The 144,179-nt window shown below is 45.9% G+C and overlaps 1 protein-coding gene across 2 annotated transcripts; it reads left to right on the top strand.

Moving 5' to 3' along the window:
* The first annotated feature begins 36,445 nt into the window (after positions 1–36,445).
* On the top strand, positions 36,446–130,888 carry poc1bl (POC1 centriolar protein homolog B (Chlamydomonas), like). Of its 2 annotated transcripts, none has more exons than XM_038797585.1 (11): positions 36,446–36,692; positions 58,794–59,227; positions 72,748–72,917; positions 75,294–75,483; positions 80,326–80,511; positions 83,206–83,323; positions 86,593–86,769; positions 88,241–88,372; positions 92,190–92,300; positions 106,982–107,134; positions 130,054–130,888. In XM_038797585.1, the coding sequence occupies exons 2-11, from the start codon at positions 58,851–58,853 to the stop codon at positions 130,180–130,182; spliced, it is 1,743 nt and encodes a 580-aa protein (XP_038653513.1). In that variant the 5' UTR covers positions 36,446–36,692; positions 58,794–58,850; the 3' UTR covers positions 130,183–130,888. The 2 variants fall into 2 exon arrangements, with proteins under 2 accessions (XP_038653513.1, XP_038653514.1); XM_038797586.1 differs by lacking the exon at positions 36,446–36,692 and adding an exon at positions 50,479–50,496.
* The last annotated feature ends 13,291 nt before the right edge of the window (positions 130,889–144,179 follow it).

The raw sequence follows: 144,179 nt of genomic DNA, 5'->3' as shown, positions 1-144,179 counted from the left end.
AACCGTTGGATGAGGAGCCATGTCAGTGTCGGACTTGTGGGCGCCGACTCCGTCGTGGATGCCGGTCCTGGGGACGCCAGTGCGCTGTCGTTCCGACAGGAACTGGGGCCAGCCCAGGGGCCGTACCTTCCATTTGGATGAACCTGCGGCGACTACTCAAGAGGACATGAAATGAAATGAAAATCGCTTATTGTCACAAGTAGGCTTCAATTATGTTACTGTGAAAAGCCCCTAGTCACCACATTCTGGTGCCTGTTCGGGAGGCTGGTACGGGAATTGAACCGTGCTGCTGGCCTGCCTGGGTCTGCTTTAAAAGCCAGCGATTTAGCCCAGTGTGCTAAACTAGCCCTTGGAGCTGGAGACGGAGGACGACTGCTTGCAGCTGCATTGTATGGCAGCCCCTGTGTGGCCCCCATTAAGTGACAGTACTGGTCAATGGTCACCCGCTTGAGATGGAGTTGGACACTGGCGTAGCGGTCTCCATGATCGCCCAGAGGACATTCGACCGTATCAAGCAGGGTATACAGACCCTTACATTAACCACCACACAGGTCAGGTTGGCCACCTACATGGGGGAGCCATTGGACATCGCTGGAACTACGATGACTCCTGTTGTTTATGGACTCCAGGTGGGGCATTTCCCACATATCGTGGTGCGTGGCCATGGGCTCAGCCTGTTGGGTTGGGACTGGTTGCAGTGGCAGCACATCCTCCAAACTGGTTCTGGAGGGTTGACGGAGGTACGAGGATGGTACCCAGATGTATTCCAGCCCGGTTTGGGGAAAATAAAAGGGGCCGTAGCCCATATCCAAGTCGAGCCAGGAGCCACGCCGCGCTATTTCAGGATGCGCCCGGTGCCTTACGCCTTGCTCGAGAAGGGGAGCTCACTCGTTTGGAGTCCTTGGGTATTATCAGGCCCGTCCGTTTAGCTAACTGGGCAGCGCCAATTGTACCTGTAATGAAGCCAGGTGCCACAGTTCGCTTGTGCGGCGACTATAAACTTACAGTGAATATGGCTTCCCGGCTTGACTGATATCCAATGCCACACATAGGAGATCTCTACGCGAAGCTTGCAGGCGGACTCTCGTTCATGAAATTAGATATGAGTCACGCCGATCTACAGTTGGAGCTGGACCCTGCCTCCTGGCCATATGTAACTATTAATACACACCGGGGCCTGTGTGAATATACATGGTTGCCCTTTGGGTTATCCTCTGCCTGCGCTATCTTTCAACATGTCATGAAAGGTTTACCGTGTGTCGCTGGCGACTTAGACGATGTTTTGATTACAGGGACGTCGGAGTGGGAACATTTGTAAAATTTGGAGGCTGTTCTTAGACGCTTTTTAGAGGCTGGAGTCCATTTACATCGTACAAAGTGTGTCTTGCAGGTGAAGGAAGTAGTCCACCTAGGTTATCGGGTGGACCACAAAGGTTTGCACCCCGTCGCAGAGAAGGTGCACGCAATTCAACAGGCCCCCACACCAAGTGACACTTCACATCTTTGTTCTTTTCTCGGCCTTGTAAACTATTACGGGAAGTTCCTCCCCAATCTGGCAACTACGCTGGCCCCTTTGCACCTTCTGCTAAAGAAGAATCACACCTGGGTTTGGGGTCAGCTGCAAGAAACCGCTTTCCAGCGGGTAAAACAACAATTGTCGTTGTCTGGGTTACTAACCCACTGTGATCCTGGAAAGCCTTTGCTCATCACGTGTGATGCATCCCCATATGGTATTGGGGCCGTCCTGTCCCACAAGATGGAGAACGGGGCCGAGTGGCTGATAGCCTTTGCCTCCCACACATTGACTGCAGCGGAAAAGAATTACGCGCAGATCGAGGAGTAGGGCCTGGCGGTGGTCTTTGCGGTGAAACACTTCCACCAATATGTGTATGGCCACCACTTCACTATTGTGACTGATCATAAGCCTCTGCTGGGACTTTTCCGATAGGATAAGCCAATACCGCTCATTGCTTCTGCACAGTATCCAGCGCTGGGCTTTGTTGCTCGCTGACTATGAGTATTTTCTGGAGCATAAACCAGGGACCCAGATAGCGAATGCCGATGCACTGAGCCGATTGCCTTTGTCGACTGGCCCCATGTCGACTCCCACGACCGGTGAGGTGGTTGCAACCGTAAATTTTATGGACTCCTTGCCTGTCACGGCATCACAGATCCGTGAGTGGACCCAGACATGTCAAAGGTTTGGCACACAGTCCTGTATGGTGGGCAACATAGCTCCCAGGCGAGTTGCGGGCATTTTCCTCCAAGCTGTCAGAATTTAGCACGGAAGATGGTATCCTCTTGTGGTTGTCCTGGAAAAAGGACAGGAGCTGATACTAAAGGACTAGCACAATGGGCATCCGGGTGTGACCAAAATGAAAATGTTGGGCATCCGGGTGTGACCAAAATGAAAATGTTGGGCATCCGGGTGTGACCAAAATGAAAATGTAGGCCCGGAGTTATATCTGGTGGCCAGGCCTCGACACCGACATTGAGAATGTGGCCCAAAACTGCTCCATTTGCCAGAATCATCAGAAGCTTCTGCTGGCCACGCCCCTACATCACTGGGAATGGCCAGGGCGGCCTTGGGCGCACTTGCACGTGGATTTCACCGGCGTTTTTCAAGGATCCATGTTCCTTCCATTAATCGATGCCCGGTCTAAATGGTTGGTGGTGCAGAAGATGGTAGGCACAACGTTCTGCACAACAATCGAGAAGAAGTTTTTCAGTATGCATGGCCTCCCCGAGGTGCTGGTCACGGATAACGGCACTCCGTTCACAAGTGAGGAGTTTGCGAGGTTCATGAAGATAAACGGCATATGCCATATCCGCACTGCCCCGTACCACCCGTTTCCCAATGGGCTGGCGGAGCGCGCAGTGCGGACATTCAAACGGGGCCTAAAGAAGCAGTCTTCTGGGTCTGTGGACATGAGACTGGCTCGTTTTTGTATTCATACAGGACCCCTCCACATGCGGTGACTAGGGTAGCTCCCGCGAAACTCCTAATGGGCCGGAGACTTTGCACCCACCTTAGCACAGTTTTCCCGGACATTGGCGCAAAAGTACGCCGCACTCCAGAACGGCAGGGACATGGCCTTTCTCGGCATCGGCCGATTCGGCAATTTGCGCCCGGTGACCCAGTGTTCATTCAAAATTTTGCTGGTGGTGCCCAGTGGGTCCATGGCATTATCTTTCAATGAACAGGCCCTATCTCTTACCAGGTGTAAGCCCAGGGCCGTCTCCAGCGCAAGCATGTAGACCAAGTTCGGTCCAGAAGACCATTTCTTCCAAAGATTCTCCGCCCCTGGAGCTCACTTCTACAGCCACAGAGACCAGGCACAGTGGAGAATATTCCTCACAATCTTCCTCTGGCACCGCACTCAAATCCTGCGCAGGTCGTTGCAGAACCGCGTGGAGATAGGGACGCCGAGGTGACGGAGGCAGTGAACTCCGACTCCGAGATGGAGACACAGGACGCTTCAAAGGGGGAGTCCTCGGGCCCACAGGCCGTGGATGTACAACCGTTATGCCATTCATCATGGAAGCGCTGTTCTCCATCTCGTTACACGCCGCCCGATCCAGCGCCTCGTGCAAATGAGTCCGACGCACTCCTTCGCCAGGGTCTTCGGTGGATTCCTTGGACTTTGGGGGGGAGGGATGTTATAACCTGCCTGCTTACCACTGGCTGGGGACTAATGACAATCCCACAATCCTGTGGGAGTATGAGCTTCCCCAATGAGGGGGCAGAGAAATCATTAGCAAGTCCCTGCATAAATAAAGCTCACCAGTCTGGAACCAGCTAGAGAGGAGTGAGCAGCAAGGGAGTTACTGCTGCTGTTGTATATATTATTGTAAATAAATGTCATTTCTTTCTATTCTACAACTCGTGCTGGATTCTTCATGACTCTCACAAAAGTGGGAGATGAGGAGGGAGTGGTTTTATGGGAGCGGGTGGGGAGTGGTTTGGCATTGTTTATAATGTGATTTGGTTGTTCTTCTGCTTTTGTTTATATCAAAGTGCCTTGGATAAAATATTTTTCAAAAAAAACCTCGTCTTTATTTTCGAAGCTATAGTGAGGACTTTCGGCATTCCCATTGGAACCCCAAAAGCCCAGATTCAAGAATGCTACAGACAGTTATACTTCGCGATTCGATTGCAAGAAATTATCATACACCAATCATTTGTTACCAGTTATCTATGTCCAATCATAACTATCGTTTAAGGTTGCATCATGCATAATATATGAGAAATACTTTCATACCGCATGCTTAATTAAACTGTCCAATCATTACAAACAGTGGCGTGCAGAGGTCTGGTGATGCCCGGGGCAAATCTTGATTGTATGCCCCTAGGACTCAAGTATAAGGCCTAATATACTGAGAAATATTATGAGAAAGGAAAACATTTTGAATATATAAACACAGATGAAACATGAAATAAACGCTTTATTCGATTTTAATATAAATCAATCAAATTTATTAAGTTCTTTTCCCCAAATGATACCTCCTGTCACAAAACACCTGAACTACTTCACTTTTTACATCAGCTGTGAGAAATTATTTTTCAATGCTTATTAAAGCCAGGTTGGTCAGTCGCTCCTGTGACATAGAAGACCTCAGACATGTTTTTATTAATTTCAGTTTTGAAAATGACCTTTTTTGAAAATGTAAGCAGTAATCTGTATGCAACACACAGCGTCGGAAAGACATCCCTCCCATACTGCAGTAAAGACTCCAGAGCATCTTTAGGATCAGGGGGAACTCTATTCCCTCCAGCTCGAAGGAGCATCACAAAATCAATAATTTTGTCATATAACTGAATTGCAACCACATCATTGTCATAATAATTTGCAAAGTCTGAACATTCCTTTTTTAATTTATCTCTTTCTTGTTCATCTTCAATCACCCCTGAATTCAAGTTCAGAAGAAAAGAAAATCGGTCACTGAGTCTTTGAAGACGGACACTGCGGTCTTCAATTTCAGTTTTTAATCTGTTCACAATCTCTACCATTACTCTATTCATTTCCTCTTGTGCCGTCAGTCCACTATCTCTTGCTGACTCTCCAGGCATTATTCTTCTTCTCCTTGTTCGTGCAATTGGTATTCCCCAATTTTGACAATATTCATTGGCTAAATCTATTGCATTGTGGATAATTTCGTCATTCTTCAAATTCAAGATATGAATAAGTCCTCTCAGATCACAAGAAGCTTCATGGAACCCCATTTTCAGATCCTGCAAACGTTTTGAGACTTTATCCACTGATGATAAAACTGAGTACCAAAAATTTAATAAAGCTATAAACGGGAACTGTTGAATAGAGTTCAGTAGCGATCCTGCATCAGATTTAGTTTCCCTTGAAAATTCTCCTTCCAGCAGGTGTTGAAGGCTTGCAATAACGTTGTCACACTCTTCGTGGATTACTTGCACAGCATCATGGCTGGAACTCCATCTTGTGTCACACTGTCTTTTCACAGTCCGAGTGACAAATGATTTTAACACTTCCCAACGAGAAGTAGAGGAAGAAAAAAAAGTAGAGTTTTTCTAGAATGCCAAAAAATGTAACAACAACAGGTTGCACCTCACTTGCATGGACACAGGACAAATTGAGGCTGTGGTTCTCGCAGTTCACAAACACAGCTTTTGGGTTAACTTCAAGAATTTTTTGTTGAACACCTCCTCTCACTCCAGCCATAACTGCTGCGTTATCATATGCTTGACCACGACAGTCATTCATGGAAATTTTGTCTTCTTCCAATTTTTCCTGAATTTTATTTACCAGGCTGACTGCATCTTTCTTGTTGACTTGAAAAAATCCCAGAAATGTCTCCTTTATTTCTACTTTTCTGTTTTCATCAATATGAACGTAACGCAGAATTTCAGAAACCTGATCTTCATGGGCAATATCTGGAGTTGAATCCAGCATTATGCTAAAATATTTTGCGTCCTTAATTTCGGAAATTATATTTTTCTTGACAGTTTCACCAAGAAGATTGATTATTTCGTTTTGAATTCTGTTGGACAAGTAGGTGACACTTTTTGGTTTCTCTTTCCTTCTCTGCAAGTGTTTTGCTAAGATGTCATCATATTTGGCCAAAAGTCTGATTGTTGCTAGAAAGTTTCCTGTATTTTCACTGACTGTCTCCCCTGGCTCTGATAACCCAGATATTCCTTCTCCTCGATGTCCACGATAGGCCAGATTCTGTTTTGCCAGAAAGGATATAACCTCGACAATCCGTTCAGTTATAGCTTTCCATCTTTTCTTTTCAGCAGATATTTGCTGTTGAAGTTCAGCATCTATCGTAGTTGAATGATGGAGTCGAACTACAAGGTTCAGGTATTCCCTCATGTGAGCTCTATGAGAAGGGCTTTTCTCATGGTCAGGTATTGTTGGATTTAATTTTCTCCAAGTGGAGAAACCGTCTTCCTTTCCAAAGTTTGACACAGACAACAAATGCTCCTTTGAAAACAAAAAGCAAACAAAACAGTAGCATGCTTTCCGATATGGAGAGTATAACAACCATTTTCTCTCCACAATTTCTCCGTTTGTGGAAACTTTATCAAACCACTGTTTGGAAAATGATCTCCCGTCCTTCTCAGCAAATGGACCACTTTTATTCTGATATCTTTCAGGGCCATGTTGTAATATTGTCATCTTCAAATGATCTGGAATCGGTTTCTTCAAACAGCCAAAATCGCTTCTTTGCAAAAATATGCAAATATCTTCTTTATTTTCTTCACATGGATCATCATCCTGACAACGAGACTGAGGAGAGAGAGTATTATGTTCTGACCGAGCTGAATCCGTATCAGAAAAATCCTTCTCTGCACCCACATCATCTTTTACTTCTCCAGGTTCTCCTACTTCTTCTTTACTTCTTTTTATCCATGCATCTAATGCCCCTCTTTGATGGGACTCTTCTTCGACTCTGGCCCTCTTTTTTTTCCTGTTCTGTGCTCTACTCGGTTGTACACGAAATACTCGTAACATTTCATTTTCTATCTCAAAAACCGTAAGACGCATGAGAAAATGGGAAGAAAATGGTAAACAATCGGTCAGTTGCAGACGGATAAACCATATTTCATTTCTTTGTTCCTTTGTATCAAATTATTTCACACTGATTCTCCACTGATAATTTTGTGCAATTTATATCATAGACTTGCAAATTAGTGGTATCTGTATTCGAATATTAGCATGTTAAGGAATAAATGTCTCCTATTCCGAGATTAAATGCCATAGCATTCCTCTGATCATCCAGGCTTCACTCTTACTACATCCCACGTAAATATTTCATTAAATATCGCCAAAAAACCTATAAAAACCGTAGTTGCACCTGTTCTAGAGCTATTCACTGACCTGAGTAGGTAAAAGAACTAATCTAGATGCACAAAAAGCTGAAGAAAAGACGAGTTATGACTCGAGGAAACGCAGGAACGAACAGCCATGTCTGCTTGTTGCTTTTGATGGTTGCACCACGTACATCATGCGCATGCGTGTGGGGGGGATGGTGAGAAGGACCATTTTCTCTAGACAGAAAGGGTACACCATGTTAAAGGAATAAAGGGCTAACAACTGCCTCTGCAGTGTGGTGAGCCTCCAAAAATTGATTTATCACCGCTGAAATTTTAAAATTACTATCTTATTTCCTTCTCTGGGGCAGCACGGTGGCCTAGTGGTTAGCACAACCGTCTCACGGAACTGAGGTCCCAGGTTCGATCCCGGCTCTGGGTCAATGTCTGTGTGGAGTTTGCACATTCTCCCCGTGTCTGCGTTGGTTTCGCCCCCACAACCCAAAAAATGTGCAGAGTAGGTGGATTGGCGACGCTAAATTGCCCCTTAATTGAAAAAAATAATTGGGTAATCTAAATTTTTTTTAAAAATGTAAAAAAAAAAAAAGATTTTTTTTTTTTTTTCCTTCTCTGATTGGATGCCCGGGGCCAATGCACCATCGGCCCCCCTCTCTGCACGCCACTGATTACAAAGGCATGTATGTAGCCTTGCAATTAGTGATATTGGTCATCTGATATCTAGGTGTAGTTGTTAAATCACCTCCCTTTTGCTATCAGCAGATTGGCACCATCACAATGACACTTTGTTACACATTGTAGAATAGACCTTGAATTGTAACGTATGCAGCTTCTCTGCCTGAAAACTGGCTTCTCAGAGACACACTGTGTCCTTGTAATATCTGTTATACTTGGCAATTCCATAGTCTGAATTGAAGAATTCAACTACTCCAGTAAAATGGTGGAACTGTAGGTTTTAAAATGGTTGCAGTATACTATCTAGTATCTAAGGATGCCTAAATTGTCCTCTTCACTCCTCCAACAGTCACCCATGCAGGTCCCTATAGTTTCCCTTCCCAAGGTCACCCGCATTGAGCAGCTATTCGACTAACAAATATCCTGGTATCTGCGGTTATGTCGTAGTTTCCTTACGGAGGAGGTTTTTGCCCTGTATGTTTTTTTTTATTCGTTCATGGGATATGGGCATTGCAGACAGGGCCAGAATTTATTGCCCATCCCTAATTGCCTTGAGGGGACAGTTAAGAGTCAACTACATTGCTGTTGATCTGCAGTCACATGTAGGCCAGACCAGGTAAGGGTGGCAGATTTCCTTCCCTGAAGGACATTGTTGAATCAGATGGGTTTTTACGACAATCAACAATGATTTCATGGTCATCATTAGACTTCTAATTCCAGATCTTTATTGAATTCAAATTTCACCAACTGCAGTAGTGGGATTTGAACCTGGGTCCCCAGAGCATTACTCTGGGTCTCTGGTTTAATAATAATAATAATCATTATTGTCACAAGTAGGCTTACATTAATACTGCAATGACGCCACTGTGTCATAGTCGCCACATTCCGGCGCCTCTTCAGGTACACAGAGGGAGAATTCAGAATGTCCAATTCACCTAACAGCACGTTTGGGACTTGTGGGAGGAAACCGGAGCTCCCGGAGGAAATCCATGCAGACACAGGGAGAACGTGCAGACTCCGCACAGACAGTGACCCAAGCCGGGAATTGAACCTGGGACCCTGGCGCTGTGAAGCAACAATGCTAATCACTGGTGTTGCCTCATCTGGTACCATGTCCGCAGCATGGCTACTACCAGTAGGCTTGAGTGCTTGGTCAGGGCGGATGGGAGTGCATTGTGATTAGGGCTTGGAGAGACATTACTATGAAGGGGTTTTCCTCCATCTTCACCCATTCTGGTCCTGGTTCCTTTACCCATCCCCATACTCTTTCCGCTGTGGCCGTCCAGAAGTAGAATTGTAGGTTCGGGAGAGCAGGGCCTCCCAAGTTTATTTTCCTTTATCGGACCTTTTTTTGGATCCTCTGGTTTCCCTCGCCCCAAAACACACAAATGCCATGATTAGTTTGTCCACCATGTTGAAGAATGCCTTGGGGATATAGATCGGGAGGGATTGGAACAGGAAGAGGAACCTGGGCAGTACATTCATTTTGATCGTCTGCACTCTCCCTGCCAGGGTGAGTGGGATTGGGCTCCACCTCTGCAGCTCCCTTTGACATCCTCCACTAGACACGTCAGGTTCCATTTGTGGATTTGTGTCCAGTCGTGGACTATTTGGACGGCAGTCTTTCTAGCTCCTTCCTTCCTCCTGCAGGTTAAATTTGTAACCTGAGAAGGCTTCAAACTCCTTTTGGAGTTTCATAAACCCGTCCATACTGGCCCGGGGGTTCGAGATTTAAAGGAGCAGATCATTCATGTGGAATGACACTCTATGCCCTCTGTCCCCCGCCCCTTTGGATACCTCTGCACCCCTTTGCCATTCTGAGGCCGATCGCCAGTGGTTCGATTGCCAGAACAAACATCGGCGGGAATCCCTGCCTCTGTGTAGCTGGAAATATTTAGAGCTCGTGGTGTTTGTCCGTACGCTTGCCATGGGAGCACTGCACAGTATTTTCCTGGCCTGAACCCAAACCGTTCCAGTACCTCGAGGAGGTACTTCCACTTGACTCTATTGAAGGCCTTTTCTTCGTCCAGGGAGATGATCACCTCTGGTGTTCTCTCCCCAGATGGGGTCATTATTATGTTCAGCAGACGCTTGATCATAGAATTTACAGTGCAGAAGGAGGCCATTCGGCCCATCGCGTCTGCACGGCCCTTGGAAAGAGCATCCCACTAGTCCCACACCTCCATCCTAACCCCATAACCCAGTAACCCCACCCAATCTTTTTGGGCACGAAGGGCACTTTAGCACGGCCAATCCACCTAACCTGCACATCTTTGAAGTGGGAGGAAACTGGAGCATCCAGAGGAAACCCACGCAGACGCGGGAGAAAGTGCAGACTCCGCACAGACAGTAACCCAAGCCGGGAATCGAACCTGGGACCCTGGAGCTGTGAAGCAACTGTGCTAACCACTGTGTGACCATGCTGTTTGATGTTCGATGTTAGCTGCCTGCCCTTGATAAAGCTCATCTGGTCCTCTGCGACTACCTCCGGCACACAGCTCTCCATCTGCTTTGCCAGGGCCTTTGCCAGAATCAGCAGTGAGATAGGCCTGTAGGACCCGCACTCAGCTGGGTCTTTGTCCTTTTTGGGTATCAGCGATATTGGGGCTTGTGTCGGTGGCAGAGTGCCCCTTGCTAGCGAGGCTGCGAACATCGCTTGCAGGTGCAGGGCCAATGCTGGCGCACATTGTCTTCTAGAAGTCCGCCGGGAATCCACCTGGCCCTCATGCCTTTCACACCTGCATGGAGTTGAAGCTCTCCCCAACCAGCATGTCCAGTCCATCGAGGAACAGTTTCAACCTTGAGTCCCCATCGGGGGGGCCCAGAGGTGTACAGCCCTCTGTAAATGGTTGCAAAGGCCTTATTGATCCTTTCTGGTGTAGCAACTAGCCTGCTGCTACTGACCCTAACCTGGGCTATCTCCTTGTGACTACCTGCTTTCTCAGCCGGTCAGCAGGCAGCTGGCTTTCTTTCTGTGTTGGTAGAAGGTTCCCCCATGTCTGGTGGAGGTGGTGCACTGCTTTCCCCATGGAGAGCAGGTCACAGTCCATTTGTAGCTTTTTTTCTCTCATCCGGTAGCCACACAGTTATGGTCGAAGAGTATCGCCGGTGCACCTCCAGTATGGAGTTGATCTCCTCCCTATCTTTGTGTGCCTTGTACGAAATTTCCCCCCTTAGGGTGGCATGGTAGCACAGTGGTTAGCTCTGTGCTTCACAGTTCCAGAGTCCCAGGTTCGATTCAACGCTTGGGTCACTGTCTGTGCGGAGTCTGCACGTTCTCCCCGTGTCTGCATGGGTTTCCTCCAGGTGCTCTGGTTTTCTCGCACAGTCCAAAGATGTGCATGTTCGGCGGATTGGTTGTGATAAATTGCCCTTAGTGTCCAAAACAAAGGTTAGGTGGGGTTGTTCGGTTACGGGAATGGGGTGGAGGTGTGGGTTTGGGTAGGGTGCTCTTTCCAGGGGCCAGGTCAGACCCGATGGGCCAAATAGCCTTCTTCTGCACTGTAAATTTTATGATTCCTACCTTCGGCACCTCCCAGAACATGGAGGATGTGACCTCCCCATTCTGGTTGTTGGTAAAGTGCCCGTCCATGGCCTGTGATATCCATTCGCAGAATGCTTTATCGGCCAGGAGTGCAATGTCCAGCCTCTATAGGGGGCATTGTGCCTGTCCCATCTCCAAGCTCATGTCCATGTAGTGTGGTGCATGGTCAGAATTACTTTACTGGAGTACTCCGCTCCCACTATCCCTGGAAGCACTGCTTTCTCCACCACAAGGAAATCGATCCTCCTATATACGTTGTGTACCTGAAGAAGAACTCCTTTTCCCTTGGGTGTGTGAACCTCCATGGGCTCACTGTTTCCATCCGTCCATGAACACACCCAGTTCCTTCACCATATTTCCCATACCAGCCTCCCCGAACAGGTGCTGGAATGTGGTGACTAGGGGCTTTTCACGGTAACTTCATTTGAAGCCTACTTGTGACAATAAGTAATTTTCATTTCATGTTTGACTTCTCCTTGACTTGGGGTTTGATCTGTCTGTCCATGGGTCCTGTACACAGTTAACCCCCCCCCCCCCACCCCTCGCCGCACCCATGATTAGTCGTGTGCGTCTATGTCAGAAATTTCTGCCATGGTTTTCTTCATGAATTCCGTGTGGTCCCAGTTGGAAAGCATACACGTTTACAAGGATCACTGGTGCCCCTTCCAGGACATCACTAACCATGAAGTACCATCCCCTTGGTCTGTAACCATCCTCACTGCTGTAAATGCTGTCCTCTTATTGAGCCGTATGGCCACCCCTCTAGTCCTCATCCCATAGCACGAATGATACATCTGTTCCACCCAGCTCTTTCTTACCCGCAGTTGGTCCTTCTCCCTCAGGTGGGTCTCCTGAGCAGTATGGCCACTCCCTGAGTTCTCATCCCACAGCATGAATGGTACATCTGTCCCACCCAACTCCTTCTTACCTGCAGTCGGTCCTTCTCCATCAGATGGGTCTCCTGGGGGAAGACTATGTCAGCTCTCATATTTATCAGATGGGCGAAGACTCTGGATCTTTTCACTGGGCCTGACGTTCCAGGTGACTATTCTGACAGGGGTTTCTGTTCCTCCCCCCGCCCCGCGGAAACAACCATGAGGCTGCCTCTCTGTGCACCGGGGTTTTCCTTCATTTGGGGTGTTGGAGGAGAGTGTTTTTTCCCCCCTCCCCTGGATTTAGTGGGGTACTTTGGGTTAAAAGTGCCTAATTTTGAGTTTCCAGGTGAGAGTCACCGTTCGTGTATCTGCTCAACACATCCCCATCGCCGGAACAGCAGGGAAAATAATTCTGATAGAGTTTGCGGAAGTATAGTGGAGAAAGTGTGTGAATACATTTGTAGGGAAGGACAAGGATTTTAAATTGAATGCATTAAGGGATGAAGAGCCGAACACACAAAGATAGGAATTACAAGTGAGCATAACTTAGTGTGCAACCGTGTATTACCAAGTACAATTTGGACGAGGAGTTCATGCAACCTGAATAAATAATGTGAGGAAAACATTTATAAAGTTTATAGTGCTAAAGGTGCTGAGGACAGATGACAGAGTTTATTGTTGTACAGATTGAAAGAACAATCCTGGTGAAGTAAATAAAGTTTTAAAGCTCAGCTCTGAGTCAAACAGAGTGTCATGGTTTCATTAGAGTTTTCTTTAGCCCGTGAATTGTCAAAAAGGGGAAATTAATCATTGTCAAGAAAGCAGTGTTGTTATGGTTGTTGGTGCTATGGCTGAGTTGGTTAAAGCACCTCACACTGTCTGGAGTTTGTATGTTCTCCCCATGCCTGTGTGGATTCCTTCGGATGCTCCGGTTTCCTCCCACAGTCCAAAGATTTGCGGGTTAAGTGGATTGACCATGATACATTGCCCCTTAGTGTCCAGGGATGTGTAGGTTAGGTTATGGGGGGGAATGGGCAGTGGATATGGGTGGATCTTTCGAAGGGTTGGTGCAGACTTGATGGGGTGAATGGTCTCCTTCTGCACTGCAGTGATTCTATGATTCTATAGTCCTGTTGAATGTTTTTCAAGCATGTGGTAGGAATGGTGATTTGGCATTGAAATATAAAATACTTGAATTATGTAGCAGGTCTGTATCTGCAAAGAGGCAATTTATGATGCTTTGGGTGTGTACCTTGCTAAGACTTGGTTTTGCAGACATATCCTTCTTTAGTGATACTTCCCTGTAGGTCCTACTCAATGTACACAGATTTACGCCTACGTTCAAGCCTTTGGGCGCAGTTCTCTGGAAAGATTTCGAAGTGTGGAAGTGAATGGGAATTACTGTGAACTTCCCGGCACTCTGCCCAGCGTGGCTGGCAATGCTATTCAACGTTAATTGGTCCACTTAACAAGGCCTGACGGGCTTCTCGCCGCAAATGAAGTCTCGCCAGGACTATGCTCACCAGCCCCACACTAACAAGATGGAGTAGCACTTAAGCTGCACTTGCTCAGCCAACCCCAGCACTCTCGCAATAATGGCACCCAGAATACCAGCCTCAAGATTCGGGGACGCTGACCAGGGGAGGCGTCTAGAAGCTGTGGAGGCCAGGAAAGATACCCTGTTCCCCTGAGGGTCCCACAAGTGGAGCCAGAGGTGGCGGCAGCTGTCAGCTCGGGGGGTATGACCAGGAGGCCTGCACGAGTGAGTAGACATCAACCCCACCACAAGGGAGCATCCACTCCGCAACTCCGCTTGTGACCCCCAGCCAAGCCTCCACTCCCCTTTCCCCCTCAACACTCCCCTTTCCTCCTCCACCCCCACACTGCCTTCACACCCCCTTCTACCACGACGCGTGTGGCTAATGATGCCCTCTCTGTGTCACCTCAGGAAAAGCTCGCCCATAATTGGCGGCAGAGTACCCAGATTGGCGGAGGGATGCCAGACATATGAATCCTCACCTCCTTCGAGGAGCGGGCCCTGGAAGTGACTGGTGTGGTTGACACAATGGTGCAGCTCATGGGGAATCACCAGGGTTGGCAGAGCCAGATGATGCAGGGGTATCAAACCAGCTGCCCTCCTTCCCAAGGTGAACCCCAGGGCCCTAAGGGCTCCGGTCGGGAGGCGGGGATGCCAGGTGCTGTAGCCACCTAAAATGGACGCTGAGCTACAAAATAAGCCAAGCGCTAAGACTGCTGGGAAACAGACAGTTTAGCCAGAACAGCAGTCTGCAAAGAGAGCATTTTGCATTCTGCAGCAGCAGAAACCAGTTTGGGCTCAGGTGAGAAGACCTTAGCTAGGTGCAAATGGCAAAACGCTTTGCATGCTAATGAGGCAATCAGACCTGAACACCCACACAATAGATACATTTGATTCTGAATGGACACATTTGAATCAAGGCCCAGACATCGAGGCACCAGAAACCTCCAAACAAAAGGGCATAAGAAACGCCCCCCCATCACGGAGACCCCCTCGCATTGGGGAATTAAAACAGTATCGATGAGGAATTGACCCAATAGGTAAAGCCCGCCCAAGAAGAGGGAAGGACAATGGAATCCCTATAAAAGACAGGGACCTCGTGTTGTCCGGTCTGCTTTTCCGTGCTCCGGCTCTGACCAAGACCTTGAAGATCCAATCTGACTCCAGCCGTCGAGCACCAGCCGCCGAACCGTAAGTGCCAGTAGACGCTCGCTACGCGAACTAAGCCCGCTAGAACCCCCAGTGACCAGAACGCTTGCTGAAGGTTGCAGCCCAAGACCAGGACGAAGGCCTCGCTCCCTGACCTTGCCTGTTCCTGTTAGATAAGTATTCTGATTACTTTAGTTTAGTCATAGCTTAGTCTCTTAGTGTGTGCATGAATATTTATTATTACTGTATAATAAATATTATCGTTTGGACCTTACTAATCGGTGTATCGTCTTTATTACTTTGAACTTGACCTTGGAATACTCGTGACGTTGTCTATACGGCAACTGGCGACTCCTAAGCTGAATAAATACATAAGACAGAGCCTAGTGGTGTTAAGCACTTGGAAGTTAATACACCCCAATAAACGCGTTTTACGCCCATAGTAAAACGTGCAACAGTGCCAAGCCGGATCTGTCCCATGAGTGGCGACGGTGGTCACCAGCTCCTTCGATTTCCACCCCTCTGATGAGGTTGCGTCTCGCAGTCATTGCACGGGACATGGCGGCACGGTGTGCATGTGCTGCTGACAAGTGAGCATGGTCCCAACCTTCAAACCCATCTTTCATGGGCATGGATCTCTCGGGCCCTGACCCTTGACAGTGCCACCCAGGCACTCCTGCACTGCCACCCTGGCAGTGCCATTGGGAGTTTGGCAGATTGCAGTGGCGGGGAATGGAGAATTCTGGCCATAGACTTTCACAGACTTTCCACTTATAATAATAATAATAATAATAATCACTTATTGTCACGAGTCGGCTTCAATGAAGTTACTGTGAAAAGCCCCTAGTCGCCACATTCCGCCACCTGTTCGGGGAGGCCGGTACGGGAATTGAACCCGTGCTGCTGCCTTGTTCTGCATTGCAAGCCAGCTGTTTAGCCCACTGTGGTAAACTAGCCCCTTCATGGATGAAGGCCTCTAGTGCTGCACCAGAGAATCTGGGATGTTGCTCCATGAGTAGTATTTTCTTCCTTCCCTCAAAGACGTCCACAACTAATTCCACCAGCTTCTGAAACCTGAATGCACCTTTGTTTTCTGAGGGTCAAGCTGTCTTTAAAAAGTGTAAGCTAGTTGCAAGTCATGTTAGCGACACACACATCTGTCTACAGCCAATCAACAGCAGGTTTAGCACTGAGCTGCCCACCTCAATTGCCGATATAACTAGGCAGCACAAAGTTTGCATGATGCCTGTCTCACTTCAACTGGGTAATGACGTACCTGCTAATGGGCGTAATCAAATTGTTAATCTTTCGGTTTTTGTCAAGTAAGTGTATTGAGGGACTGGAGCAAAGGTTGGGTAAATAGAGATGAGGTGCAGATCGACCTTGACCTAATTGAATAGCAGAGGCAGATTTGACGGGATATATCACTCACACTTCCCGTGAGTGAAGACCATACTAATGTACATTTAATCAGGAATGAAGGGCAAGATAAAATTCAGAATTTAGTTTTAGGATAGCACTAAAACGATTTTGCTGTTGGAGGTTTGGGAAGTACAATTATTGGATTGCAGTTTCTTTGCACGAGGGTGATGCATTGATGTGATGTGCGTTTCAGCCCCAAAAAGTGGCAGGTAATGGCAAAATACAACTTTTAAATGCAATTAGATTTCTGCCAGTCAGCTCCTCCAATGTTTAATTTGATAAAAGCTGTATGTAAATAAACCGATAGATCACACCACTAATCACTGCACGTAAATAGAACTCTCTTGGGACTGTATGGATAACACATTGATACATCATAGGGATCCATTTGCATTATTGCAATGTATTGATCTAAATTTGTCCTTGTGGTACAAACAAGGACGCGATTCTCCGACCCCCACGCCGGGTGGGAGAATCGCGGGAGTGCCGGGCGATTCCAGCCACGCCGCCCTGGCACCCGCGCGCGATTCTCCCACCCCCCCCAAAATGGCATGCCACGTTCCACGTTTTACGACAGGCCGCTCGGAGAATCGCCGCTCGCCGTTTCTAACGGTCGAGTTCCGATTCTCCGGCCCGGATGGGCCGAGCTGCCTGCCCAATCCGACTGGTTCACACTGGCGCCAACCACACCTGGTCGCTTCAGGCGTGAACAGCACGCGAACGCTGCGTGTGTGGCCTGTGGGAGGGGGGGGGGGAGGGAGGAATGAGCACCAGGGGGTGCTCAGTAGGGGTCTGGCCCACGATCGGTGCCCACCAATCGGCGGGCCGGCGTCTCTAAAGGACGCACTCTTTTTCCACCGCCGCCCCGCAAGATCAATCCTCCATGTCTTGCGGGGCGCCCGTGGGGAGGACGGCAACCGCGCATGCGTGGGCTGGCGCCGGCCAACCTGCGCATGCACGGGTGACGTCATTTAAGCGCCGCTGGTTGCGTCATTTATGTGGCGCCGCTTTGACGCGGCGCCGCTCCTAGCCCCCTGGGGGTGGGAGAATAGGGGGCGAGGAGCGGCCTCTGACGCCGGAGTGAAACACTCCGGTTTTCACTCCGGCGTCGGCACTTTGTCTCCCATTGGGAGAATCGCGCCCGAGGTGTGAGAGAAGGCAGAATGTATTTAAAAGCTGCATTCCATTTCTTATCAAAAATAGTGACATGAGAACAATGTAAATCTTTCAACTGGAATAGTTTTGCACTCGCGAAATAGAAACTCCTTTCCACTTTGCACATTGCACAAGGCCACAAGTGGACCTTTGGCTTCAATCACTTCACATCTGGACAAAACACAAAAAAGTTATTGTACATTGTCAGCAGTTTTAAACCTCAAAGCGATTGCTGTTGACATCTGCAGGTTACAGTGCACTGGCCAGATGTTGCGTCCACCTCTACAGCATTTTAAAATGAGTTCTCCTGACCTTATTTAGGAATCAATTGAGTGGTTAACCTAATTTTTTGTGGGGTGCATTCAAAGTTTTTTTAAGCAAACAAAATCACTCATGAAAAATTATCCCTCACACGATAACCTGGAAATCCTGTAAACACACCATGAGCTGTCTGTAAGACAGAGAAAGGAAACTCTAATTTAATTGAAAACATCAAAATCTGGTGATACTTAGGTTTATATTTGTGCATATGAACCTACAGTTTGTTGAAGAATTCATAGATGCATGTGTTGAGTGGATGCATTTTCGATGAAAAAGAATGAGATGCATTTTACATGAGAGAGGCACAAAACTGCTTGAAATGAAAGGACAGGAATATATCAAAAATGCTGCGAAATTGATAACAGCAGCAAAAAGGAATTTCGAGATCATCATTTTAAAAGTAAATATACATCATTAAGTGTGTGCATGTTGGAATATTTAAAATTATCGTGAAGGAAAAATAGACCCAAACCACAAAGCCGGTCTTCAAAATGGTGTAAGTGATCTCTATTGTCCACATCACAATTCTTCTTTGATTTAATTCTTGCACTTTTAGATCTTCATGACTGTTTTTTCATTGTCTTTAATTATATCATCGTTTCTTTATTGAGACTGGGTCAAAACGTGGAACTCGCTTCTCTTTTAAAAAAAATAATATTTTATTCCAAACACACTTCAACATAACAACACCACACAATAAAAATGGTTTGTACATATTTCCCTTTTATCTCCCACCCCCCCACCAAACAGTTTTTCCAACATAGACATAAATGGCCTCCTCCGACCCCCTCAGGGTAAACTTGATCTTCTCCAGCCTGAGAAACTCTTACAGGTCCCCTAACCATGCCGCTACCCCCCAGTGGCACAGCCGACCTCCAATTCAGAAGAATCCGTTGCCAGGCAATCTGAGGTGAAGGCCACAACATCGGCCCTCTTCCCTTCCTCCAACACCGGCACCACCGACACCCAAAGACTGCCACCATAGGGTCCAGCGTCATCGCGATGCCCATGATCCTTAACAAACTCCCAAACACCACCTCCCGAAAGCTCTCCAATTCTGTACACCTCCCAGAACATATGAGCATGGTTTTGGAAATCCCTTCCCAACAGCACCCCAGGTCTACCTGCATCATATGGGCCGCAGTAGTACAAGAAGATAACTCACTAGTACTTTTTGAAGGGTAGTTATAGATGGGCAACAAGCACATTCCATGAACAAACAAAAGTGAAAAAATTGTGACAATCTAGAAACAGCAGGTTCCAAAGACACAAGGGATCCAGGTATGTAGGTCATATGAACATTCAAACAGGAGTAGGCCACTCGGCCCCTCGAGCCTGCTCCACCATTCGGTAAGACCATGGCGGATCTGATTGTAACACCACATTCCTGAATACCCGGATAACCTTTCATCTCCTTGGTAATCAAGAATCTATCTATTTCATTCTTAAAAATATTTAAAACTCCGCTTCCACTGTCTTTTGAGGAAGAGACGTCCAGAACCTCACGGCCCTCCTGAAAGAAAATAATTCTCCCCATCAATGTCTTAAATGGGTGACCTCTTTTTTGTAAACAGTGACCCCTAGTTCTGGATTCTCCGACAAGAGGAAACATCCTCTCCTCATTTGCCCTGAAAAGTACCCCTCAGGATCTTGTACGTTTCAATCAAGTCACCTCTTAGTTTTTTAAATTCTGGTGGATACATATGTCAATAAAATATCATGAACAGGTGTGGGAAAATCATCAGAAAGGCTTATGGAATGATGGTCTTCATAGCTAACGGACTAGGATGCAAAAGAGTAAAATCCATGTATCAGTGAATAGTTCTGATTAGCACCCTTGAAGGATGTATTGGCCTTGGAGGGACTGCAGTGTAGGTTTACCAGAAGGATATCTGGGGCACAATTCTCCCAACGGGAGACTAAGGACGCGATTCTCCGCTGCCCACGACGGGTCGGAGAATAGCGGGAGAGCATCCCTGACATTTTTCACGCCCTCCCGCTATTCTCCCCCCCCGCATGGCCGCCCCACGACACGAATTGCTGCTCGCCGTTTTTTACAGCGAACAGCGATTCTCCCCAGGCCGATGGGCCGAGTGCCCAGGCCTTTATGGCAGTTTTTACGGCAGCAAACACACGTGCTTGCTGCCGTCGTAAAAATGGCCGCAACATGCCCGTTCTGAGCATCCAGGGCCCCGATTGGCACGGCAGTACCACGGCCGTGCCAAGGGGTGCATGGGCCCGCGATCGGTGGGCACCGATCGCGGGCAGTGCGTCCGTAATGGACGCACTCTTTCTCCCTCCACCGCCCCGCAGGATCAGTCCGCGGGGCGGCCGAGGGAGATGACGGCCCTGCGCATGGGCGGGTTGGAGCCGTCCAACCCGCGCATGCGCGGCTGACGTCATCGTGTGCGTCAGCTGGTGTGACGCTTGGCGCGCGGACTTAGCGACGGTCGCTAAGGCCGCGATGCCGTGCTTTACAGGGCCCCGCTTCTAGCCCCGCCCGGGGGGGGAGAATCGGGTCCCGGGAGGGGGCGTGGAGGCTGCTGTGAAACACGGCCAGTTTCACGGCAGCCTTTACGATTCTCCGCATTTGCGGAGAATCTCGCCCTAAGTGCCGACGCCAGAGTGAAAACCGGAGTGTTTCACTCCGGCGTCGGAGGCTGCTCCTCGCCCCCTATTCTCCCAACCCCAGGGGGCTAGGAGCAGCGCCGCTTCCATTATGCGCGCCGGGCCTTGGCGCCATGTCAAAGAGGTGCCACATAAATGACGCGGCCGGCGGCGCTTAAATGACGTCACCCACGCATGCGCAGGTTGGCCGTCCTCCCTGCGGACGCCCTGCAAGACATGGAGGATTGATCTTGCGTGGCGGCGGAGGAAAAGAGTGCATCCTTTAGAGATGCCAGCCTGCCGATCAGTGGGCACCGATCGTGGGCCAGACCCCTACTGAGCACCCCCCTCGTGCTCGATCCTCCCTCCCCCCCCCCCCCCCACAAGCCGCACAAGCAATGTTCACGCGCTGTTCACGCCGGCAGCGACCAGGTGTGGTTGGGGCCGGCGTGAACCCGTCGGATTGGGCAGGCCGCTCAGCCCATCTAGGCCGGAGAATCGCCGCTCGACCGTTAGAAACGGAGAGCGGCGATTCTCCGAGCAGCTTGCCGTGAAACGCGGCACACCGTTTTGGGGGGGGGGGGGGGGGTTGGGAGAATCGCGTGCGGGTGCCAGTGCGGCATGCCGGGAATCGCCCGGCACTCCCGCGATTCTCCCACCCGGCATGGGGGTTGGAGAATCGCGCCCCTGGACTCCAAGCGTTAAAATACAAGGAGAGATCACTCAAATTGGGGTTGTATTTGGTGGAATTTAGAAGGTTATCGTGCGATTTGGGTTGAATAGGGTAGATAAAGAGAAACTATTTCTGCTGGTTGGGGAGTCTAGGACCAGGAGGCACAGTGGAAGAATTCGAGCCAGATCTTTCAGAGATTAAATTAGGAAACATCGCTACACAAAAATAATGGATAGACGTTTGGATTTCCCTCCAGCAAATGACAACTGATGTGAGATAAATTGTAAATTCTAAGGCTGGGATTGATTTTATTTTGTTATTCAAAGGTATTAATAGATAAAGAGCAAATAGAAGTGTTTGGCATGGTCTCATTAAATGGGAAAATGGATTTTCCTATTCCTATGTTCCTGGAAACCATATGCAGTTTGTGAGTAATGGCAACATTGAAAGCCATTTATTATTGGCTGTTTAGGAGCAAACAGTTTGTACATTATTTCCTTCGATACGACATAATGGATGGTACAATGGCCTGGAGGTAACATCCATCTTCATTTTTTTGAATGGATTAGAACTTCACACTGTCACAATAGTGAAGATTCTGGACAGGATAATCCCAAGCAACCATTTGTCATCATCAAACAGAGTAACGGGATTTTTAAGAGCGGTTGGTAAGTGTTCTTTATAATAATATGACATTACTATTTGATAGGATAACTCAACAGATCTAGGTATAAATAAATAGAACCACAACTAAGAACAGCTGATTACTGATATATTTATTTTAGTTGTCAGGAATCAGTCCTTGATCATTCCGGAACAAAACTGTAAACAATTTCCTTTATTTGAGAAACTGAACCAGCAGTTATGTAGCTGACAAAAAAAAAGACTTCCAGATTTCTGGTGACTGGGATATGCTGAGAGGTTGCACATCAGGTGGCTCTCCTCCCATGAACCACACCTCTATTAACAACATGACGAGAGGAAAATGCCAAACAGCAGCCATTCTAGAGACCGTGTGGAAACCAGGAGCAGAAAAAGCCTGGACAAACAAACAGCCGAGTTGGCCGACGCACGAGGCGGCGAAGCTTGGGCCTTGCCAGAGCGAGACGGACCGGCCCGCGGCTCAAGACACCCCCCTTCCCCCCCCCCCCCTCCACACACACACACCAGGAGATGGGTGGAGGATGTGTCTCGCAAGAGAATTGAGAGAGCTTCGGGAGGAAATGAAATCGAACATCCAAGCTGTTGGAAGCCCAGGAAAATATGATTAAAGAACTGGAAAAAGCCTGATCGTCGCCCGAGAGAAAAAGGTGGCAAAGCAGGTCTTGAAGCAGAAGAGTTTGAAGGGGAAAATCGAAGACCAAGAGAACTGGTCGAGGCGCCAAAACCTACTGATCGTGGGCCTGCTGGAGGTGATCGAAGGTAGTGAGGCACTCTCAATTACGACACGAAAGTTAGGTCAGTAATCAAAGGCTTTAATAAGCAGTGAACAATGGCAGCCTCCATGAGAAGTGTGCTCGCAAAATGGAGTCTAATCTTAAGTACTGTTTCCCAGGGGGCGTAGCCAGAGGCGGAGTCCCCCAGGGTTCCAAGCCTCTTAAAGGGGCAATGTATTCCGATCATCACAAGCCTCTTAAAGGGGCAAGGTATTCCGATCATCACATTCACGCCCTGTTTAAAAAAAACACATAGTCAGTCGGGGATGAAGTGTTTTTAATTATACGTTCAGTCTTTGTGGTGGTCTGATAGTCCGTGCTGACTTTCGCCGCTCCGGTGGTGACGCCGTGGATGCGGTCGGTTCCGATGGTGGTCTATCCGGGAGCACGGTTGACTGAAGCTTTGTCCGCCTTGGAGAGGGGGGGGGTATCAGGAGTGATTAGGGTGGTCGGTGTCGGCTGGGGGGCAGGGGGCGCTATGGAGGGGGCGCTGTCGAAGTCGGCGTTCAGTGTAGGGCCGGGAGCGTCGGTAGAAGGGGGGGGGGGGGGGTCGGTGGGAGGGTCGGTGGGAGAGCCAGCGGGTGCCAGGTCTCGCAGGGATACAGTATCCTGCCTGCCATAGGGGTGCTCGACGTAGGCATAACGAGGGTTTGCGTGCAGCAGGTGGACCCTCTCGACTATGGGATCCGTTTTATGGCTCCTCACATGCCTCCGGAGTAGGACTGGACCCGGAGTCGTCAGCCAGGGTGGAAGCGAGACTCCAGAGGTGGACTTCCTGGGGAAGACAAACAAACGATTGTGAGGGGTCTCGTTCGTGGCCGTACAGAGGAGCGACCTAATGGAATGTAGGGCATCGAGTAGGACCTCCTGCCAGCGGGCGATTGGGAGACTCCTTGACCGTAGGGCTAGGAGGACAGCCTTCCAAACTGTCGCGTTCTCCCTCTCCACTTGCCCGTTTCCCCGCGGGTTATAGCTCGTCGTCCTGCTCGTGGCGATGCCCTTGCTGAGCAGGTACAGACGCAGCTCATCGCTCATGACCGATGTACCCCGGTCGCTGTGGATATAAGCGGGGAAACCAAACAGAGCGAAGATGCTGCGCAGTGCCTTGATCACGGAGGCCGAGGTAGTATCGGGGCAGGGGACAGCAAAAGGGAAGCGGGAGAATTCATCGATGACGGTGAGGAAATAGATGTTGCGGTTGTTGGACGGGAGAGGCCCTTTGAAGTCCACGCTTAGTCGCTCAAAGGGCCCAGAGGCTTTTATCAGGCGGGCCTTGTCTGGTCGATAGAACTGCGGTTTGCATTCTGCACAGATCTGGCATGCCTTAGTCATGGTCTTGACCTCCCCTGTGGAGTAGGGCAGGTTGCGGGACTTGATGAAGTGGGCAAGCCGGGTGACCCCCGGGTGGCAGAGGTCAATGTGGATGGCTCTCAGGCGGTCCAATTGCACGTTGGCGCACGTGCCGCGAGACAGGGCATCTGGGGATTCGTTGAGCTTCCCCGGGCGATATTTAATATCGTACGTATAGGTGGAGAGCTCTATTCTCCACCTCAGAATCTTGTCGTTCTTTATTTTGCCCCGTTGTGCGTTATCGAACATAAAGGCGACCGACCGTTGGTCGGTGATGAGGGTGAACCTCCTACCAGCTAGGTAGTGCCTCCAGTGTCGCACGGCCTCCACTATGGCTTGTGCCTCCTTCTCGACTGCAGAGTGTCGAATTTCCGAGGCGTTGAGGGTTCGGGAGAAGAACGCTACTGGTCTGCCCGCTTGGTTGAGGGTAGCAGCCAGGGCGACGTCTGATGCATCGCTTTCTATTTGAAAGGGGATGGCTTCGTCCACCGCGTGCATGGCGGCCTTGATGATGCCGGCCTTGATACGGTTGAAAGCCGACTGGGCCTCATCCGTCAGAGGAAAAACCGTGGTCTTAATGAGTGGCCGGGCTTTGTCCCCATATCTGGGGACCCACTGGGCGTAATAGGAGAAAAGCCCCAAGCACCGTTTGAGTGCCTTGAGGCTACGGGGGAGGGGGAGTTCCTTAAGGGGACACATGCGGTCGGGGTCCGGGCCTAGGACCCCGTTCTCCAAGACGTAGCCGAGGATGGCGAGCCGGGTTGTGTGGAACACGCATTTCTCTTTGTTGTAGGTGAGGTTGAGGGCCCGGGCAGTCTGGAGGAACTTCCTCAGGTTTGCGTCGTGGTCCTGCTGGTCATGGCCGCAGATGGTGACATTGTCCAAGTACGGGAAGGTCGCCCGTAAGCCGTACTGGTCCACCATTTGATCCATCGCCCTCTGGAAAACGGAGACTCCGTTTGTAACACCAAAGGGTACCCTGAGGAAGTGAAACAGCCGACCGGCTGCTTCAAAAGCCGTGTAGGGGCGGTCCTCTGAGCGAATAGGGAGTTGGTGGTAGGCCGATTTGAGGTCAACCGTGGAGAATACCCGATACTGGGCAATTTGGGTCACCATTTCAGCTATTCGGGGAAGTGGGTACGCATCAAGTTGTGTGAAGCGGTTTATTGTCTGGCTATAATCCACAACTATGCGTTGCTTTTCCCCGGAGCGGACTACTAATACCTGGGCCCTCCAAGGGCTGTTGCTGGCCTCTATGACCCCCTCTTTTAGTAGCCGCTGAACCTTCAACTTGATGAAAGTCAAGTCTTGGGTACTGTACCGGCGACTCTTGGTGGCGATGGGCTTACAGTCGGGAGTGAGGTTCGCGAAGAGGCGGGGTGGCGTAACTTTGAGTGTCGCCAGGCTGCAGACTGTGAGTGGGGGCAGGGGTCCGCCGAACTTCAGTGTCAGGCTCCGGTGGCTGCACTGAAAGTTGAGGCCGAGCAGCAGGGGGGCGCAGAGTTTTTTTTAATAAATTTAGAGTACCCAATTATTTTTTCCAATTAAGGGGCAATTTAGCGTGGCCAATCCGCCTACCCTGCACATCTTTGGGTTGTGGGGGTGAAACCCACGCAGACACGGGGAGAATGTGCAAACTCCACACGGACAGTGACCCAGGGCCGGGATTCGAACCCAGGTCCTCAGTGCCGTAGGCAGCAATGCTAACCACTGTGCCACCGTGCTGCCCCAGGGGGGCGCAGAGTTGAGGAAAAATGTACAGTTTAAAACGGAAGTATTTCGCGCCTTGAATTGTGAGGTCAGCGACACAATACCCCGTGATTTGAACCAAATGGGACCCTGAGGCGAGGGCGATAGTTTGGGAGGCGGGATGGGTGCGCAGGGAGCAGCGCCTTACCGTGTTTGGGTGGATAAAGCTCTCCGTGCTCCCGGAGTCGAACAGGCAGGGAGTATCTTGGCCGTTGATTCTCACCCGCATCATCGTGTTTTGCAGGTGTTTCGGCCGTGATTGATCAAGCGTGATCGCTCCTAGGTACGGGCCGTCAGAGTCGGACTCCCAAAATGGCCGCCCAGAGTCACAAGATGACCGCCGCCGCCGGTCGCATGTATCGGGTTTCGAAGATGGCCGCCGCCAAGATGGCCGCTCCCATGACTCGCACGAGGTCGATGACGCGTCAGAAGTGGGCGTGTCTGGCTGCAGTGCAGCTGCGTTGCGGGGTCTGTGAGGCCGGGAGCTTGATTTCTGGGCCCGGTGACACTTTTGTTTGTGGCCTTTGGGCCCAGCCAGACATACTTTCGCGAAGTGCCCTTTCTTTCCGCAGTCGTTGCAGGTCGCGGATCGGGCCGGACAACGCTGACGTGGGTGCTGGCCTTGCCCACAGAAATAGCATGGGGAGCCCCCGGAGTGAGTGGATCGACGCGTGGCACAGGCCTGTAGCGTGGCCGAGTCTGGAGGGGATTGAGAGGGATTCGTAAGGTCCGCGGAGTACGTACGGAGGTTACGGTGGGCCGTTTTGAGAGAAAAGCCGAGCGTTACCGTGCCTTGGAGATCCTTCGTCCCGTCTTCTAGGAGCCGCTGCCGGATATACGATGACCTGATGCCAGACACAAGGGCATCACGGATCTGTAAGTCCCTGTGTTCTTCAGCCGTCACTGCTTTGTGGTCGCAGTTCCTCGCGACCGCGGTGAGTCTTTCCACGAACTCGTCCAGCATTTCCCCAGAACGCTGGCTGCAGGTCGAGAGCAAATGCATTGGTAGTCTTTATGAAGCGTTTCTTCAATATTTCGATCGCCGCCTCATAGGTCGTAGCGGTTTCAATCATGGCGGAGATTCAGTGGCTCACCCGGCCATGTAAGAAGCGCAGCTTGCGAGCGCTGTCGACATCAGACGGTGAGGAGTCCAGATAATCCTCAAAACACCGGAGCCAATGTTTAAAGATTTCCGAGGCTTTAGGCGTCCTGCCATCAAGGTTGAGTTTCTCTGGTTTCAGACCGCTGTCCATCTTGATGTGCACTGCTTATTAAATTGAGGCACTCTCAATTACGACACAAAAGTTAGGTCAGTAATTAAAGGCTTTAATAAGCATTGAACAATGGCAGCCTCCATGAGAAGTGTGCTCGCAAAATGGAGTCTCATCTTAAGTACTGTTTCCCAGGGGGCGTAGCCAGAGGCGGAGTCCCCCAGGGTTCCAAGCCTCTTAAAGGGGCAATGTATTCCGATCATCACAAGCCTCTTAAAGGGGCAAGGTATTCCGATCATCACAGGTAGGAACCCCACGGACTATGTGACCCAAGTGCTGGGCAACCTAGTGGAAAGGGATTGCTTCCCCAGCCCACCAGAAATTGACAGAGCACACCGGTCACTTCGCCGAAAGCCCAAAGCTGGGGAACAGCTGAGGGCCAAAATGCACCGGTACCAGGACCAGGAATGAATCCTGCGCTGAGTGTGACAAACTAAGAACTGAAACCGAGAAGGTCACCGTTTTCGGATCTACCAGGTCATTGGGGCTGACCTGGCCAAGAGCCTGGCAGAATTCAATGGGACGAAAGCCGTGCTGTACAAAAACGGTGTAAAGTTAGGGATGCTGTACCCAGACAAGCGCTGGGTCACATTCCAAGGCAGGGAGCATTTTTCATAGCCTCTGCGGATGCGGGCAAGTTCGGCTCGGAGAACGGACTAGAGAAACGGCAACAGGGACTGCGATGAAGAGCTCATGGGAAGAGATTTTTACTTTTGATTCTTCAAAATGTGGAGACAGGACGTGGGGACACTTGACAGTTAGGGACCTCCTGGCAACAGACTGACAACGCTCGAGGAACTGACAGGAAGTTCCAGCTGATGGGGGAGGGTGGGGGGAGGGGGGGGGGGTGGGTGGGGAACGAACTAAGGTACTTGCAGATCAAAAACTTCTTACACAGGACGTTCCCACCACCACCACAACAATCACAGCTAGAAGACCTACTAGACGCAGACATCCTAGGGAAAGGGAACTGGGGCGAAATGTATGGCCGACTACTCGGGAGGGCTAACACTCAACCGGACGAGATAAGGGAGAAATCGGAGAAGGGTTTGGGCTTTGAAATAGAGTGGTGATTCTAGAGTGAAGCACTGCCACAGGGTCAACCCCTACTCCACTTGCGCAAAGTTAAGCCTAATGCAGCTAAAAGTGGTGCACAGAGCTCACTTAACCAGAACCCGAATGAGTAGGTTCTTCCCAAAGGTGGAGAACAACTGTGAACAGTGCCAAGGAGGCCGGGCCAACCATGCCCAGATTCTGGGCATGCCCCAGACTTGTCGGGTTCTGAACAGCCTTCTCGAGGCGATGTCCAAGGAGGTGAGGACGGGGGTGGAGCCACGCCCAAGAGTGGCAGCCTTCGGGGTATCAGACCAGCCAGATGTGTTGATGGGGAGGAGGGCCGACGCTCTTGCTTTTGCCTCCCCAGAATCCTGCTCAGCTAGCGGCCAGCAGAACCACCCAAAGCTGCAGACTGGCTGTCCGACTTATCGGAATTTCTCCAAATGGAGAAAATAAAATTTGTCATCCGGACGTTGGAGCCATTAATTTGTTTCTTCCAAGACTTGTTTGTAGCCAACAGCTAATAAGCCAAAGAAAAGGTGAGGTTAGTCACAATACAGAAAGGTGGTGGTGGGGGGGGCAGACCGATATGTGAATATTTCTCTTTGTCCATTTTTTTGTTTGTCTTCAAATGTATGTCCACGTTTATCCTTGTTCTGTATTCTACAAAAACTCAATTAAAACATTTAAAAAAAGACTTCCAGTCTCTCCAGTTACCATAAGATATAGGAACAAAATTAGGTCATTCGGTCCATCGAGTCTGCTCCACAATGCGATCATGGTTGATTCTGTTCCTCATCCCTATTCTCCTGCCTTCTCCCCGTAACCCCTGATCCCCTTATTAATCAAGAAATCCCCTTATTAATCAGGAACACGATTTGTGCTTGAAGTGCAGTTACCTACAGGGCTACAGATCAAGCACTGGAAGGTGGAATTACACAGAATAGTTCTTAGAACATAAGAATTAGGAGCAGAACTTGCAATTTAGCCTCCTGAGCCTGCTCTACCTTTCAATATGATCATGACTGATCTCATCATGGCCTTAACTCCACGATCCTGGATATTCTCCATTACACGTCAACCATTACAAATTAAAGATTTGTCTAACTCATCCTCAGATTTACTCACTATCCCAGCATCCACCGAACTCTGGGGTAACGAATTCCACAGACTCACAACCCTTTGGGAGTAGTTTCTCCTCATCTGTTTTAAATTTACTTCCCCTTATCCTGAGATTATGACCTCTCATTCTAGAATGCCCAACAAGAGGAAGCATCTGCTCCACGTCTACTTTATCCATACCTTTTATCATCTTATATACCTCGATTTTTTCTCCCCTCATTCTTCTAAACTCCAGACAGTATAGGCCTAAATTATTCAAACTTTCTTCATAAGAAAAATCCCTCATCTCTGGAATCAATCTAGTGAACCTCCTCTGAACTGTCTCCTATGCCACTACATCTTTTCTTCAAAATCACTCAACACTGGGTCACCATGAAGTCTCTCTCATTTAATAATGGTAAGAAGTCTTACAACACCAGGTTAAAGTCCAACAGGTTTGATTCAAACACGAGCTTTCGGAGCACTGCTCCTTCCTCAGGTGAATGGCGAGGTATGTTCCAGAAACATTTATAGAGACAAAGTCAGAGATGCTGGACAATGCTTGGAATGCAGGCATTTGCAGGTAATCAAATCATTACAGATCCAGGGAGAGGGATAATCACAGGACTTTAACCTGGTGTTGTAAGACTTCTTACTGTGCTCACCCCAGTCCAACGCCGGCATCTCCACATCATTTAATCATAAGTTGCCTTTCCATTTTTCCAACCAAAATGCATGACCTCACACTTGTCCACATTAAACTCCATCTGCCACATTTTGGCACACTCACCTGACCTATCCATATCCATTTGTAAGGTTCTTATTTCGACATTGCAACTTCCTGTCCCACCTATTAGTGTTGGACGGGATTTACCAACCACCTCGCTGTGTGTTTTTCGGCAGCGGAGGCAGCTCGCCAGTGGGATTTTCTGGACCAGCCGTTGTCAACGGGATTTCCTGTTGACTGCACCCCTCATCACCGGGAAACCCATGTGCTGTCGTTGGGATTGGAATATCCCGCTGGCGTGAACAGCTGGTAAATTCCACCTGTCATCTGCAATTTTAGCTATAGAATCTTCTATCCCTATATTTAAGTCATTAATATAGATTGTAAATAGGTGGGGCCCAAGGACTGAACCTTGTTACATCTTGCCATCCAGGAAAAGACCCATTTATACCGACTCTCTGTCTTCTGTCATTCAGCCAGTCTTCTATCCAAGCTAATAATTTACCCTTAATCCCATGTGATCTATGATTGTGAATTAACCTTCTGTGCGACACCTTATCAACCACCTTCCGGAAATCCAGATACATTGGGCTGGATTCTCCATGCGTCCGCGCCAAAATCGCGTCCGGTGCAGGAGCAGAGAATGGGCGTTCGCACGGAGATTGTGACTGGCGCCGCTGAAGCGATATTCCGGTCCCCGGAGAATCGCTCGCTAACGCGCGCAATCTACCCAGTGCGGGTAGGGGACCATTGACAGAGCCCCCACCGCGACTCTCCGTGCAAAACTGGCCGAGTTCCCGACGGCGTGTTTCTAACCACATACTGGCCATTGGGAACCTCGGGTGGCGGCTGCGGACTCAGTCCATGGCCGCACTGGCGGGGGGTGGGGGATCGTTCATTGGGGCCACCTCCTGGATGGCCAGGGGAGCGATCGGGCAGCACGGACCCACGGGCGCATGCGATCTCGGGGGTGTCTTGTTATGCTCTTGGCGTAGCATAATTGATGTGCACTTGACAAAGGACGGTCCAGACGTGGAGATAACTTCCACACGTTTATTGAACTATTTACAATTCTCCTACTCAGGTTCACCGCTACTGTTAATCCTTCTATAGCTACTCAGACTGACAAACCAGTCTGCTACAATCCATGTGGTGGGTGTGATGTTGAATCAGCCCTGTGTCTGTACTTACTGAGTGTGTCCACTGGAAAGAGGAAGATCATGTGTACTGTGTCCTTTATATATGTGTTGGTGTGATGCCCCCCTGTGTTAGTGTCACCTCTGTGTGTATCGTGAATGCCCATTGGTCGTGTCCTATCTTACTGACCTATTGGTTGAGTGTCTGTGTGTCATGTCTCTGGTGCTCCCTCTAGTGTCTAGCTAGTCTACGTGTACTTACATTAACCCCTTGTTTAACTACAGTGATGCATATCACCACAGAGGGGCATACATTTTTGATGACGGTCTGCGGTGCGAGTCCGCCATTGCGCGGACCCCCGACAAGACACCCACCATCTCAACGGGGTCTGCATCAGGGTTGTTGGATCTTGTACCACTGTGCCCGGGGGTGGGGGAAGCGGAGGGGATGCATGCAGGCACGCTGTGAAGATTAATGTGATAGTGGCTTCACATATATCAGGTGTAACATGTTGTAATAGTGAACATTTGACATTTCCAGTCCCTCTAGCTACAGATAATAACCACCCCAGCCCTCCATAACAGCAACCACTCAGTGGTCCTCAATTTTCTTGAACTTCCATGGTATACTGCTACGTTTCGGTGTGTCCCCAGGATACACATCAGAGGTGGAGGCAGCCTAATGCTTTCCACATTCTAGGCCTTTGATGCCCTTGGAGGATGTCCTCTGGAGGCCCTGGAGCTGGAGGGCCCTGGCCGGCATACCGGTATCATAGGCATCACTGTGCCATCCTGTTCTGCCTGCCACGCTTGAAATGCATTGGTGTCAGGAGGGGGGATTCGGAAGAACTGGGGACCGCCGTTGTCTCCTTGGTGCAGGTTCAGGGATGGCCTCCAGCGCTTCATCCTCCCTGACGATGCCTGTACGTTCCTTTGGGTCTCCATGTGATGGAGGGACAGCTGGAGTGAGCTCCAGAAGCCTCTGAGTCACCTGGCTCTGCCAGTCCTGGAGGCTCCCCACTGTCTACACCATGTTGGTGGCGCTCCCAGCAATGATCCTCAGTGACTGGACCATGCCCTGCAGTGCCTCAGCAATGTCCGCCTGCATCTGGGACACTTCCCTCAGATAGGTACATGATTTTGAGACCCACAGCCATTGTCTACATGAACTGAGCCATGCCTTAGGCACCACCACTCAAGACACTGCTGTTGTATTCCAGGGTTTCCACTGCAGTTGTGACCCTAGTAATCTTGGCCTCGGTGCCATGCATTGTCAGCACCATCTCCAATGCCCGTAGCCTTTGGGACCCCTTTAATCGGTTATGTACTTGTTGGAATGTCGTTGGCATTCACTTCTGAATCTCACGGCTGCGTCCTATCATCTACATCAGCTTTAGGAGAACTTTTTCCAGAGACTCAGCTTCGGATTGGAACCCAGCTGAGTCCTGGGATCCAGCAGATCTCTGACTGCTGTTTCCCTTGGATGTTTCTGCCTCCACCTGGTGTTCATCAGCAACTGTGTGGTACTCACCAGATTGCGTCCCAGAAGCCTGACAACTAATGTCACCCACTGAGGTGTGTGTCTGCACTGGTGGTCTGTTGGGTGGCGGGGGAGGGGGGGGGAACGACTCCAGATGCCCCAACCTCATCAGGTGGAGGGAGATACTGCGCAGGCCAACCCCTCGCTGTTGGTGACTTCTCTCTCCTCAGTCAACCCCACGATTTCCATGGGGGTTTCGCACCTAGACATGAAGGGGTTGTGCTGGTGGGTGCCAGTGGGTTCTGAGGAGTAAGCCGAAAGATCGGATGTGGAGAGGGAGCGAGGTGTCAGCCAGTGATTTGTCGGCATGAGGGTGGGGTGGGGTTTGGGAATATGAGGGTTGGCAGGCCCAGGAGGTGGTAACTTACCTTTGCATCTCGGTGGTGGCCATTGGCCTTCTTCCAACATTGGATGGCAGTCCTCCTTGTCAAGCTGCCCACACTGACAGTCCTTGCCACTGCCCCCAAACGGTATTAGTGACCCTGCTGCTGGCCCACTAGCCCCCTCAGGGTAACAGGATGTCCCATCTTGCATCAATGGCGTTGAGACGCCTTGTGAGATCGGCATCCCCAAAGCGAGGAGCAGATCTGCGCACTGCCATACTTGTGTGTTGACTGGGAGTGAGCAGTCAGGGAGCATTTAAAAGCAACTTGTTAGCAGCAAGACACTGTGGTGCAAGTCTGTCGATAATGCCGATAAGCTAGTGGGGGCTCATTTCCGCCATGATGTGTCATTAAATACAGGCTGCGATCTCGCCGACACAGCCATCGAGAAACAGCCCACCAATCATGACCAAAATGACACTTAGAAATTTTTCCAATAAATCCATCTTACAGAAAACACTTATTTTCATGGTTCAACATTAATTTTATTTATTTCACTCTATTAATGTAGATTTATGTTAACTCAAATACAGTTATCCTTTTGTGATACTGAACAATAATCCTATTTTTAACTTTTCAAAGATTCAATGATTTATTATTTTGGGGAGCAAAAGCCCTTCAGTCAGTTTAGGCCCTCTGTCTGCCATTTCCAATGAGGTAGGATTTTGGTATGTAAGTTACTTCCCATTCTGAAGGAGGGGAAGTTTATTTGTGGCAATCAAAATTGTCAGTCTCTCTGTACAAAAATTTTAGGACGAAATATTTCACCCAATACCAAACATAATTATCTGGTGTTGTGAGCTGGGAAGGAAGAGTAGGTTGCAACCTCTAATTACTTGAAGAAAAGCCTCAGGGATCTTCTTGTCTGATGATTCTTCAGCAGCACATCTGGCATTCTTTGGCAATCATTAATGTCCCTGATCATTGCAGGCGTTCTTAACAGAAATATCTCCATCCTTATCTTCAGGTGCTTCATCACTACCGACACCTCTGTCATAAATTCAGGAATAGGATTGTTCACTTGATGATTCTAAATTGCTCCAATCTCTAACTTCACATAAGTCCTCTGATAATGAAGCACCCTAATGCCAATTTACAGGAGGATACAGACAACATCCTGACAAAATGGCAAGAAACAGCCTGATGATGAGCATCTTCAGCAAGAATAGATTTCCTTCCTCCCTCCCGACCCTCATTGCTGAGACACTTTGTATCAATAGTGTGGGGATAACTTCTCTGGAGATTAATGGGATCTGCCATAACAACATGGTGACTGCAAGAGGACAGAAGTTGCATAGTTTGTAAATGAACAGCTCACCCGATAACCTCCTCTAAGCCTCTGAACGATATCAGGGGTCTGATTGAAAACTCATCATTGCCCGGATGGGTATAGGCATAATAACATGCAAGGAGTTTCAACACTATCAAACAAAGTATAGCCTGCTTAATCAGTATTGGATTCAATATCCATTCCTTATGCCAGAGTGCATTTTGGTGCAGAATGTTGCACCCACAGGATGTACTGCAGCAACTTTCCAAGTCTCAGCTTCAAGCATCTCTCATCCACCCCGTGACACCGACCCCTGATGATGACAATGTTGTGAGGACACCATCACCGCCAACTCCCACACCATCCTGACTGAGCATATGGGCGAAATTCTCCCCCCCCCACGACGGGTGGGAGAATAGGGGGAGGGCCTTCCCGACTTTTTTGACGCCCTCCCGCTATTCTCCCCCCCCCCGCCGAAATCCCGACAAGAATCGCTGCCGCCGTTTTTTTACGGCCGGCAGCGATTCTCAGCTGTTAGAAGGGCCGAAGTCCCAGCCCTTTACGACCTTTTTACGAACGGCAAACACACCTGGTCCTGCCGTTCGTAAAAACGTCGTGACAAACTCGCAAAAAATAACCATGGCACCGATTGGCACGGCAGTACCACGGCCGTGCCAAGGGTGCCATGGGCCCGCGATCGGTGCCCGATGCCCGCGCACTATTTGTCCTTCCGCCGCCCCGCAGTATCAATACGCGGGGCGGCTGAGGGGCAACCCGGCCCGCGCATGCGCGGGTTTCGCGCAAAAACGCGATGACGTCACCCGCGCATGCGTCATATGACGTCAGCCGGCGCTAACTCCGGCAAGCGGGCTTAACGATTTTCGTTAAGCCCGACTTGTCGGAGCCTCCGACGTCGGGCTGCTAGCCCCGACGGGGGACCAGAATCGGTCCCCCGTCGGGAAGGGGCGCGCTGCCGTAAAACCCGCCCGGGTTTTACGGCAGTTTTACGATTTCTCCCGTTTTGGGAGAATTTCGCCCTATATCCCTGCCCCTGGGTCGATATTCAAAATCCCCCAGCTCACCTGCTGTGCTCAAGATGGGCTGCCAAAATCTCCTTAGCACAACTCAGAGATGGGCCTTGTCCTCCACCCAGGGACAAATGAATGAAAAAGAAAATGAAAATCGCTTATTGTCACCAGTAGGCTTCAATGAAGTTACTGCAAAAAGCCCCTAGTCGCCACGGGCGAGATTCTCCGCATTGGCTGCCGTGGGACAGGCCGTGACCCACGGCAGCCTTCACGCCCACTTCCAGGGCCGATTCTCCCCCCGGGTGGGGCTAGGAGCCCGGCCCCGTGCGTCACAGCGGCGCGGGGCCTTGACGACCATCGTCAAGGCCGCACGTCAAGCGTCACGCCGGCTGACGCGACCGATAATGTCGGCCGCGCATGCGCAGGTTGGACAACGCCAACCCGCGCATGCGCAGTTGGCGTCTTTTCCCTCAGCCGCCCCGCAAGACGTGGCGGCTTGATCTTGCGGGGCGGCAGAGGGAAAAGAGTGCGTCCGTTATGGACACACGGCCCGCGATCGGTGCCCACTGATCGCGGGCCTATGCCCCCCTTGGCACGGCTGTGGTACTGCCGTGCCAATCGGGCCCCCAGATGCCCAAAACGGGCATCTGGTGCCCGTTTTACGATGGCAACGAGCAGGTGTGTTTGCTGCCGTGTTGAAACGGGTGTGAAGGCCCGGCCGCTCGGCCCATCGGCCTCGGAGAATCGCCGCTTGCCGTAAAAAACGGCGAGCGGCGATTCGTAGCGTGGGGGGAGAATAGCGGGAGGGCGTGAAAAATGTCAGGAGGCCCTCCCGCTATTCTCCCACCCGGCGTGGGGGGCGGAGAATCGCGCCCCACATTCCGGCGCCTGTCGGGGAGGCTGGCACAGGAATCGAACCGGGCTGCTGGCCTGCTTGAAAAGCCAGCGATTTAGCCCAGTGAGCTAAACCAGCCCCATGTGGTTTAAATAAGTGGACATGGGACAGCGAGAAGATGAATGATTTGTATTACGTTTCTCAACAGGTGAAGATATACAAATGCACAGGCCAGGAAGTGGCAATAGCAGATCTATCCGCCACTCTCCCGGTGCAGTTGAGTCCCAACCCGGGATAGGGGGTGTCCCACAATGCGATTTGTGCAGTTGACGCTAGGTTTGTGATTTGGACGAGAACTTCCTGGTGGGGAGAGAGAGAGAGAGAGTAAGAGCAGCACAGGAGGACACAGGAGCTGCCGGACACTCGCCCAGCGGAGGGAGGGGGGCTCCCCGTGTGCAGTCTGCCAGGTCACCGCCACCAGTTGCGCCCAGGGCTCAGCGGACACTTGCTTTTTGTCGGAATGTAGTGGCTCCGAGTGCGACCATGGTGAGTCTGAACTAAAGAACCACCCTCCCTTTACTTTCCTCCCCCTTTCTTCTCTTCCCCCTCGCTCTCATTTTTTTCCAACAATACTTTCCTCAGGGCCAGCTTGATTTGAACCAGGGGTTGCGAGGTGCGGAAGCCCAGGCCGCACTAGCCCGGCTGCTGGTTCCGTGAAGCTCGTCACAGGACAAACAGGCTGGAAACTCCCTCTCAGATCACTTCAGATCCAATAACACTTTCCGTTCCAATAACACTTGTTGGTACAAGTAGCAGATTCCGCCTTCACACACTGTTTTGGGCAGTCACTTTGGACAGTTACTGTCCAGAGAAGTTCACATAAAATACTTGATGTACTTTAAAAAAAAATTGCGTTGATCATTGGTATGCACACCGGTGAACAGTGTCACGTCTGAAACCAAGGCCAGCTGCGACTATTGCTATTTGGAGAGCTGCACAACTTGCACAGGGAGAGAGGAGAGACTAGCAGCACTTGAGTCTGTTCACAACAAGTGGACTGGAAATATTCCTCTGTCAACCATGTGAGATGGCAGCAGTATGACCAGAGGTTGGATCCCCCAAAATGGGCTATGTCCCCACGCCGGCGTAAAAACAGCAGACTTTCCTGAAAAAACAAATTAAAAGCTATTCTCCGACATGCAGGGGGTTGGCAGGGCCCCTGAGTGCTTCTTGCAGCTTTAGCTACGGACACAGGCCCCCGCACTTCCAGTTCTGAGGGGTCTGTGCATACGTACGGCGGCGGCCTCCAGCAGCCGAGCCGAACGCGACGGTGGACTCAGCCGGCAGACCCGGACCAACAAACAAGGTGCCAATGATCTGCCCTGTGCCACTCCATCTAACCTGCTCGATCGCCGCCCTGACGGGCCATAAGGCACCCCATTACCTGATCCCCGCCCCCCATCAGCGTGGCCGCGGACTCAGTGCCGACTGACCATATGTAGTTCGAACCATGCTGTCAGGAATTTGGCCGGCCAGGACTGGAGCATCGCTGGGAGGGCCTCTGGCAATGGCCCCCAGCCGGGCCGCGTAAATCGCGCACGAGCGATGCTCCGGGTACCAGAGCGGCACTGGGCCTGATTCTCGTGTAAAAGTGGATTCTCCCCCCCCCCCCCCACACTCAAAACGCGATTTTTGCGCGGGGCTGTGGAGAATCCAGCCGCAGATCTTTAGGCTCGGAAGTACACGACTGCTGTTTAGATTCCATTCTGCCAGCTGTTTTACTTCTCTCACGGATAACCAATAATTGTCCCTGAGCTAACATTTATTATTCAGAATCTGTGATGGAGGTTATACTGGAGGTACTGGATTATCTGCATTTATCTTTTTCTTTTGGAATTAAAAAAAATAAATTTAGAGTATCCAATTATTTTTTTCCAATTAAGGGGCAATTCAGCATGGCCAATCCACCTAACCTGCACATCATTGGATTATGGGTGGCTACACCCACACAGACACGAGGAGAATGTGCAAACTCCATACGGACAGTGACCCAGAGCCAGGATAAAACCTGGGACCTCGGTGCCGTGTGGCAGCAGTGATAATCCCTGTGCCACCATGCCGCCCGGGTTATCTGCATTTATAATAACAGCAAGCCTGTTCCAATCAGCTTATGTTATTTCGTGTTGGGTCAAAATTGTGTTGTTCAGTTGCATGCTTAATCGGAATATTGCAGTGCTTCACTTTTTTACTTGGAATGAAACTTTTTTTTAAAACTTCAGTGTACCCAATTAGTTTTTTTCCAATAAAGGGGCAGTTTAGCATGGCCAATTCACCTACCCTGCACATCTTTGGGTTGTGGGGGCGAGACACACGCAGACACGGGGAGAATGTGCAAACTCCACACGGACAGTGACCTGGAGTCAGATTGAGTCCTTTGGTCCTGTAAAGAAGGCAGCGATGCTGAGGAGGATGAAATGGGTGAGGAGAAAAATCAATTACTTGCAAGTCAAATGTGTTTGTTGTGTTGGCACTGAGCAGGACTCCCCTCACCATCTGAGGGAGAGAGAAAGAGAGACTAGACACTGCCTGGGCCTCACTGTTGGCCACAGTCTTGGAGGACCCCTGAGGGTCTCCTGACTCCAGTTGCGACAGTGACAGTTTGGTAACTGCTGATCTTACACCAATTGGTTGCGTATATTGAAGGGTGGGTGGACAGTATATGGTTTTGGGAAGCCAGAAAATAGAAGAGGAAGCGGGATTTTTTTTTGTGATTCCAGTTACGTTGCACTTTGTTATCTGCGCGAATGAAGTATCAGCCGAAGAAGGGATATCAGGAGGCTACCGAGGAAGATTAAAAGTAATTCTAAACTGAGTGCATAAGCCAAAGAAAAGTTATTTTTGAATTAGTGCAACTTACTTAATTGGTATAACTTGTTTGCTAGTTGTGCGGAGTCGGGTTTAACAAGTGATACCTCAGATGAATGCATTGATTTTCTTGCTTTGAGAGAGGGAAGGCAATAAATGATCAATTTTAGGTTCGCTAAGTACTGTATTCAAATTTCTGTGACCGCATGGTAAGATTAATGAAAATGGTTGCTAGGGTGCAGTTGTAAGGTGAGTGGCAAGCGATCAGATTATTGTTTTTAGACTGAATGATCTTAGTAAAAAAATCAAAGGTTTACATTGGAAATAATATTTTTTAACAACAGTTGGAAGTTGTTTTCTTTTCAAATATTGTTATTACTATTGAGTCTTATGTACTGGGATGTTAGAAAAAATCCAATTGATTGGAATACAGTGGTATTTAGGACAACATTTGAATTTATTCTTCGACTAATATTGTGAATTGCACACCGCATCAAATGTGCTGTTATTTTTACTGCGATTAATTACTGTCCAATTCTTTTATTCCTAACTAATTTGGTTCTCTAGCGTCTCGGAACATATTTTAGAGTTTTAATTATTTCCACCTCTACAAGTCAACTGACTCTACCCTGCCTCCTCTGCTAAACCCCTCATCTGTGCCTTTGTTTCCAATGCTCAACTAGCCGGTCTCCCATGTTCTATCATCTGTAAACTTTAGCTAATCCAAAACTGTGCTGCCCGTGTCCCATGTCTGTTATTCACCATCACCCCTATGATGGGAGGTACAGTGGCCCAGTGGTTAGGAACCTGGGTTCAATTCCGGCCTTGGCTGACTGTGTGGAATTTGCACTTTCTCCTGTGCCTGCGTGGGTTTCCCCACACACTCCAAAGATGTGCAGGTCATTTGGATTGGCCATCCAAATTGCCCTTAGTGTCCAAAGATGTGCAGGTTTGGTGGGGTTATGGGGATAAGGTGGGGGAGTGGGCCTAGATAGGGTGTTCTTTTTGAGGGTCGGTGCAGACTTGATGGACTGAATGGCCTCCTTCTGCCCTGTAGGAATTCTATGATTCTATTCTATGAGTTTATGCTTGCTGACCCACATGGGCTCCCAGTTAACCAGCATCTGAATTGTAAAACTCATTCTGGTTTTCAAATCTCTCAATGATTTTGCCTTTCTGTATCTTTGCAATTTCCACCATAATCTTCTGAGATTAGCTGAACTCCTCTAATTTTGGGTGTCTGGAGCATCACTGATATTAATCACTTCACCATTGGTGATTGTGCCTTGAGTAACCTTGTCCCTGAACTCTAGAATTCTTCCCCCACAAAATCCTCCACATCTCTCTCTATCTCCCTTTCCTTCTATAAAATGCTCCTTAAAACCAAGCTTTTGACTATAGAACATAGAACATTACAGCGCAGTACGGGCCCTTCGGCCCTCGATGTTGCGCCGACCTGTGAAACCATCTGAAGCCTATCTGACCTACACTATTCCATTTTCATCCATATGTCTATCCAGTGACCACTTAAATGCCCTTAAAGTTGGCGAGTCTACTACTGTTGCAGGCAGGGCGTTCCACACCCCGACTACTCTCTGAGTAAAGAAACTGCCTCTGACATCTGTCCTATATCTATCACCCTTCAATTTAAAGCTATATCCCCTCGTGTTGGTCATCACCATCCGAGGAAAGAGACTCTCACTGTCCACCCTATCTAACCCTCTGACTATCTTATATGTCTCTATTAAGTCACCTCTCAGCCTTAGCCTCTCTAACGAAAACAACCTCAAGTCCCTGAGCCTTTCCTCGTAAGACCTTCCCTCCATACCAGGCAACATCCTAGTAAATCTCCTCTGAACCCTTTCCAAAGCTTCCACATCCTTCCTATAATGTGGTGACCAGAACTGCACGCAGTACTCCAGGAGCGGCCGCACCAGAGATATGTACAGTTGCAGCATGACCTTGTGGCTCCGAAACTCAATCCCCCTACTGATAAAGGCTAGCACACCATATGCCTTCTTAACAGCCCTATTAACCTGGGTGGCAACTTTCAGGGATTTATGTACCTGGATGCCGAGATCTCTCTGTTCATCTACACTTCCAAGAATCTTGCCATTAGCCCAGTACTCTGCATTCCTGTTACTCCTTCCAAAGTGAACCACCTCACACTTTTCCGCATTAAACTCCATCTGCCACCTCTCAGCCCAGCTCTGCAGCGTATCTATGTCCCTCTGTATCCTACAACATCCTTCAGCACTATCCACAACTCCACCGACCTTCGTGTCATCTGCAAATTTACTAACTCATCCTTCTACACCCTCTTCCAGGTCATTTATAAAAATGACAAACAGCAGTGGCCCCAAAACAGATCCTTGCGGTACACCACTAGTAACTGAACTCCAGGATGAACATTTGCCATCAACCACCACCCTCTGTCTTCTTTCAGTTAGCCAATTACTGATCTAAATCACCTTCAATCCCATACTTCCTTATTTTCTGCAATAGCCTACCGTGGGGAACCTTATCAAACGCCTTACTGAAATCCATATACACCACATCAACCGCTTTACCCTGATCCACCTGTTTGGTCACCTTCTCAAAAAACTCAATAAGGTTTGTGAAGCATGACCTACCCTTCACAAAACCTTGTTGACTATCGCTAATCAACTTGTTCTTTTCAAGATGATTATAAACCCTATCTCTTCTAACCTTTTCCAACATTTTACCCACAACCGAAGTAAGGCTCACAGGTCTATAATTACCAGGGTTGTCTCTACTCCCCTTCTTGAACAAGGGGACAATATTTGCTATCCTCCAGTCTTCCGGCACTATTCCTGTCGACAAAGACGACATAAAGATCAAGGACAAAGGCTCTGCAATCTCCTCCCTGGCTTCCCAGAGAATCCTAGGATCTGTCCTAATACCTCCAAATGTGACTTGGTGTCATTTTGCTTTACAATAGGTCTGTGAAGTGCCTTTGGACCTTCAATTACGTTAAAGGTGCTGTATAAATACACGTTGTTGTAAGGACTGAAAAGCACATGATTTTCCATGAAGTAATTTGATTTGCCATATCATAAACAATCATATCCACTAGTGCCTCTCTCTGACCTGAATGCCTGTTTCAAAAAAAAGTCGGTAGTTTATTAAAACAATTATGTTTTACACTTGCGATATTAATGTAGTTTTGGTCTTTATTAATTGAGGTCAAATAAATAAATATCTTGCATTAATATATCATCGCTCATGCCATCAGGATATCCCAAAGTGCCTTACAATCTATCAATTGCTTTTGAATTATTGTCACTGTGGCAGACAAATTGCATACACCAACAGGTGGTGTTTATTGAAGTATAACTATTGGCCAGGATACAAAGCAACTTGCTCTGCTGCTCTTTAGTACCATGGGATCTTTCATGTTGACCTGAACAAGGTCATTTTTTAATGTCTCATGTGATTGATGGCACCTCTGACGTTGCAGCATTCCCTCAGTGCTGCACTGAACTTTCAGCCTAGATTACTATAATATTTTTTAATTGCTGAAAAAAGAAACGGTATGGAGGTGCCCACACACTGGATTCTTATAAAGAAGATGAGAGGTTCTATTAGGGTTGTTGCCCATACAATCTAAGATGGAGAACTGAAGACCGTGCAAACACTCACTGCTGACATCATGTTAGCACAGTGGGTAGCACTGTGGCTTCACAGCGCCAGGGTCCCAGGTTCGATTCCCGCTGGGTCACTGTCTGTGCGGAGTCTGCACATTCTCCCCGTGTCTGCGTGGGTTTCTTCCGGGTTCTCCGGTTTCCTCCCACTAGTCCCGAAAGACGTGCTGTTAGGTAATTTGGACATTCTGAATTCTCTCTCTGTGTACCTGGACAGACGACTAGGGGCTTTTCACAGTAACTTCATTGCAATGTAAGCCTACTTGTGACAATAAAGATTTTTATTATTACTATAGATCGTGTGATGCTTCGCTAGCAGTGATGTAGTCTCTGATACATAACACCCTTCCATCATTACTTCTTTAGTGCAACACCAACTGCTTAATGTTTTTACAACAGACCCACTTAATCTCCATACACATATTTACAACTCAATGCGACAATCTCTCAGATGGACGTCTATTCCTTTTAGGTCATTTTAGAAGCTCTGGAACCTGACTACTCGAACATGGAAGTGTCCTCTTTTCCTTCAATGGGTAGTACTTCCTGGGACGTTGCTCCAGTGTCCCCCTCTGCAGGTATTGGGATGTTCTCCGCAACAAAATCTGAGCTTGCCTCTGCGCCTGGCCTCTGTTCCAAGGGAAATATTTCTTGAGCAGTCGGTGATTTCACTTCATGAAGCTAGTAGCTGGTTAGCATGATGTCACCAAATTCTTTCATCATCTGTACGGTGTATGATATTGGACCTGTCTTTGCTAGGATCATAGCAGGTACCCATTTTTTGTTGGCAGTGTTGCTTCTGGCTGGCATTCCCTCTCCTTGATTGAATACTCTCTCTTTAGAGTTCTGAACTCTCCTGGAAATCTGTGCTTGTTGTTGTCGTTTGACAATCTCTGAAGTATCAGGTGATAGTAACAAATCAAACTGTCCACAGTTTCCTCCTGCAGAGCAGCTTTGCTGATGAACTCTGTGTTGTTGCGTGTGTAGTGCTCCGATAAGACATTAAGAATTTGTTTACTCTTCTGGTCATTGTACCTTGGTCCTTCAATTCCTTGATGGAATGTTTGAATGATTGAATGAAATGTTCGGCTAATCCATTTACGGCAGGATGGTACGGAGTTACCTTTATCTGCTGTATATTGTTCCCTCTTAAGTATTCCACAAGCTCCTTCAAATTGAACTGAATACCATTGTCACTTATGGCCTGCTCCTGTGTGCAAAATCTTGCAAATATTTTGTCTAGCTTCTCAATGGTTTGTTCGGTCACTGTGGATTGCAAGATAACAAATTCTGGCCATTTAGAGTGCAATCACTTGGATCAGTGTAGTCAATGCATACTCTCTGCCATGGCTGTGCCAGCCATTCCCACGGATTAAATGGTTTCAGTGGTGGAGTGTTTCTTAGTTTTGCACAGGACTGACATTGCCCCACATTCTCTTATATTTGAGCATCTAATCCTGGCCACCAAAAATAACTGTGCCAGTTGCTTCATCCTCACAACACCAGGATGTCCTTTATGCAGTTCATTAAGGACTTAACTATGCAACAGGGAGGAATAATCACTCGGATTCCCTATAATAAAACTCTATTATGAACAGTAACTCAAGTCTTCATGTGATTTAATAGTAACCAGGAAGTTATCATAAAACCCCATCTGGTTCACTAATGAGCCTTAGGGAAGGACATATGCTGTCCTTACCTGTTCTGGCACACACCACTGCAGACCCACAGCAATGTGACTAACCAACCTCTGAAATGGCCTGGCAATCCACTCAGTTCAAGAGCAACTAGGGACGAGCACCAAATGCTGGCCTTGCCAATGAATATATCTATTTTTTAAAAATTGAAATGACGCAGATGTTGAAAATCTGAAATGAAAATACGCGGCATCTGTGGAGAGAGAAGCAGAGTTTTGAGTCCAATATGATTCTTCAGTTTCTGTCTCGTGTTTTCTGTTTTTATTTTAAATATTCAACTTGATTTACTAGAGTAACTGCCTTCAATCCAATCTTAACTCTACAAGTGCAAAATACTCAGATTAGAAAGTAGTCTGATTTACTCCTTAGAAAAAATTGATACTCTCTATCCTGACTTCAGACCTCTTCCAAATAACCTTCATTGTCTAAAGAGCAATCTAAAGATGGATATAAACCTACAAAAAATGATGGATGAATGATCTACTGACCCAGCCAGCCTATCCCACAGATGTAATGTTTTATGCATCATGATACTTTTTGATTGAACTCTATAATGGATCACAACTTTTATTTCCGTCCAATACTTTGGGTAACTGGGTGGCTGGCATTGTTGATCACCCAGACTTGTAGAACATGGCAACTCAAAAAATGATGTGGGATAATGCCGATGTTCCCACCACTGTAGTCCTGCTCTTGAATTTTTTTGGTTGAGGCTTTTGCAAAGGTGAACATGAAGATACAGATGAAATCATTGACTTAAAATTTAAATTTTCATGTTATATATCAGCAACTGGCAAGGGAAGTAAATGATTAGGTCATAAGTAGACCCACAGAATGTTATGGTGGAACTCAATAGTATGGTTCTTTTGCAGTTCCCTGTTAAATTAGTTTGCAAAATCTGCAATTGGTCAATTGACCACCTTGCAGTCTTATTATTTTATATTTATCTCCCGTTCTGTGGTGTTCAATGTACATCTTAAAATGCTAAATTCGAAGGGATTGGTGATGGAGAATTTTTAAAAATGTTAATTTTGTTAAACAACTTTACTGGTGTTGCCACTCTCAGTTTCCATTTATGCAAAGCAGTTGAAATATTTGTGACATGTGAAATCAAGAACAAAGAACAAAGAAAAGTACAGCACAGGAACAGCAGATTGGAGAAGCTGGCCAAGTATTGTAATATGGAAAGGTTAGTTACAGTGAAAGAGTTGGCCCAACTACTGCTAATATCCAGACCAATTTACTGTTGGATGACTTGGCAATGCCTGAAAATCTTGAATATTTCAGATTGTTTCTGGCTTCAGCTTATTAACGAATGGAGAAAGGATAAGGAAACGTGATCTGTTTTTGTTACGAAAGAGACATTTCAGCATTTTGCAGAATATCTGATTGACACAAAGGCAGGTGGGAGATTAAAATAGGGTGAGATCTTTTGGCTGTTGATGCCGATGGGATTGTTTTAGTTTTGTTGACGTCACACCCCTGCTGCAGGTTTCCTGGCCACATGGGGTGGATTCAGTGGGAAATCCCATTGACAGCAGCTGGACCAGAAGATCCCGTGCTGGCTAATGGCGGGCCACCTCCCACTGCTGAGAAAACCATGAGGCATTATGAGCCAGAGAATCTTGGCCATGATGTCTGGATTAGGACTCTTGGGCTGGATGGCGAAGCCTTTTGAAAGTTGGTGCAATTTAAAAATAAATTCTGCTACTTTCTTGTCAATTTGGATTAGTTGGTACAGCTCTTGGGCAAAGAGGTTGTGAGTTCCAAGTCTCACTCAGGACTTGAGCACATACTTTAGGCTGCTATTTCAGTGCAGTGCTAAGGGAATGCTGCTTTGCTGATGGGCCGATCTGTATGTTTCCGAATCTGTAAGGGATCCACTTGTGCTATTAGAAGTACAAGGGTGTGCATCAACATTTCTCCATCAGATATCCCCCCATAAAAAATAGATTTGCTGATCGTCAATTTAATTATTGCCTTTGAAGATTGCTGTGTGCAGAAAACCAGTGTCCCTGCCTACATCACAAGAATGACAGCACTTTAAAATTATTTTGCGATATCCTGAGACATAATAAGCCAACTTATAAATGTAAATTCTATCTTGCTCGATAAAACTCCATTTGACCAAAGATTTATGTACAGCCTAGTTTACTCCTGCAAGTAGTAATCTATGTTTATGCTCTTGTGTCTTTTTACTTTTTTCCCCTCTTGTTTAGTACACACATGTTGACATCTAATTTAAAGTGATCCCATTTTGAGTTTCATACAGAAGGTGAAATGCACATGAAAGGAGACAGTTTACTCAGAGTTGGTACAAGGTGTCCTCCTTCTCCTGATAAAGGTATCAATACTGGCAGTTTAACTTTATTTGGCTAGGATGAGAGATTTGTTCCGCTCTGTGGCAGTAAAGCAAAAGTGAATTATTCATACTGACAACATTTTACACTTCTACATTATTTATAATTCTAGTGTTTGAATAGTAAATACTGTCTTGTCTTATTGATGTGAATTGTACAGTGATGCCTTCATTGTGTACAGAAGATATGGTTAACCTGTGAGCTAACACAAGACGAGGATGCATATTTCTAATACTGGTTATAGAGTGGCCATCCTACGTGCATGTATAATAAAAGTTCTGTCTTGTGAAGGTGTCAGTTTTCTTATCCCTCACTAGTTACATATTTGACTTTCTTTCCTTTCCACAAATCTTTCTCCTCAATTTAACACTTCTCCCTATTTATATTCTACAATAAATGGAATGCAAAGACGCTATGAGTTGTGAGCCACCTCTTTATAATTCCTGAAAATAAAATGCATTGCACAAACACAATTATCATAAAGACATGTCAGTTGCTTATTAAGTTAGTTCTGGCAGCCCTGTTTTAAGAAAGGCATCATAAGAGTCCTCGGGTCTTCAGCGTATCCATACCACAGATATAGCTGACTCCCACATTGAGGCGTGGTACAAACCAGCCAAAAACACTTACTCAGAAGTTTTATTGGAAAATCTTACAACCTTCAGAATCCACAATGTGGCACAGACTTTCGTTGATTATTGTTCAGTAGCTGCTCACTTGAGTGGAAGGTGTTATCTTTTCCTTTAGTATCCAAACAAGCCTGTCACAATCATCTGACCCCATCCAAGATAAACCACTGAGGTTGATATTTTTCTGATCAGCTGATTCAATTTGTGACAGCAACATAGAATTATTAGCTTCATAGATCTTTTATTTGGTAACTTTAAGAAGTTTGATTTTTGCTTAATTATTCAGTAGCCATCTCTGCCATTTATTCTTCCTAGATATATTTTAGTTTGAATCAAGAAACATTGATATTGTGGTGAAATGCATTTTACAGCTTTAAAAAAACAACCTGCAATGGGCATTTGTCTAATGCACTGAGACACTAGGTCATCAAGATTAACACAAAAATAGCATTGGCTGTAGTAATTGGATTTGTTTTAAATTGGATTTGTTTTATTGTCATGTGTACCGAGGTACAGTGAAAAGTATTGTTCTGTGCACAGGTGAGACAGATCATTCCATCCATTAAAACAAAATTGGATATACATAAATAGACAATGTAAATATATAGACACTGTTAATACATAGACACAGGCATCAGGTGAAGCATACAGGCCTGCAGTACTACCCAGTACAGAAGATGTGTGAAGAGATCTGATCAGTCCATAAGAGGGTCATTCAGGAGTCTGGTAACAGCGGGGAAGAAGCTGTTTTTGAACCTATTAGTGTGTGCTCTCAGACTTCTGTATCTCCTGCCTGCTTGAAGAAGTTGGAAGAGTGAATAAGCCCGGTTTGAGCGTTCTTTGATTATGCATTGTAATACAAATATTTTGGCACTGAAGTTGTAAATATTACAATATAAAAGCAAATTATTGCGGATGCTGGAATCTTTGAGCTTTGACAAAGAGTCATCGGACTCGAAATGTTAGCTCTTTTCTCTCCCTGCAGATGCTGCCAGACTTGCTGAGATTTTCCAGCATTTTCCCTAGTAAATAATACAAGTTATTTTTCATCTGTGCAGACACTTCGATTGTAATTAATGGAATTTTTGATCCACTTTAAAATGAGGGACCATCATTATTGCCCCCCGCACACCTAATGCACTCACTTCAAAAGTGGCAATAGTGCAAACAATTTAAGCTGCTCCTCATCACTTTCCTGGTTAGTCCCAAGAACATGCACTACATCACTAAATCACTAACTCCTAACTAGAATATATGAGCAATCACTTCTGTAATACTGGGGGCAGGTTTAGCTCGGTTGGCTGGACAGCTAATTTGTCATGCTGAATGGGGCCAACAGCACGGGTTAAATTCCTGGCTGAAGTTATTAATGAAGGCCCTGCCTTTTCAACCTTTCCCCTTACCTGAGTTGTGGTGAATCTCCGGTGAAATCACCACCAGTCAGCTCTCCCCTTTTGAGGGGGAAAGCAACCAATGGTCATCTGGGACTATGGTGACTTTAAATATGCACAACCAAGTTCTTAGATATTTGTTCTAGTTTGAATAACTATCATAATTCAGCATCACTTAATGCAAAATATGACTGTTACAGCACAAAATTGCTGATATCTCAGGTTACTTACATTGTTTCATTTCACTTACTAGATAATTATTGTTTGAAAAGTAGATCACCAAGAACAGTCAACCAGTAGAAGTAACAAATTCCTTTCCCCCCACAAAAGTCTGTGCTATTGCAGCATCCCACACTTTGCAGTCATTTAGGAGGAGGCCTTGCTCCCATGCTCTATCTAGAGTCAATCTAAACAGTAGTACCCATGAGTCGTTATTGCAATAGCAGCGCTCTTGGCCAGCAACATAACCTAGGTATATCTTTTAAAACACTTTCTTAATACTGTTAAGAACAAAAAGGTACAAGTTGGGACATGTTAAGAAAATTAAAGCTTGCATTTATATCCCACTATTCGGGACCTCAGGAAGTCCGTGATGGTGGGCTTTGTGGTCTACATGACCGGCTCAGGACCAATTGTGTGGGAGCCCTGGCCAATAGAGAGAGAGTGAGTGCGGGGCCCTGCAAGCAGGGCCAGGGCGGTGTGGACCCTAGAGCTGGAGAGTCAAGACCTAACCAACATTGCTCGGTGCCTGTATATAGTTGCCTTTGCCACTGTTAATAAACACCCGTTGCTGTCATGGAGGTAAACGGTTTGATCGTTAGTTGTCAGCAGTTCAGGTTTTGGGAGCGGTGGGGGGAGAAGAAACCTCTAAAGACAGAGGAGAATTGGAAACTAACGATAAGGTAGCACCCAAAAGGTGAGTGAAAATGCCAAAGTTAGGCCAGTTTGGCCAGAGGGCCAAAGACTTGAGCCAGTACATCGAAAGGCTCCACTATTTCTTCACAGTGAATGAATAGCAGGGGAAGACTAGCAGAATTGATACTTTTGACTGTTTGTGGGTCTCAGGTGCAGGGCGGCACTGACAGGGGGAGTGTCAGGCTACAACCTTGCCCAGTCCACCACCATCCAGGAGTCTTTAAAAGCCTGGGGGACTGTCGTGGAAATTATAATAAAGAAAAATTCCTCGAGGTTCGATTTAAGGAAATTTATTTACACAAATATATTTGCGGAGAGAGAGTGTTCCAGCTGCAAAGCCAGTGCGCTGCACTCTGAGATTCAATTCAAGGAAGCATATTTTTATAGTCTGAAATAACAGCCTGAAGTAAACAGGCATGTTTATATTAAATAGACCTTGGAAAGTACGTTAGATGAAATACATAGTGTGTATGTTCTTGCCCTTGGCTAGAAACAACTCGAGTACACATTTTGTTATCTTTCGGAGGACACTGTTCATAATAAGGCCAAGACCAGAATATTAAGCAGTATTTCATTTATGTTACCTGACTTACTTATTTTCATTCAAAAATAGTGTTGAACTATAGTGAAGCATTTCCCAGCATGCTTCTAAGTTGACAACTCATTAATTTCCCTTCCACAGGGTACCCTGTTGCTCGTTCTGGGTGATGTGCTTAACACCCGATTTGGCTCTGTTTCGTTACTTAGCTCTGGAGTCGCCAGGTATCGTTTAAGATACCGCCACAAGTTTCAAGGTCAAGTTCAAAGCAATAAACCATACACCAATTAGTAAGTTCAAACAAATGAGTTTATTATAATACAATTATAATACTACCCATGCACACGCTAAGATGATTAAACTATTCCTACCACTACATAAACCAATACTTATCTTAAAGGGAACTGCCGGATCAGGGGACAAGGCCTCTTGCTCTGCACTGGTCCGCAGACTTCAGGTTGGTACGGGTTAAAAAGGGGTCAGGAGTGTCTATCTCTGGTAGCGATCGTTGTGAGACACTTACTTGCTGGTGGCTGCTGTCCCAAACCTCTCCTCTCTCTCGGTCAAGGTCTTCTTTGGTAAAAGCTGGTCGAGGGGCTGGTCCAGAGAGGAGGGCTGGTCAAGAAGAACAAACTAAGTGTGGGACCTGTCTTTTATAGGTCCTAGGGCTTCACGCCCTTTTGGGCGGACCCTTTTCCTGCTGGGAATCGATTGGGTCTCTTCCCAATCGATTTGTTTGAATCCCCCCAATACTGAGGCTATCTCTCGGTTACTGGGCGGGCCTTCAGGTGCTTTGTTTTCGAACCCCGCTGGTGCCGGGGTATCTGGTTTCCCATACACTGTTGCAACACTTCTCTATTTGTGTCCATTGTCCCTGGGATCGTTCCATTACTATGTTAACTATCCCGGAGATTGCCTCATTATTATGCGGAATGTTCGTTTCGGTGTTGTCTGCTCTCTTAGCAGACAGAATACACATTGGCTTGTTGCAGCCTGCTTGTGCTGCAAACTTTGTCCATTTTACCCTGCAAGCTTTGCGTTCCTCCATTTTGTATTTGGGGAATGGCCAACTTTGGTGGCTACAACCCCCCCCCCCCCCCCCCCCCCCCAGGTGCTGTTGTGCCTTGTCCACATTTGTAGAGACCTGTACTAAACATTGTCCTGGCGAGTTCTCGCAGACACAGCCGATGACTCCCTGGCACCGGGTGAATCTGGCGTCTGGATAAAGGCTCATTTAAGTATGCTGATCCGGTTTCACAGGACGGCGCAACATCGTGGGCCGAAGGGCCTGTACTGCGCTGTAATGTTCTATGTTCTATGTATCACACCAAATGAGGGCGAGATCCACATAACTTTGGTGGGTGATTTGCGATTGGCCTGGCGCTGAGCCCGATTTGGGATTCGTCCAGTGCGGATCAGGACCCGGGTCCTCATCAGACACAACGTGATCACTGAATCGTGTCCATAAATGTTATTTATCTGTTAATCTTGGCAGAAAGACTTCAATTTGGAAGGATAAATGGATTATTCAATCAGAGGAGGTATTAAGCCATGAATATATTTTATTTTGTCTGCAAACAATTTGGCATGCTTGCGGGATATTTAAGCTTCTGGCCCAAAAGACAAAGAGATATTTATTAGGCCTGAGAAACTAGGGGAGAGACGGAACAAGGGTGATGACAAAACTGTTGGAAACAGGGTGGTTCCTGTTGATCTGAAATGCACAGCCAGTGCTGGAGCATTTTGCAGACGGTTGCAAAATAGTTGACTGCATTCACTGATGTCCAAAACCCAGCATAGAATGAAAGATTAGAACTTAACAGGAGTCATTGTATCAGACATATTTTATAAGTAAACCACATTATTTAATATGGAAATCTGAGTCCCATGGGATTATAGTGGATGGATTCAAGAAGGGAAAGGGACAGTACAGGGTCAACATGTTCCAATAAAGAATAAGGGTGGGACCAACAAATCCAATGAACCCTGCATTTCGAGGGATATACAGCATTGGATGAAAAGAAAAAGGAAGGCTTAGGATAGATATCAAGGGCTCAACACAGCAGAAGTCCAAGGAGTATAGAATGTGCAAGAGGGAACTTAAAAAGGAAATTAGGAGTGCAATTCAACGGGGAAATACAAGTCCAGTTTTGGGCGCGTGTAGCGGGGTGTTTTTGGCACCTGCAGCATTGAGAAAGACCCTGCTTTTCAAAAGCACTTTGTCAGGTTTCTTTGGCCTTGGTGAGGAACGCCCCTTGGGCCTGACCCCTGGCATGGGCAACCAGGCACCCGGAAACCTTGGCACTTCCAGTCTGGCAGTGCCACCAAGACATCCTGGCCAGGGTGACACTGCCAGGATGCCCAGGTGGCAGTGCCAATGTGTCAGCATGGCAGTGCTAAGATGCCTGGGTTGCCAATGGGAGTGCCAAGATACCACCCTGCTCAATGCTCGTCCAGCAGAGAGTCCCCAATGGGCTGGAGAAATCTCCAGGTGCTGTTGCGGCTGGTCCATGTTTATGTGGACCAGTGTTAAATGATGAGAGTTCGCTGGGGAGGCTGTTAGTGCCTGCGGCCCGGAGAATACGGTGCAGACACATTTAAATGGTCCTGATGGCTCATTTAAAAATGCTGATCTGGGCGAGATCCAAATCATGATGTCTTGCGAGGTTTGGTCGAAATGGCTTCTCGCAAGATTCAATGGTCCCATTGTGTCATCAAGTCGGGCGTGAAGAAACCGGTAGACCACACCAGGAGAACAAAAAGGGGACATGAAAGGATATTGGCAGGTAAAATAAAGGAAAATCTGAAGTTGTTTTACATTAGAACTAGGAGCAGAAGTAGGAAAGTCAGCCCTAAAGTCTGCTCTGTTATCCAATGCGATCCTTGTTGATCTCATCTCTACCTCAACTCCTGGGCAGCATGGTAGCACAGTGGTTAGCACAGTTGCTTCAAAGGTCCATGGTCCCAGGTTTGATTCCCAGCTTGGGTCTCGGTCTGTGTGGAGTCTGCACGTTCTTCTCGTGTCTGTGGGTTTCCTCCAGGTGCTCTGATTTCCTCCCACAGTCCAAAGATCTGCAGGTTCGGTGGATTGGGCACGCTAAATTGCCTTTGGTGTCCAAAAAGGTTAGGTGGGGTTATTAGGTTACGGGGATAGGTTGAAGCGTGGGCTTAAATGGGGTGCTCTTTCCAAGGACAGGTGCTGATTCAATGGGCCAAATGGCCTCCTTCTGCACTCTAAATTCTATGATTTTACTTTTCTCCATAACCTTTCAACCCATTACTAATCAAAAATCTATCTATATCCTCAAATTTACTCAATATCCTGGCATCCACCACACCCTGGGGTAGTAAATTCCACAGATTTATGCACCTTTGAAAAAAGTAATTTCTCCTCATCTCTGTTTTAAATGTGTTAACCCATTAACCTAAAACTATAACTATGAACTATGACCTCTCGTTCTAGATAGCCCTACAATAGGAAACATCCGCTCCACATCTACTTTTCAGTGCCTTTTATCATCTTGTGTACCTCAATTAGATATCCTCTCATTCTTTTAAACTCTAGAGAGTACAGACCTGACCTGTTCAATCTCTCTTCATCAGACAAACACCTCGTGCGGGATTCTCCGACCCCACGCCGGGTCGGAGAATCGCCGGGGCATGATGTGAATCCTGCTCCAACGCCGGCTGCCGAATTCTCCGATGCCGAGTTTTGGCGGTCCCTCCCCCGGCAATTCTCCGGGCCCTGATGCGCCGAATGGCCACCCATTTTCGGCTAGTCCTGCCGGCGTGAAATAGACATGGTCCATCCCGGCGGGACCGACTTGGAGGGAAGCTACCGGAGACCTCGGGGGGTGGGCGGGGGGCGGCCACGTGGCGTGGCCTGCGATCGGGAGCCACCGATCTGCAGGTGGGTCTGTGCCGTGGGGGCACTCTTTCCCTTCGCGACGGCCTCTGTAAGGCTCCGCCATGGCCTGCGCGGAGTAGAAATCCACTGCCCATGCGCGGGAAACACGCCGGTGGTTCTGCACATGCGCCGGCCCACGGTGGCCCTTCGGTGCCAGTTGGCACGGCTCCAACCCCGCTGGTGCTGGCCTATCCCCCGGAAGTGCGGATGATTCGCAACTTCCTGGCGGCCCGATGCCGGAGTGGTTCGTGCCGCTCTTGGCGCCGGCATCGGACCGTCCTGGCAATTGCGGGAGAATCCCGGCCCTCATCTCTGAAATCAATCTAGTGAACCTCCTTTGAACAGCCTCCAATCCAACTAAATCCCTTCTCTAATAAGAGGACCAAAACTGTGCACAATACTCCAAGTGCGGTCTCACCAATGCCTTGTACAGTTGCAGCAACACTTCCCTACTTTTATACTCTATTCCTTTAGCTATAAAAGCCAAAATTTCATTTGCCTTCCTTATTACCGGATGTACCTGCCTGCTAGTTTTCTGCAATTCACACACAATGACACCCAGATCCCTCTGCACAGAAACACTCTGAATGTTCTCTCCATTTAAATAAAAAGCTGCTGTTCCATTTTTCCATCCAAAACTAATAAACTAACACTAATCCACATTAAACTCAATTTGCCAAATTTTGGCCCACTCACTTAACCTATTGACATCCATTTGTAAATTTCTTATTTCCTCATTGCAACTTACTATCCCACCTATTTTAGTGTCACCTGCAAATTTGGCTGGAGTACCTTCTATCCCTGCATCCAAGTCATTAATATATATTGTAAATATTTAGGGCCCCAAGGACTAAACTCTGTGGCAGCCCATTAGTTACATCTTGCCAACCAGTAAAATAACCATTCATCCTAACTCTCTGCCTTCTGTCGGTTAGCCAGTCGTCTATCCAAGCTAATAAACTACCCCTAACCCCGTGTGATCTTTCCTTGTGTATTAACCTGTTGTGCTGCACTTTATCAAGTGCCTTCTAGAAGTACAGATATACTACAACTACAGAATCCCCCTTATCCACTTGGCTTGTTACATCTTTGAAGGACTCCGGCAAATAGTTGAGAGAAATTGAATATCTCCTTAAACAACTGCTCATCAACTGTCCCACATTTTAGTCTTCCTGCCCAGTCCACTAGGTCAAATCTGTCCTCGTGCATATGCAATTACCTTTGTTTAACTCCCGAATGCTAATGGGGACTTCAGTTTCTTGCCATCAAACTGAATTCTACATGCTATGATCACTCTTCTTTGGAAGATGATTAACCTTGAGGCCATTAATTAATCCCTCCTCATTACACAAAAGCAAATCCAGAATACCTTACTCCATGGTTGGTTCCAGAACACACTGCTCCAAGAAACAATCTCTAATACATTCAATGAATTCTCCCTCAAGGCTGGAATGAGAAAATATCAGCCATGATTGAATGGCGGAGCAGACTTGATGGGCCGCATGACCTAATTCTGCTCCTATGTCTTGTGGTCTAAGGCTACCCTTGCAATTTGATTAATCCAGACCATATGCATATTAAAATTACCCAAGATTATTGTCGTACCTTTCTTACAAGCTCCCAGTTTCCTGGTTTATATTGTACCCCATTGCAGAACTGCTGTTTGGGGACCTATTGATTATTCCCACCAGGGACTCCTTTCCTTTGCTATTTCTTATTTCTGCCAGGACTGAATTGATGTCTTCGTCTCTAGGGGCTATAATCATTTATCACTATAGTGCTGATCCTTCCTTTATCACCAAAGCTACACCACCTCCTTTTCCTTTCTGTCTATCCTTCCGAAATACTGAGTACCCTTAGGTAATGAACTCCCAGACCTGGTTTCCTTGTAACCATCGCCACCAAGTCATACACACTTTGTCTCTATTTGAGCTGTTAACTCGTTAACTTTGTTTCAAATGCATTGTGCATTCAGACACAAAAACCTTTAAGATTATTCTATTATCAAATTTCCATATTCTTGTATGACTCCTAAGTGCAGTAGGATGTTCACACGTTCTGTCCCTTCCTTTTATTTTCTGGTAATAAACCACCTCATCACTAACTTGCTCTCATACCTTCTCCTTTTGATTTTCTAATTTTCCATGCAAATGAACCCCCCCCCCCCCCAGCCCCACCACCATTCAGTTTGGAGCCCTATCTACAAGTACATTAAGGGTAAAAGGATAGCTAGGGAAAAACGAAGGCCCATTAAGGACCACGGTGGTAATTTGTGTGTGGAGCCGAATGGGGTTGGTTGAGTTCTAAATGAATACTTTGTGTCGATGTCTGTTAGTGAGAGGGATGATGTGGGTATAGAAATCAGGGAGAAGGACGGTGATAAAATTTAAAGACATTAACACTGACTGAGGAAGAGGTTCTGAGTGGTCTGGCAGGCTTAAAAGTAGTGGCGGCGGGGAGAGGGATAAACCAAGAAGCTACAGGCCAGTCAGTCAAGCCTCAGCGCTGGGGAACTACTGGAAGCCATTCCGAGAGATAGAATTAGTCTGTATTTAGAGAGGCTGGGATTAATCAAGATGAGTCTGCATGGTTGTTAAGGGGAGGTTGTGTTTGACCAAATTGATTGAATTTTTTGATGGGTGACTTGGTGTACAGATGAGGGAAAAGCATTTGATGTGGTCTACTTGGACTTCAGCAAGGCTTTTGACGAGGTCCCACATAGAAGACTTCTAGCAAAGGTGAGAGCCTATGGGATTCAAGGAAATTGGGCAAAGTGAATGCAGAATTGGCTGAATGGCAGGAAGCAGAGGGTGATGTCGAGGAGTATTTTTCTAACTGGAAGCCTTTTGTCCAGTGGAGGCCTGCAGAGATCAATGTTGGTGCCCTTTACTGTTGGTGGTCTATAAAAATTCTTTAGACTTGAATGTAGGAGGGTTGATCAGTAAGTTGGGGTGATCTGATAATTAGTGGGGTGGCAAACAATGATGAGGAAAGCCTTAAATTACAGGAGGATATAGAGGGGCTGGTCAGATGGGCTGATCAGTGGCAAAAGTTGAACAAGGGGCTTGTTTAGCACAGTGAGCTAAACAGCTGGCTTGTAATGCAGAACATGGCAGCAGCGTGGATTCAATTCCCATACCAGTCTCCCTGAGCAGGCGCTGGAATGTGACGACTAGGGACTTTTCACAGTAACTTTATTGAAGCCTACTTGTGACAAGTTATTATTACTATTATTATTATTAATAAATGGAAATCAACCTGGATAAGTGTGAGGTGGTGCACTTGGACAGGACAAACAAGGCAAGGGTAGACTTGATGGGGGGGGGGGGGGGGGCGACATGATTTCGATGTATAAAATTATGAGGGGCATATATAGAGTAGACAGGGAGAAACCTTTCTCTTTGGTGGAGGGGTCAATGACCAAGGTGCATAGATTTAAGGTAAGGGGTGGGAGGTTTAGAGGGGATATAAGGAAAAACCTTTTCACCCTGAGGGTGGTGGGAACCTGGAACTCCCTGTCTGAAAGGGTGGTGGAATCAGAGACCCTCATAACATTTAAGAAGTATTTATATGTGTCCTTGCAATGCCACGGCACACAAGGCTGGGCCAAGTGCTGGAACATGGGATTAGAACAGTTAGGTAATTGGCCTATCGAGTCTGCACCAATCAAAAACAAAGGGCCTTTTCTGTTTTGTACACATCAATGACTCTAGTGCATTGACAATTGCATCTTCCTGAGTGATTTGGAGATAAATAAAGTGAATTAGATCCCAGTGATCTAAGATTGTGAGGACGAGAAGAGGCTGCGATAATTGCATGGGGGCAACAAAGTCGCAAGACAGGAACTTCTAGTTTGCCAGGGCACGAGGTCCATTTGTAGGGAGCGGCATGACAGTGGTCGGACTTGTAGCCCAGTAAGTTGATGATCCTCATAGCTACTTGCTGCTTCTTATGTAGAGAGGAAACCAGCAGCTCTTTCGTTTGGGAAGCAACATTGGCGAAGGCTTGGGAGTGAATTGGTCCCTTTGCTGAAGGAAGCATGTATATGAATTCAATGAGCATGATAAAGAAATTCAAAATGAGGTATGGGAAGGACGGAAAAAAGGTTAATGACAAGATTAGCTTTTTTTTAATATAATTTTTATTGGAATTTTTTACAGAAAATATAAAACATAACGACAAACAATGAAATGCAACAAAATAACCCATAATAACTGTGACACCCCCAGACCGTATCGACGCATGTATCACATCCCCCCACCCCCCCAACCCCAATGAACAACAAAAGAACTTAAAAATATATTAAAATTAAATAAACAAACAGTCATTGTCCGCCCCCCCCTCTTTTCCCTCCCCCTTCCCCCCTCCCCCCCCCGGGTTGCTGCTGCTACTGTCCCCGCACCCTATCGTTGAGCCAGAAAGTCGAGAAAAGGTTGCCACCGCCTAAAGAACCCTTGTACCGACCCTCTCAGGGCGAATTTGACCTTCTCTAGCTTAATGGAACCCGCCATGTCATTGATCCAGGTCTCCACGGACAAGATTAGCTTTATTGGGCATATTTTGATTTTGGAAAATGAAAGGTTTTCTGTAATATTTTGTTCAGTTCTGTTTTTTAAAAACGAGTGAAACCTAATGCCCTTTGAGAGCCTGTTATCTAATTTCTTAATTGTCCCTTTACAGATGTTCCAGCTACATTCTGTCCTTTGGTCTCCACAAGAACATCATTATTGAAGCACCATGAAGTTCAGTGTGAAACGCCAATGGAGCTGGCTTGGGAAGAGCTGTGTTCTGATCAGTTTATTGTGGATTACTTATGTCATTATTGAACTGTCAATCTCCACTTTTCGCAACTCTGCAGGACAGAGCAGTCGTGAGGAGAGGGAATACAGGGCCTATTCTAATGATAAACAAAGTGAGGATCTATCGCGCCCAGTATATGAGAAGCCTGATGTTGATCTACGTAGACCGGGGGAGTTGGGTAAGGCTGTGCATTTGCAGTTGAATGCCGATGATAAAAAGAAAGAAGAGGAGGGTATTGAAAGATATGCTATCAATGTTTTCATCAGTGATAAAGTATCGCTGCATCGCCACATCCAGGATGATCGGATGCCCGAGTAAGTGTTTTTTAAACCCATAGTACACCATGCATAATTATCAAAAACAAATGTGGGAATTTGTTTTAAATTTGCTCGACTCTGCTACTTAAAATTAAAAATATTTGCTCTATGCCATTGAAATAAATAAAGTGTGTCTGTCTAGCTATAAGGTGGCAATAGTTAGTAGTATTCTTGACTGCCATTCTTCATTGGTACAGAAATGGCTGAGTCCCATAGTCCTCCTGGGACAGCGAATGCCAAATATTCACCAGCCTCTGATTGAACAAATTCCTCATCATTTCAGTCCTAAATGGTCCAGCATTTATTTTGAGTGTCTCCCCTGGTACTAGACCACCACCTGTCAGGGGAAACATCCTTTCTTCATCAACCCTGTTGAGCCCTGTAAAACTTTTGTATGTTTGAATGAGCTCCTCTCATTTTTCAAACTAGGCCCAGTCTAGTTAATCTTTTTTCATAGGACAATCCTCCGTTTCATTTGGTGAACCTGCCTTGCACTCCCTCTTGGTTGTTGCAGGTGCCGGGGTTTAGATATTTCAGTAAGTTCAGGGAAGGTGGTAAGAGAGGGAGAAGGGTTGCATTGTTAGTCAAGGACAGTATTATGGTGGCTGAGAGGACATTTGATGAGGACTCGAATACTGAGATAGTATGGGCTGAGTTAAGAAACAGGAAAGGAGAGGTCACCCTGTTAGGGCTTTTCTATAGGCCTCCGAAAAATTCCAGAGATGTAGAGGAAAGGATTGCAAAGATGATTCTGGATAGGAGCAAAAATAACAGGGTAGTTGTTATGGGGAACTTTAACTTTCCAAATATTGACTGGGAACACTATAGTTCGAGTACTTTAGATGGATCCGTTTTTGTCCAATGTGTGCAGGAGGGTTTCCTGATGCAGTATGTAGATAGGCCAAGAGGCGAGGCCGTATTGGATTTGGTACTGGGTAATGAACCAGGACAGGTGTTAGATTTGGAGGTAGGTGAGCATTTTGGTGATAGTGACCACAATTCGATTACGTTTACTTTAGCGATGGAAAGGGATAGGTATAAACCGCAGGGCAAGAGTTATTGCTGGGGGAAAGGCAATTATGATGCAATGAGGCAAGACTTAGGATGCATCGCCGGGAGAGGAAAACTGCAGGGGATGGACACAATGGAAATGTGGAGCATGTTCAGGGAACAGCTATTGCGTGTCCTTGATAAGTATGTACCTGTTAGGCAGGGAGGAAGTGGTCGAGTGAGGGAACCATGGGTTACTAAAGCAGTTGAATCACTTGTCAAGAGGAAGAAGGAGGCTTATGTGAAGATGAGACGTGATGGTTCAGTTGGGTCGCTTGAGAGTTACAAGTTAGCTAGGAAGGCTCTAAAGAGAGAGCTAAGAAGAGCCAAGCGAGGACATGAGAAGTCTTTGGCAGGTAGGATCAAGGATAACCCTAAAGCTTTCTATAGGTATGTCAGGAATAAAAGAATGACTAAGGTAAGAGTAGGGCCAGTCAAGGACAGTAGTGGGAAGTTGTGCGTAGAGTCCGAGGAGATAGGAGAGGTGCTAAATGAGTATTTTTCGTCAGTATTCACACAGGAAAAAGACAAAGTTGTCGAGGAGAATACTGAGATACAGGCTACTAGACTAGAAGGGCTTGAGGTTCATAAGGAGGAGGTGTTAGCGATTCTGGAAAGTGTGAAAATAGATAAGTCCCCTGGGCCCGATGGGATTTATCCTAGGATTCTCTGGGAAGCTAGGGAGGAGATTGCTGAGTCTTTGGCTTTGATCTTTAAGTCATCTTTGTCTACAGGAATAGTGCCAGAGGACTGGAGGATAGCAAATGTTGTCCCCTTGTACAAGAAGGGAGTAGAGATAACCCCGGTAACTATAGACCAGTGAGCCTTACTTCTGTTGTGGGAAAAGTCTTGGAAAGGTTTATAAGAGATAGGATGTATAATCATCTGGAAAGGAATAATTTGATTAGAGATAGTCAACATGGTTTTGTGAAGGGTAGGTTGTACCTCACAAACCTCATTGAGTTCTTCGAGAAGGTGACCAAACAGGTAGATGAGGGTAAAGCAATTGATGTGGTGTATATGGATTTTAGTAAAGCGTTTGATAAGGTTCCCCACGGTAGGCTATTGCAGAAAATACAGAGGCATGGGATTCAGGGTGATTTATGAAAAATGAAAATCGCTTATTGTCACGAGTAGGCTTCAATGAAGTTACTGTGAAAAGCCCCTAGTCGCCACATTCCGGCGCCTGTCCGGGGAGGCTGGTACGGGAATCGAACTGTGCTGCTGGCCTGCTTGGTCTGCTTTAAAAGCCAGCGATTTAGCTTTGTGAGCTAAACCAGCCCCTATTTAGCAGTTTGGATCAGAAATTGGCTAGCTGATAGAAGACAAAGAGTGGTGGTTGATGGGAAATGCTCTGACTGGTGTCCAGTTAATAGTGGTGTGCCACAAGGATTTGTTTTGGGGCCGTTGCTGTTTGTCATTTTTATAAATGACCTGGAGGAGGGCGTAGAAGGATGGGTGAGTAAATTTGCAGATGACACTAAAGTCGGTGGAGTTGTGGACAGTGCAGAAGGATGTTACAAGTTACAGAGGGACATAAGATAAGCTGCAGAGCTGGGCTGACAGGTGGCAGATGGAGTTTAATGCAGAAAAGTGTGAGGTGATTCATTTTGGAAGGAATAACAGAAAGGCAGAGTACTGGGCTAATGGTAAGATTCTTGGTAGTGTGGACGAGCAGAGAGATCTCGGTGCCCATGTCCATAGATCCCTGAAAGTTGCCGCCCGGTTTGAGAGGGTTGTTAAGAAGGTGTACGGTGTGTTAGCTTTTATTGGTAGAGGAATTGAGTTCCGGAGCCATGAGGTCATGTTGCAGTTGTACAAAACTCTGGTGCGGCCGCATTTGGAGTATTGTGTGCAGTTCTGGTCGCCACATTATAGGAAAGATGTGGAAGCATTGGAAAGGGTATAGAGGAGATTTACAAGAATGTTGCCTGGTATAAGGGAAGATCATATGAGGAAAGGCTGAAGGACTTGAGGCTGTTTTTCGTTAGAGAGAAGAAGGTTAAGAGGGGACTTAATTGAGGCATACAAGATGATCAGAGGATTAGATAGGGTGGACATCGAGAGCCTTTTTCCTCGGATGGTGATGTCCAGCACGAGGGGACATAGCTTTAAATTGAGGGGAGATAGATACAGGACAAATGTGGTAGGTTCTTTACTCATAGAGAGTAGTAAGGGCGTGGAATGCCCTGCCTGCAACAGTAGTGGACTCGCCAACACTAAACACATTCAAATGGTCATTGGATAGGCAAATGGACAATAAGGGAATAGTGTAGAGGGACTTTAGAGGGGTTTCACAGGACGGTGCAACATCGTGGGCCGAAGGGCCGGTACTGTGCTGTAATGTTCTATGTTCTATGACAAGTATATCTTTCCTTAGGTAATGGACGAAATTATACACAATACTCCAGGTGCAGTCTCATCAAGGCTCTATATAATTGCAGTAAGACTCCTTTACTCCTGAACTCAAATCCTCTTGAAAGGAAAGCAACATACCTTTCACCATCTTAGTTCCTTGCTGTACTTGCATGTTAGCTTTCAGTGACTTATGAACAAGGACATCCAAGTCCCTTTTGAAGTTTAAGATTTAACACCCATGGCCCGTCATACCTCCAATGCCTCTCTGCTCACTCCCATTCCTCCTCATTTTTTTTTTTTTACATAGAATTTACAGTGCAGAAGGAGACCATTCGGCCCATCAAGTCTGCACTGGCGCCCGGAAAGAGCACCCTACCCAAGGTTAACACCTCCACCCTATCCCCATAACCCAGCAACCCCACCCAACACTAAGGGGAATTTATCATGGCCAATTCACCTAACTCGCACATCTTTGGACTGTGGGAGGAAACCGGAGCACCCGGAGGAAACCCACGCACACACGGGGAGGATGTGCAGACTCCGCACAGACAGTGACCCAGCCGGGAATCGAACCTGGGACCCTGGAGCTGTGAAGCGATTGTGCTAACCACAATGCTACCGTGCTGCCCACTCATATCCTCAATATCAGTTTTTACCCTTCAACCACCCTCCCAAGGCCCTTTATAGCCCGATGCCAACCCATGATCACTTCCCATCACCCTTGGCCAATCACGTCAACTCACCCAGTAACAACCATAGTCAGATTTCAGAACCCATGTTGAGATTAAATAAAGTTGCAAATAAAGTTGCAACAAAGCACTCTCTTTATAAAAAAAATTTACTCATTTGCATTCGTTCAACGATATCATCCTTTATACGAAAAACTTTTCATTCAATTGCATAAACCTTTCTAAAAACAAGCATTGACTTCATAGTCCAACTTCAGAAGAGTCCATGACCACTGCCAATCAAGCTGTGAAACAACAGGCGCCTTACTGAATTAATGGACTTGTGAAATCAATCCTGCAGCACTAATTCAGCCATGGTACCTCTAAGGCTTAAGTCAACATTACAGTGAAATAGCAAGCAATCATTTTTTTTAATACTCCAGATATTCAAAGATGTAAAGAGCAGGAGTTTCAAATGCCTTGACAGTGTATCTTGACACTTTTGACAGTTGTTTTTGTCAGTTCTAATGAGCTTCGCAGTTCCATAAGTTAATATATTTTTTAATGCACAATCATGCCTAATTTTAGGAATCCTAAAGGGCATCTAAGCACCCCAATGGTGTTTCAGGACCATATTCAAAGGGGTGCCTTACCTCTCAAAAAGAGTACCTGGCTACCAAAACAAATTAAAGTTCAGACCTGCCACTACTAGGCCTAATCTGCAGTTTCTGACTTCTCTCACACATGAGGGGAAGCAGCTGCTCATATCTACGGGTTGCTACCTCAGTGGAATGTGCATATCCAGGTCTTGTCCCATCCCTGTGAAAATGGTAGGTGCCGTGTTTAGGGGAGGGCTTCTTCTTCTGCCATTGTTACCACAATAGAGAGGCTGTCTGTAAATCAAGTCCACAGTAATTGAATGGAGTAAGATTTATGATGTAATGGAATTGTAATGGAATATATTATTAATTTGCAATGAAAATATAAACATGAATGATCTATCGTGCACCAACAAACGAAAGCCAGTACCAAATTTGCAAAGTATATCGTTTCCATACACTGACTCATTCCATTGAACTGTAACCAAAGAGAAAATGGTGGAAAATCTCAGCAGGTCTGGCAGCATCTGTAGGGAGAGAAAAGAGCTAACGTTTTGATCCAGATGACCCTTTGTCAAAGCTAAAAGACATAGAAAGTGGGAAATATTTATACTGTGGGGTGAGGGAATGAAAGATGAAGGAGCTTTTAGCTTTGAGAAAGGGTAATATGGACTCGAAATGTGAGCTCTTTTCTCTCCCTACAGATGCTGGGGCAGCACGGTAGCATGGTGGTTAGCATAAATGCTTCACAGCTCCAGGGTCCCAGGTTCGGTTCCTGGCTGGGTCACTGTCTGTGTGGAGTCTGCACGTCCTCCCCGTGTGTGCGTGGGTTTCCTCCGGGTGCTCCGGTTTTCTCCCACAGTACAAAGATGTGCGGGTTAGGTGGATTGGCCATGCTAAATTGCCCGTAGTGTCCTAAAAAAGTAAGGTTGGGGGGGGGGGTTGTTGGGTTACGGGTATAGGGTGGATACGTGGGTTTGAGTAGGGTGATCATTGCTCGGCACAGCATCGAGGGCTGAAGGGCCTGTTCTGTGCTGTACTGTTCTATGTTCAATGCTGCCTGACCTGCTGAGATTTGCCAGCATTTTCTCTTTTGGTTTCAGATTCCAGCATCCACAGTAATTTGCTTTTATCCATTGAACTGTATTTTAGTTTTTTCTCTGCCCATTGAGACATTGTGTTGGATAACTAGATAATGGAAAGGTGGACCTCTGACTTCCTTCCACTCTGCTGAATTCCTAATCTCAGCTGCTGGCTCAAAGAAGTCTGCAAGAGTTGTGGAGAGTTTAGTTGGGTAGAGAATTTATGGCACATGGTGGGGGCATTCGGCCCATTATGTCAGTGGCAATCAATGAAGAGCTTTCCATCCTAAATTCCACTTCCAGCTCATGGTTGCCAATCCTGTAGCTTATGGCACTTCAAGTGGCCATAGGAGCATTTTAAAAATGTGATGAGGGTTTCTACCACTAGCATCATTTCGGGCAGTAAATTCCAACCCTTGCCTTCCCTGGTTTTCCCTGAACTCCCCTTTTATCCTTCTTGCAATAACTTGAGATTGGTATCCCCTGGTTATTGACCTTCTGCTATGGAAATAGGTCCTTCCTATCCAAACTATCTAGCGTATCTTGTTTTATACCTTTGTTGTTCGTTCTGGTGAGTGCGCTTTACACTCAATTGGCTCTGTTTTATTCCTTAGCTCTAGAGTCACCAGGTATCCTTATGATACCACCACGAGGTTCAAGTTCAAGTTCAGATCAATGACTCAATACACCAGTTAGTAAGGTTCAATCAAACACGTTTATTATTTACACAGTAAATCGATACTCATGCAACTAATACTAACGGACTAAACTATTCCTACCACTATAAGCCAATACCTATCTTCAATAAGGGAACTCGCTGGATCAGGGAACAATGACCTCGTGTTCTGTCCTGAGACTGCAGGCTTCCAAGTTGGTATGGGCTAAGGGGTCAGGAGTGTCTATTCTCGTAGCGTGCGTTGGTTGACACTTACTTGTCGGTGTAGCTGTTGGCCAGGCCTCTCCTTCTCACGGTCAAGTTCTTAGAGAGCTGCAGCAAAGGTGTTCTGCTGGGAGGGCTGGCTAAGAGAGTGAACTGAACTTGGGACCTGTCTTTTATAGGTCCCAGGGGCTTCGCGCCCTTTTGGGCGGACCCCGAGCTTACTTCCAATCGATTAGATCCCATACCAATCGATTGGTTTGAATTCCCCAATACTGGGGCCGTTTCTCGATCACTGGGCGGTTCTCTCTGGCTTGTTTGTCTCCTTTGTTTCAGACTCCTGTTGGCGCCCGAGAAGTCTGACCTGCTGTAGAATGTCCCAAATGTAGCTAATCGTTGTATCCATTGTTCCCGGGGATCACTCATTAATATGCAAACTGCTGGTTTCGGTGCTGTCTGCTTCCTTTGCAGACAGAATACACATGAACTTCTGCAAACTGCTTGTCTCTTTATAATTGTCCAGTTTTCCCTGCAACCTTTGCGTTCTTCCATTTTGTGTGGGGAAGTGGCCAACCCAGGTGGCTGCACCTTCCAACTTCCTGCATTGGTTCCCATCCCCCCCTAATGTGGCAGGGGGATGGGAACCAATGCAGGAAGTCGGAAGGTAGTAAAACATGGTCAGAAACAAAAGGCAGTAAGGGGGAAAGTGTAAGGCAGAGGAGCCATAGTCAAAACTCAAAAAGGGCGACAGTACAAGGTACAGTGACTGAGGGGAGCTCAGTGAATAAGCCCAGTAATACAAAAAGGAAGAAAATGGGAACTAAAAACATAAATGGTAAGCGACGCAGCAGGTTGTTACATGAAGATAGGGGTTCAACGACAAGGAAAATTAGGAGAAAAGTTGAGAGGAAATATAACTTAGGAGAGGTTATTGATCGAGGTGTTAAGATACAAAATAGAGGTATAAAAGCCAACATAAGTGTACTTTACCTGGATGCTCATAGTATCTGGAATAAGGTAAATGAGTTGATGGTGCAAATCATCGTGAATGACGATGATTTAGTGGCCATTACTGAAACATGGTTAAAGGTTGGTCACGACTGGGAGTTAAATATCCAAGGGTATCAAACTATTCGGAAGGACAGAGTGGATGGTAAGGGAGATGGTGCAGCTCTGTTATTTAAGGATAACATCCGGGCAATAGTAAGGGATGACATCGGTGCTATGGAGGATAAGGTTGAATCCATTTGGGTGGAAATCAGGAATAGTAAGGCGAAAAAGTCATTGATAGGGGTAGTCTATAGACCACCAAATAGTAACATTATGGTGGGGCAGGCAATAAACAAAGAAATAACTGATGCTTGTAGAAATGGTACAGCAGTTATCATGGGGGATTTTAATCTACATGTCGATTGGTTTAATCAGGTCGGTCAAGGCAGCCTTGAGGAGGAGATTATAGAATGTATCCGCGATAGTTTCCTAGAACAGTGTGTAATGGAACCTACGAGGGAACAAGCGGTCCTAGATCTGGTCCTGTGTAATGAGACAGGATTGATTAATGATCTCATAGTTAGGGATCCTCTCAGAAGGAGCGATCACAATATGGTGGAATTTAAAATACAGATGGAGGGTGAGAAGGTAAAATCAAATACTCGTGTTTTGTGCTTAAACAAAGGAGATTACAATGGGATGAGAGAAGAGCTAGCTAAGGTAGACTGGGAGCAACGACTTTATGGTGAAACAGTTGAGGAACAGTGGAGAACCTTCCAAGCGACTTTTCACAGTGCTCAGCTAAGGTTTATACCAACAAAAAGGAAGGACTGTAGAAAGTGGGAAAATCAACCATGGATATCTAAGGAAATAAGGGAGAGTATCAAATTGAAGGAAAAAGCATACAAAGTGGCAAAGATTGCTGGGAGATTAGAGGACTGGGAAATCTTTAGGGGGCAACAGAAAGCTACTAAAAAAGCTATAAAGAAGAGTAAGATCGATTATGAGAGTAAACTTGCTCAGAATATAAAAACAGATAGTAAAAGTTTTTACAAATATATAAGCCAAAAAAGAGTGGCTAAGGTAAATATTGGTCCTTTAGAGGCTGAGAAGGGAGATTTAATAATGGGAGATGAGGAAATGGCTGAGGAACTGAAGAGGTTTTTTGGGTCGGTCCTCACAGTGGAAGACACAAATAACATGCCAGTGGCTGATAGAAATTAGGCTATGTCAGGTGAGGACCTTGAGATGATTGTTATCACTAAGGAGGTGGTGATGGGCAAGCTAATGGGCCTGGCCCTGATGGAATGCATCCCAGAGTGCTAAAAGAGATGGCTTGGGAAATTGCAAATGCACTAGTGATAATTTACCAAAATTCACTAGACTCTGGGGTAGTCCCGGCGGATTGGAAATTAGCAAACGTGACACCACTGTTTAAAAAAAGGAGGTAGGCAGAAAGCGGGTAATTATAGGCCAGTGAGCTTAACTTCGGTAGTAGGGAAGATGCTGGAATCTATCATCAAGGAAGAAATAGCGAGGCATCTGGATGGAAATTGTCCCATTGGGCAGACGCAGCATGGGTTCATAAAGGGCAGGTCGTGCCAAACTAATTTAGTGGAATTTTTTGAGGACATTACCAGAGCGGTAGGTAATGGGGAGCCATTGGATGTGGTATATCTAGATTTCCAGAAAGCCTTTGACAAGGTGCCATACAAAAGGTTGCTGCATAAGATAAAGATGCATGGCATTAAGGGTAAAGTAGTAGCATGGATAGAGGATTGGTTAATTAATAGAAAGCAAAGAGTGGGGATTAATGGGTGTTTCTCTGGTTGGCAATCAGTAGCTAGTGGTGTCTCTCAGGGATCAGTGTTGGGCCCACAATTGTTCACAATTTACATAGATGATTTGGGGTTGGGGACCAAGTGCAATGTGTCCAAGTTTGCGGACGACACTAAGATGAGTGGTAAAGCAAAAAGTGCAGAGGATACTGGAAGTCTGCAGAGGGATTTGGATAGGTTAAGTGAATGGGCTAGGGTCTGACAGATGGAATACAATGTTTTTTTTTAATAAATGTTTTTTATTCAGTCTTCATGTTTTATATTGAACAAATTACAAATTGTTAGAGAGAGAGAAAAAAAAAAGAATACGCCAAAATTAACATATATATTTACAGGTGAGCATCTTCGTAGTAATAACTGTGGCCTCCCCCTTTTCGGCGGCATACATATTTTACATTCCCCAACATGTTTATTGGCATTTATTTAGTTTGGTTTTGGGCCTTAGCTAGCCATCAAACCCCCGTAACGAGCCCGTAGCCCCCCCCCCCCCCCCCCCCCCCCCTCCCCGCCGGCTACCTTCCCCCGACTATTCTTCCTCTTGTACGTTGGCCACAAACAGGTCCCGGAACAATTGCATGAATGGCTCCCACGTTCTGTGGAAGCCGTCGTCCGACCCTCGGATGGCGAATTTGATTTTCTCCATTTGGAGAGATTCCGAGAGGTCGGACAGCCAGTCTGCAGCTCTGGGCGGTGCTGCTGACCGCCAGCCAAACAGGATTCTACGGTGGGCGATCGGGGAGGCAAAGGCAAGGGCGTCCGCCCTCCTCCCCAGGAATAGATCTGGCTGGTCTGAAACCCCGAAGACCGCCACTATCGGGCATGGCTCCACCCTCACCCCCACCACTTTGGACATAGCCTCAAAGAAGGCTGTCCGATGGAATACAATGTTGACAAATGTGAGGTTATCCATTTTGGTAGGAATAACAGCAAAAGGGATTATTATTTAAATGATAAAATATTTAAACATGCTGCTGTGCAGAAAGACCTGGATGTGCTCGTGCATGAGTCACAGAAAGTTGGTTTACATGTGCAACAGGTGATTAAGAAGGCAAATGGAATTTTGTCCTTCATTGCTAGAGGGATGGAGTTTAAGACGAGGGAGGTTATGCTGCAATTGTATAAGGTGTTAGTGAGGCCACACCTGGAGTATTGTGTTCAGTTTTGGTCTTACCTGAGAAACTAGCGCTGGAGGGTGGGCAGAGGAGATTCACTAGGTTAATCCCAGAGCTGAAGGGGTTCGATTACGAGGAGAGGTTGATTAGACTGAGATTGTACTCGTGGAATTTAGAAGGATGAGGGGGGATCTTATAGAAACATAAAATTATGAAGGAAATAGACAGGATAGATGCGGGCAGGTTGTTTCTACTGGCGGGTGAAAGCCGAACTAGGGGGCATAGCCTCAAAATAAGCAGAAGTAGATTTAGGACTGAGTTTAGAAGGAATGTCTTCACCCAAAGGGTTGTGAATCTATGGAATTCCTTGCCCAGTGAAGCAGTTGAGGCTCCTTCATTAAATGTTTTTAAGATAAGGATAGATAATTTTTTGAAGAATAAAGAGATTAAGGGTTATGGTTCGGCTGCTCCGGTTTCCTCCCACAGTCCAAAGACGTGCAGTTTAGCTGGATTGCCCATGCTAAATTGCCCTTAGTGTTCAAAAAGGTTAGGAGGGGTTATTGGTTTATGGGGATAGGGTGGAAGTGAGGGATTAAATGGGTCGGTGCCGACTCGATGGGCCGAATGGCCTCCTTCTGCACTGCATGTTCTTTGTTTTAACAGATTACTAGAATTCCTATGAACCCTCTCAAGTCTGGTCACGTTCTTGTATTGCGATGATTAAAACTGCACGTCATGCTCTACCTATGGCCTAAAGAGTGCTTTATGTAGTTCTAACATAACCTCCTTGTTGTTGTATTTTTTGTTTTGGATAATAAAGGAAAGTGTCCTGCTCGTCTTATTAAGCATTTTATGTACTTTGCATGTGACCTTCAGTAATCTGTGGACATGCACTCCATGTCCCCTCTGTTTTCCTACACTTCACTATCTTCCCATTTATAGTGTATTTCCTTGCCTTATTTGCCTCCCAAATTGCATTACCTCTTACTTTAGCTGCATTGAATTCCATTTGTCACATTTGTGCAGCTTTGTGTCAATCACACAACCAACATTTTCTATGATCTGCAAACTTCCTCATTGTGCTCTTCATATTTAAGTTTGATAATTGATATAAACCATGAAAAGCAAGTGACCAAGCACTGAGCTCTGTGAACACCCACTGGAAGCAGCCTTCCAGTCACAAACGTACCCGTTGGCCATTACCCTTTCCTGCCTGCCACTGAGCCAGTTTTAGATCCAACTTGCCACTTGCCCTTGGATCTCATGGGTTTTAATTTTCTGACTAGTCTGCCTAATGTCAAAAATCTTGCTAAATCCTTCTATCCTAGAATTTATTCCTGGAATTTGTTTCAGAGTGCATTCCATCTTTTTCTTGGGAAAATTAGATTTATTTGAGGTTACAAGTTGATAACCTAAAGACATAAGAATAAAATATGCTCTTTGTGCTCGAATGTTTAGATTAATATTAAAAATTCAGCTATTAAAATTGGATTAACTTTATTGTGCAATGAATGTCGGAATTTATAGGTATTTGGTGCAGTAAGAGTTAAAAGCCTGAGTTAGTGTGTGACTGCAGCAGTCATGTTTTTAATATAAATCCTAGTTTGAAAGACCACTGGCTTGGGTCACTGTCTGTGCGGAGTCTGCATACTCTCCCTGTGTCTGTGTGGATTTCCTCCGGGTGCTCTGGTTTCCTCCCACAAGTCCCGAAAGTTGCGCTTGTGAGGTGAATTGGACATTCTGAATTCTCCCTCTGTGTACCTGAACAGGCGCCAGAATGTGGCGAATGGGGCTTTTCACAGTAACTTAAATGCAGTGTTACTTGTGACAATAAAGATTATTAAATTAAATCAGATAGATTTCTTATCTAATATGGCTTATTGTTAATATTTTATGTATGGTTTGAAAATATTTTTCTACTTGGTTTCCTTTTACTTTTCACCATTCCCTGAGCAAGCAGACAGGTCAACAATTTAATCCTAATATTGCTCAGTAATGTATCGCAAGGAAACATACAAGAGCAGTCAGTGGCATCTGATGTAATGGCCTCTGTCAATTTCCTTTATTCATTTATCTTCTTTCTTGTGGATAAGTATCTCCGCTTCAATATATGTTTGAGATGAGAGTGTTATGTGTGAAGACTTGCTGTCATGAACCTGATTTTATTGCATTCTGTGTTGCAGTGTACTGTAATACAAATACAGCTGTGGGTATTATTTAGTTATTTAATCCCTTTCCCTACTTCAGCTCTTTTCTCTACTGTTGTCATGCTTGATGTTCAAGATTAAAATGCTCATGTTTTTTAATTCTTGATTGTTATTACTGCAAAATTGGTCACTGTTTACAAATTAGGAGATTTCTGGCTTCCTGTTAGCACAATAATACTATTGTCCTGGAACCTGAAAGAAAAACACAAAATGCTGGACCATCTCAGCAATCCCATCTTTGACAAGAGTCATCCGGACTCAAAATATTGGCTCTGTGTTCTCTCCACAGGTGCCGTCAGTCCTGCTGAGATTGCCCATCATTTTCTGTTTTTGAATACTTTAATTTAAATATGATGTGGAGATGCCGGCGTTGGACTGGGATGAGCACAGTAAGAAGTTTTACAACACCAGTTTAAAGTCCAGCAGGTTTTTTTCAAATAACTAGCTTTCGGAGCACTGCTCCTTCCTCAGGTGAGTGGAGAGGTAGGTTCCAGAAACATTTATATGGACAAAGTCAAAGATGCAAGACAATATCTCTCCATTCACCTGAGGAAGGAGCAGTGCTCCGAAAGCTAGTGATTTGAAACAAACCTGTTGGACTTTAACCTGGTGTTGTAAGACTTCTTACTTAATTTAAATAGTTAGTGAAAGTATTCCGTGAATCAAAACTAAAATGATGCTTGCTTGGCCTTGTGAGCCGATTTTCATGACCATTTGAAATTCTGCTTCATTTCAGGTGCAGGGCTAAACAGTTCAATTATAGGAAACTTCCTACCACTTCTGTTGTTATTGCATTTTATAATGAGGCCTGGTCTACGCTTCTCCGCACAATTCACAGTGTGTTGGAAACCTCTCCTGCTGTTCTCCTTAAAGAACTCATTCTTGTCGATGACTACAGTGATCGAAGTAAGGACATTAATTATGTTTAGTGTATTTATGTCTTTGCAATATATTCAGACCAATATTGCTACCACACGGTATGGTGGATTATAATTCTAGCCTCTTTTTTTTTGGACAATCTGGTTCAGGTGCACCTCTCCGATGATTCCTCTCAACTTCAGGTTGAGAAAGACTGATCTCAAAGATGCTCTCACTCTCTCTCTCTCTCTCTCTCTCTCTCCCTCTCCCCCTCCCCACAAAGGAAAGTAGCCCGCTGAGTGTAGCACCATTCTCCAGATAACCTTTTAACAAGTTTCAGACAGATTATAATATTCTGGATATTATAAGGGTCCAGAAGTTCATTCCTCAGTAATGTACATCCCCACCAAAGAGTTTACGGAAACAGATTCATGAGTGAGCAATACAAAAGATGATGTTTTTATTCAGTGTGTGGCAATGACTTGTAACTTGCTGCCCACGAGGATAGCGGAAACAGGGACAATCAATTATTTCAAAAGAAAGTTGAATGGGAACTTGAGGAAAGTAAACTTTCAGGGCAAGCAGGGGAATGGGACTGACTGGATTTCTCTCCAGAGAGCTAACATGGATTTGATGGGCCAAAAGGCCGCCTTCTGTATTGTTATAACTCAATGACTCTAGCCATGCCATTAGTTAAACTCTTCCAGTGCAGCTGCAATCCTTGCATCTAGCTGGCAATGTTGAAAGTTGCCGAGAATTGGAGGACAAATACTGCCACACCGGTCTGTTCTTGATCATCAGTAAAGTGCTGGCAGCTGTTGTCACAGTGACACTTACTCAGCAAAAGCCTGCTCACCAGTGCTCGGTTTAGGTCTGACAGGGCTACTTGACTCTTGACATCATTAAACATTGATCCAAACATGGACAAAGCAACTGAATTCCTAAGGTGAGGCGGGAGTGAATACCTTAGTGATCAAAGCAATGTTTGACATTTGTGGCATCAAGTAGCCCAATTGAAATCACTGGGTACCAGGAACACTTTACACTGGTTGGAGTCATAATGTGCACAAAGAAAAATGATTGTGGTTGTTGGAGCCCATTCATCTTAGTCCCAGAACATTACTGCAGATATTCCTCAGGGTAGTGTCCAAAACCTCAAACCACCTGCAGTTGTTTCACCAATGGCCCCCTCAAACAAAAGAGAATCTAACCATCTCTCGTCTTGGCATTACTGTCCCTCATCAATAACATTCTGGGGTGATCATTGACTAGAAACGTAGTACTTACAGGCTGAGACTTCTGCAGCAATTAACCCAATTCCTGACTCCACAAACCTATCATAAAAGGCATAAGTCCAGAGCATAATGAAATGTTCTCCACTTGGATGAGTGTGGTTCCAATAACACTTAACAAGCTTGACACATCCAAGATAAAACAGCCCATTTGATCAACACCCTCCACTACCTTAAACATTCATTCCCTCCGCCACAAACGCACTTTGGTCATGGTATGTACCATCTATACGATTCAATGCAGATACTCGCTAAGGATCCTTCAATAGCACCTTCCATATCTATTATCTGTAACACCTAGAAGACCAAGGGCAGCAGATTTATGGAAACACCATCACCTGAAAGTTCCCCTTCAAGCCATATACCACCCTGACTTGGAGTGCAGTTCCTTCACTCTCACTGTGGAACAGCCCTGGAACTCCCTCCCCATCTACACTGTGGGAGTACCTACACCACATGGGCTGCAGTGGTCGAAGAAGGGTCAACACCATTTGCTGAAGGACAGTTAAGGGCAGGCAATGAATGCTGGTCTTGCCAGCGAAGTTGATATCCCTTTGCCTCACAACTGGATTGTTTACCATTTATAAGATGTACTACAGTTGAACAGTATCTTCAAAACCCTTGACCTGTCCCAGCTAGAAGAGAAAATGCTTTGGAATACCATCTACGAGTTATCTGTTGTTATGTACCATCCTGACTTGGAAATATCTGGATATTTCTTCATTGTCACTGAGTCAAAATCCTAGAACTCCCTACATAGCAACACTGTAGGTGTTCAAATGCAATGGTTCAAGAAGGCGGCTCATCACCACCTGCCTAAGGGCTATTATTGATTTGCAATAATTGCAGACCTTGCCACATCATAATTACAAAATATTTTGTAGAACCACCCAGCTGTCTAAATGGTGCTTAAGTTTAAGTTTTTTTATGGTCATTCTCATAACAAAGCCTAATAATGTAATAACATCTCATAGTTAGCTATTTTTGTTCATGTTATTTGTGTAAAACCAATGCCCTAGTTATTAATATTTGTGTATAGAAAAAGTGTTGACTGTTGCAGCATTTTGCTCTACACTGGCCTGAAAGTAATCAATGCAAACTAGATAATGCCGTTAATCATTGAATATTTTAGTTTATCTGAAGTCCCAACTGGAGCAGTATATCAGTAACCTTCAGCGAGTGCGTCTTATTCGAACCAAAAAGAGGGAGGGACTAGTACGTGCTCGTTTGATTGGTGCAACCTTTTCTACTGGCGATGTGCTCACATTTCTGGATTGTCATTGCGAGTGTGTCCCCGGATGGCTGGAGCCAATGTTAGCCAGGTAAGATTATGTATATCTTTGCTTCAATGTAATTTGGTAAATGTCAACAAGAGTCCGCCTCGCCGAATTTTCACAAAATGTTCTGGATCATTGTGTCATTTCCTTCTCCTCCATGTATGGCTTTCCTGCCCTGTGTGATAAATGTAGGAATTTCAGATATAGTGCAGTAAGGGTTAAACACCCGGTATGACCGCTGCAGTAGTGTTTTTAAAGAATCCTGGTATGAAAGGTTTTGGGAGCCAGAGGTGCAATTAAGGTATCGGAAAAGCTTGGACTAATAAGAGTTTTGTTTGGATTAAATGGGGTTCCCTGTGGAGTTAATTAGATACATTAGGTGCGACTTAACAGAAATGAAACCGAGTCCTGTTTTGGACACATAGGCCGAGTGTTTCCCGGCGCTTGCAGTGCCAAGAATGACCCCACTATTAAAAGGGAAACTGCTTCAATTCTGGGTCTCGGCGAGGAATGCCCCATTGAGGCCGCACTTAGGCTCATTTTCTTCACTAATGGGCTTAGCTTGCCAGTACAAGGCAGGATCGGGGCACCACTTTTAAATGGCTCACCGATCTCTGGGCCCCTCATCTTGGACTCCGGATCCCCTAAAGCTCCATTCTACTAATTAAGGGGTCCTTGACCACCTCATAAGGGCAGGGCATCCCCAGGCCTGATCCCTGGCATGGGTATGATGCCACCTTTGCATTGCCAGCCTGGCATTGTGGAAGTGCCCCTGCCAGCTTTGCAGTACCACCTGGGCATCCTGGCATTGCCAGGGTGCCAGGCTGGCAGTGCCACTGCGGACATACTTAGCTTAACTTGTATTCAAATATGGATACCTCATTGTGGGCGGACACCAGGTTATGATGCCTCACAAGCTCTCGTTTGATCTCGCGAGGCGTACCGAGCTTCGCACTGGCCTTGTCGCATCCCAAGTTCGCCGCGATGAATGAAATAAAAGAAAATCGCTTATAGTCATAAGTAGACTTCAAATGAAGTTACTGCGAAAAGCCCCTAGTCGCCACATTCCGGCGCCTGTTCGGGGAGGCTGGTACGGGAATTGAACCGTGCTGCTGGCCTGCCTTGGTTTGCTTTAAAAGCCAGCGATTTAGCCCTGTACTAAACCAGCCTGTTACATGAGGCCGTTACATCGTGTTACATCGTGCCAATGTGTTTCAGATTGGTAAGATGATGTAATTAATGGGAGGAGCTAAGGTATCAGGCATTTTGCAGAAAAGCAGTTTTGTTGAGATTTAGATTAGGATGCGAGCAGAAGTCAAGCGACTGCTCCCACTGCAGTTCAATTAAAGATATGTCAGTAGATGGATCGCAGTTTCTTTCCAAGCAGTTCAGAATTGTGCGACTGCAAGGTATAGTGAAACAAGCTGAGAAGCAGCTTCTGAAGAAATCCAGCCAGACTTCCTGACAAGTTTCATGTCTACCTCTTACAACAGTCTCAAAGTAGAGTATCCAGATATAGCATAAGAACTAGGAGCAGAAGTAGACCATCTGGCCACTTGAGCCTGCTCCGCTATTCAATAAGATCATGGCTGATTTTGTTTTTTGAGGACTCAGCTCCACTTACCTGCCAGCTCACCATGACCTTTTATTCCTTTACTGTTCAAAAATTTTCCACCTTTGCCTTGAAAACATTTAACGACGGAGCTTCAACTGCTTCACTGGGCAGGGAATTCCACAGAACCATGACCCTTTGGATGAAGAAGTTCCTCCTCAACGCAGACCTAAAACTACTTTCCTTTATTTTGATGCTATGCCCCCTATTTCTAGTTCCACCTGCCAGTGGAAACAACTTTCCTGCTTCTATCCTGTCTGTTCCCTTCATAATTTTTTATATTTCTCTAAAATCCCCCCGCATTCTTCAGAATTCAATGAGTATAGTCTCAGCCTACTTGAGCTCTCCTTATAAGCTAATCTTCTCAACTCCGAAATCAAACTAGGGAATATCCTCTGGAACCCCTCCAGTGCCAATACATCCTTTCTCAAGTAAGGGGACCAAAACTGTACACAGTACTCCAGGTGTGGCCTCACTGGTACCCTATACAGCTGCAAAATAACCTCCCTGCTTGTAAAATCCAACCTCTAGCAATGAAGAAACAAATTCAATTTGCCTTTTTTTAAAAAAAATTTTTTTTTATTAAGGTATTTGAAATTTTTTATAATAATAACAATAACAATGACATAAACATGGTATAATAAACATTACCACCCCCAACCCAATCTTCACTCACACACCCCAACCATAAAACAACAACCACCCCCCCAAACCCTGGAATACTGCTTCTGCTGACATTTTAATTTTCCCTGAGAAAGTCGACGAACGGTTGCCACCTCTGGGTGAACCCGACCATTGACCCTCTTAAGGCAAACTTTATCTTCTTGAGACTGAGAAACCCAGCCATGTCACTAACCCAGGTCTCTACACTCGGGGGCTACCAGCGGGGCAAAGGCCAAGACGTCAGCCTCTTTCGCCCCCTGAACTCCCGGCTCTTCCGACACTCCTAAGATCGCTACCTCCGCACTTGGCACCCCCGTGTTTTTAGTACAGTGGGCATTGCCTTAGCAAAGCCCTGCCAAAACCCTCTAAGCTTCGGGCAATTCAAATTTATCCTCCAAGGCTTTCAAGCTGGGAAAGCTCCCATTTATAATAGATCCCCCATCCTTCTAATTCCTGCCCTTTGCCATCTCCGGAATACAGCATCCAGCCTACCTGGCACAAACCGATGATTGTTATAAATCGGGGTCCATCGATTTGCCTTCTTAATTACTTGCTGTATCTGCAAACCAACGTCTTGCGATTCATGCACAAGGACACCCACATATTCCTGAGTGTTTACTGTATTTGAAGCGGATTGAGAGCTGAGATTTTGTTGTTTGAGTGGAAATAAAGGTAGCAGTTCAAAGTTGTGTCACTGTATTGATTAACGTTGTTCAAGGGGTAATTATAAGCTATTTTTCTTGTGTGATGATAAAGATACTTTAATATTCCCACGGCACGAAGGACCCATGTTCGATCCCAGCCCCGGGTCACTGCCTGTGTGGAGTTTGCACATTCTCCTGTGTCTGTGTAGGTCTAGACCCCACAACCCGAAAGGATGTGCAGGCCATGCTGAAATTGCCCCTTAATTGGAGAAAAAAAAAGAATTGGTACTCTAAATGTATTTTAAAAATATATATTTTAATACTGTGTTGGTAATAAAGTTTGTTTTATAATATTCCATATACCTATTTTGCATAAAATTACTCTTGGAGAGAGTTCTCCTTTACTCACAGTCTTACAAAATTAAAATAAAATATTAGGGTTTCTGTCCAGTATCCTAGACACTGTTGGGATCTGGTCTGGGATTGTAATACTCTCCACCCGTATAAGTTTAAAATGCTGGCTGTACAGCAATGCTGCCAATCATGAGAGTTGTGAAGTTGTCTCAATCCACTGGTCTATTGCCTGTAAGGGGGTCGGTTTAGCTCAGCTGGCTGGTCAGCTGGTTCATCATGCAAAGCTAGGCCAACAGCGTGGGTTCAATTCCTGGCTGAGGTTGTTCATAAAGGTGCCGCGTTCTCAACCTTGCCCCTCACCTGAAGTGTAGTGATCCTCGGGTTAAATCGTAAGACCATAAGACATAGGAGCAGAATTAGGCCACTCGGCCCATCGAGTCTGCTCCGCCATTTAATCATGGTTTATATTTTCTCATCCCCATTCTCCTGCCTTCTCCCCATAACCCCTGATCCCCTTATTAATCAAGAACCTATCTACTCTGTCTTAAAGACACTCAATGATTTGGCCTCTCCAGCCTTCTGCGGTAAAGATATTCACCACTCTGGCTGAAGAAATTGCTCCTCATCTCAGTTTTAAAGGATCGTCCCTTTAGTCTGAGATGGAGTCCTCTGGTTCTAGTTTTTCCTACAAGTGGAAACATCCTCTCCACTCTATCCAGGCCTCGCAGTATCCTGTAAGTTTCAATAAGATCCCCCCGTCATACTTCTCAACTCCAAAGAGTACAGACCCAGAGTCTTCAACCGTTCCTCGTACGACAAGCTCTTCATTCCAGGATCATTCTTGTGAACCTCCTCTTGACCCTTTCCAAGGCCAGCACATCTTTCCTTAGATACAGGGCCCAAAACTGCCCACAATACTCCAAATGGGATCTGACCAGAGTTTTTTATACAGCCTCCGAAGTACATCCCTGGTCCTGTATTCTAGCCCTCTCGACATGAATGCTAACATTGCATTTGCCTTCTTAACTGCCCACTGAACCTGCATATTAACCTTATGAGAATCATGAACAAGGACTCCCAAGTCCCTTTGTGCTTCTGATTTCCTGAGCATTTCCCCATTTAGAAAATAGTCTATGCCTAAATTCCTCCTTCCAAAGTGCATAACCTCACACTTTTCCACATTCTATTTCATTTGCCACTTCAGTGCCCACTCTCCTAGCCTGCAGAATCCTTCTGCAGCCCGCCTGCTTCCTCAATACTACCTGTCCCTCTACAGATATTTGTATCATCTGCAAACTTAGCAACAGTGCCTTCAGTTCTTTCTTCCAGATCATTTATGTATATTGTGAAAAGTTGTGGTCCCAGCACAAATCATCACCAGTCAGCTCTCCCCTCCGAGGGGAAAGCAGCCTATGATAATCTGGGACTATGGCAACTTTACTTACTTACTTTGCCTGTAAGATGCACTACCCATCTTGAAGCCTGCTACCACACACTTCACAACTACATTGTCATATCTGGTTTACTTTGTTGTGACCATCAGATGCTGTAGGTACTTGTTAAAATGTATGCCTGCCACCATGTATTATTTACGGAACTCTGTTTTATTTTTAGGATTAGTGAGAATGAGACTGCCGTTGTATGCCCGGTTATTGACACTATCGATTGGAATACTTTTGCATTCTACATGCAGACAGGGGAACCAATGATTGGTGGATTTGACTGGCGTCTTACATTCCAGTGGCACAGTGTTCCTGAGCATGAAAGGAAAAGAAGGAAATCAAGAATAGATCCAATTAGGTAATTAGATGTTAGTCAACACCTTAATGCAATATATTCAATACAGTACTACCCTTAAAACATTCCTTTAAATTAAAGAAGGGCTGAGGCATTGGAAATACAGTAATCCTGAGTGATTTTAAAAAAGAAAATCCTGCAGATTCAAGATTTATGTTATAGAATGCCACTCGTTTGTTAGTTTTATTCCATTTATTACTTGTTGATCTATGGTAAAAATTGCTTGAAGTAAAAATAATTAATACCAGACACTTAAAACTATAAACGTTGCATGTGGAATTGTATGGAAATAGAGAATCTATTTTATCATACTCCTGGAGGAACAGTGTGTGCAGAAGCTGTCACTAATAATGCAAAATATGCCAGTAGGAATTAATAATTGAAATTTGTTGTGAAAACATAGGCAAGAAATAAGCCTCCTATTCAGATTTTATTTCAGTGTAAGATCTATGGTTTGTTTTAAGAATGGAGATCCTGTTGCTGTACTGGTTTTGGTTTATAATTCCATAGGTATTATTCATCCTCCAGTGCATTCCATAAATCATTGTCTGCTCTTAAGTGAGATGAGAATGTGAATGTTGCCAAGCTTATTTAGCCGTGAAGAACATCACAGTTGAATCCGAAAAAGCAAAATATTGTGAATGCTGGAAATCTGAAATAAAACAGAAAAGTTAGAAGTACTCGGGTCTGGTAACAGCTGTGGAGAGTGAAATGGAATTAACTTTTTACATCAGTGACCTTTAATCAGAACAATTAATTCTGTTTTTCCCTCCACCAGTGACACCAGACCTGTTGAGTATTTCCAGCATTTTTGTTTTTATTCCAGTTGAAGCCAGTGTCTGTCTTCGCCCACTATGAGTACTAAATCATGAGAGCAGGAATTCTAGCTGTGTGTTAATTCTCTCCTCCCCGGTCCTCTGTAATAGAAACAAATTAGAACATAGAACATAGAACGATACAGCACAGTACAGGCCCTTTGGCCCTCGATGTTGCACCGACATGGAAAAAATCTAAAGGCCATCTAACCTACGCTATGCCCTTATCATCCATATGCTTATCCAATAAATTTTTAAATGCCCTCAATGTTGGCGAGTTCACTACTGTTGCAGGTAGGGCATTCCACGGCCTCACCACTCTTTGCGTAAAAAACCCACCTCTGACCTCTGTCCTATATCTATTACCCCTCAATTTAAGGCTATGTCCCCTCGTGCTAGCCACCTCCATCCGCGGGAGAAGGCTCTCGCTGTCCACCCTATCTAACCCTCTGATCATTTTGTATGCCTCTATTAAGTCACCTCTTAACCTTCTTCTCTCTAACGAAAACAACCTCAAGTCCATCAGCCTTTCCTCATAAGATTTTCCCTCCATACCAGGCAACATCCTGGTAAATCTCCTCTGCACCCGTTCCAAAGCTTCCACGTCCTTCCTATAATGAGGCGACCAGAACTGTACGCAATACTCCAAATGCGGCCGTACTAGAGTTTTGTACAACTGCAACATGACCTCATGGCTCCGGAACTCAATCCCTCTACCAATAAAGGCCAACACACCATAGGCCTTCTTCACAACCCTATCAACCTGGGTGGCAACTTTCAGGGATCTATGTACATGGACACCGAGATCCCTCTGCTCATCCACACTACCAAGAATTTTACCATTAGCCAAATATTCCGCATTCCTGTTATTCTTTCCAAAGTGAATCACCTCACACTTCTCCACATTAAACTCCATTTGCCACCTCTCAGCCCAGCTCTGCAGCTTATCTATGTCACTCTGTAACCTGCAACATCCTTCCGCACTGTCTACAACTCCACCGACTTTAGTGTCGTCTACAAATTTACTCACCCATCCTTCTGCGCCCTCCTCTAGGTCATTTATAAAAATGACAAACAGCAACGGCCCCAGAACAGATCCTTGTGGTATGCCACTCGTAACTGAACTCCATTCTGAACATTTCCCATCAACTACCACTCTCTGTCTTCTTTCAACTAGCCAATTTCTGATCCACATCTCTAAATCACCCACAATCCCCAGCCTCTGTATTTTCTGCAATAGCCGACCGTGGGGAACCTTATCAAACGCTTTACTGAAATCCATATACACCACATCAACTGCTCTACCCTTGTCTACCTGTTCAGTCACCTTCTCAAAGAACTCGATAAGGTTTGTGAGGCATGACCTACCCTTCACAAAACCATGCTGACTGTCCCTAATCATATTATTCCTATCTAGATGATTATAAATCGTATCTTTTATAATCCTCTCCAAGACTTTACCCACCACAGACGTTAGGCTCACCGGCCTATAGTTACCGGGGTTATCTCTACTCCCCTTCTTGAACAAAGGGACCACATTTGCTATCCTCCAGTCCTCTGGCACTATTCCTGTAGCCAATGATAACCTAAAAATCAAAGCCAAAGGCTCAGCAATCTCTTCCCTGGCTTCCCAGAGAATCCTAGGATAAATCCCATCCGGCCCCGGAAATGCTCCAAATGCCACACTGGTCAATATCAGCTAATTCCACACACAACAAAGGACTCTTATATTAATCTACATCTGCTGAATTATCAGGTGAACCTCAATTCTAAACCTTCTAATATAAATAATGTCAATGCATTCATTCTTGTTTTTTTTTTGTTGACTGCGTTTTTAAGCAAAACTAAATATTTACAATGGAAAACCTACATCTCTCATCAGATCACCTACAATGGCAGGGGGGCTGTTTGCTGTCAGTAAGAAGTACTTTGAATACCTGGGCACCTATGATACAGGGATGGAAGTATGGGGAGGAGAGAATCTAGAACTGTCCTTTAGGGTAAGTATTTTGCATGTAGATGTATTTATATGAGAACATAGCTACCCTTTGTGCTTCTCTTGGCATTATCTGTAGAATATATTGACATGGCAACATTGCCTCCTTTTGCGGAGCAAGCAATTGGTTCAATGGAACTAATCCCTGCAGCTTTATTACTGTCCTGATCACTCCATTCACCACTACCCCACTGGCACAGCTTCCAATTGGAGCTAGCATGTAACCTAGCTGCTCATGTTGCTTAATCTCCTTGTGTCCATTTAGGCATGTTTTGGATGCACTCTGGCCAGAGGTCCATCACTTTTCTTTCCCCCCACACTCCCTTATCTCCTTTTCTCTTCCCTTCCCACTGTATGCCTCCTTTCATTTCTCCCGGCTCAGGTAATCTGCCCTCAAAAAATTCAATTCTTCAGTACTCATTGTCTTTCTGACTTTAATACTGCTGTCCCTGGCTTGACTTCTCTCTGATAATCCTATTGCTTTTGCCTTTCTTTAAAAGGACCGCCGAGCCACTTGTCACTGTCTCCTAATGAGCAGCAACCCTAATTGTCTCATCCCATTCTGCCTTGACCTCTGCACCCACATCCTATCCATCTCTTAGAACATAGAACATAGAACAGTACAGCACAGAACAGGCCCTTCGGCCCTCGATGTTGTGCCGAGCAATGATCACCCTAACGCATCCACCCTATACCAGTAACCCCCCCCCCCCGATTAACATTATTTTTTTTTAGGACACTAAGGGCAATTTAGCATGGCGAATCCACCTAACCCGCACATCTTTGGACTGCAGCGCACATCTTCTCTCCCAATTCTGACCCTGTGTACTCTGCTAGTATTTTAATTTTCACTGCTGGTCTCCATGTCTCCTGCCAAAATACAAGTTGGCCAGCGAATAAAGCAGTTGCCACCCATGGACGTTCATGTTATATGCACACTGACATTATGGCCTTAACAGAGACAAAGATGAGAGGCGTTGACACCATCTCCTGAACAAAGTCCACTTGCTTGGTTATACCATGAACCGCTTTCACACTGTCATGGTAGTTTGTCTCATATATCTAAATCGAGCGCACCTTCCTCTAGCAGCTCTCCTTATTTGAACATTTCACCTTGTTTCATCCTTTATGCCTCTTATTTAAAATATCTTTTCTGTGTTACCCACATAAATATCAATGAGATGCCTTCTCTGCTACACTCTCATCCATTGCACTGAGCAACTTTCCATCCGTGGTGATTTTGATGATCTTCACTCTTCTTGTTCTATCTCCTCTGGATCTACAGCCCTCATTCCAACCTAACTCTGAACCTGCAGTGCACATGCATGTCAACCTCCTCGATATTGGCATCTCATGTGCCCTGTCTATCCCTATGAGTACTATCACTGATAAGGCATTCTCCGGTAATATCCTTTTTTATTGCTCTCTACCCAGATTTCCCTTCGCTCTCTGTGCCCACCTTTTGTATCTTTCCCTGGAGTGAACTCTCCCTCAAGTCACTTACCACTTTGCTTTCAAATTTCTGAATGCCTAGTCGTTGGCCTTCAAACGTGTGAGGTAATGCATTTTTGGAGGACTAACAAGGCAGGAGAATACACGATGAATGGTAGGACGCTAGGAAGAACAGAGGGTCAGAGGGACCTTGGGATGCATCTCCAAAGATCCCTGAAGACAGCAGGACAGGTAGATAAGGTGGTTCAGAAGCAATATAGGATATTTACCTTTATTAGCCAGACATAGAATATAAGAGCAGGGAGGTTATGATGGAGCTGTACAAAACACATGTTAGACCACATCTAGTTGCTGGGGCAGTACTCGATGCCACACCATAGGAAGGATGTGATTACACTAGAAAGGTGCAGTGGAGATTCACCAGGATATGAAATGAAATGAAATGAAAATCGCTTATTGTCACGAGTAGGCTTCAATGACGTTACTGTGAAAATCCCCTAGTCGCCACATTCCGGCGCCTGTCCGGGGAGGCTGGTACGGGAATCGAACCGTGCTGCTGGCCTGCTTGGTCTGCTTTAAAAGCCAGTGATTTAGCCCAGTGAGCTAAATTACATGGGCTGGATCATTCAGCTATGAAGAGAGGCTGGATTTTCCTTGGAGCAGACAAGACTGAGTGAGGCCCTCATCGAGGTATACAAAATGATGAGGGATATAGATAGGGTAGGTAGGAAAAAATGATTTCCCTTAGTCGAGTGATCGGTAACTAGGGGGAGTTAATGTGAGGTGCATGAGATTTGGAGGATATTTGAGGCAAAGCTTTTTCACCAAGAGGGTGGTGGGAATCTGGAACTCTCTACCTGAAAGGGTGGCAGAGACCCTCACAACATTTAAGAAGCATTTAGATGAACATTTAACGCCAAAGCTTACAAGGCTACACATATGCACTGTGGGATTAGAATAGATAGGTATTTGATGGCCGGAGCTGACACAATGGGCCGAAAGGCCTCTTTCTATGCTATAAAACTCCACGACTTCTGTGTGACACCTATGCTGCAATTTATTTGCTATATCTCCCCATTCCCACCACTTTCAGTGCCCTTGTCTTCTTTCAGTACATCCCTGATAATGCTCCCTTGGATCCAGGGGACATGGGTTTTGAATGTTTTTGGAGAAGAACTAGTTTAACCATTTTATATTCAAATCTGGCTAGTCTGCTTAAAAGCACCATCAGGATATGCTCTCCATCATGTAAACTACTTGCTATTCGAAGACCATCCAGGAAAGCAAAGATAATTCCCAAGCAAGAAATCAAAGAACTGAAGGCGGCCATTTTGCCACCAGTGCCTATTCTCCTCCTTTGAAAGAGTAATCTAATTTGTTCCCATAGCCCTGTAATTCTTTCCTTTTCAATTATTTATCTCATTCCTTTTTCAAAGTTACTAACCTGCTTCCACCACCTTGTCAATTCCTGTTTTAGTACAAACCAGGCTTTGGACACCCCCAATCACCCCCTTCACTTTGCACCTCAGTTGGCTGCTGTGCCGTCATCTGCCTAGGTCTTCCCTCCCCTCCCGAACCCTGCATGATCCTTCCCATCATCCACCACTTCCCTCCTTTATTTTTCTGATTGATTCATTCCAACAAGCCTTGGGATATTTTTGGATGTTAAAGGCGCTGTATAATTGTAGGTTAATAAAGAGATGTGATGAGCTGATAGATGTACTTCTGGACTGTGTCACTGTATGATTCTATTCTGTTGGTGTTGTAGTATTTTGTTAGTTGTATTTCTTGTCTTAATTTGTTTTTAAATTACTTCAAAAGATATGGCAATGTAGAGGCACCTTGGAAATTGATCCATGTTCACATGTAGGCCACGTTTTTCCAAAGCGTGCTCCTTACGCTCGGCCAAATTTCCTCCAAAACACTGTGCGAGCAGCTGAAGTGTGGATGGATGAATACAAAGTACACTTCTATTACCGGAATCCTCCAGCTAAAAAGGTACTGAGCCATGAGGTTTGCGTTCAACATCCATAAGTGACAGTGGAACCTGCATTACCTGCCACAGTGGGGAGAGACTTGTGGATCTTGGAGACTGGGATGATAAAAAGTTCCACAGACATGGGAATGGAGACAAGTGCAGCCCAGATACCAAAAAGGTCAATTCATTCACCAAGAAAAATGAAATCCAAATAGCAAAATATTACGGTGTTGCAACAATGAGACTGTTCCACAAAACTATACCAGATAAGCTTGGGTGAATAGTGAAGGTTCCATTACATTTAAACAGCTATAATTATCCCTGTTTTAGAAATGTTAAATTTAAATTGAGTGTCAATTTTTATATATTGTATATTTACCAGACTGTACTGGAGAAACTTTCTTAAGTTACAGAAATCATAGCATTGAAAATAATCTTCAACCGTATTATAAACAGAGTGATGGAAAGAAGTGGCTTTTACTCATTCAGCTCTTTCATGGTCCACTAAACATAACATTATTCTAAAAATTGGTCAGAATGCATTACACTTTTGCTGACCCATAATATTGCCTTGTTCAGTAATTTTGGTTCTAAAGATGGTTGCATTCAACCCATCTGCTATCGAATTGATAATGAATACATGTCCAATGTCACCAGAATTAGCCTTTGATCCTTTCCACTTTCGAGTGCAGAGCAGGTTGGACAGAGAAACTTCATGCTGCGAGAGAGATTTTGGAAGATTTTTTCAAAATTGACACTATGCAGTCTGCACCTAGTTACTGAGAGCACACATGACTGTTGGTATTCGTTGTGCTTGAACAATAATACCATGGAAGTGGTCTAGCAAGTTTAGCAATGGTGCACAATCATAACAGCAGTAGCAGGTAGACTGATTGGCAGCAACCAAGGTATTGGATCAGGTCAAAGCTGAAGTAATCTTGGGTCAGTCAACCCTACAAAGTTTTCTTCGACACATTTAGCAATGTGTTCCAAGCTGGCAGACGTAACTCTTAAGTATAACTATATCAGCCAACATCCAAGATTCTTTCATAACTATCCTTGGGTACAAGTTCCAGATACCGTGGGCAGCACGGTAGCATGGTGGTTAGCATAAATGCTTCACAGCTCCAGGGTCCCAGGTTCGATTCCCGGCTGGGTCACTGTCTGTGCGGAGTCTGCACGTCCTCCCCGTGTGTGCTCCGGTTTCCTCCCACAGTCCAAAGATGTGCGGGTTAGGTGGATTGGCCTTGCTAAATTGCCCGTAGTGTCCTAAAAAGTAAGGTTAAGGGGGGGGGGGTTGTTGGGTTGCGGGTATAGGGTGGATACGTGGGTTTGAGTAGGGTGATCATTGCTCGGCACAACATCGAGGGCCGAAGGGCCTGTTCTGTACTGTACTGTTCTATGTTCTATATAGGAATGGAGAGTGAAGCAGAAGAGTCAACCAGCCTGAGATTTTGAATGGTTCACTGTAAAGGGCTTCCTTTGTTTCAGGAAAAATATGGAGATGTTTCTGAAAGAAAGCTGCTCCGGGAGCGCTTGAAGTGCAACAATTTCAATTGGTATTTGAAGAATATATACCCAGAATTGCATGTGCCAGAGGATCGTCCTAGCTGGCATGGAGCGGTAAGCAATTATGTCAATTCTCCCTCCTCATCCACATCCAGTGTTTCAAGGAAAAGTCAACTTTAGTGGGTGGTTACCTCTTAGTTGCTCTCTTCCTGGAAGCAAAATCTTTAAAGGGTCCATGGAACGGCAGGGACATGGGACAGCTCATTCTGAGATCTAATACAAGAGGTTTAGGTTGAATAGCCATTTGTCTTGTAAACATTGGATTCAGCCTCCATTTAAAAAAAAAATATTTGGGATTTGGAGAAGAGCGTAAAACGTAGTTTGTCTGCAATTATAATGAAGTTAAGGTAGAATTCAGCACCAAATAATTCCAAAAAAGGATATTTAGGTCAGTGCGGTCGTTTTCTCCTTTCGCAACTGAATGTAGTCCTTCTTTCCTGTTTGTTCCCCATACTCTTTTAATATTCCTTTTTGTTTCAAGAAACTCCCTATTTCTCAGGCTAAGGCCCTGTCTGAGCTCTACATTGAGCTTCCAACCTAAACCTCACTATCACAAAGTTCTCCTGCTTCCACTCCTGTAACATTGCACATCTCTGCCTCTACCTCCGTTCATCCATGAGTTGGGGTTGCACTGAAACTAACAGCTCTTTATTAAGCCCAGGTCTCAGTGAGTTTCCTTTGCACCCCCAAGAAATTAACTCTTAAACATCACAACTCTTTTATGCCAGTTTTAGTTGTACTTCACCTAAATATTTATACCTATTTATAACTGGTATAAGTGTAGGAATTTTTATTTCCAAGACTTGTACATGGGGTTTGGCAAATGATGAAGGAAATTTACACATGGGGAGTTTCCACAGTAAAACAGATGTAATTCACTTGTGCACAGCTTGCCACAGCAGCTATTGTACCATAATTTACAAGGAAATGTTAGGCCTGGGAAATGAAGAAAATCTCCTTGTCCTGGGATTCTGAAAAACAGTGGGCGCGATTCTCCGCACCCCACGCCGGGTGGAAGAATCGCGGGAGGGCCGGGCGAATCACGCCACGCTGCCTTGGCACCCCCCGCGATTCTCCCACCCCCCCCCCCCCCCCCCACCCCCAAAATGGCGTGTCGCGTTTTGCGACATGCCACTCGGAGAATCGCCGCTCGCCGTTTCTCACGGCGACCGCCGATTCTCCGGCCCGAATGGGCCGAGCGGCCTGCCGAACCCGACCGGTTCACGCCGGCACCAACCACACCTGGTCGCTGCCGGCGTGAACAGCACGCAACTGCTGTGTGTGGGGCCTGTGGGGAACGGAGGGAGGATCGAGCATCACGGGCGTGCTCAGGAGATGTCTGGCCCGCAATCAGTGCCCACCGATAGTCGGGCCGGCGTCTCTAAAAGACGCACTCTTTTCCCTCCGCCGCCCTGCAAGATCAAGCCGCCATGTCTTGCGGGGCAGCGGAGGGGAAGACGGCAACCGCGCATGCGCGGCTGACGTCACTTATGCGCTGCCGGCCGTGTCATTCCCGGTGCGCCGCTTTGACACAAGCGTCAAGGCCGGGCGTTCGGAATTCACGCGCCGCCGCTCCTAACCCCCTGGGGGCGGGGAGGTGGGGATAGGGGGCGAGGAGCGGCCTCCGACGCCGGAGTGAAACACTCCGGGTTTCACTCCGCGTCAGCTCTTTGTCTCCCTTTGGGAGAATTGCGCCCAGTGTGTGTGTGCCAACCTAATGTAGCTGAACACATGTCATTGCATGGATTTTAAATATGATGTAATACTTTGATAATGAGGCGTTAAGTCATAGTAATGACTAAGGAACTCAAAAATGGACTGAGGAGAGCTAGAAGGGGGCATGAAAAAGCCCTGGATTAGGGAAAACCCCAAGGCGTTCTACACTTATGTGAGAAATAAGAGGATGATCAGAGTTAGAGTAGGGCCGATCGGGGAAAGTGGAGGGAACTTGTGCCTAGAGTCTGAAGAGATGGGGAGGCCCTAAATGAATACTTTACTTCAGTATTCACTGGAGAGAGGGACCTTGTTGCCCATGAGAACAGTGTGAACCAGGTTAATAGACTTGGACAGGTTGATATTAAGAAGGAGGATGTGCTGGAAATGTTGAAAAGCATCAGGATAGATAAGTCCCCTGGGCCTGACGGGATATACCCAAGGTTACTATGGGAAGCGAGGGAGGAGATTGCTGTGCCGTTGGCGATGATCTTTGCGTCCTCACTCTCCACTGGAGTAGTACCGGCTGATTGGAGGGAGGCGAATGTTGTTCCCTTGTTCAAGAAAGGGAATAGGGAAATCCCTGGGAATTACAGACCCATCAGTCTTATGTCTGTGGTGAGCAAAATATTGGCAAGGATTCTGAGAGATAGGACTTATGATTATTTACAAAAACATAGTTTGATTAAAGATAGTTAGCATAGCTTTGTGAGGGGTAGGTCATGCCTCGCAAGCCTCATTGAATTATTTGAGGATGTGACAAGACACATTGATGAAGGTTGGGCAGTGGATGTGGTGTGTATGGATTTCAGTAAGGTATTTGATAAGGTTCCCCATGGTAGACTCATTCAGAAAGTTAAGGGGCATGGGATACAGGGAAATTTGGCTGTCTGGATACAGAATTGGCTGGCCGAAAGAAGGTAGCGAGTGGTAGTGGATGGAAAGTATTCCGCCTGCAGGTCGGTGACCAGTGGTGTCCCACAAACATCTATTCTGGGACCTCTGCTCTTTGTGGTTTTTATAAATGACTTGGATGAGGAAGTGGAAGGGTGGGTTAGTAAGTTTGCCGATGACACAAGGGTTGGTGGAGTTGTAGATAGTGTTGAGGTTGTTGCAGGTTATAACAGGACATTGACAGGATGCAGAGCTGGGTTGAGAAGTGGCAGATGGAGTTCAACCTTGATAAATGTGAAGTGATTCATTTTGTAAGGTCGAATTTGAATGCTGAATACAGGGTTGAAGGCAGGATTCTTGGAAGTGTGGAGGAACAGAGGGATCTTGGGGTCCACGTACATAGATCCCTTAAAGTTGCCACTCCGGTTGATAGGGTTGTTGAGAAAGTGTATGGTGTGTTGGCTTTCATTAACAGGGGGATTGAGTTTAAGAGCCGCGAGGTATTGCTGCAGCTTTATAAAACTCTAGTTAGACCGCACTTGGAATATTTTGTCCAGTTCTAGTCGCCTCATCATAGGAAGGATGTGGATGCTTTGGAGAGGGGACAGAGGAGATTTACCAGGATGCTGCCTGGAATGGAGGGCATGTCTTATGAAGAAGGTTTGAGGGAGCTAGGGCTTTTCTCACTGGAGCGAAGAAGGCAGAGAGGTGACTTCATCGAGGTGTACAAGGAGATGAGAGGCATGGAAAGAGTGAATAGCCAGAGGCTTATCCCCAGGGTGGAAATGGCTGTCATTTATGGGGACATAATTTTAAGGTGATTGGAGAAAGGTATAGGGGAGATGTCAGAGGTAGGTTCTTTACACAGAGAGTGGTGGGTGTGTGGAATGCACCGCCAGTGGAGGTGGCGGAGTCAGAGTCATGAGGGACATTTAAGCGACTCTTAGACAGGCACATGGACAGCAGTAAATTGAAGGGGTGCAGGTTAGGTTGATCTTAGATTAGGATAAATGGTCAGCACAACATCGTGGGCTGAAGGGCCTGTAGTGTGCTGTATTGTTCTATGTTCTATGTTGTAATGCTGCACCAGTAATAGTCTTAGAATATTGAAAGGCCACCTGGTGTGAACCCTTTTAATATTTACTGCGCCATCTCATTGGAATGCTAGCTATCCTCAACATCTAGTATGTGAATGGATCGGATCCAGGGTGTATTTGATGTTTCTTTTCCTGCATACCTTTTAACATTGGGACATTTCTTCCAGATTCGAAGTGCAGGAATTCACTCAGAATGCCTAGATTACAACGCACCAGAACATAGTCCTGTAGGAGCACATCTGTCTTTGTTTGGGTGCCATGGTCAGGGAGGTAATCAGGTAGGTTCTCTTGTTTTTCCTAACCATCCAGGTCTTGGGATTTTTTTCCTTATTGAAATTAATTAGAGCAACAATGTTTTTTACATTTGAACTATTTTGGCCTTTTGGTATAATGTTGATGTATGGCATGTGAGAACATATGTGAAAGTAAATGGAGCAGCTTTTATTTGAGATACGGATGGCACGGCAGCACAGTGGTTAGCACTGTTGCTTCACGTTCCAGGGTCCCAGGTTCGATTCCCAGCTTGGATCACTGTCTGCGCGGAGTCTGCACATTCTCCCTGTGTCTGTGTGGGTTTCCTCTGGGTGCTCCGGTTTCCTCCCACAGTCTAAAGATGTGCAGGTAATAATAGTAATCTTTATTTTCACAAGTAGGCTTACATTAACACTGCAATGAAGTTACTGTGAAAAGCCCCTTGCCGCCACATTCCGCCACCTGTTCGAATACACAGAGGGAGAATTCAGAATATCCAATTCACCTAACAGCAAGCCTTTCGGGACTTGTGGAAGGAAACCAGAGCACCATGCAGTCACAGGGAGAATGTTCAAACACCGCACAGGCAGTGACCTAAGACGGATTAGGTAGATTGGCTATGCTAAATTGCCCTACGTGCCCAAAAAGGTTAGGTGGGGTTGCTGGGTTACGGGGATAGGATGGAGGTGTGGGCTTATGTCGGGTGCTCTTTCCAAGGGCTGGTGCAGACTCGATGGGCCGAATGGCCTCCGTCTGCACTGTAAGTTCTATGATTTCTATGATAAACTTGGGAGGAATAGGGGACTAAACAAAACTCCAATAAAATTCAGGGGTACTGTGGGAGGAATGAGGGAGTGTTGATATGATGTGCTATAATTGTTTTTAAGAGTCATTATCAGTAAAGGTGAACAGCTACTTCTGTTGATATCCTCTGCAGTTAAGGTTGGCTGCAGGGAAGGCAGTAGATCAACTTAATTTGTACTGAGTAGGGTTTTGAACAGCAATGTTCAGTCATGGATGTTTTCAAACTTTGGAGCAGGGAGGTCAAATATGGTAAAACGTAACTTCAGCCAGAAATATAGGGGACATTATAAATGGGCTGAACTAGAATTTTAGGCTAAGAAAGTTTCACCATGGCTAGTTCTATCCTTCAGCTAATCCCAAAGGCAAAATGGAAAAATTTATTTGATAACATTTAATGATTGTATGTTGCTACCAATGTGGTGTGTTTTATCATACACTGGGCTGAAATATTATCGGACACTCACTCTTTGGTTTTACAGTGGCTGAACTTTCAGCAGACAAGATTTTTACTGGTAAGGTTAGCTCGTGCAATGTCTACTGGCTGACAGCTTCCCTGGGGACACAGCTGCAATATTACAAACATAGGAATTGTATTGATTTTGCAAGTGGGTGCAGACACGGGCTGGCAATGATCCATCGATTGTGTAGTATGAGTGGATTTTAACCAGCAGGAATCTTGCTCGCTATAATCAGAGTTGGCCATCTGTGAAATCAACAAAATTGGTCCTCACAAAGTGAAATGCTTTGGTTCTGGATATAAAACGCAGGGCTTCGGAAATAAAAGATTGGAAAAGCACATTAGGCCCATCAGCATGTGTTAAACTGAAGGCACACGAGTACCTTGGTTATGTGCATTGTCAGAGCTCCAACAGTCACCCTTCAATGCTTATCTACTGGGCATAATGTTGGAGTTCATTCAGGAATTCATTCACGATCTTGTCAAACTCCCTTTTGAATTTTTGAAGAGACCACACAGACTGCATGGGTTGGTCAATGATGTGGGGCAGTGAGAGAAAGTGGCATTACTTCCTGAATCCAGAACTACTTCTGTGCTTTGTAATCAACACTCCTGTGCCAAACCTATCTACCTCATGCACCTTAGAAGAATTTTTTAATCACAGAATTTTTTATCGTTCCGCAGCCTTAAACGCAATTCTGCATGGTGCACACCAGCTTGGTGTCCACCCTCCTAATGTGCAATGCTATATTTGTATAATAAATTACATCTGTCAGAAGCAGGTCCTTTTTCCCATTGTGACTAGATGAGCCTGTAATCAATTTTTCTCATCTAAGATTCCAATGCTTTGTACCATCTACAAAGTTGGTGAGAAATTCCTCCCCACACTTCAGTAGATTATTGATAAAGGTAGTGATGAGCACCCGTCCTAATGTCAATCCATGATTTAAAAAAAAATTTAGAGTACCTAATTCATTTTTTCCAATTAAGAAGTAATTTAACATGGCCAATCCACCTACCCTGCACATCTTTGGGTTGTGGGGGCGAAACCCACTCAAACACGGGAAGAATGTGCAAACTGCACACGGACAGTGACCCAGAGCTCGGATCGAACCTGGAACCTCCGGGTTCATCACTCCAGGGTGATGGGACTGTGTCAGCATTATCAGCGGGGTATGGTCAAGAGCAGGGCAGGAGATGATAAACAGCAGACAGCTGTGTCCTGGTGCTCCTCATTCAATGCCGTAGTCTGATCCCTGCCTATCTGCTGAGTGCCTGCTCACCCCCATCACCTGTGTTGTGCCTAAACCACAGTGTGTCTTTAACCCATATACGAATGACCATAAGTTGTTTCATACAACAATATAATTTATTTATGTACACACAATGTTAAGGTTATTTCAATCACACACGCACACACAAGTTGAAATGCAAAGCTATTACATGCAAGACCTTAACTTTCAAGTGACTGACAAGTACCGGACAGTCATGGCCTTTATCTGAGATTCGCAGTCTCACAGTGTTGATGGTTAGTTGCTGGTTGTCGTTGTACTTTGCTCTGGTCCTTCTCTCAGTAGCGTGTATGGTCTTCCTTGTCTTCGGCTGGTGAAGGGCCACCGTTGTTGGTTGCTGTCGAGAGACTGAATGAGGGGTTGTGCAGCACCTTTTGTCCCCGGGTGTTTTGCGCCTTTTTGGGCGGTCCCAGGTGAGCTTCCAATCAATCGATTGGAATCGGGGCTCGAATACCCTGATCGATTAGGTCCAATCAAGACCCGCCATCTTGATGTATCCTTACCGCCCATTTCCATTAGTATCTGCGGCACGTAGGCCTTTCCCAATAGGAAACAGGCACCACTGAGTCTGCTACATTGTAGTGATTTACATTTAAACCCATTGTCCCAGGATGGCCTTTTGATGGCCTTTTTCCTCGGCTATTTGTAAAGTGGTGGTGAAAGCAGGGATGTTAGTGACTTTTAAGGGGCATCTTGACAAATACATGAATAGGATGGGAATAGAGGGATACGGACCCCGGAAGTGTAGAAGATTTTACTTTAGACGGGCAGCATGGTCGACGCAGGCTTGGAGGGCCGAAGGACCTGTTCCTGTGCTGTTTTGTTCTTTGTCTGGGCTGCAGCATTTTGTTTATTTGGAGCTGCAGTCTGTTTGTCCCTGAACTTGGCCACTTTTCCCAGCGTCCTCTGCCTGACACCATTTTAGGTGGCCATATATCTCTCCTCTTGATCCTGAACTCAGAACCAATACCTGCCCAGCATCCCCAGTCACCCGTCCGTCAAGGAAGGCCCAGCACTAAATTCAATTACACATTACAGATGCTATTCCAATTTATCCTTACAATCACATACTTAACTACATACATGTAAAATGATAAAGTTACACAGAAATGAAAAATGTCAACACAATTATACAAAAATAAAAATAATAATGCCAGTATGAAATTGAAACCTAAGTTGATACAGTAATGCTTGTTACTAGTGTAAATAAGTATGAGTTCCAGATGGCTTTTTAATTTGGTTACATCTGGGGGGGCCCATGTTATGAACATGGATCCCAAGTCCTGATATTGGGTTATTTTGGCTTTCCACCTACAGAATTGGAAAGTGAGGATAATGAGATAAATTAACGTGAACAGAATCAAGTGTGAAATAAGGCGAATGATAGGGTGTATCTGTACATTTGAGCTCCAGTTCCAAAAATCATCCCACCAAGTGGTGGCCTTAATTTCTGTGATTTGTCTTTTTACACCTTGAGTTTGTTGGATCACTTTGGTGAAGGTTTTATTTGTGATGTACCATCAATTGGACGCGAGGCACGATGAATGTCCAAACTTAGGCTTTAATCAGCTAGTTGTTAGCCCGGTGGTCGACTACAGAGAAAGGCCGACCGCCGGGAACTCTGGGTACTTATACTAGTCCCAGCCAATCAGACGAGAGGCACATGACCAGCCAGAGCCAATGGGAAACCAATGCTCTGCACCAATGGTAGTGCTCCCATTCATACCACCACAATTTGCTGAAGCCAATTATTGTTGAATTGTTTGTAGTTCCTCAGGCTTTAATTCGGTATCATACTCTTCATAATAATCCCCCAGATTTTGCTGGAGCTTATCGGTGGCATTTATGTCCACCCTTTCCCTCTTCTGTATATCTATCAAATGTATGAGGCCCACCTGGGCCAGGATGTCGGGTTTGATGCAGAATGTATTGTTGGTGATGTCACAGTGTGCCGTGCCATACTGATATTGTTTCAGGGAGGTGGTCAGGCAATACTCTCCTGCTCCCTTGTATGCTATCCAAGTGATATCTGTGTCCAGGCTGCATGCCACTATGGTGCAATTTAGAGTGGTGTTTGTCCGAAAGCCACACATTGCATGCTTGTTTAGATGTACCAGGTAGGGGCATGCAATTATTGTGTCAGTTTGCTGACATCTGTCCAGAATAGTGCCTACGAGCTTCCCATCCTTTTCTACTGCGTGCGATAGAGTGCCGTCATGCCCTATCCAAATGTCGTCGTGGATTGTCCCTATATTGTCCTCCTCAAAAACCCTTAGTCCAGTCAGGTCATCTGTTATGATTGGAGGTCGTAGGATCATTCCAAAGAATGTCCCTGGAGTTCCCCTGCAGTCATTGTTGAACCAAACTTTAGGCAATTGTCTCATTTGGCAGCCAGATAATTTTGGGTGTTTGTTCCCGGTGAATAAATGCTCCATCTGTTCGTCACTAATCCAAGATGGAATCTGCTCCCTGTGGACCTGGTCTAAATTTACCCTCAGCTGCTCTATCATCCATTGCCCATACACACTACAGAGAGTCCGATTCTGCTGCTGGTTATTGTCTTTTTTTCCCATATAATTTGGTTGATAGTCCTGGCATGTCCCTCTAATACAGCTACCATGTGACTGTTAGCTGCATTCCCGGTCAGATCCCCCTCAGCATCTTTCTGGTTGTCCTCATTAATAGAATTTAGGGCCTGTTGGAGCAGGAGTCTGAGTTTGTTGTCCAAATTAACCAAATCAAGGGAGTTAATAGTTGACATTCCTGCCCCTTAAGCTGTTGCTGCGTCATTTATCAGTCCCCTCTTGACCCTGTTCTGTCTCTCGTCCATTCTTTTCTTGCGTCCTAACCTACGGGTCAAAGGAGGTATAGACGTTTAAGTTGGGGAAAGCAGACTCTGGTGATTGAGTCCCAGCTGTATCCACCACCACCAGTACCAATTGATGGTAGATGTTATCATACAGGATTTCCCTGTGTTTTATCGTACTAATCCATTTTGTGGGACGGGTGGCTTCAGGACAAATGGAGTGAGGTGTGTCTAGGGCTGGCTTTGGTCTTGTCTGATCTCAAATAGGGCTAAGTTTACCCCCCCCCCCCCCCCCCCCCCCCCCCCGGGGGGCATCTTTACCTAAGTTCCAATCCCTTTTCAGGGCTATTAGCAAGACGTCCAATTTTGGGACACCCGTTATTTGAAAATCACCACCAATCCCCTTTTATGGTGACACTAAGGTAGCATCCATCTGAGGTCCTGTTTGGCTTTTTGTAAATGAGCCTCTAATTATTGCATCTGACCATAATACTCATATTGGGGTGTATCCATCGTACACCATCCTCGCATTCCCCCTCGTCAGGTGGAGCAAACCATGGTTAGCCAGGGTATAAAAGGTTTGTGTTGTCCTGCGTTTTGAGCCCAGTGATTCCTGTGATGAGAATGGTTTCATCTTGTGTCGTTCGTTGGTGTCCTGAGGATATCAAACATAGTTTTGGTCGTTATCGTATGCTTAATGTCTGCATTTTATACGGTCACTATGCGTGACTCCCGCCTTTTCTTTTTTTTTTGTTAACACAGCCTTATAATGGCTGCGGCTTAGAGTGGTTGGAAATCTTTCAAACACAACCATACAATGGATGAGGCTTATCTTAACCGGCTGAATTTTAGGGTGGTCGGTTTTATTTGTTTATGTCCCGGGAGCACAGAGGTTTACTTAATGGGCTGAAAATAAGGGCAGCCCGATTTAATATAGCAGCAATCACAAGTGGCCTTAAGTGCAAATAGCATGTTGGATCTGTCAAAAGTGACCAACGAAAAGAGCGGTGAAAAGAGAAAGGCGCGGTAAATGAGTCACAGGATCAATACGGCCTTCATCCCACAACCAAACTGTGGTGTGGGAAGCATTGGTGCAGGGGGTTGAGCCCTGCCCAGGCAGAAATTAAATATGAATTCAATATTTGGTGAGTGTTTTTTAAGTAGCCATTTCAGATAGTGAGCAACCCAAAGATAAAGTAGCTGTGAACAGGTGTCGTAACTTTCATAGTTTCGGATGAAGGGACAACGTCATGGCTGGTACCAACTATAATTGGCTGTAGGGGTGGCCTGCTATGCAACCTGGGATACATATACTGCAGGAATGTATCTTCACAGAGTCTGCAAAAGAGTAAAGTACTGCAATGGCTGAGTGTAGGAAGAGATTCGAGTGGATGAAGTGGGTGAGTTCACCCTGGGACAGAGGGAATGAATGTTGGTGTACAAAGAGCAAATATAAGCCCAGACAGCTGGTTTGTGATGCAGAACAAGGCCAGCAGCAGGGGTTCAATTCCCGTACAAGCTTACACGAACAGGTGCCGGAATGTGGCGACTAGGGGCTTTTCACAGTAACGTCATACTTGTGACAATAAAAGATTATTATTATTAAATATAGGAGTGGCATCTGTGACTATGGATACCAGATATACGAACAGATATAGAACTGTGTGTGTATCAGCACCAGATAAATGAACAAAGTCAGGAGTGGTGTGTGTTAACACGAAATACAGGAACAAATATAGGAGTGCCGGTCACGACCCAGTTGAGTGGTGAAGGTAGGTTGGATGAACAGGAGTAATCCTGGACGAATGCGGATGAATGTTAAAATTTAGCCATGCTCGGCCTCGAAGACGTTTAAAATTTAGCAATGCTTGGCCTGTAAGATGTTTAAATAAACTATGTGTGTGGAACACAGGTGTGCTACGTGGAAATTCTGCTTGATCCCAAACATAGTCTTTACATTTTGCATGACCCGTCCGGTGAAATGTGTCCCTTTACCGGACTGTCTGTTGCGGGGAAGACCCCATCATGTGAAGATCTGGTGGGCAGGATTTTAGCTGTGGCCTTAGCTGTGTTGGAGTGGGTAGGGAATGCCTCAACAACATTAAGTGAACATATTGCTGACGACAAAATCATACTTAAAGCCGTTTCTCCAAGGTGGGAGTGGGTCAATGTAATCCACGTTAGATTTGTCCAGGGACCTTCCACAGGACGGGTGTGCCTCAATTGTTCCTTCCTGGCATATATATCGGGGTTATTCTGTGCGCAAATGAGGCAATTCTCTATGTAGTGGGTACATCATCCCGTAATTCCGGCCACCAGTATAGTGTTTTGAAGTGTTCTGTGTCGTGACTATATCCTGGTGCCCCTGTCCGTCGTGGAACTGGTAGGTGAGCTGATTTATGTCTTGGGTGGGGATAACGTAATTGCAGTTCTTTAAAATCAAGCCATCCTGTGTAGTGAGTTTGTCCCTCCATTTAAAGTATGGGGATGGGTAGGTCCCATCTAAGATTACTTTCAGGGATTCGTCCGTGCGTTGGGCCTGGGCTAGGTCAGCTATGTTGGTCTGGGACCACAGTCACTGCACTTATTGGCTCACATCCGGGTGGTTGCCAGAAGTGTCCATTACGGGCGGCGGCTTTAGCTAAGGTGTCGGCCTTGCAGTTGCTGGGCGGGGAGGTCCGGTGGTGGCTTTTAACTTTGGTGATGCGGTATGTGCTGCCACTGGCTTCTTTCATAATATATTTCAATAATGGTGCCGATGGAAGGGGCTTTCCGTCTGCCAAGACAAAACCTTGTGCTTGCCGTAGGGGAAGGAACTCTGTCAGGCTGTTGCGTACGTACATGCTGTCCGAATGTATGGTGGCGGGGGTTGGGAATGAGCCGGGGTGCGTGACCACATGAGCTATCGTGGACAGCCCGCGGCTTGGGCTCCCAGGTGTCCTGGTAGTTTCAGGGCTACTTCTTCCAGTGGGTGTCCCGACGCGTCCTCCATATAATGCCACAGCAAGTTATTCTACTCCCGTCCTCAATCATGGAGGAGCCATCGACATAAATTTTAAACGTATTCTTGGTGTGCTTCGTGGCTGCCTGTCTGTTGCCTGCCATGGCTCTAGTGGTTTGGCAATGAAGGATCCCGTGGGGTGTTTGGTCGCTATTACCTGGCACACATGTGGGGTTCCCCTGTAATGCAAGTTGTCAACTAGGAACGTGGGCACTTTAGTTCATTTCACAGTAATATCCCTACCCTGCAATAACAGTGTCCAGCGTGCGGCATGGACCTGGCTTACTAAGCCGTCTTTGAGTCAGCTGTCTAATATGAGTTGGGTCGGAGTGTGCTCCATGAAGATAGTGACAGGATTGAGTCCAGTCCTGTCGGCAAAATATTGGACAGCCCAAAATACCGTGAACAGGTGTCATTCGCACCCAGAGAAGCCTTGCTCTACAGGGTCTTATACTTAGATAGATAGATACAACAGTACAGCACAGAACAGGCCCTTCGGCCCTCGATGTTGTGCCGAGCCATGATCACCCTACTCAAACCCACGTATCCAGCCTATACCCGTAACCCAACAATCCCCCCCCTTAACCTTACTTTATAGGACACTACGGGCAATTTAGCATGGCCAATCCACCTAACCCGCACATCTTTGGACTGTGGGAGGAAACCGGAGCACCCGGAGGAAACCCACGCACACACGGGGAGGACGTGCAGACTCCGCACAGACAGTGACCCAGCCGGGAATCGAACCTGGGACCCTGGAGCTGTGAAGCATTTATGCTAACCACCATGCTACCGTGCTGTCCTATTCTTAGTACTCACTATAGACAATGGTTAGCTCTGGTCTAAATTACATTTGCTACATCTTAGTACAGCACAGGCCACTCAAGTGCTTGCTTCATGGGGAACTAGAAACTTCTTGATTTAGAGGCCTTATAAAGCATGGCTAAGGTTGTTAGGTTGCTTCACAGAGCTCAGTGAAAACACCATGAATGCTATTTAATTTGCATACAGGTCAAATTACAGATCCTGGTGTTCTTCTATAAAACATATCCAACATTGCAGCACCATCAGTAACAGCTCTTGCCAAATCTCCTGCCGTGGAGTTGGAGGATGAACTTTTGACAATCTGCAGTAATCCTATCCCCCCTCTACATATTGAGATGGAATCTTCGTTTCTTATAGTGGATCTTTTCTAGTTTCAAAAATAGACTCCAATGTGTGAACCTGCCTTTCAGCAAATAAACTTTTACCAGATGGTCCCAACCCATACCCCAGAATTTCCAGGCCAACTGTTCTCAAATGCCTTCAACAACCCAGCATACCCACCCCTCGCCATTGCGCCCATTCCCTGCCCCTAAATCCCACTACTATTTTCACTGGTACAATTCTCAGATGGGGCATCCCACCCATAAGTTCATACAACTCACCCCTTCCAAGGGAACAATTTGTCACTGTCAAATTAAAGACGAGACTCACCTTGGGAGGCATATGCTACGGGACCTAATCTGTCATGCCGTTCCTGTAGTAGTACTGCAGAAAGGGTACGGTCTGTGGCTGCAACTTCCAAAGCATAGGGCAAGTCTGGGTTGGGGACAAGTAGGGCTGGTGCTGTGGCCTGGGTGCACTTTAATTCAGTTACTGCAGCTGTGTGCTGTGGGGTCCAATTCCAAGGGGCGTTTTTCTTTATAAGTTCAGACAGTGGAGCAGCTTTGGTGGCAAACCCATTGAAGTGGTTTCTGCAGTATCCTACCAGGCCTAAGAAGGACCGGAGGGCACTTACGTTGGGAGTGGTGGTAACTGTAGGATGGTGTCTATCCTTTTCCTTTCAACCTCCCTTTTCCCGTGAGTTACTATGGTGCCTAGGTATAAAACCTTTGGCTTCATAACTTGTGCCTTCTTTGAGTTAACGTTGCATCTGAAAGAATGGAGCAGGGCTCGTAATTCATCTAATAAAGCCATGTGCTCCTCTCTGCTGTTGGCTTGCAGTAATAAATTATCAATATACTACACTAGACAATCAGGTCGGGAGAATTTAGATAATCCGGTGGCTAGCTGTCGGTAAAATATTATCGGGAAATTGTGGAAGCCCTGCGGGAGACAAGTCCAAGTGTATTGTTGGCCTTGGAATGTAAAGGCAAACTCTTACTGGCAGGCCTGGACCAATGGTATAGACCAGAAACCATTGCTGATGTCCAGCACTGTGAAGTATTTTGCCTGCACCCCTTGTTTCATCATGGTTGTGGCACTTTGCTGGGTCAAAATTAACACTGGCTCTCTTGCCTTGCTCCGTGATGTGGGAGACTAAAGGTCGTGCCCATTTAGTGAGTCGGCATTATCTAGGTTGGAACGCTCTAATGCCCCATATACCCCTTTAAACTGTATCCAGAGGCGACTAGCAAAAGCGGCCGGCTGTTCCCCTTTCTTCTGTTTACTCTTATTTAAGCCGTCTACTGGGTCTCCTTATTGTAGCCTACCGCAGTCAAAATTGTCTCTTTCATTTCATTGAAACTTCCCTCTCCCACATTTTGGGGAGATGGCAAGGCTGATCTCACGGACTGACTAAGGCACGTCACTATAAGTTTCACTTCCTGTGGGCAGCACGGTAGCACAAGTGGATAGCGGCAGGGTCCCAGGTTCCATTCCCCGCTGGGTCACTGTCTGTGCGGAGTCTGCACCACGTTCTCTCCGTGTCTGCGTGTGTTTCCTCTGAGTGCTCCGGTTTCCTCCCACAGTCCAAAGACATGCAGGTTAGGTGGATTGGCCATGCTAAATTGCCCTTAGTGTCCAGAAAGGTTAGGAGGGGTTATTATGTTATGGGGATAGGGTGGAAGTGAGGGCTTAAGTGGGTCAGTGCAGACTCGATGGGCCGAATAGCCTCCTTCTGCACTGTATGTTCTATGTTCCTCCCTTTTGTCTAAGTAGTACATTATCTTTTGCTGCCCGATGCCTTTGAAAAAGCAGTGTGGGTCAGCAGTCGGCTCAAAGGTCATGATTTTATTACACGCGTCACTCACTTGGGTTACTGTGAGCGGGGCTGTATACATGATGGCCGAGCCTGGGGAATTCCCTAGCCTTCTCTCTGTAGTGACTGGGTGCATCGGTACTGGGGTTGGATCTGGTGGTGCTTTCTCTGTGATGGGGGTGTGTGCGGTCGGTGTGACTGTCTGTGGGGGTGGCTGATCCCAACTCTCGGTTCTCATGCCATACATTTTGGTGTGTTCCTGTAACTCTGCCCAATCTGCCATCCCTTCCTCAACTGTCCCGAAGGTACACATAAAACCGTCTTGAACCGAGAGTAATGGTTTTAGTCTGTTCATTTCTCACTGGCACTTAATGGTCAGCGGTTTCTTGGCGCTGCTCCTTGCTGGCTAGGTAGAGCGCTTGAAATGAAATGAAATGAAATGAAATGAAAATTGCTTATTGTCACGAGTAGACTTCAATGAAGTTACTGTGAAAAGCCCCTAGTCGCCACATTCCGGCGCCTGTCCGGGGAGGCTGGTACGGGAATCGAACCGCGCTGCTGGCCTGCTTGGTCTGCTTTAAAAGCCAGCGATTTAGCCTTGTGAGCTAAACCAGCCCCTGGTTTACACTTTGAGTTCTGCCTGCAGATCGGTGCACTTCGCTTTTAGATGAGTGGCTTCTGGTACGGGCTTGCTTTCGTGCCACCACAGCCTATTAGGTGTCTTGGTAGGCTTTATCACATTGGGTCTGAAAGCTTCCTAAATGCACTAGGTTAGTCTGGTTTATGCGCTTCAGGTCGCTAACCTCCTTATCTTCATCAGCTGTCATGTGCTCAAACCTCTTCTGATGTTTTTCTTTCAATCTTTGTGACGGCCTCGCCAGGCTGAATATAGGCAAGCTCGCGGCAGTTCACGCTCGCTATCACATTTAGAAACGTTTCCACTAAATCGTGTCCTTTGTCTATCTGCAGAAGTATTCTTTTTGCAGATCTTTTGTATAAAGACGCTGGGTCAGCTTCTACGCTTGAGGGTAGTGTTTTATGAGTATGTAGAGTAGGCTAGTTGATTGCTAGCCCATCAGTTGAGGCGGTAGGCAGCTACATGGGAGATTGTGTAGGTGATTAATGAGACATTCAAGGCCTTCTATCAGGAGTTGTATAGATTGGAGGTTGGGGGAGGACTCCGAGGCGCATTTCTTGGACGGGTTGGCATTCCCAGAGGTGGAGATATGGAGGAGACTGGAGGCACCATTGGGATTGCAGGAGATAGTGGAGTGTGTTGGATTGATGCAGTCTGGGAAGGCACTGGGACCAGATAGCTTTCCAGTAGAATTTTAGAGCCAATTTTCGGCAGACTTTGCACCCCATCTCCTGGGGATGTATAATGACTCGTTGGCGCAGGCGGAAATGCTTGCGCATGCATCAATTTCTTTGATCCAAAAGAAGGATAAGGATCTGCCAGATGTGTCTTACAGGCCCATCTCCCTGCTGAATACTGATGTTAAGGTGCTGGTGAGGTATCTTGGGGGGGGGGGGGGGGGGGGGGGGGGGGGAGGGAGGGAGGAGCAGGGGCTGCCAGAGGTGACTTTCAAGGATCAGACTGATTTTGTTAAGGGGTGGCAATTGTTCAGCAGCTTCAGGAATCCGTCAAAAGGTTAAAACCCGGAAGCTATTATATCAATGGATGCAAAGAAGGCTTTTGACCGGGTGGAATGGAGGTACCTGTTTGAGATCTTGGGTCGGTTTGGGTTTGGGCTGACATTCATTTCATGGATACGTTTGCTGTTTGCCACCACCACGTGAGTGTGCGAACAAATATGATGATTTGGGACATTTTAGGTTGCATAGGATCACAAAGCAGGGATGCCCTCTGGCCCCACTGTTGTTTGCAATGGCCATTGAGCCTTTGGCTATTGCGCTTCAGGTGTCAAGAGAGTGGAAAGACATTGAAAGGGGAAGTAGGGAGCACAGGGTGTCATTATGCGCCGATGATTTGTTGCTATATGTTTTGAATTGTCTGGAGTAGATGGGGAAAATAATTGACCTAATGGGACGTTTGGTATCTTTTTCTGGTCGCAAACTGAATGTGGCAAAAAGTGAGGTATTCCCGGTGAATGTCCAGAGGGGAATGCGAATTTGGGAGCCCTGCCATTCAACCTGGCCAAAATAAGGTCGAGATTTGGGTATTCAGGTGGCCCATGACTGGGCCACGATGCATAAGTAGAACTTGGCCAGTTTGGTAGAGGGAGTAAAAGGGATTTAAAGAGATGGGATGCCACCTCTTGTGGAGCTGAGTCCACAAAAATATCAGCCATAATGTTATTGAATGGCGGAGCAGGCTCGAAGGGCTAGATGGCCTACTCCTGTTCCTAGTTCTTGTGTTCTTACATGGTATGCTGAAGCAGTATATTGATACTGTTTCTGGAAATACACCATTACGGCTCCAGCAAACTCCTGGGCTGCACGGTAGCATAGTGGTTAGCACAATTGCTTCACAGCTCCAGGGTCCCAGGTCTGATTCCCGGCTTGAGTCACTGTGCGGAGTCTGCACGTTCTCCCCGTGTGTGCGTGGGTTTCCTCCGGGTGCTCCGGTTTCCTCCCACAGTCCAAAGATGTGCGGGTTAGGTGGATTGGTCATGCTAAATTGCCCTTAGTCCAAAATTGCCCTTCGTGTTGGTGGAGTTACTGGGTTAGGGGATACGGTGGGGGGTGTGGTCTTGAGTAGGGTGCTCTTTCCAAGAGCCGGTGCAGACTCGATGGGCCGAATGGCCTCCTTCTGCACTGTAAATTCTATGAAATATAATCAGTTTTAAATCAGTGATACAGAATTATTTTATTATTGTAAAAAGTCTTACAACACCAGGTTAAAGTCCAACGGGTTTGTTTCAAACACTAGCTTTTGGAGCACTGCTCCTTCCTCAGGTGAATGAAGTGGTATGTACCAGAAACATGTGTGTATATATGTTTATATATATATATATATATAGACAAAGTCAAAGATGCAAGACAATGCTTTGAATGCAATTTTATTATTGGCATGAAAGATTAAAGGTACACCAACAGTTCAACCTGATTGTCTGGTCCTCAAATCACATTTCCAATATGCTAAGTTCCAACAGAGGCCATTGTTATTGGAGATCAACAGAACATTGAGGAATAGTTTACAATTTAATGGTTATTATTAATTGCATAAGGATGCATAATCACTCAGAGTCTAACTGTTTATAGCCTTGGTAGAATTTAACATCCGCCTTTTTACATTTTCTATTGTTTTACTTGTTGATATAAATTAGAAAATATGTTTTGCTTGTCTCTTTTTAATTATGCAATTAATTAGACTATGTTCAGGACATGTTACTTCATACCCAACTTTTCTTTTTAAAAATAGTATTTTGAATACACATCCAAAGGAGAAATTCGATTTAACTCTGTGACTGAACTGTGTGCAGAAGTGGTTGATGGAAAGAATAGCGTTGGAATGACGTATTGCCCATTAGATAACCTTCCTGTTCCAGAGTCTATTATATGGGAATTTAAAAATGTAAGTAAAGAAAACATAAAGAAAATATATCAAGAGGAAAACCAGAATTGAAATTAATTCCTGCAGTCCATTTGGTTTATACTTATTTTTTTGAATCAATGCACATCTGTATAATAATCTAGCCATTTGTATTTGCATTTTCTTAAGGTCCTTGTAGCCAATTTAGTAAACAGGAGCACAGACATCTGCATACATGGAGAAGACAGTACCTTTGCTTTCCAAATTGTATTTTCTTTTGTTCATGCGATGTGAGGGATCACTGGCAAGGCTAGCATTTGTTGCTAAACTCTAATTGCTCTTGAGAACAAAGAAAAATTCAGGCCCTTCGGCCCTCCAAGCCTGTGCTGATCATAATGCCCTAACTTTTAAAAAAAACGTTTGCCCTTGCTCGGTCCATATCCCTCTATTTCCTCCCTATTCGTGTATCATCTAGATGCAACATCATTTCCCAACTCTTGTACTCGGTGCCCTGGCTGATGAATGCAACCATACCATATGCCTTCTTAATCACCTTGACATCCTGTTGCCCCTTTTAGGGAACTGTGGACCTGCACGCCCAGATCCCTCGGTATGTAATGTTCCTAAAGTTCTGCCATTTACAGTATAATTCATATCTAGATTTCATCCTCCAAAATGCATCACCTTGCATTTGTCCGCATTAAACTCCATCTGTCATTTCTGTGCCCAAGTCTCCACTCTATCTATATCATGTTGTATCCTCTGACAATCCTTGGCACTATCAGCAACTCCGTCAATCTTCGTGTCATCTGCAAACTTACTAATCAGACCACCCACATTTTCCTCCAGATCATTTATATATACAATAAACAACAGGTCCCAGCACTGATCCCTGCGGAACACCACTAGCTACAGATCTCCATTCAGTAAAACACCTTTCCACCGCTGCTACTCCGTCTTCTATAACCAATCAAGTTCTGTAATCATACAGCCAGCCCACCCTGAGTCCAATGTAATTTTAGTTTTTGTCCTAGTCTACCAGTCAGGAGGTGGAGATGAATGAGCCTGTTTCTTGAGCTGCTGCAGTTTATCTGGTGTAGGTACACCCACAGTGCTGTTCGGAAGGGAGGGCCAGGATTTTGACCTAGAGACAAAGAAGAAATTATAATATAATTAGGATGGTGTGTAGCTTGCAGGTGGTGGTGTTCACAGGCAGTTGCCTCTAGGTGGTAGAGGTCACGGACTTCAAAGGTATTTATTGAATTACACTTGACTAGTTGCTGCAGTGCATCTTGTAGATGGTACATACTACCAACACTGTTGGTGGTGGCAGTAGTTAATGTTCAAGGTGGTAAACAGAATGCCAGTTAAGTGGGCTGTTTTGTCCTGGAATCATGTTGAACTTCTTGAGTGTTGTAGCTGCACTCATTCAGGCAAGTGAGAAGAATTCCATCACACTCCTGACTCGTGCCTTGTAGATGGTGGACAGGGAATTGGGGGATGAGTTAATACTAGGAATGGGTGGGTTGTTTTATGAGGAAAGGTTGGAGAGTTTAGGTTTTTATTCACTTGAGTTTCAAAGAGTAAGAGGCGCCTTAATCAAAACCTTTAAGATCAGGAGGGGCATTGACATGTTGGATGTGGAGAGGATGTTTCCTCCTGTCACAGAATCTCAAGCTAAGGGTCACTTTTTCGAAACAAGAGGTTGATCATTTGAAATGAAAATCGCTTGGGCTTCAAATTAAGTTACTGTGAAAAGCTCCTAGTCGCCACATTCCGGCACCTGTTCTGGGAGGCTGGTACGGGAAAGACAGAGATGAGGAGAATTTTTTTTTGTGAGTCTCTGAAACTTGTTCTTGATAACTGCAGTATTTATACAACTTGTCCAGTTACAATTCTGCTCAATGGTAACTCCTAGGATGTTGATGGTGAGGAATTTGGTGTTGGTAATGTTAGGATCCCAGATGAGAACCCAACTATTTCCAATTTGTGAAACTGTGAGGAAATGTTACTGCACCACAGGAATTATAACATTAACCCATAGTTATCTTTTATGTTTAAACAAACTTTAATTTAAATACAGAATTAACCACATTAACAACCAAGAAATAGCTTTATAGTTAACAATTACAACAATTCTTAAGTAAAAGGTGAAACTTTAACTTGCTTCCAAAATTTGCTTCTATTTCAGTTCAGATACCACTCACAAATAAGGTTAACAACTTGCTTTTCTCTGTGCTGGAGAAAGAACTTTTCAGGACAAAAAGCTTTTCAGGACCAAAACTGAAACACTTCTGTTCAGCTTAAAATCCTAGAACTAACTTTCCAAACTGACCTGGCTCCTCCCCTTAATTGCTAATTTATACCCAAAGCATAAGGTATTCTTCTGTCGCCTCCCAAAAGACGTCCTGTGACCTGTTTAGCCAGGACGAAACACAATGCCCCTCATAAATTATCTGCACCCCATGTGCTTTAAATGTAAACAATATTCCATTAGCAGAACATTTCACCTGCAAATTCAACAATTTGTACATTTTTATGACCCCTTAATCACAGTTTTATCAGACCATACTGTCTGTATGCATCCTAACCCAGGTTTTAATAACATTGCTGCAAATAAGACCACAAGATATAGAAGCAGAATTCGGCCATTCAGCCCATCGAGTCTGCTCTGCCACTTGATCATGGCTGATAATGCTGATATGTTACTCTACAGGGCTACAGACCAAGAGCTGTAAGGTGGAATTACACAGATTAGTTCTTGGAACATAAGAACTAGGAGCAGTAGTACGCATTTTAGCCTCTTGAGCCTGCTCCACCTTTCAATATTATCATGGCTGATCTTATTATAGTCTCAACTCCACCGTCTGCCAATTTTCCGTAACTCTTCAATCCATTACAAATTTAAAATTCGTCTAACTCCTCAAATTTACTCACTATCCCAGCATCCTCCACACTCTGGGGTAGCAAATTCCACAGACTCACGACCCTTTGGGAGCAGTAGTTTCTGCTCATTTGTTTTAAATTTGCTACCCCTTACTCTGAGATTATGACCTCTTGTTCTAGAATGCCCCCACAAGAGGAAACATCCGCTCCACGTCTACTTTATCCATACCTTTTATCATCTTATATACCTCAATTTAATCCCCTTCATTCTTCTAAACTCTAGAGAGTATAGGCCTAAACTGTTCAATCTTTCCTCATGTGACAAATCCCTCATCTCTGGAATTAATCTAGTGAACCGCCTCTGAACTGCCTCCAATGCTACTACACCTTTCCTCAAATAAGGGGACTTACTGTGCGCAATACACCAGGTGTGGTCTCACCAATGCCTTGTACAGTTGCAACAACACTTCCTTGCCTTTACACTCTATTCTTTTAGCTCTAAATGCCAACATTTAATTTGCTTTCTTTATTACCTGCTGTACCTGCATGCTAGTTTTCTGCGACTCATGCAGGACACCCAGATCCTTCTACACCGGAGCACCCTGACGTCTCTCCCCATTTGGATAATAAGTTGCCTTATAATTTTTCCGTACAAAATGGATGACCTCAAATTAAACTTCATCTGCCACAGTTAGGCCCACTTACCTAACCTATCTATAAGCATTTGTAAAGTTCTTATTTCCTCATTGCAATTTACTATCCCACCTATTCAGTGTCATTGGTAAATTTGGCTATAGAACCTTCTAGCCCTGTACCAAGCCGTTAGTATAGATTGTAAATAGTTGAGGCCCAAGAACCAAACCCTATGGCACCCCACAAGTTAAATCTTGCCAACCAGAAAAAGACCCATTTATGCCGACTGTCTGCCATCTGTCCGTCAGCCAGTCTTTTGGACGTTATAAAATATATAAAATAGGACAATTTCTCACATTCATCACTGTTGAACATCATTGTAATGCTGTTGAACATCATTGGGAGATGGTTTGATTCTCTTTTGTTGAAGATAGTCATTATCTTCCACCTGTGTGAAGTGAATTTTATTTATCTGAATGCTGTCTGTGTCTTGCTCCATGTAATTGCGTCATTGCTTCTGTATGTAAGGAGTTGAAAAGGGTACTGAACATTTAAATTCAATTACCAGTTAATAACTCAATTTCTGTCCTTGATGGAAGAAAGGCCATTGAAGCAGCTGAAGGTGATTAGCTCGAGGACACTATCCTGAGGAACTTCTGCAGTTATGTCCTGGGGCTGAGATGATTGGCCTCAAACACAGTCAGCCGCTTTCCTTTGTGCTAGGAATGACTCCAACCAGTGAAGAATTTCCCTGATTCCCATTGACTTCAATTTTGCCAGGCCTCCTTGATGCTACACTTAGCTAAATGCTGTCCTGTCATCTAGGGCAGTGATCTTCAAAGTCGGGGGGCGACCCGCGGGTGGGTTGTGGGCGTGTCTCGGGAGGGTCGCAGAGCCGTCCGTTGCAGCGTTCTTGTTTGCGCAAATTCGCATGCAACAGCAGCTGACTTGTAACTATGCCGGCTGCGAGTGGCCTTTTAAACCATATTTTAAAAAATGCGGCCGCACTGCGCGTGCGTGCCCGCTCATCAGTGCTCATGCTCAAAACTCTGCGCAGGCGCACCGATAAGCAGGCACGCATGCGCAGTGCAGCCACATTTTATTAATATGGTAAAAAGGCCGCTCACAGCCGGCATAGTTAAAAGCCGGCTGCTGTGCATTCTGCCCGGTTCGGAAGTGCTTGGTTCTTCTGAACGAAGCTAAGGCTGAGGTCCCTCTTCCCCTCCCCCCCCCCCCCCCCCCCCCCCAGCACCATCGGACCCACCCACAGAGATCTAGCGCCATGGCCTTCACCTCAGAACTTGCCTGTATCTACAGCGTGCTCATCCTGCATGACGACACAGTCACCGTCACCGAAGACAAACTCAGTGCCCTGATTAAAAAAGCTGGTGTGACCATTTAATGTCAATAGTCTGAGCTGCAACGTTGGAGTTGGTCGCAGTGCCCCAGCTGCTGCAACAGTTGTTTCCACCGCTGAAGAGAAAAAGGAGGACAAGAAACAGGAAGAATCTGAAGAATCTGACGAGAGTCTGGCTTTGGCCTCTTTGATTAAACGTGCCGTGCAACAACATTGTTACAATTTACAAAAAATAAATAAAAATTGAATATAGCAGCTGGCTGCTATGGCTGAAGACCGCGAATTTGAGCAATCAGGGATGCAGAAGATTTTTTTAAAAATTCCATGTAATCTTCCTGCCTGAGGGTGGAAGAGAGCAGGTCACGGCCCCCCAAACGTCGCCATCATGTACTTTGGGCACGATTGTGATAACTCCATTTTGTCAGCAGCAAACAAGGTAAGAGAAAATGGTGGGTCGCGAAGGTCAGCCGGCGTGGGTTGTGAAGGTTGGCCAGTTGGTAAATATGGGTCCCTGGAAAAAAAGTTTGAAACACACTGGTCTCGGGCTGTCACCTCTCACTCAACTCTTGAATTCAGCTCCTTTTTCCATGCCTGAACCAAGTCTGTGATGAAATTTAGTATCAAGCGCTTCCGGTGGAACACAAACTGAACATTAGTGAGCAGATTATTGTTGTGTAAGTGCCACTTGATACGGCTGATATCTTCCATCACTCTGCAAATAGTTGGAACTAGATTGATGGGCCAGAAATTGACCCGATTGAAATTGTCCTGCATTTTGTGGACGAGATGCATCTGTGCAATTTCCCACAATATCCAATGGATGCCTGTGTTGTAGCTGTTCTGGATAACAAGTCTTCTTTAGAACTACAGCTGGGAAGTTGTTGAGGCTCCATAGCCTTGGGTTATGCAGTGCCATCAGTTAATTCATGATACCATGTGAAGTGAATTGAATTGGCTAAAACTAACATTCATGATTCTGGGGAATCTTGGGAGGGGGCTAGGTATTTCTGACTGAAGATGGTTCTACCTGACATGGAGACAAATCCTTTGTATAAAGGACTTCTGTTTCAATTGCTTGGTGAATTTCATAATATAGTTGCGTCCAGCAGGTCTTGGAACAATACAGTGTACCTGGGAATTGGAGCTAAGCCAACTTCATGCGTGGGCACACTTGTGACACACGATGCTTTGCCTGAGCCAGCTCAGTGTGCTTAGTGAGCAAGAGGAATTGCCCATCTGTTGCCAGATTTTAAGATCAATCAAAATCTTGGGTCTGCATTGTATTCAGTCCTCTAAAGTTTGAAATGCTTACCTTGAAAATGGAAGCTGATGGGAGAAATGTACTCTTGTGCATTCATGCTTGTTCTTAGTTGGAAGAATTTGATACATGATGTACTGATGACATCACCGGCAGTTTGGATGGGCTAATTCCGTCTAGTCTAGCAGCCTGTGGACAAGACACCTTTCAAATAAAGCTCTCGATTGTACCTTCATGGTCTGCAAGCCTATCCTTTAAAAATACCACAAAGAAACTGGTAACTAGATAGTTGATCCACACTGCAATCACCCTAAAAATAACTGCAGAAATCTGGTTGAGTAAGAAAAATCACCACTCCATGCTGCAGCCATCCATAAAGGGATTAAGAAGATAAAAACATCACACAACACCATGGAGGGGTGCCAGATAGTAACAGCAACCATCGAGGAACCAAATTGTAAACAAAGATTTCAGTGAAAACAGCATCAAAAGAAGCTTGCCACATGCTCTGCCTGGAAAGTTCTGGAACTGTGATCCATCTCCTGTGAGTAGCAAGTAAAGTAACAAATATCCTGCAATAATTGATTGAGAGCTAAGGAAGGTTTGAAATACCCCTTGCAAAACTCTGAAGAAAAGGCTGAGCTCAGGGTTACCTTGTTTGAAAGGAAAAAAGTGAGGTAGTGCTAAAACTTTGTGGCACATTTGTGTTTGTCCCAAAATGGCAGGTGTCTTTGACACCAGAGGACCAAATAATGAAAGCATCGAGCACTGGAGCTCATACACAATGAAAGATTCAAATAATTTGTCCAGGTGACCAAAATTGTGGCGGACATAGTAGCCCCGATCTTCCTGAGCACGATGCACGATGGAGGGAACATTCAACTTCCTGCGAAGTCTGGTGAAACCAGAAATACCAGGCTCGAAAACTTATGGTGAGAGTCTGGAGATATTGCAGGGCCGTTCTCACCTAAACGCTTGGTCATCGCTGAGAGGTTCAGATTCCACAAACCTAGCCAGCAAGAAGGTGAATCAATCACACATTTCGTATCTACTTTAAAGAAATTAGCTGAATACTGTGAATTTGGTGGTGTCTTTAATGACACCATTAGAGACCGTCCAGTGTGTGAGTTAAGAAGTGTAGCAACCAGAAAAGGTTGTTAACAGAAAGCAACTTAGCTCTAAAGAAGGCTTTGGAAGTTGCGATCTCTATGGAATGAACAACTAAGGAAGCACAGCAATTAAGCTTAAGCTCTAAAATCCATAAAATGTCGGCTGAGCCCCAAGCACCAACACAGGTTTGAAATTGCCATTGATGTGAAAAAACTGGGCTGCAGTTTGCTGGATTAAAGATGCAAAATGCTGGAATTGTGGTAAAAAGGGGCATATCGAACGTGCATGTTGGAGAAAGAAACAACAAGCTTCAAACAAGAACTATAAAAAGCAAGAACCAAATACATCAAGTGAAAACCGAATAGAGGGAAGAGCATTCATGCGATAATAAAAGGACACAAAAAGGCACCAGAGTCACAGACAACACACCATCTTTGAACATATTGGCCATTGTGGGTGGACCAAACCATTACAGGGTCACTTCTTTACTGGAGGGAAAACCGGTTAAAATGGAGGTGAACACTGGGACTGCGGTTTCATTGGTGCTAGAAACTGTTTACCAAGAGAAACTTTGACATATCACCTTGAAACCCTCAAAGATAGTACTCAAAACTTATTGGAGAACTGGTTCCTTTCAGGGGACCATATCAATGTAAATATCCAGTTAAATAAACAGACCGCAACTTAAAGGTAATTATTTATTGAATGTTGTTAAAGGTAACTATCTAGTCCTAATGGGGAGAACCTGGCTGGAGAGAATCCAGCTAAATTGGGCCAAGGTAAATCTCATATCAGATGCTGAAGCAGGCCCAATGAAAAGCCCAAAGGAACAGAATGTAGCAGTTGGTGAAAAAGCTCTAAAAGCAGCTGTGGCCATGGCTCAGACTTGTAGAGCTGGGACCACGCCTGTAAAGGCTCAGCATATTGTACCAAATGTGGTTCAGGATCGAGAAATAAAAGGATGAAGAGCTTACGGAAAATGCACATGAATCCTTTGACAAAAATGAAGGTCAAAAGTGTACTGAAAAACTCGGCGAGTATGTCCAGTATGCGTTTATGTGTTCCCTTTGTAAATTCTGAATCTCAGAGGAACAGGAAATTGAGGCACCTGACCATTAGAAAACACACTAGTTCATTGGAAAGAACATTCAGTTTGGAAAAAGATTGCTGATCGTAAACAACAGGAACAAAAGGAGTCAGCACAGAAACACATGAAGGATGTTTGGATGGGAGTTGCTCCAAATAACCAAATAAAAAAGAGTTGGAGCTGCTCAGAGTGCAGACTGCAACACCCATATTCCTTTCCTGAAGTCCACTGAACACATCAACTGCAAGAAAAATTACCATAAACTGACTCTGGTTAACAATCCAACCCTAAAGGCTAAATTTGATATGTCCTTAAAGGGTGAGAACCCTTTTGGAAATCCTCAGGAGCAATAGCTTCAACTAGGAAGTTTAGAAGTTGCATTCCAGAAACTGGACCTAAAACGTGATGGTGAATGCAGTGGGAATGAAACCCTGCGGGGAGAGCCTCGGGGTCTGATGAAGGCCATAATCTAGAGAAGACATTACAGAGGCTGTGCCATGAGATTGAGATAAAGAAGGCCCTGCTATGCAGCCTGGAAAGGCAGCGTTGGGCAACTAAATTGATAGCCTGGGGTAAGAACGAAAGAACGAGCCTCTGATGTGAAAGCCCTGAAAAAGCAGCTGAATCAGGTTATACAACTTGAGAGCAGGGAGAAACGCCACGTTTTTCCTCAAGGTCAAGAAGTATTTATTTTTTAAAAATAAATTTAGATTACCCAATTTTCTTTTCAATTAAGGAGCAATTTAGTGTGGCCAACCACCTAACTTGCACATCTTTGGGTTGTGCGGCTGAAACCCACGCAGACTTGGGGAGAATGTGCAAACTCCACACGGACAGGGACCCAGGGCCAGGATTCAAATCTGGGTCATCAATGCCGCAGTCTCAGCGCTATCCACTGCACCACATGCCGCTCATAAGGTCAAGAAGTATTGACCAAGATCTATATGACCAGCAAAAAAGTGAATACATGTATTAGCACAGACAGGACTGGTCTCCTACAACTGTCCTTTTCAAACTTTTTGCCGACCGGCCGACCTTCGCAATCCACGCCGATCGACCTTCATCGATCCACGCCGATCGACCTCCACGACGCACGCTGACTGACCTTCGTGACACATGCCATGTTTGCTTACCTTTTAATGTGAAAGGGGAGTCTGCTTTGTCATCACAATCTCACTTGAATCCGGTTCAAAGGAGCAGAGGGAAGTGCGCATATCAGGTGTAGACATCAGCCAGTTCTTTTTGCCATCTTCATCTTTATGAAAGCAAAAAATCTAATGTCACACGTGCAGGTTGTCATGATGGATATAGCAACAAAATGCCTGTTTTGCTCAGCACTGGATACTCTGAGATGCTACACCAGAATGCTGACAGCCTCGAGGGCATTGGCGAATTTCTAATGTGGCATTACACGTAAGCTGCAATTTGGAGTCAGCTCTAATTAACAACTAACTCTGTGGTCTCAACTGAAAAATAATTTTCTCACATCACTTCTCTTTCAAATTCTGAAGCTTCCCTCATTCGCTAGTTTGTCCATGCATACAACCCACATGGGCTTTACCTCCTTGTGTGCATTGTCACAACTGACAAAACCATACCTCAAGAAATCATCTTTATACTTCTTTGGTCCAAGTTAAGTTTATTTTTTTCAGGGCTGTTAACCAGAGGTCCTGGAGCTCTAACATTACCACTGCTCTCTCCTTGGCAGCTCTCTCCAGCGGATTCTGTTGTGAGATCCTGTCCAACAGGTAAACTGCCTACTTGAGTCTCTCGCCCTCTCTTACTTTTAAGAAAATCATTGATCTTCACAGTTCACTTGCCTTGCTTGCTTGCCAGCAGCTGCAAAATCGAAGCAACTCTGCTCCCTGCTTTGGTGCCAAAATCATGTCGCTGGATGGCGCTTCTCATCAATTCTACATGCAGGGTGCATGACCTGCTCCCTGCTGCCACGTTTGGCTGGGAGATTCCTCACAGCCTCATCATGTATCTTCATTTAAAAGGCAGCAGCAGCTGCAATTCTCGATGTAAAAGCCAGTAGCAGCTGTTGGGCGCTTCTCCCGCGATCGGGAGCACCATGGGAACAGCGGGATCGATTGCTCTGCAACCCTACCAACACCCACCCGCGGGTCACGATCCTGACTTTGAAAAACCTTGGGCTGGATTCTCCACCCCACCACACCACTTTTCAGCCTCAACCCGCCGGGGGAATTCTCTGTTACGCCGGCTGGTCAATGGGGTTTCCCATTGTGGGGCAGCCCCACGCCATCGGAAAACCCCCGGGCATTGGCAAAACAGAGAATCCCGTCCCTTGTCTTACACCATTTAAACTCAGGACAATGTGTGTGGAAGGCACGCTGACCAACCTTTTGCAGCTCGAACAAGGTTGCCAGAGACCGAGACAACCGATAGTCCACAACAATCTGCGAAGTGAAGACCTGCATATACCTGGTAACCTGAAGAACTGTGGAAGACAGTATATCAGTTGAGGACGTTTCAACACCGACTTAACCTTCAAATCCATGGTCGACTCCGGTTGAGGCAACAACAATGTTCAAACTCTTTTTTAAAAATAATATTTTATTAAGGTATTTGAAAATTTATTATAACAGTGACAAAAACAATGACATCAACATGGTAAAATAGTTCACACACCTCAACCAAAGAACAACAATCCGATACCTTCCCCTCTCCCACCCAGGTACAGGAGACTACTCTATCCTGTATCCCCCGTGGCGGCAGCAGTGGAAAGGCCAGCACATGTTTTCTCAGGAAGTCGCGCACCTGCAAATATCTAAAACCATTCCCTGCTGGCAATTTAAATTTACCCTCCAAGGCGTTCAAGCTGGGAAAGCTCCCATCTATAAATAGATCCCCATCCTTCTATTTTCTGCCCTCTGCCAACTCCGGAACACAGCATCTAGCCTATCCAGTACAAACCTGCGGTTGTTATAAATTGGGGTCCACATCGATGCTCCCTCCACTCTCTTATATCTCCTGTCCTCAGAGCCGCCACGACCACGGACTTGTGGAGGATCGGGCAAGCGAGAACAGCAGAGGTGCTGTTACCAATGCTCCCAGACTGGTGTCTTTACATGACGCCGCCTCCATCCGCTCCCATATCAACCCCTCCCCCACTACCCACTTCCTAATCATGGCTATATTAGCCACCCAGTAGTAATTGCAGAAGTTCGGCAGCGCCACTACCCTCTCCCCGACTGCGTTCCAGCAACACTTTCTTCATTCGCGGGGTTTTACCCGCCCACACAAAGCCCACAATAACCTTATTCACCCGCTTGAAAAAGGCCTTAGTGATGAAGATGGGGAGGCACTGAAAGACAAACAGAAATCTGGGGAGGGCCGTCATTTTCACGGTCTGTACCCTCCCTGCCAGTGATAGCGGAACCATGTCCCATCTCTTAAAGTCCCCTTCCACTTGTTCTACCAACTTGTGTCGTATCTCCCATTTCCGGGCCCCCTGGATTCCCTGATATTGAAAGCTCTTCCCTACCATTCTAAGCAGCAGCTCTCCCAGTCTCTTCTACCGTCTTGCCTGGATCGCAAACATCTCACTTTTCCCCATGTTCAATTTATATCCCGAAAAATTGCCAAATTCATCCAAGATTCGCATTACTTCCCCCATCTCCTCCAATGGGTCCGAAATGTACAAGAGCAGAGTGAGACCCGGTAATCCACCCCCCCCCCCCCGTACCAGCCCTTTCCAGTTCCTAGAGGCTCTCTCTTAATGCCATGGCCAATGGCTCTATGGCCAGAGCAAACAGTAATGGGTATCATAATAATATTTAGAAGCCTTCGGCAATTGGCCTTGAGTCGCCAGCAGTTTGGCATCCCCATTCAGTAGAGAAATCGGCCTGTATGACCAGCATTGCTCTGGATCTTTATTCCGTTTCAAAATCATTGAAATCAAGGCCTGCGACATTGTTGGGGGGAGGATTCCCTTCTCTCTTGGTTCATTAAATGTCCTCACCAGCAGTGAGCTCAATATCTCTGAAAACTTCTTATAGAATTCCACCGGGTAGCTGTCAGGCCCCAGAGCCTTGCCTGACTGCATGCCCTCCAGCCCCTTGATTATTTCCTCAATCTCAATTGGGGCTTCCAGCCCCTTCACCAGGTCCTCCCCCACCCTCGGGAACCTCAACTGATCCAGAAATTGCCTCATCCCTTCCACCCCAGCCGAGGGTTCTGACTCATATAGTTTACTATAAACGTCCTTAAACACCTCGTTCACCCTTTCTGGGTCCAGGACAGTATTACCGTCTCTACTCTTTACGTTATGTATCTCCCTGGCCGCCTCTCTTTTCCTTATCTGGTGCACCAACATTCTGCTTTCCTTATCCCCGGACTCATAGATGGCCTCTCTTGCTTTCCTCAACTGTTCCACTGTTTTCCCTGTGGTCAACAGCCCAAACTCCACCTGTAACCTCCGCCGCTCCCTCTGTAGCCCAGCGTCCGGGATCTCCGAGTATCTCCTGTCCACCTGGAGTATCTTCTCCACACTAATCTATCCCTCTCAGCCCATTCCACCTTTTCTCTGTGGGCCCGTATTGAGATTAATTCCCCTCTGTCTACTGTCTTCAAAGCTTCCCAGACCGTTGCTGCAGAGATCTCCCCTGTATCATTTCTTTCCAGGTAGCCACAGACCGCCTCGGCCGCTAGCAACCGCACATCCAGTCTCCACAGCGGGCGTTGCCCTCTCTTCACACTAACCCGTAGATCCACCCAGTGCGGGGCATGATCTGACACTGCAATTGCTGAGTACTCAGTATCCACCACCTTGATATTAGGTACTGCTCAGAACAAAAAAGTTGATGCAAGAGTATACCTTGTGGACATGTGGGGAAAAAAGAAAAATTCCTTTGTCTTCGGCCGTACAAACCTCTATGTGTCTACTCCCCCCATCTGTTCCATAAACCCCTTCAATTCCTTTGCCACAGCCAGCCTCCTCCCTGTCCTGGATTTTGACCGGTCCAATTCCGGATCAGTGACTGTGTTGAAATCCCCTCCCATGATCAGGTTATGTGACTCTAAGTCTGGGATCTTACCTAACACCCGCCTCGTAAGTTCCACGTCATCTCAATTTGGAGCATATGTGTTCACACGTACCACTCGCACACCCTCCAGCTTCCCACTCACCATTATATACCTACCCCCTTGTCTGACATGATTCTCCCTGCCTTGAATGCCACTCATTTGCTGATCAAAATCGCTACCCCCCTGGTCTTTGAGTCCAGTCCTGAGTGGAACACTTGGCTAACCTACCCCATCCTCAATCTCATCTGGTCTGTAACCTTTAGGTGTGTCTCTTGTAGCATTGCCATGTCCGCCTCGAGTTCCATCAGATGCATGAACATGCAAACTCTCTTGACCGGCCCATTCAGTCCTCTCACATTCCATGTGAGGACGGGGGGGGGGGGGGGGCTTCCAACTCACCCCCACCCCGCTGACTAGCCATCACCCTTTTTAGGCCAGCCTTGACCTCACGCCCTCCGCTTCTTTGAGTCCCCACTCGGGCTGTTGCCGTTCCCAACCTCCCATTTGTCCCCTAGTAAAAGTTCCTCCCCTGTCAGCAAAGCAGCTTCCCCCACCCTCCCTTCCCTCCCACCCCCACCTCCACCAAGCAGCAACAACACTAAAAACCCAATCCCCCAAGTCAAGCTCCAGCTTAACACCTGTCCACCCCCCACTGCGCTGATGATGTTCAAACTCAAACAAAGTTTACAGTCACCATTGAAGTTAAAAACTCACCACTATTCTTAGAATTCCCCCCATACCAAAAAGGGTTGATATTCTAAATGGTGAACAGGGATTCTCACTCCCTGACTCCGATGCAGGCTTAGGTGGGTGCTATTCAGGTCAAACTAAGTTTTCAAGTTATCCCCTGGTATAACCCATATCTTCACAGAAGAATTTTACCTACTTACCACTTAGTAGCATCGATATCCTGGGTCCTGCGTTGCTAAGTAAGTAAAGTAGGCTTTGTAATAACCACTGTTTCAGGAGCAAACTTTTAAGTTATTTTATTATTATATTTTTTCTTTTAAAAGATGCAATCACTGTCTTTACCGAATAGTAAAAAGATCTTGCTTCTCGATCCTTCTGGTTGGTTGAAGGGACCTTCAGGCCCACCTTGACAATCACTCTTCTTTAGCTTTTGGTCTTCCTCAGATATATTCACTGTTCTGCTCAGTTGCTATGCTCTATCTTTTCCATGTACCGAGCTGTGAGAGCTGGCTCTGCTGGCTGTCTCTCACTCTTTAAATTCTGGTCTTACTTAGATGTATTAGCTGTTTTAGCTTGGCTGCTTTGCTCTGTCCCTTTCCCATGATCGAGCTGACTGTAAGCTGACTCTGAGCTGACTCTGCTCAGACTCTTGTTCCTTCTCTGCCCGTTTCTCAGGGTTTATATATCTTTCTAACAGTTATTATGTTTTTATGACTTTATTGTAAAGTAACTTTTATTTCACTTGGATTGTAAAAAGTGTCTTTAATCTAAATTTTTCTAACACGACTAAGTATTCATTTTGAGCATGACCTCAGCTCATAGATCTCTGATTACATTGTTTCCTTTTTGACGTTCAAAAATGCTTTGATTTCAAAGGTGGTGTGACTTTTGATTCCTGTCATTCTATAGTTTTATTATTATTAAATTGTGTCCCCAGCTCATAATTTTGACTTTGATTTGGGTCTGATTTGTGTTCACGTAGACACATTTTCTCCAACTTCCCATATTCACCCGGTGTCAGCAGAATTTCACCTCTAAACATTGTCACCTAATTCAGCTGAAAACCTCATCCATTCTTTTCCATCTGCTTACCTAACTTCAAAAGGAGATGCGAAACATTGCATTTAGCTGTATACTAAAATTTACTCGATTGTGACTTGAAAGACCTGCTTGTTTTGTTTGCTAAGCCTTTTTGACAAAGGCTATCTGCATTTCACAGGCCTCTCCTGCAGCTGCTGTTAACCCTTCGTGGGATTTTTCCCTACATTCTCTCATGCGCCCTTAGACCAGGTATTGCCAGACTTCCATGTTTTAAATGACATATCTTTCCATATTTTCAATTACACCATGTAAAAGAATACACCCATGGTTCTCCGACAGCTGAAAAGTCTAAATTATTGACTGTTGTGTTTGCTAATTGTTTTAACTATAAATTTTGAATGTTAACATTATACTGTGGTTCATTATCGGAACCTCTGTAAAAAAGGGTTAGGTGGGGTTACGGGGTAGGGCGGGGATGTGGGCCTGGGTGGGATGCTCCTTCAGAGCATCAGTGCAGACTCAATGGGCTGAATCGCCTCCTTCTGCACTATAGGGAATCTATGATTCTAAAGGGGGAGAAAAGCATTCCCCATTCATGTCTGTTCCGAGTTGGAACGAACATCACTTTAAGGGTTCGATCACGTGACATACTGATGGCATCATCAACAGTTTGGGTAAGCTAGTCTAGTCAGTCTAGTCCAGCAGCCTTTAGAGAGACACCTTTCCAATAAAACCCTTGTTTGTTTGTACCTTTTGCGGTCTGCAAGCCTATCTTTTAAAAATACCACATGTTTGCCACTGGTTAATGGCGTTCAAACAAAGCAAAAAGGGTATTCATGAAAGTTGGAGATTGGACAAGAATGTGTTGCTACGTTTAGAAAAAGATCCTCAAATGAATTGGTACATTGGACCAACATTATGGATGTTTTGAAAATTCTTGTTCAAAACTGTAGGCCTTTATCATGGCTTCACTTTTATAGGCAGACATGATCGGAAATTATCTCCATATTTATAGATCTTCTTTTATTAATTCAAGGCATGTGGGCATCTCTGGCTAGGCCAGCATTTATTGCCCATCCCTAATTTCCCTTGAGAAGGTGGTGGTGAGCTACCTCCTTGAACCACCGTTGTCCATATGTGGTAGGTACACCTACAATGCTGTTAGGGATCGGGTTCCAGGATTTTGACCCAGTGACAGTGAAGTAATAGCGATATATTTCCAAGTCAATATAGTGTGTGTCTTCCAGGTGGTGGCCCCATGCTTCAGACTTCAGTCCTTCTATGTGGTAGTGGTTGTGGGTTTGGAAGTTCCTGTCGTGCATCTTTTAGATAGTACACACTGCTGCTACTGTTACCACTGTGCGCCAGTTGTGGAGGGAGTGAATGCTTGTGAATGGTATGCCAAACAATGAGGGTGCTTTGTCCTGCATGTTATCAAGAGTGTCGCTGAAGCTGCACTTATCCACACAAGTATTCCATCATATTCCTGTCTTGTGCTTTGTAAATAGTGGATAGGCTTTGGGGAGTCGGGAGGTAAGTTGCTCGACACAGGATTCTGGGATTTGGCTTGCTCTTATAGTCACAGTATTTATATGGCTAGTGCAGCCAGTTTCTAGTCAAAGTAACTCCCAGGATGTTGATAATGACGGATTCAGCGGTGGCAATGCAATTGTATGTCAAGGGGTGATGGTTAGATTCTCTCTTGTTGGAGATGGTCATTGCCTGGCACTTGTATGGAGCAAATGTTACTTGCCACTTATCTGTCCAAACCTGGATATTGTGCAGGTCTTGCTGCATTTGGACATGGGATGCTTCAATATCTGAAGAGTCATGAATTTGTGCTGATGCTGCACAGTCATCAGCAAACATCCCCACTTCTGACCTTAGGATTCAGGAAGATCATTGATGATGTTGCTGAAGATGGTAGGGCCCTACTCTGAGGATCTCCTGTAGTTCTGGAATTTAGATGTTTGACCTCCAACAAACACCTTCCTTTGTGCTAAGTATGACTCCAACCAGCAGACAGTCTCCTCCCTGATTTCCACTGACTACAGATATGCTTGGACTCTGTAATGCCATACTTAGTCAAATGGTGCCTTGCTATCAGCAGCAATCATTCACTCCTCACCTCAGATCTTTTGGAGGAAGTCTGTAATTAGGTCAGGAACTGAGTGACCCTGGCAGGAACTAAATTAAGAATCAGTGAGCAGATTATTGCAATGCAACTGCCTCTTGATAGCACTGTCGATGCCCCGTTCCATCACTTTACTACTGATCAAGGCTAAACTGATGGGGCAGTAATTGGCTGGGTTGGATTTATCCTGCTTTCTGTTTATAGGACATACCTGGGCAGTTTTCCATATTGATGGGTAGATGCTAGTGTTGTAGCTGTACAGGAGCAATGTGGCTAAGTGAGCAGCAAGGTGCGGAGCACAGGGTCTTCAGTACTTTTGCTGGGGTATTGTCAGGGTCCATAGACTTTGCAATTTCCAGGACCTTCAGCTGTTTCCTAATATCATCTGGAGTGAATCGAATTAGCTGAAGACTGACATCACTGACACCTGTGATGCTGGAGACCCCCAGGGGAGGCAGAGATGGATCATCCACATAGCACTTGTGGCTGAAGATTGCTCAAAATGCTTCAGCCTTATCTTTTGCACTGATGTACTGGGCTCTCCCATCATTAAAGATGGGCATATTTGTGGAGCCACCTCCTGCGGTGAGTTGTTCAATTGTTCACCACCATTCAGGACTGGTTGTGGCAGGACAGCAGAACTTGGATCTGATCCATGGTTATGGAATCACTTAGTTATTTTGCTTGCTTTTTTGCACGTTCATAGTCCTGTGTTGTAGCTTCACCAGATAGAACCTAATTTTTAGGCATGCTTTATCCTGCTCCTGGCATGGTCTCCTGCACTCTTTATTAAAGCAGGGTTGATCCCCTGGCTTGATGATAATGGTAGAGCGGGAGGTATGCCGGGTCTTGAGGTTATAGATTCTGGTTGAGTACAATTCTGCTGCTGCTGATTGCCCACAGCATCTCAATAATGTTGAGTCTTGAGTTGCACGATCTGTTCGAAAGCTGTCCCATTTAGCAAGATGGGAGGGCCATACAATATAAAAGAGGGTATACACACTGTGAAGATGGAATTTTATAACTACAAGGACTGTGTGGAGTTCACTCCTACAGATATAGTCATGGACAGATGCATTTGTGGTAGGCAGTTTGGTAAGGATGAGGTCAACTATGTCTGTCCCTCTTGTTGGTTCCTTCATTACCTGCCACAGACCCAGTCTAGCAGCTATGTCCTTTAGAACTCTGCAAGCTCAGTCTGTAGTACAGTAGTCCCCCGTTATACCGCGCTCCGCAATACCGCGGTTCGCGATATACAGCGGGGGGGGGGCTTATGGACCTCAACTGTCAGCTTCCCTCTCCAGATCAAAGTGAGCCGGCCGCTGAAATTGACACTGCCGGCTGATTGGAGGGAGAGAGCAGCCGGCAGTGTCAATTCAGCGGCCGGCTCACTTTGATCCGGAGAGGGAAGCTGCTCTCTCACTTAAACAATCAGCCAGCCCCTGAAATTGACACTGCCGGCTGCTCTCTCCCTCCAATCCAACTTTTAAGTTTTAATGTTTCTGATTGGAGGGAGAGAGCAGCCGGCAATGTCAACTTCAGCGGCCGGCTGATTGTTTCAGTGAGAGAGCAGCTTCCCTCTCCGGATCAAAGTGAGCCGGCCGCTGAAATTGACACTGCCGGCTGATTGGAGGGAGAGAGCAGAGAACACAGGAGGAGGTCATACGGGCCTCTGCAAGACCAGCATGGTCTCTCATCGCCCCTCCCCTCTGTAGCCCTGTATTCTAAAATTAACCCCCATCGTGGATATCCGCGGCTCGGCTCGGTGGCTGTCTTGGACCCCAACACCCGCGTTGTAAAGGGGGACTACTGTAGTGCTATTGAGTCACTCTTGGTGATGGACAGTTTAAGCCCCCCACCCAAAGTACATTCTGTGCCCTTGCTACCCTCCATGCTTTCGCCAAGTGATATTCAGCATGGAGGAGTACTGATTCATCAGTTGGCGTGGGAGTGGTATGTGGTAATTAGCAGGAGGTTTCCTTGCCCATGTTTCTAAAAAATAAATTTAGAGTACCCAATTCATTTTTTCCAATTAAGGGGCAATTTAGCATGGCCAATTCATCTGCCCTGCACATCTTTGGATTGTGGGGGCGAAACCCACGCAAATACAGGGCAAATATGCAAACTCCACATGGACAGTGACCCAGGGCTGGGATCAAACCTGGGACCTCAGCGCCATGAGGCGCCTTGCCCATGTTTAACATAGTGTCATGAGACTTCATGGAGTGCAGAGCTGCTGTTGAGGACTCCCAAGCAACTCCCTCCTGACTGTATATGACTGTCCCACCATCTCTCCTTGTTCTGTCCTGCTAGTGGGGCAGGGCATTGTCAGGGATGGTGATAGTGGTGTCTGGGACATTGTCTGTAAGGTATGATTCTGTGAGTATGACTGTATCAGTATTTGGCTAGATTAGTCTGAGAGACATCTCTTCCAATCTTTTCGCAACCCCCCAGATGTTAATAAGGAGGGCTTTGCAGGGTCGACAGGGCTGGGTTTGTTGTTGTTTCCGCTGCCTAGGTTGATGCCGGGCAGTCCGTCCAGTTCATTTCTTTTAGCTGTTACGATCCCAGCATTGTTACTACTGGGCAGGTCAGACCCCAGAATGAAACCGGCTTCATAGATCCTAATTTTATTTTCTGTTTAGGTGAATGGAAGCTAGCTACAGAACAGAGTCACAGGGATCAGCTGATAAACTTTTCACAAAAGAATAAACATTTATTAAACAAGAAAAGATGACCTATCTGACACTACTTCTTCACCACACTGTACCTTTACAGATATATACATATTTGTAAGGATAACACGAGTTACAAAATCTATTTTATACTCTAATGTTTCAGGAAGTACACAGTCCATGTAAACCAATCGGGAAACTGTGGTCAGATAGCTGCACTCTGAAACCAAATGACAGATGTTACACAAAACAACTTCTATGGTTTTCTCAGTCATTCCCCCCTGCAGACTCTTGTCACATTGAGAGCCAACTGCTTTAACTGGAACTCTGTCTTTCACAAATGGGGCTGGATTCTCCCCTACCCGGCGGGGCGGGGGGTCCCGGTGGGATGGAGTGGCGTGAACCACTCCGCGTCGGGCCGCCCCAAAGGTACGGATTTCTCAGCACCTTTTAGGGGCCAATCCCTAACCTTGAGTGGCTAGGCCCGCACCGGAGTGGTTGGCGCCCCGCCGGCCGGCGAGAAAGGCCTTTGGCGCCATGCCAGCCGGGGCCAACGGGACTTCGCCGGCCGGCGGAAGTCCGCGCATGCGCCGGAGCGTCAGCAGCTGCTTACGTCATCCCCGCGCATGCGCAGGGGAGGGGGTCACTTCCGCGTCGGCCATTGTGAAGGCTATGACCAACGCGGAAGGAAAAGAGTGCCCACACGGCACAGGCCCGCCCACCGATTGGTGGGCCCTGATCGTGGGCCAGGCCACCGTGGGGGCACCCCCCGGGGCCATATCGCCCCAGCGCGTCCCCCCCCCCCAGGACCCTGGAGCCTGCCAGTCCTGCCGGTCAGGGAGGTGTTTTTGATTCACACTGGCGGCGGACCGGCGTTTACAGCAGCGGGACTTTGGCCATTGCGGGCTGGAAAATCGCCGGGGGGGGGGGGGGGGGGGGGCGCCGAATCTCTGGTGCCAGAGACTTGGGGAGATGGTGGGAGCGGGATTCATGCCGCCCCCTGGCGATTCTCCGACCCGGCGGGGGGGTCGGAGAATCCAGCCCAAGGTGCCCAATCTCCACTCTCAAAGAACATGCCCAGTGTCGCAAGATAAAGCAGTGCATAATTCACCCCAACAGCCTTGAGACGTTTTCTCACTTCATTGAAACCTCTATTCTTCTGCTGCATGCCACTAAGAAATCATGGAAGAAAGAGACACTGCTCCATCATAGAGTCAGTTCCTACATGCCTTGCCGCTTCCAACACTCCTTGTAAATCTCCAAAGTTATAAAATTGGATAATTACAGGTTGGGACGTAGATTGTCCCCTCGACCTCAAAGGACAGGGTATGGTGTGTTCTTTACAACTCTAACACACCCATATCCAGCTTAAGAAAGCATGGCAGCAGTTCTCAAGAATTTAATAGGGAACTTACCCTCCACTCCTAGAAACCAATGACCCAGGCATTTCTCTTGTGACCTCGGATTTCCAGATCCTCTAGGATTTCAGACATACCACAAAGCTGGTTTTCCAAGGATTGCAGGTGGGCTGTTGCATTTCGACAGACAAGATTCTCTCTTCCGTTTCATCGAGCCTCATATTAGTCTTCTGCAGCTCAGTCTCGTTAGCACTAATGTTCTGAGCCAACAAGCCTAATTTATAGTCAATGATTTTTAATGATGTCACAGTCATCATCTGCAGAGCCTTCGAGAACACTGCATTAAGAGCTCGTTTGTTGATCAAGCAGTCATATTGAGAAGTCAGCTCCACCCCACTTTCATCCGACTGCTCCCTTTTATTGACAATCTTTTTTGGATTTTGTGGCATTTTTTCAACACTGCTTAGCCATACTATGGAGTATTCACTCCTGGATTAGGTAAGTATGTGCCGTGTAAACAGGATAAATGAGAGGATTAAAGGATGAGTAGCACCAGAGACCACGGAAATGCTGCTATTCCTGTGCCTGCATCACGTGATTTCCCTACTCCGTGTTTCTTAATACGCTTGTCTAACAAAAACGTATCAACACCAATACTGAAAATTTCAATTGATCAAACATATACAGCCTTTGGCTGTGAGGAGACATTTCACTACCTTGTATGTGAAAAAGTGCTTCTTGATTTCCCTCCAGAATAACCTAGCTCGAGATTGAATTTTGATTCCCTCACTAGAGGAAATAGTTTCTCTATATATACTTCATTAAATATCTTTATCATTTTCAATAAATCAATTAGATTACCTCACAACCATTTAAACTCCTCATTCTCTTCTAAACATCTTCCAAGTCTATCATCTACCATATTGTGGACTCTATTCTGGTTGTGGTCTGGCCAAGACTTTGTACGGAAAGAACATTGTATGGTTACATTGAATATTTTAATATAAAATCATTCTAATAATGCATACAAATGCTCTCTTTTGCCTTCAGATTATTGAGGTACAGTAAAGGAGCTTTACTTTGTGCTATATCTAAACTGGGAGAATTTGATACTGTGCCAAAAGTGAAAAAATATTTAGTTCTTCAGCCCTAACGCCCCTCAACCAAATGTAACCAAAACAAAACATTCCATCAGTACAGTGAACATTTTTATTAGTTGGTTAATCGTAACAAACTCTTAAGTTTATGCAAGCATGCCAGCACTGCAGAAGGCTTTTAAATTATTTTTTAAAAAGCTTTTCCGATTGATGGTCTTGTGTGCAGTCCTACTTGCTGACATTTTTTTAATGGTCTTTCCATGGAGTAATTTCGTAAGCATGGAGTCAGAAATTCTCGTAAGGAAGAGGTCAATTTGAACTTTTGTCGGCATAAGCTGCAGCATTCTACCTTAATTACATTTCTCTGTATCTCCATTATTTTATATCCTTCCTTTTAATTATTTAATTATGTTCAAATGATGCTAAAACGAGTCTTTGTGGTAAACATTCAATGTTCACCCTCAATGAGAGGATTTCTTTTGGACTTCCTCTTCATTCTTCTGCAGATAAATACTGAGTCTGTGCCTGCTTGCTATTGATGTACTATTTAAATGTGTAATGGATTAAACTGATTATTTATTTGCAGAATGGAATGATTTTCCACCCTAAATCCAACAAGTGTACTACTGCTTATCAGACTACTGAAGGACGGATGGATGTGGAAATGAGAACTTGCAATTCACAGGACAATAATCAAATCTGGCATTTTGAATAGAAAGGATTATTCACAATTTCCAGAGAAAACCTACAAAATACTTTGACCTATGTACCTGTCAAAGGGAAATCAATGCTAAATGAGCAGTTAATATTTAACGCACTGAAGCTAAATGCAGATTGTATCACCGTGGTGCCTAACAAATTGATGTGAAACATCAGGGTGGGTGGGTTGGAGGGGGTCGCTGGGGTGGTGTAGATTTTGTCTATTTTTGAATGCGAGTCATTTTGTATGGTGTTTCTTCATGGTGTCCTATTCATGGTTTTTCTCTAAATAGACATTTGGATTTTGTTTTCCCCTTCCCTGATCACTGCATCAGATAACTGAAACTAATCAAACTACTTTTTGGATTTAAAGAGTCCATGTTGCCATGTGGTTTGCACAATATTGCATGATTTTCTATCATTTTTAAAGAAGGGAAGAAAGGATTGCAGGCTTCAATCTAGACCAAATGAAACAATTCAGTTTCAGAATGTAAAGATAAATTTTAGATGTTAAATTTGTACAGAATTTATGAAGTGTGGTTTACAATACAAAGTATCATATTATAAAATACAAATGGTAAAAGGGATAAATGGTATGTTGAGCACTTAAAATGCAGGAATAAAGGGATGGAACAACTTACGCAGGTAAAAAGAATGCAGGAGATAATCTACTGTCATTTTGAATTCTGTATGAATAAATTTTGTTTTAAAAAAAAAAAAAATCTTTTACTGCTGATTGCAAAAACAAAATACTGTGGATGCTGGAAATTTGATCTAATTGATACATTTATGTAAAAATCACTGCTTCTATTTTGTTTGTGCAGTCTTACTCCAATTGCACTTTTTTAACCTTGCTGAAAATTGTAAAACCTTCAGACCACAAGGCTTCATGAGAAGCCAGAACAAATCTGATGATTTCATTCTTGTTTGCTTATTAATGTGAATAGAGAATATTTAATCGATGGACAGAACAAATCAATTGGCATCACCAAATATTAGAATGTAGGATACATGCCCACAATCATTACAACCATCAACAATCGAGAAGCAACCCCCACATCCTGTAACTCCTTTCCTTAGTGACCTGGTGCTACAGAAGCAGGAGTAGATAAATCCTCACACCTGGATGAGATCTATCGGCTGTTGAGGGAGATAAGGGATGACATATCGGGAGCATTGGCAGTAATTTTCAAATCTTCTCTGGCCGTGCGTGAGATGCCAGAGGACTGGACAACTGTCCCATTGTTAAAAAAGGGAGGTAGGGATAGGCCAACAAATCATTGGCCAGTCAGTCTAACCTCTGTGCTGGGGAAGTTCCGAGAAAGAATTCTTGTAAATACATTTCTCCAGAGTGAGTGTGAAATAATGAATAACTGTGTCCGAAAGCAAAAACATAAAAAACAAGGTTCGGACTGGCATATGGCAAAACAATCCTTTTGGAGACCTTCTTTGGTGTATAGTGAAGGATGCCTCAGATCTGTCCAAACACCTGAATTACATATTCAACACACTGATGCTTACTCAATGACAGTCCTTGTGCTCATGTGGCTTCGCTAGATTCTACCTTTCCTGAGCCTTAGTGGAAGACTCCTCACAGGTATCGTCAGCTACATCCTTCATGGTTAATCCTTGCTGTCATCTTCTGATTATGCTTGGAATTGTGAATTTCTGAGGGCAACTTGACTAACATGGGATGAAGGCATCATGGTAGCTCCCTGAGTATCTTGCACAGGCATGCATGATGATCTTTCAGTGGTTACGGTCAAGCTGAACATTGATGGAATGGAATTCCTCTCGGTTTATGAATATTACTGTGTGAAATAGGGGTGACCTGGTTGTATATGTGCTAATCTCTTGCTCCGTGGCCCTTTGGGAAACCAGCCAAGATAATAACGGTTTTGGTGACTTTGACCGTCACAGGTATTGTGTGCCCACTTGGTCTATTTGGTATGAGATCTTCTTCCAGGAGGCTGAAAATGTCAGTAATCTCAGGAAATCTTGAACATCGGGAGGAACAATGAATGGTACTCTGCCAAGTCCAGAAGGCTCATCCTACATATGTCATGTGCTGGGGATAGCACCGCTTGAGAGTAGGAGGCATGCATTCATTCCCTTTGTTTGTGGAGTGATAGATGGTTGAGGTGAGATTATGGTGTAGCTGTTAGTGCTGCTCCTGTTGCTGTTAATATTGTTGGTGCTGGACTCTTCGGTTCCTCATCAGAGGTCCTTGCCGCTGCCACACGGCTACGAAGGCTGACAGTAGGGGAGTGCAGATCAAAGGAAAAAGAGCTCCAAGGTAGCAGAAATAATCTCTAAAGTATTGGAAATCACCTCGACGAACAAAGCTTGTGAGCAGAGGCTTTTCACTTCGGCAAGGAAGCAGCTGCCATATCTCCTGTATCTCCATATTCTTGCTGGCTAATGTTCAGTCCATTCAAGCACCAGGAAGTCCAGAAAACTCACCCACTCTAAGTAAAAGACAGAATCCAGGTGCCTTTCAACATATGTAAATGTCAGACCCATTTGTCCCATATGGATTTCCTATGCACTAGGGAATGTGCTCAACTTAAACGCACAATAATAATAAATAATAACCTTTTGTTGTCACAAGTATGAAGTTACTGTGAAAAGCCCCTAGTTGCCACATTCCGGCGCCTGTTTGAGTAAGCTGGCCTTGTTCTGCATCACAAACCAGCTGTTCAGCCCACTGAGCGAAACCAGCCTCTCGTTGATGGTTTACTGCAATAGGTTAAAATTCAGCCCAAAGCTGTGAAAACCTGTGTGCATAAAATAATGAAGATATCAACAAACGATTGTCTAAATGGCCAACGATTTATGTTAGGCAGGATGTTGGAACAAGAGATAGAATTGCAGGCTCCTTCATTTTCAAAAATCTAAAGTTGGATCACAAAAGTAAATGCCCTGCTCAGTGCTGCAGAGTACGGACTCCTTTTTACTTTTTCATGTGAATGGCTCGTAATATATTAATTGTGTCAAAAAGGATTGTGTCCTCTTTATTATCTATCCTTTCTCTAATTAGATTCAGTTTCAGCAATGCACAGATGAAAATATCTTGCCTTCTCACTTTCAAAGTACCAAATTTATAAGTCAGTACATATAGGAATGATTCACCAACAGAGCAAAATTAGTAACATCTGCAGGTAAGAGGATTGATTTAACAGAAAGTTAGTTGTATTAATATGCCATTCATTGTCTAGCTAAACTCCCGCACTTCACTTAAATGTTTGCAACATTCTTGAGATTTCAAAAGGAAGCTGGAAGCATGGGATGAAACTATAAAAAAGGAAAGTGATGTCCATGGCAATTCTAAATGATATTTGTAAAGTTGGGAGATTTAATTGGCCAAGAGGGGACCTGCTAAATTTGAATCTATCTGGTAAGTAGTGATAATTGGTCAATAGATTTTCTTTTCTTTACATTTATCTATCTTTTTTTTGGCATTGTAGTTGGAGAAGTTAAGGCATGGCAGGAGATCCCAGACCCGTGCCATGCTCCTCTTGTGCGATGTGGGAGTTCAGGGACTCGCCCACTGTCCCTGGCTCCTTCACGTGCAAGAAGTGTGTCCAGCTGCAGTTCCTGTTAGACCGCGCATTAGTCACACTGCAGATCAAAGGTACTGAGGGAAATAGGAAATGGGTGACTAACAGGCAGAGGAAGAAAAGGAACGCAGTGCAAGGGTACCCTGCAGTCATCTCCCTCCAAAACAGGTAGACCGTTTTGGATACTGTTGCAGGAAGTTGGAGGGTAGTAAAGAAGGGATAGTAACAAAAGCCAGTAAGGAGAAAAGTGGAAGGCAGAGAAACTAAGTGAACTGCATTTATTTTAGTGCAAGAGGCCTAACGGGCAAGGCCGATGAATGCACGGCATGGATAGGTACAATGGACTGGGATATTATAGCTATTACTGAAACATAACGAAGGGGCAGGACTGGCAGCTCAATGTTCCAGGGTACAGATGCTATAGGAAAGATAGACTAGAAGAGGAGGGGGAGTTGTGTTTTTGATTAGAGACAACATCACAGCATACACCGAGAGGATATATCCAAGGGTTCACCCACTCAGACTATATGGGTAGAACTAAAAAATAAGAGTGAGGTCACTTTGATAGGACTGTACTATAGGCCCCGAATATCAGGAAATCGAGAAGCAAATATGTAAAGAGATTACAGATAGCTGCCGGAAAAATAGGGTGGTAATTATTGGGGACTTTAACTTTCCCAACATTATCTGGGACAGCCATAGCACTAGGGGTTTGGATGGAGAGAAATCTGTCGAGTGTATTCGGGAAGAATTCCTCATTCAATATGTGGACAGCCTGACTAGAGAGGGGGCAAAACTTGACCGCCTCTTGGGGAAAAAGAAAGGGCAGGTGATGGAAGTGTTCGTGAGGGATCACTTTGGGATCAGTGACCATAATTCCATTAGTTTTGAGATAGCAGAGGAGACTGATAGTTTTGGCCCAAAAGTTAAAATTCTAAATTGGGGCAAGGCCAATTTTGATGGTATTAGGCGGGAATTTTTCTCTTAGAATAGAGAAGACTCAGGGGGGACCCTTTTTGAGGTGTCTACAATTATGAGGGACATAGGGTAAACAGGAAGAAACTTTTATCCTTGGTAGAGGGGTCAATAACTAGAGGGCATAGATTTACAGTAAGGAGCAGGAGATTTCATAGAATTTAAAGTGCAGGAGGAGGCCATTCAGCCCATTGAGTCTGCACCTGCCCTTGGAAAGAGCACCCTACTTAAGCCCACCCTATCCCAGTAACCCCACCTAACCCTTTTTTTGGATACTATGGGCAATTTAGCATGGCCAATCCACCTAAACTGCACGGGCGGAATTCTCCGCAGGGGGCAGAATTCGTGAAGGCCGGCGTGAACTCGGCCGAGGTTCACGACGGCCTCGGAGCCCGCTTCCCGTACCTAATTCACCCCCACCCAGGGGGCTAGGAGCGGGCCTCCGTCTTTCTCGGCAGCGACCTTGTCACGCCGAGAATGTGAAGTCATCCGCGCATGCGCGTATTGCTGGTTCCAATCCGCGCATGCGCGGATCACTTCATCGCGCAGACGGCACGAACCCACGCATGCGCGCTGCCGTCTTTCTCCACCGCCACCCGGCAAGACGTGGCGGCTTGATCTTGCTGGGCGGCGGAGGGGAAAGAATGCGTCCGTTTTGGACGCTGGCCCGATGATCGGTGGGCACCGATCGCGGGCCTGTCCCCTCCCGAGCACAGTCGCGGTGCTCCCGTCCAAATCGGGCCCCTAGATGCCCCAAACAGGCATCTGGCGCCCGTTTCACGAATACAGCGACCAGGTGTGGTTGCTGCTGTGGTGAAACGGGCGGGAAGGGCTGGCCGCTCGGCCCATCGGGCTCGGAGAATCGCCGTTCGGCGAGCGGCGATTTTTCCGAGCCTGGGGGGGGGGGGGGGGGGGGGGGGGGGGGGGGGGAGAATCGCTGGGGGTGCCAGGGGGGCGTAAAAAATGTCGGGAGGCCCTCCCACGATTCTCCCATGCCACGTGGGGAGCAGAGCATTCTGCCCCACATCTTTGGACTGTGAGAGGAAACCAGAGCACCCGGAGGAAACCCACACAGACACGGGGAGAACGTGCAGATTCCGCACAGACAGTGACCCAAGCCTGAAATCGAACCTGAGACCCTGGATTTGTGAAGCAACTGTGCGAACTACTCTGCTACCATGACATTTGAGTAAAAACCTGTTCACCCAGAGGATTGTGGGATTTTGGAAATCACTGCCTCAAAGGGGCAGGAACAGGAACCCTCTGAACATTTAAGAAGCATTTAGATGAGCACTTGAAATGCCATAGCATACAAGGCCATGGACCAAGTGCTGGAAAATGGGATTACAATAGATAGGTGTTTGATGGCCGACACAGACACGATGGGGTAAAGGGCCTCTTTCTGTGCTGTAAAACTACGAGTCCATGATATTGAATTGTTGTAAAATCCATTTGATTGCACCTTCGAGCTTCCGGAGCGGGTACGGGGATGAAACAGTTCCTTGATGCACTGGATATACCAGTGGTGGGGGAGGACGAGAAACAGAGGCTGGAAGCACCACGGGGGCTTGATGAGATCATAGAATGCAACAATTCCAGGCAGTCAGGGAAGGGGTCGGGACCAGATGGGTTCCCAGTTGACTTTTACAAAACATTCACAACAGCACTGACCCTGCACTTGGGGAAGATGTTCAACTATTCACTTTTGAAGGGTGCCTTGGTGCCCACACTGGCTGAGGCCTCAAACTCTCTGATTCCCAAAAAGGAAAAGACCCGGCGGAGTGTGGATCATACAGATCCATCTATCTTTTAAATACTGATGTGAAAGCACTGACGAGGCGACTGGAGAGTTGCCGACCGGAAGTGATCGCGGAAGATCGTACTGGGTTTGTCAAGGGCCTGCGCCTGGAGAGACACAGGACCCTCCCACATGTAAAGGACCGGCGAAACAGAACACCCTTTGCATCCTCTGTAATCGATGGTTCACTATGACCCCCTCTGTCATTGTAAATAATAAATACTCTTTTTTTACTCTCCACTGATGTAAGTAAATGCTACTACTGGGACTATGGGTCATAGACGTGGTGACAGCCTGTGATACATATATTGTTGCACTGGTTTGTAAATTTTGATATTAAATACTAAAATTCCAATAAAACCTTTTCCAAAAAAATCCATCTGATTCACCCTTGTCCTTTAGGAATGGAAACTTGGTGAAGTAAAATTTCTGTCTTGGATGCAGTCAACACTTAGGACACAAATTGAGGCAGTTTACATAGAACATAGAACAGTACAGCACAGAACAGGCCCTTCGGCCCTCAATGTTGTGCCGAGCCATGATCACCCTACTCAAACCCACATATCCACCCTATACCCGTAACCCAACAACCCCCCCCCTTAACCTTACATTTATTAGGACACTACGGGCAATTTATCACGGCCAATCCACCTAACCTAAGTTTGGGGGAAGTATTTTATTTTCTCAAGTTCCTCTCAAATATATTTGCATGTCACCGAATGTAAAAATCTGCCAAGCACCAACACAATTGGATATGTTTTAAAATATAATTTTGAACAAAAAGAAAAGTTACTTTACAAAATATTCCTTAATAAGAATGGGGAGGCGGTGGTATAGTGGTATTGTTACTAGACTGGTAAACCAGAGCCCAGAGTAATGGTCTGGGGATCCAGGTTCAAATCCCCCCACTGCAGATGGTGAAATTTGAATTACGTTTGTGCTACAGGCCCCCCAGATAGCGGGATTTTGAGGAGTAAATATGTAAGGAGATTACAGATAGCTACAAGAAAAATAGGGTGGTAATAGTTAGGGCCATAGCATTAGGGGCTTGGTAGGAGAGAAATTTGTTGAATGTATTCAGGAGGAATTTCTCATTCAGTATGTGGATGGCCCGACTAGAGAGGGGGCAAAACCTGACCTCCTCTTGGGGAATAAGGAAGGGCAGGTGACAGAAGTGTTAGTGAGGGATCACTTTGGGACTAGTGACCATAATTCCATTAGTTTTAGGATAGCTGTAGAGAATGATAGGTATGGCCCAAAAGGTAAAATTCTAAGCCAATTTTGATGGTATTAGTAAGGAAATTTCAAAAGTTGATTGGGGGAGTTTATTGGCAGGCATAGGGGCGGCTGGCAAGTGGGAGGGAGGCTTTCAAAAGTGTGTTAACCAGGGTTCAGGGTAGGCATATTCCTCTTTGAGTGAAGTGTACGGCTGGTAGAAGGAGAGAACCTGGATGACTCGGGAAATTGAGACCCTGGTCAAAAAGGAGGAGACATATGACCTGCATAGGCAGCTGGGAACAAGTGGATCCCTTGAAGAGTATAGAGGTCAGAGTCGAGGTAAGAGAGAAATCAGGAGGGCAAAAAGGGGACATGGGATTTCTTTGGCAGATAAGGCAAAGGAGAATCAAAAGAACATCTACAAATACATTAAGGGCAAAAGAGTAACGAGGGAGAGAGTAGGGCCTCTTGAGGATCTGCAAAGTCATCTATGTGCGGATCCACAAGAGATAGGGGAGATCCTAAATGAATATTTCTCATTGGTATTTACTGCTGAGAAAGGCATGAATGTTAGGGAATTTGGGGGAAATTGTGATATCTTGAGGAGCGTACATATTACAGAAAGGAGTTGCTGGAAGTATTAAAGTGCATCAAGGTAGATAAATCCCCGGGACCTGATAAAATGCATGCCAGGACATTGTGGGAGGCTAGGGAGGAAATTGCGAGTCCCCTAGCAGAGATATTTAAATCGTCGACAGCCACACGTGAGGTGCCTGAAGATTGCAGGGTAGCAAATACTGTGCCTTTGTTTAAGAAGGCTGAAGGGAAAGGTCTGGGAATTAGACCATTATGCCTAATGTCTGTGGTGGATAAGTTGTTAGAAAATATTGAGAGACAGAATCTACAGGCATTTAGAGAGGCAAGGACTGATTAGGGACAGTCCGCATGGCTTTGTGAGTGGAAAATCATTTCTCACGAATTTGATTGAGTTGTTTTAAGGGGTAACCAAGAAGGTAGATGAGGGCAGTGCAGTCGACGTCTACATTAGCAAGGCCCTTGACAAGATACTGCATAATAGGTTGTTGCAGAAGGTGAAATCTCACGGGATCCAGGGTGAGCTAGCCAATTGGATACAAAATTGGCTTGACGACAGAAGACAAAGAGGTGGTTGTAGAGGATTGATTTTCAAACTGGAGGCATGTGACCAGAGGTGTGCCTCAGGGATCAGAGCTGGATCCACTGTTATTTGTTATTTATATTAATGAGATTTGGATGAGAATTTAGGATGCATGGTTAGTAAGTTTACAGATGACAGCAAGATTGGTGGCATAGTGGACAGTGAAGAAGATTATCTAGGATTGCAACGGGATCTTGATCAACTGGGCCAGTGGACCAACGAATGGCAGATGGAGTTTAATTTAGATAAATGTGAAATGATGAATTTAGGTTGATTGAAGCAGGGCAGGACCTACTCAATTAATGGTAGGGTGGGTGTTGGGGAGAGTTATAGGTCAACGAGATCTTGGAGTACAGGTTCATGGCTCCTTGAAAGTGGAGTCACGGGTGGACAGGGTGGTGAAGAAGGCATTCGGCATGCTTGGTTTCATTGGTCAGAACATTGAATACATGAGTTGGGACTTCTTGTTCAAGTTGTACAAGACATTAGTAAGGCCACATTTGGAATACTGTATACAATTCTGGCCACCCTATTATAGAAAGGATATTATTAAACTTAAAAGAGTGCAGAAAAGATTTACTAGGATGCTACCGGGACTTGATGGTTTGAGTTATCTGGAGAGGGTGGAGAGACTGGGACTTTTTTCCCTGGAGCGGAGGAGGCTTAGGGGTGATCTTATAAAGGTCTGTATGATAATGAGGATTAAGATTAAGGTAGATAGTCAACATCTTTCCCAAAGGTAAGGGAGTCTAAACCTAGAGGACGTAGGTTTAAGGTGAGAGGGGGGAGATACAAAAGAGACCAGAGGAGCAATTTTTTTCACACAGAGGGGTGAGTGTCTGGAAAGAGCTGCCAGAGCAGTTGTAGAGTCAGGTACAATGTTGTCTTTTAAAAAGTTAGTTCTCTGGGTAAAATGGGTATAGAGGGATATGGGCCAAATATGGGCAATTGAGACTAGCTTTGTGGTAAGTGGGCGGCAAGGACAAGTTAGGCCGAAGGGCCTGTTTCCATGCTGTAAATCTCTATGACTCTTAACATCTATGAGTGGAACTTGGTGTACTCTATTATAACAGCTGAAAATGGGGTTATCACATAAAATAAACACTTTACTCACAGGTGGTCAACTACATACTGATTAATCGGATTCTAAACAAAAATGATTATAAAAAATTATTTTATTGATGTATAGATGGTTCAGTTTATTGCTAAGTTTTTTTTAAATGTTCAAAAGCTCTTAAAACATACCTATCAGTGACGCACTGGCAGCACAATGGGTCAGGAGGAATGGCCCGGTTTGTCTTCAGTGTCAACTTTGGATTCCATTTAATCTGATAACGTCAGAAAAAGCATTGAATTCTACTCCTGATTACCACCTACTGCCTTCCCTTAGCTGATGAATCAGTACTCGATATTGATTACTACTTGGAAGAAACACTTGAGGGTAGCAAGAGCATAGATTGCCTACCAATTGGCTCTGGTACTCTATTACTGACTGTGGCAGGTGTTGACCCATCCAAAGAGAAAAACATTTTATTTAATTTTTTTCTTAAAGTACCCAATTATTTTTTTCCAATTAAGGGGCAATTCAGTGTGGCTAATCCGCCTATCCTTGGATTGTGGGAATGAGACCCAGGCAGACATGGGGAGAACATAAAAACTCTACAGACAGTGACCCGGGGCCGGGATCAAACCTGGGTCCTCGGCACAGTGAGACAGCAGTGCCAACCACTGAGCCACTGTGCTGCCCCCGAGAAAAACATACTTGACCTCATTCTCACCAATCAGTCCCTGGTGCATTTGCCCACAACAGTATTGGTAGTCGTGACCATCGCACACGTACCTTCACACTGAGGACCCCCTCCATTGTATTATGCGGTACTACCACTGTGCTAAATTGGATAGATTAAGAGCAGGTCTAGCAGCTCAAAACTGGGCATAAATTATGTACTGTGGTGCAGCAGCAGAAATATATTCCATCACCATCTATAACCTCATTACCTTTTATATCTTTCCCTCACTTCACCATTACCGTCAAGTCAGGAAAAACACCAGGCTCAATGAGGTATATAAAAGAGCATTCAAAGGGCAGCACCAGGTGTATCTTAAAACGAGATGCCACCTGTACACCAACAAGCAACAGATCAGATTGAAACTCTGCAATCCTGCCACTTCCAGTTGTGAATGACGGCGGGTGTTCAGTTTGGGAGCAGTCAGGAGTACTCGGCTGCAGATCTCATTACAGTCTTTATCCAAACCAGCAGGGCCACAGGGCTGAATTACAGGGGTGAGGTGACAGTGGAATCAAGACAGCATTTCACAAGGATTCCTGGTATTTTTTTGCAAAATATTTTTATTGAACATTTTTTAATAATAAATAATAATAATCTTTATTGTCATAAGTAGGCTTACATTAACATTGCAATGACTTTACTGTGAAAAATTCCTAGTCGCCTCATTCCGACGCCTTTCAGTTACACAGAGGGAGAATTCAGAATGTCCAATTCACCAATCAGCATGTCTTTCTTGTGGGACTTGTGGGAGGAAACTGGAGCACCCGGAGGAAACCCACACAGACACGGAGAATGTGCAGACTCCACGCAGACTGAATCGAACCTGGACCCTGGTGCTGTGAAGCAACAGTGCTAACCACTATGCTACCGTGCTATATCAAAACAAATCAAATAAACAACCCCAAAACAAACACTACACCGCCCCCACCAGCTTTTGACAGTGACTAGTTCTTTGAAATACATGACAGAAGGCTGCTACTTGTGTAGAACCTCCCAATCAAACCTCTCAATGTGTATTTAATATTTTCAAGGTACAAAAGTCCATAAGATCCCCCAGCCACGCCGAGGCACTGGGTGGAGAAGCTGAGCTCCACTCCAACAGAACCTGCCTGTGAGCAATCAGTGAGGTGAAGGCCAAAACATCTGCCCCTTCGCTTGTCTGCAGCCATGGCAGGTCTGACACCCCAAAAATGGCTTTGAAGGGACCAGGTTCCATTCCCTCTGTAAGATCACTGACATGGTGCTAAAGAAGGAGTCCCATCAGTTCGCCAGCTTGGGAGATGCCCAAAATATATGCACGTAATTCGCTGGGTTCCTCCCACACTGCTCACACCTATCTTCTACCCCCTCAAACAGTCGACTCATCTTAACTCTTATTAAATGAACCTGATATACCACCTTTAATTTTATGAACCCAAGCTTTGCACACAACGAGGTGGCATTCACCCTCCTCAGGGCTTCACACATGCCCCCTCCTCTACTTCCCCCCAGCTCTTCCTCCCAGTTGGCTTTAATTCCCTCCAGCGTCACTATGTATTCTGCCAGAATCATGCCATAAATTCCTGAAGCACTCCCCTCTTCCGCTGCCGCCAACAACAGTACCTGCTTCACCAACGATTATGGTGACAATACCAGGAAGGTCAGAAACGTCATCCTAACAAAATTCTGATCCTGCAAGTATGTGCAAACCCATACTACTCATCTTTGACCCCACTTCACCTTAAAATGCTGCTGTAGTTGCCTCCATATTTTCAATGTGGCCACCACCACTGGATTCCCTGAAGACTTTCCTGGAGCAAATGGAAATGGAGCCATCACCAACGCCCACAGCTCTGTCCCCTTACATGACCTAGCCTCCATCTTCACTCAGACAGCCTCCTGATCCCCGCACCAGCCCAATACCTTCTCCACGTTCACCACCCAGTAATAGTACATCAGGTTCGGCAGTGCTAAATCCTCAGACTGCCGTTCCCTCTGTAAGACCCTTTTCTAAATCCTTGCCACCTTACCCGTCCGTATAAGTGACAAGATCAATCCTTCCAACCCCACACAAAAAGGGGGAGGGGGGGGGGGGAGGGGAGGGGGGGGGGAGGGGAGGGGGGGGGAGGGCACCCTGCCTCGTTCCCCTGTGCAACCGAAAATAACACAAGCTAACATTATTTATTCGAACACTGGCCTTTGGTTCCTTGTACAACAGTTTGACCCACGACACAAACTTAGGCTCTATCCTGAACCGCTCCAACACCGCATACACGTACCCCCACTCCACTCTCTCAAAAGCCTTCTCAGCATCTAAAGCAACAATCATCTCTTGTTCACCGGACACCCCCCCCCACCCCTCCCCAGCTGAGTGAGGACCACATTCAGTAGGTGCCGCACATTGGAAGATAGCCGGCTACTCTTCACAAATCCTGTTTGATTCTCCCCAACCACCTGCAGAGACACCCCTCCAACCTGAGTGCCAGGACCTTCACCACAATCTTTGCATTCACATTTAACAATGAGACTAGATGGTACGTCCCACACTCTACCAGGTCCTTGTCCTTTTTCAAAACAGTGAAATGGACACCTGACTCACTATCTCCAGGAGCGACCACTGGTCACTGAGTCTTCAAATGCCTCCACCAACAACGGCACTAATCGGTCTGTAAACTGCTAATAAAATTCCACCAGAAACCCACCTGGCCCCGGTGCCTTTTCCAACAGACTTCCTGCCGCCTTCCTAATTTCTATCACCCCCAACAGTCCCTCCAAATGTTTCTCAATTTTCCTCCTCCACCTTGGGACAATCCAGCCCCTCCAAAAACTCCACCATGTCTGAATCATCCTCCGGCGACTCTGAACTGTGCAACTTCTTATAAAACACCTCAAACACTCCATTCACCCTATCCGACACTGACACCAGCTCCACCCGCCTCCCCTCCTCTTCCGCCCGGCACCTGGATAGTTTCCCAGGAAGCTGCCTCAACTGGCACGCCAGCAGACGGCTAGCCTTATAATATCACAAGTAGGTTTACATTAACACTGCAATGACGTTACTGTGAAGATTCCCTAGTCGCCACATTACGGCGCCTGTACTCATAAACTACCTCCTTCACCAGTGTCAACTGCTGCACCGATTTATTCGTGGACACCAAATCAAACTGTGTATGCAACAATTTCCAGCTGGTGAAAAGCTCTGGAGTGGGGTCCTCCAAATATGTTCATCCACCCCAATATCTCATTCACCAATCGCTCACGTTCCTCTCTTGCTTCCCGATCTGCTTGCGCCTTAAATGCAATCGCTTTCTCCCTCACCACCGCCTCAGAGCCTCACATACTGCCGAGGGCAACACCTCCCTATTCTTGTTAAACCGTACGTACTTGTGAGACGAAGTGGACTTTCACAACAGCAAAACTGGCATCGAACCTGGATCGATTCAGCAACTGTGGCGGGGCTAGCACTGGCACCACATGGAACACAATCAATTCCAATGAAAAACAGTGCTGGATTCG

The sequence above is a fragment of the Scyliorhinus canicula genome, chromosome 5 (assembly GCF_902713615.1).
Source record: "Scyliorhinus canicula chromosome 5, sScyCan1.1, whole genome shotgun sequence".
Taxonomy (NCBI): domain Eukaryota; kingdom Metazoa; phylum Chordata; class Chondrichthyes; order Carcharhiniformes; family Scyliorhinidae; genus Scyliorhinus; species Scyliorhinus canicula.
The sequence above is the reverse complement of the archived record's forward strand: the minus strand, read 5'-3'. Positions and strand labels throughout refer to the sequence as shown.

Bases quoted from the DNA above. Each gene is read 5' to 3' on its own strand.
- poc1bl (XM_038797585.1), top strand. From the start codon at position 58,851: ATGAAGTTCAGTGTGAAACGCCAATGGAGCTGGCTTGGGAAGAGCTGT. The intron at 83,324-86,592 runs GTAAGTATTTTG...TTACTTCAAAAG, and splicing joins ATCTAGAACTGTCCTTTAGG to ATATGGCAATGTAGAGGCAC. The intron at 88,373-92,189 runs GTAAGCAATTAT...CATTTCTTCCAG, and splicing joins GTCCTAGCTGGCATGGAGCG to ATTCGAAGTGCAGGAATTCA.